Source organism: Pinus tabuliformis, chromosome 2_2 (genome assembly GCF_031772625.1).
Source record: "Pinus tabuliformis cultivar Carrire ecotype Pingquan chromosome 2_2, CPIR1, whole genome shotgun sequence".
NCBI classification, from domain to species: Eukaryota; Viridiplantae; Streptophyta; class Pinopsida; order Pinales; family Pinaceae; genus Pinus; species Pinus tabuliformis.
This window is the reverse complement of record NC_142300.1, coordinates 621,887,565-622,031,743: the sequence shown is the minus strand read 5'-3', so window position 1 is coordinate 622,031,743 and position 144,179 is coordinate 621,887,565. Positions and strand designations below refer to the sequence as shown.

The following is a 144,179-nucleotide window of genomic DNA, read 5'->3' as shown; positions in this document are numbered from 1 at the left end:
CATGGGTCAATGCGTGTTTGAGTGCATCAAAAGATTTCTGAGCTATCTCATCCCAAGAGAATTGAGTGTTTTGTTTCAACAACCATGTAAAACCCTTTGTAACCTCGGCGTAGTTAGGAATGAATTGTCGTAAAAATTTTGCTTTCCCCTGCAAACTTTGGAGTTGGCGAAGACTCGAAAGAGGAGGCAAAGTGATGATAGCTTCGACCTTCGAGGGATCAATGTGAATGTTGGCTTTTGAAACTACAAATCCCAGAAGTCGACCCGTTTCTATACAGAAGACACATTTGTGTGGGTTCAACCGAATACGATAATGCCTACACCTCATAAAGATTGCTCGTAAATGAACGAGGTGATCAGCTCGATGTAATGAATGAGCAGGCAAGTCATCGAGATAGGGTTGCACAATGTGCTTGATGTCATGAAACGCATAAGACATCGCCCTCTGAAAAGTTGCTCCGGCATTCTTAAGCCCAAAAGGTAATTTGCAATAAGCAAACGTCCCCCATGGACAAATGAAAGCCGTTTTTGGTTGATCGGCAGGTAGAATGTTGATTTGATTGTATCCGGAAAAACCGTCCATAAAGGAAAATATTTCGCTGCCGGCACAATCATCAATGATTTGATCAATATAGGGAGTTGGGTAATTGTCCTTTGGACAGGCTCGATTAATATCCCTATAGTCGATGCATATTCTTATTGTTCCCTGTTTTTTGTTAACTGGAACAATATTCGATACCCAATCCGTTAGCGGGATTGGATAAATGAAACCTGCTTTCAACAGTTTTTCAACTTCTGCTTTAATTGCAGCAGCTTTTCGTGGGTGAATCTGACGCAAACGTTGCCGGACAGGTTTAGCGTCCGGGTAAGTCTTGATCTCATGAACAACAATCGCGGGATCAATTCCTGGCATTTCCTCATAGGACCAGGCAAACACGTCGCAAAATTCTTGAAATAGGGCCTTATATAATTGAATTTCGTCATCTGTACACGAGGCACCTATATGAATGTTCTCAACAATTCTGGGCTTAACCGAAATGTCAATGGGAATAGTTCGAGAGATGCTTCCCAAATTTAACTCTGAATTGGGATGTTTCATTGGATTCTGAGGTTCCTTGACATATTCAGTCATAAAGATTGATGAGAAATCATTTTCAAAACGATCATCCTCAGGTAAAAACGAAGATCTGTGATGGAGATCTTCCCATGGTAAATCATCTACACATAGGATTTCACGAATTTTCTCATCAGAGTGAACAAGTTCAGAAAACGTAGTTAAATCTGAGGTTGATGTGAAAAGTGATTCCTCACGGACCACATTCATTAAGTCATTTTCGGTTGAACACGGGTCGGCAAAAGACTGCACGGCTTCATAGGCAATTTCATATGGACTCAAAGGCATGGAATTACCAAATGAGTCTATTTCAGATTCAGAAGAAACGATCCAAGGATCGTCATAAAAAATAGTATCTGATGTATTCATATGAATGGTTGCAAATGAAGATGATGCATTGATTGGAGGAAAAGGAAAAGTTCCCAGTAAACCGGCATCTTTAACTAATCCTACTCCAACATCCTTATATGGGATAGTCATTTTACCGACATGTTGAATACTCTCCGAAGAGGCTGGGTCGGATGAAAAATAAGCTAGCTAATCTATTGTTATGATCTTTCCATTATGTGGAAATTTTATTACTCGGAAGACCGATGAAACGACCGCTGTCATAGCATAAGACCAACTTCGACCCAATAGAAGGTTGTAATCTAGAGGGGCATCAACCACCTCCACATCTAGATTAACGATTTTTCCTTCAACCCCTATAGGCAAATCCTGGAGAATGCCAAAAGGATGAAACCCACGGCCATCAAAGGCGTTAAGAATTGTCAGGGATTGATTTAGTGAAGGAGAACCAAGCGATCTCCAACACTGTATCGACATAATACACGTTGAGGATCCCTCATCAATTATAGTCCGATGAATAGGCCTGTTTTTTACTATCACTGGGATCTGGAAAGCCATTTGATGAGGCAACCGTGGTGTACTATTTTCTAGATCGAAAATTATTAGGTTCAGGTCTTGAATATCAACAACTCCTATAGCCGACAAAAGTAATTTACGCTGTGCTGGGCATGATTGCAGCACTTCCAAAGCCAACATTGCCGAGGGTGAAACAACTAAATCCTCAACAATGTTATAATTATGGGCTGCTCTCGCATGTGGATTGAAAGCAGACTTTCGAAGTATACCCTTGGCGGGCGGTTTGATTACTAAGTCCGGGTTAGGTTTCTCGATCTGTAGTGGATCGGAATCGGGAGCTGAGGTTGATGGGTTAGAATGAGAAGATTCTGCTTCTTTACCATCAACAAGACTCTTACTACCATAATCTTGTGACCGAGTCACAATCCTTACATGGGACATCATCAATATGGGTTCTTCATTGGCACTCGAGGAAGAACCTATCATCTTACTATCTTGATTTGGAAATGGATCCTTCAAAACAGCAGGACTTTGGGAACCTTTGACGATCTTCGCAACCTCTGCTCGATGAGGGCAGTCTCTTGTAAAATGTTCTTCGTCACAAATGAGACAAGGATAATGAGGTTTGTGCTTTTCATCATTGGATTCCACATTTTCAGGTTTCTCCTTTGAACTTTTGTCCGTTTTATTCTTCTTCTTTCCTTTCTTCTTCCCACCGGATTTTGATTTAGCCGTAGACGACTCTACAACATGAATATCGGCGGAAACCTCTGCAGAAGAATCTCCTGTCGAGGAATCAGGCAAGGTTATGATAGGAGAAGAATTCTTGGAAGAATTCTTCTTACTTTTAGTGTTAACCATACCAATCATACCGTCAGCGGCATGAGATCCCGCAGGAGCTGCAGTGATTTGATTTGACTTGGGAAGATCAGGGATCTTTTCGTGTAACGTACCTGACTGAGTATAGACTAAGTCAAGGTACTGTGCTTGAGCAATCACTTGCTCCTCAGTAACAACTCCAGCTTTAGCAACATCTTCAGTGATCCTTGGCAACAAAGATTTTACAAACCACTCAGCCAAGATTTGATCTAGAACAAATACCTTCACTAAACGTCGACGACGTCTCCACTCGTGAATATGATCTGAAATATACATGGATGTCGATTGTTTTAGCGAAGTTAACAATTCCGTGCCATTGTCATATCGGACTGGCAACTGGAAATGAGTTAAAAACGAGGTAGCTAACTGACTAAAAGTATAAAAAGTGCCTCGCGGTAACTCAATGTACCACTTGGCCGCGAGACCAATTAGAGTGCGCTGGAAAAGTCTAAGACAGATCAAATCATCTGTGATGGAGTTAGACGCACACCAGAGGTGGTAAGTCATCACATGGTTCGACGGGTCCTCTCCAGATTTACCTTCGAACTTGGGAATGTCACTGGGCAACTTATTCGGCATTGGCAGCCAAAACGGAAGATAATTAATCGGATCGTTCGTTAGACGTGACAAATCAGGTAAGTCCAAAGTTGCGATAATCAGTAACTGCCGATTAGGATCCCTAAAACTCTGGGTCATGAGACCAGCCCTAGGAGGAGGATATCCGGGATAACTAGGAATAGTAATCGCGTTCGGGATATTGTATCCTCTCGGAAAACCAGGATTAACCGGACCATACTGGGGTTGTTGAGGTTGTTGATAAGTGTACCCAGGATACGGTTGATACTGATAAACTGGCTACTGGAAAGCAGGACCGAATTGGTACTATCCCTGGTACGGTTGATAGGTGAATTGTGGTTGACTTGTGACAACCGTACTTAAACCAGGTTGTCCTACAGGTATCTGAACCGTAGTTTGAATCGTGGATCCAGATGGTGGTAAAGATGTTTGAGGAGTAGATACAGGAACAGTAGAAACCAGAGCTGTCGATACTCCAGAAGTAGGTGGGGTAGATTGAACAGATGTTGCAGCAATTGCAGCAGTCGTTTGAGATGGAGTACGAGGCGCAGTAGGCCCAGACTGAGAAACTACCGAAGGTACAGAAGTTTGAATGTTAGACTGGACTGGTTGATGGGGTGAACCAGAAACTAAGGGTTGTCCAGTTTAAGATGACAACTGTACACTTGGCTGCAACACCTGTTGAGTTTGCGATGGATCCCACACTATGTTCATTCCGGGGTACTGACCCATAACAGGTTGAGAATATTGAGGACCATAACCGGGTTGAGGGTAGGATTGATAATTGAAAGGTACATTTCCCATTCCTTGAACATAAGATTGACCTTGGAGTGGTTGGAAACCTTGGTTCGAGTACTGACCTTGGGGTAGATACCCCTGAGGCACGTACTGATACTGGGGTTGACCTTGAGGTATAAATTGATACTGGGGTTGACCTTGGGGTACATATTGAGTCTCGGGTTGACCTTGAGGAACGTATTGTACCGTAGGTACGTACTGTCCTTGAGGTTTCCCCCCAGATGCAAATTGTGTACCTTGAGGTTGCCCCCCAAGCGTTAATTGAGGCTACCCCCCAGGCGGTAACTGGCCACCTTGAGGTTGAGAATTGGGAATAGAACATGACATCATAAGAATGTCTTCTACGCTCAACGGCTTTGCACCATTGTTTATAGTGAATAACCCTTGTTCAATGGGTTGAGGAGATGCTCCCGAAAAAGTACCAGAAAGTGACTGATACCCAGAGGGAACAGAAGGACCACCGTACAAAAAAGATTCAGGCGATTGAGTAAACATGGACGACTGACCTGACATATTTACAGGAGTATAAAAACCTCTAGGATGATAAGGAGCACGAGGTGGTGAAAAACTTAACGCTGGGTTTTCCAAATAATTAGTCAAAGAAAGATACCAAGTAGTACTTCTAGGTGGACTGTAAAAAATTGATTCACGCTCCCTTAGATCAATAACAGGTTGATTTTCAGGGATAGGGATGCCTACTTCTTCTTCCGGAGCAAGTTCTTCAATAGCTATCAAACCAGAAGGAAGATTTTCAGTGATTACTCTTTCTACCCTAGGTGAATTAGGAGCACTAGAAGTTGGAGAGACAAACCCCGATGTTGGAGTAACAGGTTCAGATATCTCAGGTTCTTCACCTATATCACTAGTAGATGAAAAGCTACTAGCAAGTTCGGAAACCGAAATAGATTCAGGATAATAGCCTGTTACTAGAGTTTGGTAATCAGGATGTACAACCAATGAAGACTCTCCTTCTTCAGGTGACCCAACTTTACTACCACTAGGAGTTACGAGGAATTTCAAGCCTTCAAGCTGGCTCGGGACTTCTTCAGGAGGTTGGCCCCGAAGTCTATGGGATTTCCTCAGTAAATCAGCCACGGTTACAAACTCAGGAGACTGGCCCTGAAGTCTACGGGACTATCTTGGTAATTCAGCCACAGTTAAAAACTTTTAACTACTTCACACGCAAACAAAGTAAAATCTCAATGAAAACCACCTAAAGCCTCTAAAGAACCAAACAAATTTGAATCACACGCCTAAAGAATCTATAGATCAAACATACACAAACAGTAACTTTCCGGACCGAAAACACTAGTTGGTGATGAAATCCAACATCGTAGAATTCTGTACAGAAATGGCGGTTGGAACAGTTACCCCGGCAACCTGCTTAATGAATAGACTAGACCAAGTTCCTCCACTTAACCGTCTCGAATGAAGTGAACCCCCGAGAAAATCCAAGTGAGTCTAGCCGACGTCTGCTCCAAGTACAGTGGGATCTTCCCACCACTGTCACCTTAGGAAGAATCCTAAAGAATATGGTCACTAAGGCTACCAACTGAGACAAATACACCTGGGGGAACAGTCTACGATCCGATACGCATGCAAGGGCAGAGTAGCAAGCTCAACCCCCTTGAAGGCTCCTTGACATAATCCAAGGTTTACGAACAAGTGACCCCAGGCTCCTCGACAATGGTTAATCCGAGGTTTACCGTTTTTAATACGTGAATATTTGGCGTCATTCCCAATGAGGAAGGATTGATTCCCACACTGGTTCGGACACGATCTCGTGCTTCTCCTTTAAGAGGAGCTTTCCTAGAGCATAAATGCAAAAATTGGATTTCTTCCTACCACAAGATACAGCTACTTGTTTGTTTTTACTGTCTTGGAGAGTTAATTACTCTCCTACTCCAAGACACTAGCCTAAGCTAAGTTGGTGTATCAGAGCCCTAGAAATAAAATGTTACTAGGTGAATTTTACTTTAAGCGTTAATTTTAGTGGTTTTTGTTTAAGTCAAGAGGTGGTGGAGGTGAAACTCGTGGTGTAAAGACTTGACTTGAAATCACTAAAAAGATGCACCTAAGATGATTTAAACAATCTTTTCTCTTCGATGAACTTCTAAACTAAGAAAGAGTTTGAGAATGCAAATACTTTGTAAACACAAATCTTTCTCAGTTAAACAAATTAAAAGAAGAGCTTTTCCTTTCCAAAGCACTCAAAAACGAGACAACTAGCTATTTCACACAAATTTCCCTTTTATTTTCAAAGCATTCAATCACTACAAGAACAAACTTTTCCAAAAGAGATTTTTTTTTATATTTTGTGAATAAAACACTCAAAACTAATGAAAATGACTAACTTTGAGAGCTACAAACTATAAAAAACTACTTGAAGTCAAAGCCTACTAAAAGTCTTTTTGAGGATGTTTTACTTAGCTAAATGTGAGCTAAGGACTAATTTATGCAGAATCACAATTAGTCAAAAAACAACCAATCTTTCGTTTTCTTTTTTAAAAAATGAAAATTCCAAACTTTTAACTACAAGCTTTTCGAAATTTTGAAATGAGAAAACTCAAAGCGGATTCCTCAACAAGGGGAGATTTCATAAATGGTCAGACTCATAAGAAGACTGGTAGACACCAAGGTAATCTGAGGTCCCTACGGCTTCTAAGCTCAGAGTCACTACACAACCAAAAATGAAAAACAAACCCAACAAGCAAAATTCCTAGGAATTCCACCTAAAACCCTAATGCTAATGAAATCAAACCAAGAAAAGCTTTTGACAGGGAACAAGTAGGTCTGGGCAATGGCTAAAACCTATAAACAAATTCTAAATTGATAAAAAAGAGAAAAATTTAAAATTTTTCAAATTTTTGACAGGGTACACAGGCAACCTGTTTACACAGGTGCGTCTAGTCTCTGTGCACAAAGCAAAAGTGCGTACTAGTACGCACTGTGCTTAACTCAGAGGGTGCGTACCTCTCCCAAAATTATGAAAAATGAAAACTAACTCAAAATTAACTAAATTCACCCAATCCCACAATCATCAAGTCAAAAACAGAAACAGAAAATACAGTTTCTCAGGTCAAAGTATAGACAAAGAAAACAATCAAGTCCCAAGTGGAGTCGCCATTTTGTCGCACGGAATGTGTCGATCTTGCAGACAAGATAGACCTTCCTAGAATCTAAAGAAGACCTAATGAGAAGCAAACCAACCAGACACTATCTTTCTCTAAATATGTTTCAATAAACAATTAACAAACAAGTCTTTTTAGGGCCTACCTTTGGTCCAACGCAAGCTTGTGGATGCCCTCGCTCCTTTGATCCAAATGAGTTCCTTTTCACGAATCTGCAAACACAAACAAGGCAAACAAATTAAATAGCACCTGAAAAAACAATTGCATAAAACATATTTAACATGAAAGTCAAGGAGTCCATGAAACAAATAACACAAGATACTTGTTGAGAAAAATGAGTTTGATTGTATTAATTCAAAAGAAGAAGAACCTTACAACCTTTGCCTTGACGCTGTACAAGCTCCTCCCAGGGTCCAACAAGATGTCTCCTCTACTTTGACAAGTTTCACTCACTCTCCAATGGAACCAAGAGGTATGTGATCTCTCCTCTCAAGCTCAACCAAAGAGTCTTAATTTCACCAGAATTTACCCTCAAAATGTTCAGCTTCTAACCTCCCTAGACCTCACCCCAATGCCTGTATTTATAGTGCAATGGAGGGAAGTTACTAGGTCCTCCTTCAAAGGGATAAAGCCCTCCTTTAAAGGGATAGCTCCTTTAGTCAAGGGATTAGCTCCTTCTCTTTTGGGATGCATGAACCACCTCAGAGCAAACAATCCACGTCAAAATTCCTTCTAGAAAACTCTAGAATTAACCCAAAGTGAGTTTTTTAAGATAAAACTTGCGCCTTTTGACTTTTACAGGGGTCTGCACCTACACCGTTAGGAACAGAGCGGGTAGGTACGCAGCTTTTGTACACAGAAGGTGTGGGACCGCAGGTGACCATGAGAGAAAATGCGGAACCAGAGTTACATTGATATTTAATGTCTTTCTCCCACTTCTAAAGCTTGATTTGAAGAGCTGAGGTCTTGGACTTGCTTAGGAGGACAGTACAAGTGATGATAGACCTATACTGACTGCCAATAATCATGGTGACGATATTTTAGTGTAACAAATTCATTCCACCCTTTCTTGAGAGACTAACTGGAACCACACAACCAACCCCAGAAGAAACTGAACTTCTAGGAGAACTGAAACAGTTATGTGTAAAAATACCACTTCTCTGAGCCCTAAAGGATGTGCTTATATACATTAAGATGATTAAGGAGAAGTGCTTCAAGCACCCAGGCAGGCGCAAGAGAGATGCCACAACTATCAATGTCAGAGGACAACTGTCCAACCTGATGTTGGGGCAGGTATTCTGTCCGAAATATCTAGACCCTGGGAGTCCTGTAGTCGATGTCCACATCAATGGCACCATAATCCCCCATACCTTGATTGATCTAGGAGCTGCCATTAATGTGATGACCAGGGAAACTATGCTCAAACTCAACCTTCAGGGTTCCCTGAGAAAGGCCTCAATAGTACTGCAGTTAGCAGACACCTCCACCGTGACCCTTGAGGGGATTGTGGAAGATGTACTAGTCTATATTAGTTCCTAGGAGTACCCTGCTGATTTCCTAGTTCTCCAACCAAAGGCAAAGCTCATTGGGTATCCTCTCATCCTGGGAAGACCTTAGTTGGCTACTGCAGATGCCCACATTAGTTGTCGAGTTGGGAACATGACAATCAAGAATGGGCATATGTCCAAACAACTAGTCGTCTATCTTCCTTCCAAACCTCTGCTAGAACATGATTTACCTCTCTGGTTGGAGGAGGAAGATGAGGATGAAGTTTATTCTACACCATTGTGTATAGTAGAAGCTACCATGGGGGTCCACAAATCGAGGATGATCTTATTGAGAACTTGATTCAGAATCCACCCCCCAGTGTGTTTCCCTTAGAAGAGCTGGTGGAAGAAACCCAAGCCAATCCTTTAGTTGATCTCTATGTGGCTGATCCGACCTATATCCAAGTTAAGAATGTGGAATTTAGCCCAGAAAAAACTTTGAAGATCAACTCATCCCTATCCACCTCTCAGGAGAAAGAACTGTGTAACTTATTGAAAAATCACTTGGATGCTTTTGCTTGGAGCTATAAGGAGATGAAGGGAGTCCACCCTTCAGTCTGTACCCATCACATTTACATTAAAGAACATTGTAAACCAGTCAGGCAACCTCAAAGGAGGATGAATCCAGCCCTTAAGGACATTGTCAAAGAAGAATTGCAAAATTTTTTGGATGTAGGATTCATATATCCCATCTCTAACAGTGAATGGGTTTCTCCTTTGGTGCTAGCACCAAATAAAAACGAGAAGTGGAGAATCTGTGTAGATTATCTCGAACTAAACAAGGCCACCAAGAAGTACCATTTCCTTTTTCCTTTCATAGATCAAGTGTTAAATGGCCTGGCAAGGAAGAAGTTCTTCTCCTTCCTAGATGGGTTTAGTAGATACAACAAGATCCAAATCAGCCTGGAAGACCATGATAAGACCACTTTCACTTGTCCTTGGGGTACTTTTGCCTACCGGGTCTTTCCTTTTGGGTTTTGCAATGCTCCTGTCACTTTCCAAAGAGCAGTACTGAGCATATTTGCTAAACTAGTTCATGATTCAGTGGAAATCTATATGGATGACTTTACCCCTTACAGTTCTAACTTCCAGGAAGCTTTGACTAACCTGGGAAATGTTTTAGCCAAGTGTATTGAAATGAACCTATCCATCAGTACTGAAAAATGCGAATTCCTGATGACTGAAGGGACCGTGCTAGGTCATACAATTTCTCTGCAAGGATTACAGGTGGATCCCAATGATGAGCCCCAAATTTTGGTAACATTTTGGGCTCATTTGGCCTACTCACCTTGCTCAACCCTTCATTTTTTATCACTTATGCATCATTTCTTAGTATATTTGTGTTATTCGTAGGAAGGAGGGCAGTCATTATGCCTATGTGGCTAATACATGTTTATTTCAGGACTTTTTGGCATTAAATGGAGCAAAACCACGTAGATGGAGGCAAGTAGACAGCCAAGGTGGCATCGCAGGTTTATAGGAAGGTTGTCCACAGCCTTGAATGACCTTCCTCGTGATCTCCACCCCAACTCCGAGCCCCCAACAGCTATCACCACCGAGCTAGAAGGCAGCCAACGGATTCTACAGGAACAGCAGTTTACTTTTAGTTGGACAGCCAAGCCCCACTAATTTAGGAGGCCAACTTGGCCCTCATAATGTATAAATATTGAGGCTGTAGCCTTCGATGGAAACTTTTGAACCTTTGTTGCAGATTTTGGATTTCGAGCTATAGCTCTGTTTTGCTCCTTGTAATCCATTTTTGGCATGTTGTTAGATTTGTGACTATGATCTTTCAATAAAAGGCAGGCAGATTTGAGTCCAATCCTGAGTTCTTAGAGGAGCTATAGCTCTCAGGTTTGGGCCCAACCTGAGAGCAATAGGCCTCCTTTCCTTGTACTGTTACTTGTCTTTCCTCTCAGCATTTCATTTCTTTTTCTTTACATGCACTGAAAAAAATACAGTTTGCTGATTCGAATTTCTTGTTGTGATTAAGTAGGTTAGTTTTATGGATAAAGTGCTTTCAGTAGTTTAGATTAGAGTAGGAGGATTAGCATTCATCAAAATTCCAAGAAAAGGTTGATTGTACACTCACTTCCACCTCTGTTTAGAGATTGGGAGTGTAGACCGTGCCAACCACCAAAAAACGCAATTTTATATGTCCATGCAAGTTTTAACATAATATTTCCATTGGTAGAAGTGTCCATGCAATTAGATCTTGAGCAATAACTCCTTGTTTCAGCACCATGCACGTTTTCTCTCTAGAACTACATTGTTGTTCTTTGGTTTTCAATAAAATAGTTAGATGAATTCTCGGTTTTGTGCAAGACAGAGGTAATTTGTTCCATTTACACTGCACAGCATCACTCTATCACTCCCTTATCTTTCTTAGCCATGCCTAAGCCATCTCCTTACCTCTCAGTTCGATCATTTGCCCACCAACTCTTCTGTTATCCACGTTGTTTTACCGTTCTCTGCCTTTCATTTCCTCTACCCTTCTATCGACCAACCAGATTACACACCTCCTCTCCATCTCATCTCTCTGTCCATATGCCATCACAAGCTCCCCTCTCCTCTTACATATCCACCCATCCAACTCATTCACTCCTCCATCACCCAAAATTCCCATTGCAGCACATCCTGTAGAGGTTAGCAGACTTCTTGTAGAAATCCCGAGCTTCCTGTAGGATCCCCTGCAGACATCCTGTAGAAGCGTGCAAACACAGTTTCTAAGCATCTGAACGTTGGGAACTTCTGTGGAATGATGTTAGGGATCCCCTGGAACCTCTCAGAGTCCTCTTGACCTTTTCCAAGCCTTCCTCCCCTTTCACTACCCCTGCACAGTCAAGACCCTGTAAGCAGCGCAGTCATAATAACTCCAACCACTTGAGAAAAAATACAAAAACATGTTCTTTTCAGATGAAAGTAGCTTAGACTCATGCATCTCAACTCACTAGAAGTAATGGCATCATTTTTAGAAGTTGCATTCCCACCATTGCATCGTAAGGGTTAAGCTAGTCAAATTAGGGTTTACTAGGGTTTCCATGTTTTGATTACATTCTTGCAAAGTAGGTTAATTTCCTTTGAGATAGCTTTCGTTCATCACTTATAAAGCTTCTTCTGAGAGCATATAGAAGTTGGCTTGAGCCCTAGCGGACTTGTGCCAGCTGACCAAGTGACAGCTGCGACAAGAGCTAGTACTTGTGCATACAGCACCGTCGCTTCCAAGTTTGTTACGAACTACCGGGTTGATAAAATTAGAGAAGGAAGCTCCAGGAGTTGTAGCATTATTGCTACAATACTAGAGCCCACCATCTTTTTGGCGCCGTTGTCGGGGAAGCGTCAGAGTATTAGTAATTGTTGCTTTTCTTCTATTTTCCTACTCTTGTCTTCTGCTAAGTAGTTTATTTCATTTCCATTCTGCAAAAGTAGCATAGACATTTCCTGCTTTCATAGCTTAACATTTCAATTCCGCAATTTCATTTTTGCAAGCATAGATTAGCATTCCAATTTTGCAAGCGTAAACTAGAATTTCCATTCCTGCAATTCCATTTGAGCAAAGTAGACTAGTTCTTTCCTACTTTCATTTCAAATCTGCATTTTCATTTCAGCAAAGATAATTAGTTGTAGATCAATCTGTTTCAGTTTTTGCAGGTACCAAAGAAAAAACAAAAGCAATCAAAAAGAAGTCTGTCCATTTCATGCCTCGTAGGAACCGTGATAAAACAGGCAAATTCTTACCCAACACCCCCACCACATCACGAAGTCACCCTTCTCTCTTCTTTGGTGACAGTGATCCAGAAGAACCTATAGGTGAACCTCCTGAGATATACGAAGATCCTATAGCAGAAGAAGAGTTAGAGACCACTCCATCTGAAGCTATGGCTGAAAATAGGGAAGAATATGAGAGAATAGAAGGTGCTTTCCCCATCTGAGAAACCAATGGAGACATGAAAATGAAGAATATTAGCCCCTCCGCTTTACCTCATTTCCATGGACTGACTACCGAAGATCCTGACACCTTCCTATTTGAGTTTGTTGTCCTTTGTCGAACCTATGACTATACTGAAGATGAGCAGAAGCTGAAACTCTTCCCTTCAACCCTTAAGGATGCAGCATTACGTTGGTTCATGGGCTTACCTGGGAACAGTATCACTACTTGGGCTCAGATGCCGCAAGCTTTCAATACCAAGTACCGGGACTACTGTAGGTCCAAGGAAACCAAGGGAGAAATCTTTCAGATGACCATGGGAGCTAATGAGTCCTTAGAGGATTATGAGGAAAGGTTCCAACTTAGCTATAAATGGGCCAGGTGCACACTTGACCCTGAATCCCTCAAGTTGGTCCTGCTCCGAGGAGTCCCTGAAGACCTCTTAGATACCCTTCACATGTTAGCTGGAGAAGATATTTACCAACTGCCTTATGAGGACATAAAGACTGTGTTTAGAAACCATTCTAGGGCAGCCCGGAAACGGGGTAGAGGAAACCTCCTCTCAGCTGGTGTTCCTTTTTCCAAACATGAGTTTGCAAATCAACTATAAGATCTCAAGAGCGAGGTGAGACAGACCATTGCCATGCAACTTGACACATTCAGGATCCAGCAGAAGAAGGAAGAAGCTGAGAGGGCCTTGGCTATCTTCTGCCCTAGGTGCACAAGGAGACACCCTAAGAACGAATGCCCATTGCATTCGGTTGAAGTGTGTTTCGTTTGTGAGGAGGACCATCCCACAAATCAATGTCCAACCTTACCTGGGCTTAAAGCCATGTACCAAGGGACAGAAGCCCCCATTGAACCTCTCTATTTCCTCAACCAAAGGAGGCCACAAGGACCTAGACCTTATCAGCAGGGGATGCAAGGGGCACCCCAAGCTTATTACAGCCCCAACCAATCTACTCCTATGCCTTCCTGGGGTTCCCCTGCTCATCCTTCCTGGTCCATGCCCCCTCCATGGTCTTATCCACCTTAGTACCCTACTCAGCCCACTACTCATTCATATCACTCACATGCCCAGCCAAAGCCTCAGTGGAATGCACCTCAGTCGGGGTGGAGGCCCCAGTACAACACTCCTCCCGCCATTTTGCCTCCACCACCAGTTCAACCACAACCATTACCTCCTGCTCCTACAAGGCAACCTCAAATGCCTGCTCAACCGAACCCGAACCCCAACAATAGACAGGCCCAACAGGTATATAATGGGGAAACATCATGCCCTACCTATGCTGTAGAGATCCAGGAGATCAATCTTCGATCTGCAAAGACTCTTCCAGATCGCCAACCTCCTCCCCCAGAGGACGAGGAAGACAAATAGGAAAATGAACCAAGGGCTATTCCACCCTTTCCTGAGAGACTAGCAGCCACCACACAACCCAACCCAGAGGAGGATGAGCTTCTGGGAGAGCTCAAGCAGTTGTGTGTGAAAATCACTTCTTCAAGCCATCAAGGATGTGCCAATATACAACAAACTGGTTAAGGAAAAGTGTTTCAAACACCCAGGCAGGCGAAAGAGAGATGCTTCAACCATCAATGTCATAGGACAACTGTTTGACCTTATGTTAGGACAAATCATCTGCCCAAAGTACCTAGATCCTGGAAGCCCTGTAGTAGATGTCCACATCAATGGCACCATTATACCTCACACCTTGATTGATCTGGGGGATGCCATTAATGTGATGACCAGGGATACCATGCTCAAACTCAATCTTCAGGGTTCCCTGAGGAAGACCTCGATAGTCCTGCAACTAGCAGATCGCTCCACCGTGACTCCCGAAGGGATTTTGGAGGATGTCTTGGTCTCTGTCGACTCTTGGGAATACCCTGCAGATTTCTTGGTTCTACAACCAAAGGCAAAGCTTACTGGATATCCTCTTATTTTGGGAAGGCCTTGGTTAGCCACTGCAGATGCATACATAAGTTGCCGTGCAGGAAACATGACCATCAAAAATGGTCCTATGTCCAAGCAGCTAGTCCTATACCCTCCTGCCCAACCCTCCTTAGAGCATGACTTACCACTTTGGTTGGAGGAAGGAGAAGAAGACGAGGTGTACTTAGCACCTTTGTGCACCCTAGACACCACTAGAAGAGACCCCCCAACCGAGGATGACTTGATTGAGACCTTGATCCAGAATCCACCTCCCAGTGCACTATCCTTAGAGAAATTGGTGGAGGATGCCCAAGCCAGCACCTTAGTGGACCTTTGTGCAGCTGACCCTGTCACTCCCAGAGTCAAGAATGTAGAGTTCAGTCCTGAGAGGACATTAAAGATCAGCTCCTCCCTATCCCCTTCCCAGGAAAAGGAGCTGTGTAGCCTGTTGGCCAGTCATCTAGATGCTTTTGCTTGGAGCTATAAGGAGATGAAAGGAGTCCATCCTTCGGTCTGTACCCATCACATATACATCAAAGAGGATTGTAAACCGATTAGGCAGCCCCAGAGGAGAATGAATCCAGCCCTTAAGGACATTGTTAAGGAAGAATTGCAAAAACTGTTGGATGCCGGATTCATTTACCCCATCTCAGATAGTGAATGGGTGTCCCCTCTGGTGTTGGTTCCCAAGAAAAATGGGAAGTGGAGAATCTGTGTGGACTACCGAGAACTGAACAAAGCTACCAAGAAAGACCATTTCCCTCTACCTTTCATAGATCAAGTGTTGTATGGACTGGCAGGAAAGAAGTTCTTCTCTTTCCTAGATGGGTTTAGCGGGTACAACCAAATCCAAATTAGCCCGGAAGACCAAGATAAGACCACCTTCACTTGTCCTTGGGGTACTTTTGCCTACCGAGTTCTTCCCTTTGGGCTATGCAATGCTCCTGCTACTTTCCAGAGAGCTGTCTTGAGCATCTTTTCTGAGCTGGTCCATGATGCGGTGGAAATCTATATGGATGACTTCACTCCTTATGGGTCCAACTTCCAGGAAGCATTGTCCAATCTGGGAAAAGTCCTAACCAAATGCATTGAGATGAACCTGTCCCTTAGTCCTGAAAAATGTGAATTCTTGATGATTGAAGGGACCGTGCTAGGCCATACCATTTCTTGCCAAGGGTTACAAGTGGATCCTAACAAAATTGCTCTCATCAAGAAGGTTCCACCTCCCTAAAAGGTAAGGGATGTTCAGAGTTTCTTAGGATTAGCAGGGTATTACAGGAGATTCATTAAAGACTTCAGCAAGCTAGCCTCACCATTGTTTGGCTTGTTGACAAAAGATGTGGAGTTTAAATGGACTGACGATTGTCAGAGGGCTCTGAACGAATTAAAAGACAAGTTAGTGTCTGCCCCAATCTTGAGAGGTCCAAACTGGGCCCTACCTTTTCACATCCACACTGATGCCTCAAACAAAGCCATAGGGGCAGCTTTAGGACAAGTTGAACAAAAACTTCCATATGCCATTTACTTTGTTAGCAAAAACTTATCCAAAGCTGAACTGAACTACATTGTAACCGAGAAAGAATTCTTGGCGGTGGTCCATGCACTGAACAAGTTCCGTCATTATATCACTGGCTATCAAACCTTTGTACATACGGATCATGCTGCAATTAGATATTTAATGAATAAACCAGATGTGAATGCTCGTATTATTAGATGGTTACTTTTGTTGCAGCAGTTTGATTTGACCATTGTGGACAAACCAGGTAAAGAAAATGTTGTTGCTGACTTTTTATCTAGATTGGATTTGTCTGCAGGTGAGGATGGAATGGTGGATGACCAGATGCCCGATGAACATCTGTTTGCTATCTCAGTACTCTCTCCATGGTTTGTTGATATAGCAAACTACCTTGTTTCAGCACAGTTCCCTCCGCACCTATCTTCAAGAGAGAAGAGCAGAATCATCAGAAAAAGTGCCTCATTTACTTGGATCGGGGACAACCTGTTCAAGCTTGGCCCTGATCAGATCTTAAGGCGTTGTGTAAGGGAGGAGGAAATCTTTGATATCCTCCTCACCTGTCATGATGGGCCTTGTGGAGGACATTTTGCAGCAAAAAGGACTGCCTTCAAAATCCTGCAGGCAGGCTACTATTGGCCCACACTTCATCAAGATGTCAGAAGGTATATCAGCCAATGTGACCGATGCCAAAGAATAGGGAAACCGACTCAAAGGGATGAGATGCCTCTCCAACCTCAAGTGACTCTTGAGCCATTTGAGAAGTGGGGTATGGACTTTGTGGGTCCAATCAACCCTCCTTCGAGGCAAAGGTCTTACATCATTGTGTGCATCGACTACCTGACAAAGTGGGCAGAGACTAAAGCAATCAAAGCAGCAACAGAAGAAAAGGTGGCTGAGTTCTTAAGAGAGAACATCTTCTACAAATTTGGCTACCCAAGAGAGCTGGTCACTGATCAAGGAAGCCAGTTCACATCCAACTTAATTGAAGACCTACTGGCTCATCACAAAATCAAACATAGGACTTCCACCCCTTATCATCCACAGGCAAATGGGCAAGTGGAAGTCACCAACAGAGCATTGGAAGGGATTTTGACTAAGGTGGTGAGCAGCAGTAGGAAAGATTGGGCAGATTGCCTAGTTGAGGCCACCTGGGCTTACAACACCACTTGGAAGACCACCACCGGCTTCACACCTTATGAGCTGGTCTATGGGAAGAAAGCTTTGCTGTCCATTGAATTTGAATATAACACTTTGAGGATGGCAGCTCAGCTGGACCTAGATCTCAACCATGCACAGCAAGAAAGGTTATTGCAGCTGAATGGACTGGACGAGCACCGAATGCATGCCCTCCTTCACTCAGAAGTGGTTCAACTTCAGAGGAAGGTGTGGCATGACCAACACCTCAATGACAAGCAATTCCAGCCAAGAGATTGGGCATTGTTGTATGACTCCAGGCACAAAGATTTCAAAGGGAAGCTGAGAACCAGATGGCTAGGACCGTATGCAGTGGAAAAATGTCATGACAATGGATCAGTTCTTATTCGGACCATTGATGAGGAGGCCAATCTTCATGCTTGTCAATGGGCATCGACTGAAGATCTACAGGAAACCTCTCTCAAGACAAGAGTTCATCAAAACCATGGAGAAGTCAGTGTTGGTCATAGAGAAGGGTTCTGCCTCTGCTTTGGGCATACCCTGAAATATCTAAAAATAATAATAATAATAATAATAATAATAATAAAGATCCTTGGGTGAAAACCTTTCTGAGGCTCCCAAGGCAGGTGGTAGGGGTGAAAACCTCATTGAGACGCCCCTATTGTCTTTCAAAAAAAAAGATTTGAAAAAAGATCCTTGAGTGAAAACCTCTCTGAGGCGCTTAAGGCAGATGGCAAGGGTGAAAACCTTATTAAGGTGCCCCTGCTATCTTTCAAAAAAAAAAAAAAAAACAATATGCAAAAGAAGATAGGGACAACAAGTTTATAATATGGAAATGCATGCAGGTTGTAGGTGTTCTATGAAGGAGAGGAGGTCTCTCAACTCAGAGTCAAGGATCCTTATCATGCTGCCAGGAGACCTCACCAGCACTTCCTCAAAGAATACTCATCTTCTCCAAGGTATGGGCACGATTTCATCACAGCCTAGTCTTCTACAGGAAGTTACAGACCTTCTACAGGAAGTTACAGACTTTCTACAGGAAGTACAGACTTTCTACAGGAAAGTTCTGTATTTCTACAGGAAACTTCCTGTAGAGGTTTTTGACGGCCCAGAACTGATTATATGAGGAGATCTAACGACCAAGGATCGGTTTGGACGCATGCAAACTACTATTTTCACCCGTCCACACTGCTGTCACCTCGTTCTACCACCCCTGTCGACATGCAATGAAGATACCTGCACCATCAAAGCAGATCATTGAGTATCAAGAGAAAGCAATTTTTTGAAATGAAAAAACGCTGAGATGTCATACCATATCCATCCCAGCCATCCATGAGCTCTGTGAGCGTGATCGTGAGGCCCCTGCCTTCGGCGTGCAGCATGCACCCGAGGAGGAAAAACTGCTACAGGACATCCTGCAGAAGTCCCGTAGCAGTTAGGCCAACTAGAGTGCACACCATTCCACCGCCTGCAACATGCAAAGATCGCGCGGGCGCATGCAGCCGAAGCCTCAAATTTATCGTCAGCGGCCTGCGAATATGAACCTCCGAGCCTGTGCAAATCCACCAGCAGCAAATAAATCCACTCATCGTCGTCCAAGAGCCTGAAAATCGTGTTGCGGCCGCACAGGTAAGTGCCTTGACCCTTTCTTCCGTCGAATTGCATGAATTTTACTTTGAAATGTTTGCAAGTGAAAAGTGAATGGGTTGAGCGGTTGTATGGCCATTCGACTGGCCACGTCGACCAGTCAGTGGTCTAGTCGGATGTTTGAACGGTGGTCGTGGCAAAAAGGAACGGGCAGTGCACACGTGAGAGCCATCCAGTCGCAGAGAAACGGGTTTAACAGAAATGACGGCGGCGGATCTGCGGGGAATGATGCGGCAGTAAGGGAACTTGCAGAAAAATGATGAAGTGACGTCGTCCAACGGTCCGGCAGGGACAGCTCACCCCCGCGCCACGGATTCCGCCGAATTCAAATCTAATCGGCTAGATTGCCACCCCATGCATTTATCATTCACCGTTTGAAACTCGAGTGATCATTCGAATCCCTCTGCAGCTCGACACTCCGAGTCTTTGGCCATTCGAACGCCTGTTAAGCAGCACAGAGAGCGCAGACCCACTGCAGTATCTTCCGGAATTCGCGCGCTGCTTCTACAGGAAAGCTGTTTCTACAGGAAATCGGGTTCCTCACGTCAAAAGGTGGCAGATTCAAAAGGTAAGCCTGAACCTTCCATGCAATTGGTTTTGAGGGTGGCAGAATCGACGTCTACAGTCTGGTCGTAGGAAATTTTTGCAAATATTGTCTGCTGGTGCATGAATTGTCGTCCTACAGGATGTCAGTATAATTAAGCGGTGTTAAGGTCCTCGGGGGATAAGTGTCGTGAGTTGTATGCATGACAGAGGCGTAATTCTACGCTCTGTCCCAGTTAGCCAATTTTCTTCCACACCCGCCACCTCCAGTTAACGTTGCAGATTTTTCATCATGACGGGTGGGTTCATCAGAAGGGAACCAACCGACTCCACCAAGCTAAGAGAAAATCCTGAGGTGTTGGAGCTCTTCACGCGAGCGCAATGGATATCATTCTGTGATAAATTGCAGGGCTATGACGATGAGGTGGCAGAGGAGTTTTTGCAAGCTCTGAGGCCGAAATCCAAAACATTAGCCACCGTTAACTTCAGGGGTTTGAGTCTCAAACTCACTCCACAATTTATCAGTCGAGTTACTGGGCTCCCAATGGGATTACCATGGGATAAAGAAGAAAGGAAATTGAGCCAACAGGCTAAGAAAGAATTCTTTCCACCAGAGGAGGAATTCTCAGAAGATAAAAATGGGGTTCGTAGAACCAGTTTACTACCACCATGGAATGAAGTTAGCCTGCAGATTATGAAGTACATCACCTGCAAAGGCCGTTTTAGCATTGTCTATGGGTACCATTTTCGATTACTCATGGAATTAAGGCATCAGATGGACCTGCCTGTAGAAAACAAACTCAGTCTCCCCTACTTTCTACTACAGTCTCTGATGGAGTGTGCCACCAAGCTGAAAGAAGGCACACCAGACCAGGTAGCCCACCATGGACTCATCAAACTCCTTGTGGAGGATGCACTCCACACATACAAGGTTCCTCTCTCATGGGAAGCCTTTAGAAATTTGACCAAGGATGGGGATATAAAAATGCTGACCGAAGAGCTCGGTTCATCTAGCAGTGAGGAGAAGGAGTCCGTGCCTGCAGGGAAGAAAGACAAAGGCCAGAAGACCACGACCACGGAGCAGAAGAAAAAGCAAGAGAAGAAACAAGAAAAAGAGGGTGCCACACCCATGTTGACAGCTAGGGAGAAAAGATTGCAAAGCAGAGTGGACAAGGCTGAGAAGGTCCACATCAGCAAAAGTGCCTCGACAGCAACCTCAACCAAGCCACAAGGTGAAACACATGCAGCAAAACAAACTAAGGTGGTGCCCCCTGTTCCTACAGGAAAACCAAAGCCGGCTTCTACAGGAAGCCCGAAATCAGCTGAGAAAGGGTCTTCTACAGGAAGCCCGAAATTGACTAAAACAGGGTCTTCTACAGGAAGCCCGAAATTAACTAAAACAGGGTCTTCTACAGGAAGCCCTGAAAAAGCAAAACCCAAGGAGAAGAAGGCTGACATTCTTGAAAGGGAGGCAGCAGCTGTGCTGGCCGCCCTCAGTACACCTCCTAAGCCAAAGGAGAAAAGAAAGAGGGAGACCCCTCTATATTTTGAAGCTAGGAGAAGTATGAGAATAAAAACGGGCAAGCCGCAGCCTCCATCCAGCAGCCAAATCACTATAGGGGATGCCCCTACTTCACCCAGTGAGAGGTCCCCCTCGAAGATATCGGTCACCTACGAGAGGGGAAGCCCAAAAACAACTACTTGGAAACGAAGGATAGGCCAATCGGCTTCAAAAGCCCGGCTCAAGGAAACAGAGAAGAGGGAAGGAGCGCCACCCTCGTCACCACCAGGGGTAGAAGAGGCAGAGCCACCAAGAGTAGGAAAGAAAGAGCATATTCCGGGGCCTAGTTCTCGGCCAAGGACAAGGAGCTGGAGCAAAATTGCTCAAGGATGAGCAAATATTTTAGCTGGGGGGTGATGATGAGCCCCAAATTTTGGTAACATTTTGGGCTCATTTGGCCTACTCACCTTGCTCAACCCTTCATTTTTTATCACTTATGCATCATTTCTTAGTATATTTGTGTTATTCGTAGGAAGGAGGGCAGTCATTATGCCTATGTGGCTAATACATGTTTATTTCAGGACTTTTTGGCATTAAATGGAGCAAAACCACGTAGATGGAGGCAAGGAGACAGCCAAGGTGGCATTGCAGGTTTATAGGAAGGTTGTCCACAGCCTTGAATGACCTTCCTCGTGATCTCCACCCCAACTCCGAGCCCCCAACAGCTATCACCACCGAGCTAGAAGGCAGCCAACGGATTCTACAGGAACAGCAGTTTACTTTTAGTTGGACAGCCAAGCCCCACTAATTTAGGAGGCCAGCTTGGCCCTCATAATGTATAAGTATTGAGGCTGTAGCCTTCGATGGGAACTTTTGAACCTTTGTTGCAGATTTTGGATTTCGAGCTATAGCTCTGTTTTGCTCCTTGTAAGCCATTTTTGGCATGTTGTTAGATTTTTGACTATGATCTTTTAATAAAAGGCAGACAGATTTGAGTCCAATCCTGAGTTCTTAGAGGAGCTATAGCTCTCAGGTTTGGGCCCAACCTGAGAGCAATAGGCCTCCTTTCCTTGTACTGTTACTTGTCTTTCCTCTCAGCATTTCATTTCTTTTTCTTTACATGCACTGAAAAATACAGTTTGCTGATTCGAATTTCTTGTTGTGATTAAGTAGGTTAGTTTTATGGATCAAGTGCTTTCAGTAGTTTAGATTAGAGTAGGAGGATTAGCATTCATCAGAATTCCAAGAAAAGGTTGATTGTACACTCACTTCCACCTCTGTTTAGAGATTGGGAGTGTAGACCGTGCCAACCACCAAAAACACAGTTTTATATGTTCATGCAAGTTTTAACATAATATTTCCATTGGTAGAAGTGTCCATGCAATTAGATCTTGAGCAATAATTCCTTGTTTCAGCACCATGCATGTTTTCTCTCTAGAACTACATTGCTGTTCTCTCGTTTTCAACAAAATAGTTAGATGAATTCTCGGTTTTGTGCAAGACAGAGGTAATTTGTTCCATTTACACTGCGCAACATCACTCTATCACTCCCTTATCTTTCTCAGCCGTGCCTAAGCCATCTCCTTACCTCTCAGCTCGATCATTTGCCCACCAACTCTTCTGTTATCCACGTTGTTTTACCATTTTCGGCCTTTCATTGCCTCTACCCTTCTATCGACCAACCAGCTTTACACACCTCCTCTCCATCTCATCTCTCTGTCCATAAACCATCACAAGCTCCCCTCTCATCCTACCTATCCACCCATCCAGCTCATTCACTCCTCCATCACCCAAAATTCCACTTACAGCACATCCTGTAGAAGTTAGCAGACTTCCTGTAGAAATCCCGAGCTTCCTGTAGGATCCCCTGCAGACATCCTGTAGAAGCGTGCCAACACGGTTGCTAGGCATCTGAACGTTGGGAACTTCTGTGGAATGATGTTAGGGATCCCCTGGAACCTCTCAGAGTCCTCCTGACCTTTTCCAAGCCTTCCTCCCCTTTCACTACCCCTGCACAGTCAAGACCTAGTAAGCAGCACAGTCATAATAACTCCAACCACTTGAGCAAAAATACAAAAACATGTTCTTTTCAGATGAAAGTAGCTTAGACTCATGCATCTCAACTCACTAGAAGTAATGGCATCATTTTTAGAAGTTGCATTCCCACCATTGCATCGTAAGGGTTAAGCTAGTCAAATTAGGGTTTACTAGGGTTTCCATGTTTTGATTACATTCTTGCAAAGTAGGTTAATTTCCTTTGAGATAGCTTTCGTTCATCACTTATAAAGCTTCTTCTGAGAGCATATAGAAGTTGGCTTGAGCCCTAGTGGACTTGTGCGAGCTGACCAAGTGACAGTTGCGACAAGAGCTAGTACTTGTGCATACAGCACTGTCGCTTCCAAGTTTGTTATGAACTACCGGGTTGATAAAATTAGAGAAGGAAGCTCCAGGAGTTGTAGCATTATTGCTACAATACTGGAGCCCACCACCCAACAAGATTGCTATCATTCAAAGGGTTCCACCTCCTCAAAAGTTAAGAGATGTTCGAAGTTTCTAGGCTTGGCAAGGTATTATAGAAGATTCATTAAGGATTTTAGTAAGCTAGCCTCTCTATTATTTGGTCTTTTGGGAAAATATGCTAAGTTCATATGGACCGACAACTGTCAAGAGTCTTTGGATGCCTTGAAAGGTAAGCTGGTAACCGCCCCAATCTTAAGAGGTCCAAACTGGGCCCTACCCTTCCACATTCACACAGATGCCTCGAAAAAAGCGATAGGAGCAGCCTTGGGGAAAGTTGATGAGAAGTTGTCTTATGCCATATACTTTGTCAGTAAAAACTTGTCCAAGGCAAAATTAAACTACACTGTAACTGAAAAGGAGATCCTAGTTGTAGTCCATTCCCTAAACAAGTTCAGACACTACATCACTGGCTATCAAACATTTGTACACGCTAATCATGCTGCAATTAGGTATTTGATGAATAAACCAGATGTAAATGCTCATATCATTAGATGGTTACTTTTATTGCAGCAATTTGATTTGACCATTGTCGATAAGCCAGGTAAGGAAAATGTTGTTGCTGATTTTCTGTCTAGACTAGATTTGCCTGCAGGTGAAGAAGGAATGGTGGATGACCAAATGCCAAATGAAAAACTATTTGCTATTTCAGTACTCTCTCCATGGTTTGCTGATATAGAAACTTATTTGGTTTCAGCACAGTTTCCGCCACACCTATCCTCAAAAGAGAAGAGCAAGATCGTAAAGAAAAGTGCCCCATTCACCTGGATTAGGGGCAATCTTTTTAAGCTTGGCCCATATCAGACTTTGAGGTGATGTGTCAGGGAGGAGGAAGTTTTTGACATCCTCCTAACCTATCATGATGGGCCCTATGGGGGAAACTTTGCAGCAAAAAGGATTGCCTTCAAAATTCCGCAAGCAGGTTACTATTGGCCCACTCTTCATCAAGATGTTAGGAGATATCTCAGCCAATGTGACCAATGTCAAAGGATGGGGAAACCTGCTCCAAGGGATGAGATGCCCCTGCAACCTCAAGTGACTTTCAAGCCATTCGAGAAGTGGGGCATGGACTTTGTGGGTCCGATCAACCCTCCTTCAAAATAGAAATCTTACATCATTGTGTGTACTGATTATCTGACAAAATGGGTAGAAACCAAGGTGATCAAGGTAGCAACAGAAGAAAAAGTATCTGAGTTTTTTAGGGAAAATATCTTATACAAGTTTGGCTATCTGAGAGAGTTAGTCATAGATCAAGGAAGTCAGTTTACCTCCAATTTGGTTGAAGACTTGCCCACACACCACAAGATTAAGCACAGGATTTCCACCCCTTATCATCCGCAAGCAAATGGGCAGGTGGAAGTCACTAACAGAGCTTTGGAAGGGATTTTGATTAAGGTTGTGAGAAGTAGCAGAAACATTGGGCAGGCCAATTGGTTGAGGCCACCTGGGCCTATAACACCAGTTGGAAAACCACCACAGGGTTTACACCCTATGAGATAGTCTATGGGAAGAAGGCTCTACTGTCAATAGAATTTGAATATAACACATTAATGATTGTAGCTCAGCTGGACCTAGACCTCATCCATACACAAAAGGAAAGATTGCTTCAGCTAAATGGATTGGATGAATAGAAATTGAAAGCCCTTCTTCACTCAGAGGTAGTCCAACTTCAAAGAAAAATATGGCATGACAGACACCTCAAAGAAAAACAATTCCAGCAAGGAGATTGGGTCTTGCTATATGATTCGAGATATAAATATTTCAAGGGAAAACTAAGGACAAGATGCTTGGGACCATACACAGTAGAAAAATGCAATGACAATGGTTCAATCCTTATTCGGACCATTAATGAAGAAGCCATCCCCATGCTCGTTAATGGGCATATATTGAAGATCTATAGGAAGCCTCTTTCCAAGCAAGAGTTCATTGAGAATCTAGGTAAAACAGTGTTGGTAGTGGAGTAGGTTCCTGTCTCCACTCCACCCACACCCTGAGCTTAAAAAAAAAAAAAAACAGAGAAAAGGGAAAAAAATAGAAAAAGGAATAAAATATCCCTGGATGAAAACCTCTTGGAGGCACCCAGGGCAGGCAGTGAGGGTGAAAACCTCCTGAAGGCCCCCCAGCTGTCTAAAAAAAAACCAAAAAAAAAAAAAAAAACCTAACTTCTTTTGAATGAATTGCAGGTTGCAAGAGGGTCACACAAGAGAAAAAGACATGGCCAGGTTGCATACACCCTTCATAGTCCATCCCTCCATCACTGTTATCCTTTCCCAAGCCTTGGTCTCATTTGTTCTGAAAATTTCGCATCCAATAGGAAACTCTATGTATTCTACAGGAGGCTCTTGTAGAAACTACAGAAATCGCAAAATCAAGATCAGAGAAGAACCCGAGGGCTATAAATTTGTCTAAGAGACCTTTGAACCTCCCTGCCACCATCCATCCACCTAACTCTCCATTCCATCCCTACACACCCACATTTCCACTCGCTTTTTCTTTCCCTGCACAGACAAATATAGAATTATGTTTCTTTCATTTTGTAAACACAAAAAATGGTGATCAATAAAGCAATAGCGTTCTTTACTTATTCTTACTTGATGCCTTCCAGTTGTTATTCCTTTCATTCAGAACCTTCTTCAGCAGTCTTTTTAGCCCCTGCTCAAGCATCAGCTTGAAATTTCAGAAGGAGAAATAACAATAGGAAATCCTACAGGATTCCTATAGTAGCTAATCCCTTTGAAAAACAAACTCCAGAGACAGGGTCAGCGCAGCGAGGATGTATGCAACATGCAAGGAGTAGAGCTTAATCAAAATATCATTAGCATAAGCCAAAGGCTGAGCATACAGAGTACCAGCAACAACAACAACGAGGAAATGAAGTGCCAAAGTTCGAAGCATGCAGAGGTAAGTGGCTAAACCTATTCCTCGATTGCATGAATATTTCGAAACTGCATGAACTATGGGAATGGTCACGATTAAATGGAATCAGTGGCCAGCTAACTAGCCACCCTCGTTCAATTCAACCCACCATCATGGAGTTCAAATGAGCCTCATCCAATTCAAACCGCAGATTAGATACGCAGTCAGCACATGTGGCCCGTCAACTCAGGAAGAAAAACTCAGAACCGGTAGTGGTGGTGGCGTATAACGGGAATGAGGGAGGTGATGGTGGTCAGGTGACATGAAGAACCATAATGACACTGGTGTAGGACCAATGGTCTAGATGGGGATAATGTACCCATCCGGCCACCTCACCTCCTCACCACAGATTACGCCATCAGTTTAAGTATAGTGTAGTCTAAGCCTCCACCACCTTTTGTTTGCATTTGCATCGACGAGTTCTCGACTGCAGTACTCATCTACCACCTTCAGAACAGTGAACCAATCATTTTCTGCCAGTTTTTCAAAACCCTCCCACCTATCAGGCTCTACAGGAGCACTACTGCATTCTACAGGAGCAGGAACACCGTCTACAAGAGGCTTTCTACAAGAAGGCCAGAGAGCATCTCTGCAGTAGAAAAAGTCATATTTTTTGTCAAATTCGAGCTTGGAATGAGGTAGGCTCAGAAACCTGTTCTGCATACAATATCTATATAAGGTGGTGGATCAACAATAAAGTATTGGGTTGAAAAAGAAAGGAAAAGAGAAGCTCAAAAGCCTGCCTATGTTTTTCTGCATTCTACATAGTCTATCCATTTTCTTCTCTGCATTCAAAAATCTGTTTTTTCTTTCATTTCCCTATTCTCCTAAAAAAGAATTGCAACCATAGAAATCAATCCTGGGAAGGAAATGAAATTGCAAGTCTGTTTACTCTGTGAGAAGAAAAAATAATGTTTTATATATTCTTTGTTTTGTCAAAGTATTGATTTTTTCCAAAAACCGAGAAGCAAATTTAGGTTGAAAACAATTTGAAGAAAGGGAAAGATTGCAAATTGATGTTGTGAAGGAAATTCCTTCTCCATTTTCAAAAAAAAAAAACTCAACTATCCCTCTGTTTCTAGTTTTGGAAGTTATTGCCTTCTTCCTCACCTTAGAATTTTCAGAAACCACTAGACACCATGCCAGAAGGTTTTATGAGAAAGGAGTCTTTGAACTCCAACAAATTGCATGAGCACCCTGAGCTAGTGGTCCTCTTCACCAGGGAGAACTGGATGTCTTTCTTTGAGAAATTCCTGGATATGATGAGGAGGTGACTGAAGATTTTTTATGTCCTTAAGACCCCATTCGAAAACACATGCTACAGTCAGTTTCAAGGGCCTGACCCTAGAGCTTACACCAGATTTTATTAGCAGAATCACAGGTCCTCCACTGGGACTCCCTTGGAGAAAAGAGGAAAAACCATTGGGACAGGTTGCTAAAAAGACATTTTTTCAGCCTGATGAGCATCCTGTAGAGGATAAGAATGGTGTCTGAAGGACAAACTTACCTCCTCCATGGAGTGAAGTCAGCTACCAGATCATGAAGTATATCTCTTGTGAAGGGAGATTTAGTATAGTTTATGGGTATCACTTCAGGTTATTGCATGAATTGAGATATGGGATGGATCTACCAGCAGCTAGGAAACTCAGTCTCCCATATTTCCTCCTTCAATCTTTGATAGAATGTGGCACCAAGTTGAATGTAGGGGTTCCAGACCAACTGGCCCACCATGGGCTCATCAAATTATTGGTAGAAGATGCCCTACACACATACACCATCCCCATAGCTTGGGAAATTTTTCGGAACATGTCTAGAGGAGACAACATCAAAACTCTTACTGATGAACTCAGTCCATCCGACAGTGAACAAGAGGAGCAGACAGAGGAACTTGAAAAAGAAATTCATGAGGAGCAACAAAATATTCAAATAGAAGAGGAAAAATAGGAAAAACAAGAAGAAGAGGAGAAGTCGGACAAAACCACAATTGCACCTAAGGCAGGAAGGAAAACAACATCAAAAGTAGGGGAAAGGAAGAGAACAGAAGCTGAAAAAAAAAAGCCCAAGAAGGTTCAGAAAAAGACCGCCACAGGAGAGGTAGAGACTCAGCAAGGAAAAGAAAATACACCACTAGAGACAGCAAAGACAAAAGCAGAAACAGTAGACTTAGAAAAAATTGCAGAGGGTAAAGAAGAAAAATAGCAGGACGAAATATCCCTTGAAACACTGGCAAGGGAAGCAGCAGATGTGCTTGCTGCATTAAGCACTCCAGCAAAACAAAAGGGAAAGAGGAAAAGAAAAACACCTATGTATTTCAAAGCCAGGAGGAGCACCAGGATTAAGGTGGGCAAGCCCTAGCCACCATCAAAAGAACCCATAATCATTGAGGATGCACCTACTGAGAAAAATGAGGAATCTCCCTCCAAAATTTCTATCACCTACGAGAGAGGGACTCCCAAAACCTCCACCTGGAAGGAAAGAATCAAATTGATGGACTCCAAATCAGTCCTATAGGAGGCACAAACCTCTCTACAGGAGACACTGGCCAAGCTGAAAGAAACTGAAAAATTGGAAAAGCATGTAGAAGAACAGTCACAAAAGGAAGGAAAGGAAAAGGAAATACCTAAGCCAAGCCCTCAGCCTAATTTAGGCTCCTATTACAATCTTCTAGAAGGTGGGAAGATCATCCCATAAAAATTCGTTGTACCTCTTTTCTTTGAACTAGAACAAGAAAAGGTTAAAACCCATACCTGGATGCAAATTGCTAAATATAAAGGAGTTGAAGATATAGGGCACATGGAAGACAAGTTGAGAGAGTTGAGAAGGGAGTTGGGCATGGTAAGACACACAGAGAGCATTAGAAGAGCCCAACTATAGGAAGGAAATGAACTGTTAAAAAACCAGTTACAGGAACAGGAAGGGGGAGACAAGTTGCCAATCATGGAAGGACAGCAACAACAAGAAGGACCCCTAGTAGATACTAAAGTAGCAGAGAAACAACAACAAGAAGAAGAACCACAAACCGATGTTGAAACGCTGATGAAACAACAGTCAGAAAAATAATCTCAGGCAGCAACTGAAGTGCTGATTTTGAAACAGTGGTTGCAGGAAAAGGATGCATAGATGGCTTGCATGGCCAGCTGGGCAATGGAGGCCTTGCAGTGTAGACAACCAGCTAGATCCTATGCACTGTATCTCAAAGACCAATGGCTCCAATTCCGGATTAAAACATTGGCCCAAATGGGCACAATCCAATTCCAAAAGTATGGTCAGTTTATGCACTTATGTGATAGTAGTTCAGCCGAGGATAAAGCCACATTAGCAAAATTTTACCTACACAATATGGCACTCCCTGACATAAATTTATGGGATCCAAATGCTGCAGTGGGAGACCTACAGCTCATGGCTATGGCTTCTTGGATGAGCCATGAGGAAAAGAGAGCAGTCAAAATTCAAAAGGTAATGGCAAAAGAGCTAAGTGAGCCCCTGATGATAAGGGTAGAACCAGCAGAGCCATTGGCTCTCATCTATTCCCATGAAGACCTTGCATCCAACCCCCAAGTTCTCCCTGATTATGTTGGCAAGCAAGCACAAGTCATTGCTCATTTTGAAGATATGGAGAGATTGTTTGGCGATGACTGTCTTCATGCATGCATGAGGAGGTGGAATACGTTGTCACATAGCCTAAGGATCAGGGAGTATCACTCCCCAACCAGAATGAGGGAAGCTATGATGAGAGTGCCTCTATATAAACAATCAATACAAAACTTGAAATCCAACTGGATTGGTCTTAAGTTCAGTCCTCCACTACTGTTAGGACTGTTGGAAGGGGTTAAGGATGAGGAAGAACAGAAACAATGGGAGGAAGTGGACAGGAAAGATAGTTTTCATGACAGAGAAGAAGAGATCACATCAAAGGCTTGGGATGTTAGGGAAGCTGTTAAAGCTATTAAAGATGAAGAACTGGATTAGTTTCCCAGAGGATGAGCAACCCATTCAGCAGGGGGGTGATGATGAGCCTCAGAAATGGGTAACTATATGGGCTCATTTTGCCTATTATTTTCATTTAATCCACCATTCTCAATAGTTTTGTGCATGTTTTTGAATATATTTATGTCAATGGAGTGAATGGGGATAGTCACTTTGCCACATAGTCTAATGAGTGTTTATTGCAGATATTTTGGACCATTTTGGACAAGGACCAGGCATTTATGAGCAGAATGGCAGCCAAACTCGAGGAAACAGGGTTGAGGACTTATAGGAAGGGTGTATCCTTGATTAATGACCCTTCCTCGAGTTCTCCATTAGAAGCTCGGAGTACAAAGGCCCACAATGATGATTCCAAGGGGTAGCCGAGCAAGTCTAGTAGGGCTGCTGTTATCTTCAGTTTTAGCCTGTCGAGTTCCTTAAGTTTAGGAGGACTGTTTGGAGTCCACATTTGTATAAATAAGAAGGCTTAAAGCCTCAGTAGGTTAGCCATTTCATAGTATATTTTCACACTTTTGTGCAACGTTGTACTCAGCGCATTTTCAAGCTCCTTTTGGAGACAGTTTTTTGATGTAACTGCTATTTTTTTATCAATGAAGATGAATCCAGTTTTGAACCAACACTAATCTTTTCTAGAGGGTTGAATCTCTTGCGTTAGGGCCCAACCCAAGTTTCCCAGCACCTCCTTTATGTATTTATATGTTTTTGCTTGCATTCATAGGATAATTTCTAATGTTTAGGTTAAATCTTACTTTGTTAAATTAGGTTGCTTTTGATAATTAGAATAGTTATTCTTGCTTCATGTTGCTTAAGTAGTTTGCTGCAGTAACAGGAAAAGATCCAAAAAGGCTACCAATAGGTCTTGATCTCCTTTCTCCCTCCTTGGGACCATGATTTAAGGTCAAGGCATTACTGCTGCCACCAAAAACACAGTTTTTGCCCTTCATGCAATTGCTAGTGTGATATTTCGAGTTGGAGAAGTTGATATTACATTAGATTCACATGCTTAGATCCTTTAATGTTCATTTATCATCGCTTTCTTGCATCATTTTCTGTTCATAAAGTTATGTTAAGCATTTCTCTGGTTTTAGGTCAGATTGCAGGTTAAAATAGACAAAACTCTGTTTTTCGGTTTTTTCTTGGGTTAGTTTTGAGAAGTGTGCAGCTCACTAGTAGAACATTCCAGCTCATCATTCCTCCATAGCACAGTCTGTACCTATTCATCTTTCAAATATTTTCCTACTCTTTCGCCATATTTCACCAATCTTCCCTAATTCCTCCATTCTTCCATAAAGTTTCTTTCTTTCCCTTTGAACAAATCCAACCATCTCCTTCATTCCTGATCTTCATTAACAAAGTCCTAGATCCCTCAACACCTTCATTCAGCCTTCATTGCCCTTTTCCCATCATTTTTCCACCTTCAAACCTCGAAAAACCACTTTCGGCCTCCTTTTGTAGATCCTCCTGTAGAACATCCTGTAGATCCCCTGCAGCCTCCTATAGAAGTTCATGCGAGTGATTTTTCGAAGTCTGATCACAATGGAAGTCTCTAGAAGGGTACTAGGGACTTCTTAGGACCTCTCCACACCTTCCTCACCATTTGCAAAAGCCAACTCCATCTTCCTTTGCCACCAAAACTTTGCACAGTCACAACCAATCAAACCATAAGCATAATAATTCCACATAAAAATACTAAAAAATACAAAAAGATGATTTCTTCTCATTTCTTTTCAGAAGTAGCTTGAATAAATGCAATTTGCCTTTTCAGTAATCAATGGCACCCACTTCAGTAGTTTCCATCTCTTTTCTTGCACAACTAAGGTTTGTTAGGGTTTGTGTTTCATTTTAGTTTTCCTTCTCTTTCCACAAGTAGAATAGCCTCTATAGAGCTAGCTTTCTTCCATCACAGTAAAGCTTCTTCTGAGAACTCATAGAAGTTGGCTTAAGCTCCTAGCAAACTTGTGCCAGTTGATCAAGTGATAGCCTGTAGTAAGAGCTAATACTTGTGCATACAACACCGTCGCTTCCAAGTTTTTTCCGAACTACCGGGTTGATAAAAGTAAAGAAGGAAGCCCCATGAGTTCCAGCATTATTGCTGCAATACTGGAGCTCACCACGAAGCTCAGTAGTTACCCCATCCTACAGCTAGTATAGGGTTTCTCTAGGAAGGGCAGCCAAATTCAACCCCCAGCCCCTCATGTCATCGTTGGCTTCTACTAAGACGGTGCTTTCTGGTAACACCAGAGTGTTCATTTTATGGGCACACAACATCTTCTCAGCTTTGGCTGCACCTTCTGTGAGGTGCGATGTCATCATTCCTAGGGGTTGCACCTATAGTTCCTACAACTACACTATGAGTGCCCCCAACACAGTGGTCTGCTCCGTCACCAACTCTTCCATAGCATCCTTAGTGACATTTCCCACTCATTCACCACTATCAAGAAGGGCTCCCTCAGAGGTCTTCTTTGTCTTTTTCTTCTTTCGTGCGGTTGGTGTTTCCTGGACACGCGCCCTCTTGAGTTGGGTCAATATTGTTGTATGTTCGTCTGCCTCATCCTCCCCATGTATGTCCTACTCTGTGGACATATATTGACCTTCCTCGGTCTCTGCAGTGGGTGCAGTTATGGGTTCTGATGTCTGTGCTATCACTGCTACCTCATCTGCCTTCCGCTGCGTGGCTGCTTCCTGTTCCTAGCGCTTTATCTCTACCAGCTTCGCGATGTGCAGCTTGGTCTCCCTCTTCTACTGTTTTTCTGTGATCTTTTCCAGTTCCGCCAAGTCTGGAGCACACCACTCCGGAGACCATGCCGCCATTACCTCAAAAATTGCATCATCTGTTGCAATGAATGGAAGATTCACCCATGTTCAAGTTGGATCCTTTCTCACCTGGATATACATATTATGCATACCCGCCTTGAATTCTGTTGTGCTTTGAAAATTGTTGTATACCGTCAGGGACAACCGTAGCCTGCAGTTGATCGAAGTTCGCATGCTCGCCTCCATGAATGCCTAAAACACCTTGGTCTCACGAACTCTCGTTGCGTCTTTCATTGCCCAGAGCGAGGTGTACCTCACAGCTTTAGGTAGGTTCCTCTCAATGGTGGGAAATTGGTTGTCCTTCAATAGCTCTCTTGCAACCAACACGATGGATAAGAGAAACCACGTGTAGTGGAAGGTCTTACCCTGCTCCTGGGCCTCCCAAAAATTTGTCAAAAATTCATCGCAAAGAAACTGTGCCCAGTTGAACTAGATCCCTCTGCACACTACTCCGCTAACGCAATCATAGATGTTGGCACCTCATCTTCACGACATTTCCTCATAAGCTTTCCGACCAGCAGCTGGGTGGTGACGCGCACCTCTTTTTCCTTGATGCTTTTTATTACATACCCTTGCTTCCTCTTCTCCAGGTTATATTTGGCCTTCATCGCTTCTGCGAGGGCCAAGTCACTGTTCTCTCTTGTTATGGCTATGGGATTGTTTCCTTTGATGGGTAATCGAGAAATCTGGTGAATTAAGTCAGTTGTGATGGGAATTGACTCCTCTAGCCAGAGATACCCATCATGTACTAGACACAGTAGCTGTCGAATGACAAATATTGTGATGGATGTGTAGTGGTAGTGGGGTATCCACCGCAGATGTAGTAACCCGGCCTTCTCCACACCGTGTAACCATTTCTGCTGCAATAATTACTCTGTGGCTAGCTGAGGGAACTTCTCACTGTCTGCAAGGTCCCAGTCTTTGAACTTTATATTAGGCACCCGTCTCAGTGGCGGACCTTCAAACCTTAGTTCCTCTGGGAGAAGCAGGGTCTGGAGCGCACTCTTCGTGGCCTCCAAGTCCTTCAATATCTTGGCTATTGATTTCCAAGGGGGGATGTAGGGGGGTAACATTATTGCTGAAGGTACTTGGGAAACATTCTTTGCCTCGTCATCCTACACTTCAAGTTGGGCAATCAGGGCTTGCAAATCTTCCTCCTCCTCTTCTATTTCAATGGTGACAACTTTGCCCTTCTCTATCACTGAAAATTTACTAATGCATGGGTTCTGTGGTGATACCCGAATGGGACCCATTGGTTGATTTATTTTTTTCTGTGGTCACAGTGTGCATGGGGACTTTGGAACCTCTGGTGCATCTGCTACCTCTCTAAGCTCCTCCTGGGTCACCCGGGGCTCTGGGGTAACTTCTGTGAATTGCACTCTGGTTCTCACAACCGTCATTATTTCTACACTGGATTGGTTCAGTCACGTATTCACTGATGGTAGGGTAGCTTCGTGTTCAATGCTCTCTACTGGCTTAAATCTCAAACAACCAAGTGTTGCCTTGAGGCTACCCCAAGGGATTTTATAGTAACATTTGAATTCGAATTCGACCATTCCCTCCCCTTCTAAGTCATTAATACCTTTTTGGCAGCAGATCGTCTAGAATCTAGCTCTTAATTCTTGTCTTAATGGCCTGCCGCCCGCTCCTTTCTGACTTAAATTGGACCTCTTTTCATGAACAATGACATCAATGGTCACTTCCCAGCCTACCCGCATAGCAGCACAGCCCCGTATGCGCGACCGCGATCCCTGTGACATACTAGCCCTGCGCAGAACCACTATCCCATGCAGCTCTCCAGTAGACTCGTTTATAGTCTCGTTCCTTCTTTCAACTGCTTGGAGCACTGAGATTGTGCTTCCTACAGATAGTCAAGTGTTCGCACCCCCGGTGCGAAGCTTCAATTTGCCTGCTAGCTCGAGTCGTGGGCGCCCTTCAAATACCCTTGCTTCCATTAGTGCATCACATTCATCTTTGTATGGTACGTTCCCCTGTTTAGTAAGGTGCAGTTGTGGCCATGTTAGTAGGGTCACAACTCCTTCTAATGCAGTAGTAGGACTGGCTAGACTGGGCCCCATCATGCTTAGTTTCTCATGGCCCACTTTCATGACTTCGGTGTCTAGTTCGTTGATTTCTTCATCCAATGTCACATTTTTCTTCCTCAACCGTGCCCAATCTTCATCGAGTTTGCAAAGTTTCAATCTTCCTTACCGAATGGCTTCCTGTAACTGCCTAATTCCTTTACCCAGGTCCTCGCGTCTTGCCCCAACTACGGGAGCTATGGTCCATGGATGCTTTGTTGCTCTCCTGGTTTCCTCTCTTCTTGTCAGTATTGGGGTCATTACCACGCTCCAATTTTTTCTTATGGTCCTATAGGCCCATCGAACCGTTGGAACGCACAAGTCCCAGTCAGTTTGTCTCGCCCGGTGAACTCTGTTCATGACTCCGCATAGCTTTGGGATGGCTCTAACGTGGAATGTTGGTCACTCTTCCTGCTGCCACGTCGGGTTCTAGTTTTTGATCCTCAGTCTAGGACATGCTTACATAGCACACCACTGCACCCATTGACCAACGTGGACACACAGACTGTTTAGTCTTGGATGCCTGGCTCACGTTCGATGCTGGGGACTTCCAAACTGTAAGCACATCTATCTTTGCTAGTTCCCCATAGTCTTCTGATGCGTATTCCACCATCATGCGGGTGTCACACACAACACCCATTCCATCGCCCCGTAACGCTATTATTCCGATATCACCCTTTCAAATTTGTTTAAGAATTCATCCACTCCTGTTACCTCATCGTATGTTAGCAATTCCCTTTCTTCGGTTGTCATGCATCGTAGTGATTTAATCATGATGCAACTCAGAGTTGTTACTTTGTGCAACTAATTCTACAAGCATTCTATCTCCTCATCTAAATCTGAAGTACAGGAAATTTCGCACTCCCATGAGATTCTCCCATCCGTTGTCAAGTTCACCCGATCCTGGTCTTGCATCGTTATCTGGTAGATGCAATCTAGCTCATCGTTGTTGTCATCATCACGTATAGGTTCGGTTTGGCACGCACCTTCGGCCGGATCTAACGGAACTACTACGCGAAGGGATTTTTCCTTGAATATCACCTTCCTCTTCTTCATATTGATGACCCCATTCATATCCGTCACCTAGTCGATTACTAACAACGCAGGATAAGGGTTGCTGTCATCGACAATTTATATCACTTCAAAATCCATTTGTGTGCTCGCACCTTCGATATCAACTGTCACTCCTTGCAATCTTCCCATGGGCATGATCTTTTGTTGGTTTTCCATTTGTAATTGAATCGGGGACCACTGCAACACGAGCCTGCCCATGCGTTCCCAGGTTTTCTTAAGTAACACTTTTGCATCCGACCCCAGGCCCAGGATAACCTGATCCATTTCATATTCACCAATCTGCGCTGTCAATCTCATCTCTATCCCCATGCGCAATTTATGCTTTCCCAACTTCCGAACTATGCATGGTTCACCCGATCTCATGCATCGCGTGATCAACTCTTGTAATCCTTTAATTTCCTTATTATCGCGCAAAAACTTCATGTAGGTCTGCAGAAAGGTACTAAGCATGGAAGGATCCATCCTAGGCTCTGCTTGGTCCTTAATACTTGGAGTGGAGGCTTCCGTGAAGCTCTTCTTAGATTCCATAAATGTCTCCTTTACGCATTCCAAGTCAAACTTAGGTTCCTTTGTAGTGGCCTTGCAAACCCATGTATCTTCCTCAAGCTACTTCCCCTTCTCTTCCCTCGTGGTCGCACCACTTCTGAGCACCATGCTCACATTGGGGTCTTCTTCGTGCAATTCAGACCTCATCATTTGAATATTTTGCATTGGATTAGGCTAAAGCACCCCTTTCTCATGCATATGCGCAATTAACGTGGGACAGTCTACTACTTCATGATCGAATTGAGCACAGTATGAACAAGATAGTATTGTCGGGTTGGTGCAATCACGAGCATAGTGCCCTCGTCCACTGCAATTGTAACGTATTAATTTTCCTCGACCCCTTCTTGGCCCCATTCATCCTCGTCCTCAGCCTCACCCTTGAAATCCACCATGCACCATCCCCATGGTTGGCTCAAGGCCTCATGTTTATGCCTGCATTCTATATGCTGGGGTCCACTCCATCATTAACTCGTAGGTGCGACAAGTATGCTCGTCGTGGCCCACTTATCTACAAAAATTATAAAACAGTTGTTGGGTACTTTGCATATACTTTTGCAACAAATGACAGTTGTCCATCATGTGCTTTCCTCCTACCTTACAGATAGTGCACCAGAGCACAGGTACCACACTTGGCCCTGCCTGGGCTTCTAGTCTCAATGGCATTGGTCCCTCTCCTACCAAATAGTTCACAAATCTCCAAGCATTGGTTCTATAGTTGCACCTAGATTTGTTGAACTCCCAACCCAGGATCTTGTATCGAAGTCTCGAAGTCTCATGCAACCTCATTGCCATCTCCAATGCTTTAGCCTGGGTTGAAAGCTTCTATTGTGATAGTGTCATCCTCAAGTGTGGTGTCAGGGATGCCACAAACCATGCACGGTGTTGTGCATCTGAGAGCATCATATTAGCCTCACGGATCAAACTACTCAGTCGCTGATCCAGATCCGAGGGGTTCTCACCTAGAAGCATCACGATATCCTTAAATCCGATGATTGACTGTGTTTCTGATTCCAACCGGCTAAATTCTTTGTTAAACGCATCCTGGATCTCTGTTATTCCTACATTTGGGTGATCGCTAGAGTGCTTGATATACCACGTCAATGCGTGATCCTATAGTGCACTCACTAATGTAGCCTTCTTGGTGTTATCATTCGTAACCCCTTGTGCTTACCATACTACCCTTACCACGAACTAGAACTGATCTGGGTCCTCATTTCCTACTCCTCTAAATATAGGTAGCTTGATTGCGCTCGCCATGCTAAATTGCAGGGTTAGTGGAGGTGGAGTGGGTGAAGATGGAGGTGAGAGAGGTGAAGTGGGTGATGGCATGGATGGGGGTGGTAACTACGGAATCCACTGCTTTATCAACCAGACCGCAATTCTCAGGGAGAACCGAGCGAGCTCCTCCTCACTTTCTCATGAAGGTGAAATCAGGGGACTGTTCCCTAACCCCTAGCTACCTTCGTAGATCTTTCTGCTCTGCATTGTCCCAAACATCAATGTATTCACATAACCCTCTTTTCACATAATAGCATCTTCATCCAGGTATTCAAGGATTTAATGTACTTATCTCGCAGTCCTTTGAGAAACTGTCTCTTTACTTCGCTGTAGCTCACGGTTGTGTCTATCACAAACTCAGTGATGAATCCCCCTATTATCTAATCAAGCCAATGGTCCACAGCTCGCGCGATCTTATCTTCTGATGCCTCTAGTTTGCGCACTAACTCTGGAGTCTACACTATCGGTTGATCGAGCTTGTACCTTCCCTAGCTGTCGACTAGCCTTACAATCCGCTCGTATAGTTCATAAGAGGAGGACACGAAGAAGATCTCGTGGACTTCCATATATACGTATTGATCCAACCACCTCTTCTCAGATATCTACGAAGTTTTGTTTTCTTGTACCACGAATTCATGAAGCTTTTGATCTAACCACTCTTCAATTTCCTTCTTCATAAGGTTCCCATGTTCCGACATCAGACATCCCATAGGCATATCCCGGTCCCGGCAATGGAGCCATTTGTTGGCTTGTTGGGGCCTGACCCAGGTTCAGAATTGTTTTAACCAAACAAATCCTGAAACTACTGGCCCTTTCGGCAATAGTCCATAGAGCGCAAACTGAGGTCTCACCCGAGGTAGTATGGGAGGGTGTTGGAACTAGGTTTCCACACCCTAGGGATGTCTTGATGAGTTCTGGATAGGTCACGAACCAATCCTGTGTGCTTGCGCTACTCCACGCAGTTGTCTAACCTTCGTGTAGCTCTGTACCGAGCACGAAGAGGTGCTGCTTGGATCCTCTGACCCTATTGTGCTCTTATAATAGATCTGACTTAATTTTGTCAGCCTAGTAATCTTTATTGGTCATTCACTATTTAGAACTAGTGCACGCAACCATAGACTATAAAATATGCATAAACATACAGATCTGCGAATAGATGCACAATATTTCAAAATCAACTTAGCTTTTATCAACTTTTGTCCCGTCACAAACCCAACTCTTCCCTACGCACTCAGCTTCAGGGGTCCGCGCACCTAGCTGTGGACTCTACCAAGCCTTTGCGCACACAATTGTAGAGCCTCTTTCTACTCCTACAACCCAAGACTTGAACTTACAGACTCAGAGCGAATACTGTATTCGAAAACTCATAATCATCCAGATCAAACTCAAAAACTGAACTCCCTTCTACCCTTAGAGCCTCGCTCTATTTATACATTCCCATGGTCCGCGGACCATGGGTAGGCCGACACATTCTAGATTAAATTACAATATTTTAGGGCGGACAACCCTAGAATCTCATTCTCCGTGCCCGCATTTTGTGGGATCTTTACATTACATTGACCAAACTCGGACTCTAAGCCCCAAAACTCCGCTTATGGGGGGGATCCGCTGCCCAACATCTTCTTAAGGAAATATATCCATGTATTCCTTGAGAAGTCATCTATAAATGATACATAGTACACAAACTTACCCAGTGATGGAACCTTCATATGTCTAAACACATCACTGTGCACAAGCTCTAATATTTCTTTCGCCCTCTTACCACCAGAGGGGAAACTCCTCTGATTCTGCTTCCCATATACACAATTTCCACATAAATCAAAATCCAGAGAGCTATTACTCATAATTTCTACCATACCTTTACGATGAAGTATTCAAAGGCCCTTCTCTCCAATATGTCCAAGCCTTTGATGCCACAACATTGTCTTCTCTCCAAAGACCACTAGATTTTCTGCTCCACTTTCAGGAACCACCGAGTTGTTGCACCCATCAACAACAATACTACCTTGCAGCTTGTACAAATTTCCAATCCAAACTCCCCGCATCAATACTAGTGCTCCCCAAACCATCTTGCAGGTATCCTTCTCGAACACTGTTTTTACACCTGCATCATCTAGCTTACTTACAGAAATCAGATTTCTAGCCAATGCATGAATATGCAGAACACCCGGAAGTGTTCTAACCCTTCCACCTTGCAAATTAAACTTTACTTTTCTGTGACCAACGATTTTGGCCTTCCTATCATCCCCTAATAAGACATCACCACCATCATATTTCTCATATTCGCAGAACCACTCTCTATGGGAGTGAAGTTAAAGGATGCACCTGAGTCAATCAGCCATGCCTCATGATCTACATGTGTACTTGAACAAGCCAAGTGCACATCCCCACCTTCATCAGAGGTGATTTTCACCTCTGTAGAAGGAGCATCATCAGATCCCTTTCCTTTGTCAGGAGATTTATATTTACAGTCCCTTTTGTAGTGCCCTTCCTTTCCACATTTCTAGCAAACCACCTTTTAAGGTTTTCCTGGAGATTTAGATCTCCCACTCGATGACTTATTTTTGTTTCTTTTTTGGGGCCGTCCTCGTACAGACAAGGCATCACCATTCTGACTCTCCATATTTTTCCATCTCATCTCCTCCGTCAACAAGGATGAGACTATTTCATCGAACTGCAAGGTAGTTGCATTGCTACCTATTGCAATAACCAGTCTATCCCATGAATCTAGTAGAGAACACAACAAACTGATGCACCTATATTCATATAAAATTTTAATATCAATAGAAAATAACTGACTTACCACTGTATTAAATGCATTCAGATGCTCTGTCACCAAGTCTCCATCTTTCATCCTAAAGTTATACAACTTTTTTCGTAGGAACAATTTATTCACCAAAGACTTAGATTGGTAAAAATTCCCTAACTTGTCCCACGAAGCCTTCGTCGTAGCTTCCCCTGATACATTCAACAATATTGAATCTGAGACACATAATCATATTGTGCTCTTTGCCTTCCGATCCAACTTCTTCCATTCTTCATTAGACACTCCTATTGGTTTAGTACCTGGATCTACTGTGATCCATTGACCTTTATCCATCAACAAATCCTCCATATTGAGTTTCTACAACTCAAAACTCTGACCATTAAATTTCTCGATCTCTATCTTTCCACTGCTCGCCATCTTCTTTTACCACTAGAACCAATCTCGCAGATCTCCCACTGAATAGGGTCTACCACAGGCCCAAGCGAAACCCCTCAGCAACAAAGGCATCCACTTGAAGCCAAAACAGCTCTGATACCAAATGTAGGTTTTAACCTCGTACAAAAATTACCTGCACACAAATTCTAAAACACAGTAAATAAACAATGGGATAGCATAACACATAAAACACATATACACAGATATTTTCCCCTGGATCCCAAAACTGAGACTACCAGCTTGATTTTTCATTATATTCTTTTCAATGCTACAATACATATTTATACATGCCAAAGCATCCAATACCATGGACCAAAAACCATCGTGTCCAAAACCATGGACCGAAAACCATCGCATCCAAAACCATGTGCGAAAGTCATGCACAAAATCATAGGTAGGTCCGCCCAACCTAATATAAGGTAAAGCGGGGTTACCTGCACCCCTCAAAACCCCTGTGACCCCCCCCCCCCAGCTATGCAATCGGCGCAATGAAGGGGGGGCTCTTCCCTCTTTCTAATCTCCCGGTTAAATACGTGGGCTAGTAGTGGAAAGAATATGACACAACCCAACATTCTTGTTCTTTTTAGGGATGAAAACTAATGGTGAAACCCATTGGCAATTTGATATAGGATATATAGAATTAGCATCATGTTGGTTGACTAAATCGATCTTGCAGACAAGGCCAATCTCCCTAGTATCAGAAGATAGTCTAGCAACGAACGGACAAACAAACCTATATTTCTCTAGACATATGCGATTTATAAGTAAATACTATAAAGGTGTTAAGATCCTACCTTAGATCCAATGCTTGTTCGTAGTAGTCATCCTTCAATCATTTGAAAGAGTTAACCTCCAATCGTTCGAAAGAGTTACCTTTAAATACCTACAATCACAAACAAGCAAACATTAAATAACACTTTCATAGTAAATATTACAAATCATGCCTATTATGGTGATCAAGGAATCCATAAAATAAACCATGAATGAACAGCTTATTGAGAAAAACAAACTTATTTGTATTAACTTTGAAGTAGATGAACCTTACAACCTTTTCAGCCTTGATGTTGAACAAGCTCTTCTTGGGGTTCGAAATGAGAATTTCCTTTACTTTGACAAGCCTTGCACTCCTCCAAATGAGATCTTAGAGGTATGTAATCTCTCCTCATAAACACTCAACTAAAGAAGACTAAGTTCCAGCAGCATTTCACCTCAAAAATATTCAACTTCTAACCTCCCAAGTAACCAGCCCAATGTTTCATTTTATAGTGCAGAGGAGGAGGTTACAGGTCCACTTATGAAGGGATAGAATCCTCCTTCAAAGGGATAAGCTCCTCAAATCAAGGGGGTAGCTCCTTAAGGTATGGGATGCATGAACCTTAAGAGAGCAAATTTGCCACATCAATATTGCTTCCAGAAACTTCTAGAAATGACTGAAAGTGAGTTTTTCAGAATGTACTCACGCCTTTTTAACTTTTACAGGGGTCCACACCTTTAACACAGAGATAGTGCAGTCAGGTACATAGGAAACATGACCATTAGGTGCGGGATCACAGGTAATACAAAGAGAAAGTGCGGAACCAGAGTTTTAAAGAATTTTGAGGGCTTTCTCTTATTTTCAAGGCTTGATGTGAGGAACTGAAGCTTAAGACTTACAAAGGAGGAAAGTATGAGTGGTAATGGACTCACACAAATTGCAGAATGTCAAGGTGACAATTTTCAGTGCAACAGATTGCCCCCTAAAGTGCGAGTCTATAATAGATGAAGATAGAGTCTATCATTTATGAAGAGTGAAGTACTTTATCATTTCAAGGATTATCTTGTGGACACCCTAGTTGGAACCTGTAAAAACATTCAATGCAAAATATATATATGTAGACATATCATTGCTGAGGTAGGCATTCCCATACTTAGATCAAAATTGACTAGAAAACTAACTAAACTGTTCTGATACAGGAATGATTTTGTAATACATCAAGAGTATAGACATGTGTAGACACAATATGGACACAACCATCTATTTATGAATAGTCCATTTTATAATGAATAACAAAATTCCTTGTAGCCTGGATGGTAGAAACTAGATCTAGGGTCTTGCTTTCTGCTTCCCGAACTAGTACGATTCTATCCATGTGAATGAATGTGTCGAACTGGAACATGGTAGAAACCACTTGATTACTAGTCAATGATATGGACTATTAACAAGTGTGAGAGAAACCACCAGTAATCTCAATGGCTCTCAAAGTACTCAATACAATCCATGAAATTTGAATAAATGAGCTGAAGTTGAACATATCATAGAATCATTCGATCGAAGGTCAATGATGCAACCTATCATCGAAGGTGAGAAACCTGCCATTAGGGCATGTAGATTTCAAGGTACTGACGATTTCTAGATCAACTTCTTAGATAATGATTTTAAGTTGATAGAAAGTGATCCGTTGTAGGCAAGCCCACAACACGAAATCATAGATCAAGTTTTGAAGAAATATGTTGGCAAGGATTGATTCAGGGATGGTCAAAATGGATGATAGATATCTTGCAGATGAATGGTTTGTTTGAACTGTTATCTTGAACACATAACGACATTGAAAATGGATTTGTGACAATTGACCCAAAGATAATACCCAGAAACCAGCTAAAGACTTTCAATGTGGTTTGATTAACTATTAGGCAAAGGATTTTCCCAACCCAGGTGAACAAAAAGTGTCATGTTCAAGTGTGGTTAACGGCTTTTCTAAAAAACAAAGTGTAACAAACAGGTTCATTTTTCTCTCTTTTCCCCCGCCATTTCTGGAAAGTACCTCTTTATTTTTGACAAGCTTGAGGAGGATAACATTTGCTTGTTTATAATCTCATCCTTCAGATGAGTCCAACTTAGTTTAAAATTCGAACCCTAAGAAGGAGTGTTTCGTTCCTGTTTAAAATTGAATAGGTCCTTTACTGTTAAATTTTAACAAGTCTAGTATAGGAAAAACTCAATGTTTTTCAATTTTAGGGAGTCAGAAGAAAAACTTAAGTAAACTCCATGGGGGTACTTTTTCATAAAATAATCTCTCAAGTCTGAAAAAGGATAAAATAATATAGGAGGGATGAGATTTCCAATACTTTAACGAGCTGGAAAAGACAAGCGCTTGATAATCTTTTCATATTTAATGATTCTGAAAAGGGTTTAAAGAGGACTCTATTGACCGTAATTATCAACATGTACCTTTTCGTAAATAGTCCATTTCAGTCCGTAAAAGGGGTAAACTTATACTGAAGGGACGATTATTCATTTATTTTAATGAGTTCGAACAATCAAGTGCTCAGCAATCTTTTCAATTTTCGAGACTCTGAAAATGACTTAAAGAGGACTCCAATATTTCGCTTTTTCATAAATTTGTGTCCCTCAAGCCCGAAAAAATATAAAATAATACTTGAGAGAACTGCTTGACCATTACGATCAAGGAGTACTTTTCATAATTAGTGGCCTCGATCCGAAAAAGTAGAAAAGTGATTGAAGACACGTCATTTCGTAACCAGTATCGAACCTGAAACGACAAAAGTTCGACGATCTTTTCATGTTTATACAGTAAGAAAAGAGCTGAAAGTGGACCGCCTTTTGAATTACGTTTAACGAGTTAAAAGGGGAAAAACTCGACACTCTTTTCATATTTTAAGAGTTATAAAAGAGCTTAAAGAAGACTCATTCTAGAGGAACGAGTGGTATAGAGGGGAGCAACTAGTTCCAGCAATGGTGGAACTACTCAAAACATGTAATGATTAAGAGGTTGGCTAATAAAACCACTCATGGTTGTGGTCCCTCAGGAAAGGAAAAACAACCAAGTGAAAGCATATGATCAGCTTATCACGAGATGTAAATTGGGTATGAGTTCATTTTTACACAAGCTTGAACCATGGATAACTCTGCTTGGATTTGGTTTCATGTTTACACAAGCTTGAAACGAAAAAATATGCTTGTTATAAGTCCGCATGCCCCCAGCATAATGACTCAAGTTGAGGTACATGCCCCCCAAGCTTCATTGCATTCAATGAGGTGGATGGAATAAAAGTTCACTTTCGAGATCTTGGAAAGACTCGACTTTGATTTTACGAGATCTTAATCAAAGACTCGATTTGGAAAGGGAGTTTTTTCATTTTTTAATGAGGTTGACACAGGAACAAACTATCCTCATAACCCTTGTTTCATTTTTTAACGAGCTTGACACAAGACAAGGACCTATGCTCCATGATCCTTGTTTCATTTTTTAACGAGTTTGACACAAAACAAGGAACTATGCTCATAAACATCCGGTTTCATTTTTTAATGAGGTTGACACAGGAAAAAGCTATCCTTGAGACACCCGGTTTCATTTTTTAACGAGGTTGACACATGAACAAACTATCCTTGAGACACCTAGTTTCATTTTTTAACGAGGTTGATATAGGAAGAAACTATCCTCGATCTTGATCAAGAATCAGAAAATGACTGTATAGCCTAATATGCAATTCCAAAGGGACTCAAAGGAATTGCACCATTAAATGAATCCACCTCAGAATCGAAAGGTATGATTCGAGGATGATCAAAAGTAACAATATTCGATGAAATCATATGAATATTTGCAATAGAAGGTGATATGTTAGGAGGAGGGAAGGAAAAAGTTCCCAGTAAACCAAAATCTTTTATCAATCCTACGCCAACATCCTTGTAAGGGATAGTCATTTTACCGATGTGCTAAACACTATCTGTAGAGGCTGGGTCGGATGAGAAATAGGTTAGTTGGTCTATCGTAATGATCTTTCCATTATGCGGAAACTTGATAAGATGAAAGACCGATGAAACAATAGCAGTCATAGCATAAGACCAACTGCAACCCAGGAGAAGGTTGTAATCTAGAGGGGCATCAACCACTTCCACATCTAGATTTACAGTTTTTCCTTCGACCCCTATAGGTAAATCCTGCAAAATACCAAAAGGATGGAACCCTCAGAAATCAAAAGCCTTTAGAATTGTCAGAGACTGGTTGAGTGTAGGAGAACCAAGCGATCTCCAACACTGGATTGACATAATACACGTAGAAGCCCCTTCATCAATCACAGTCTGAAAGCAAGGTCTGTTTTTGACTAAAAATGGAATCTGGAAATCCATTTGATGAGGTAGGCGGGGTGTACTATCCTGTAAATCGAAGATTATAAGGTTCGGATCCTGAATATCGACAGCTCCTATAGCAGACAATAGTAATTTACGCTGTGATGGGCACGATTGTAGCACTTCCAAAGCCGACATTGCTGAAGGGGAAATAGCTAAGTCCTCAACAATGTTATAATTTTGAGCAACTCTCGCATGTGGATTGAAAGCTGATTTCCAAAGTATACCTTTAGCAGGCGGTTTGATTACTAAGTCAGGGTTGGGTTTCTCGATCTATAGTGGATCAGAACTAGGAGGAGGTGTAGTTGATGTGTTTGAATTAGAAGATTATGCTTCTTTAGCATCAATAGGATTTTTACTACCATAATCTTGCGATCGTTTTGCAATCTTGACATGAGACATCATCATAACAGGTTCTTCTGAGGCATTCAAGGAAGAAGCAACGATCTTACTATCTTGAGTAGGAAAAGGATCCTTCAAGACAGTAGGAGTTTGAGAACCTTTAACGAATTTTGAAAACTCTGCTCAATGTGGACATTCTTTGATAAAATGATCCTCATCACAAATGAAACAAGGATAGCGAGGTTTCTGTTTTTCGTCAGTAGATTCAATTTTATCCATTTTATCTTTTGAATTTTGTTTGCTTTCCTTCTTCCCCTTCTCTTTACTACTGGATTTTGATTTGGTCATAGATGATTCTACGACATGGACATTGGCAGAAACTTCAGCGGAAGAATATCCTTTCGGGGAATCAGGTAAAGTTATTGTAGGAGAAGAATTCTTTGAAGATTTCTTCTTACTTTTAATACTAACTGAACCAATAATACCATCAGTAGCATGAGACCCTCAAGGAGCTGCAGTTATTTGACCGTGTTTTGGAAGATCAGGGATTTTTTCATGTAAAGTACCTGACTGTGTATAGACGAGGTCAAGGTATTGAGCCTGAGCAATGACTTTCTCTTCAGTAACAACTCCTCCCTTAGCAACATCTTCAGTGATTTTAGGTAACAATGATTTAATGAACCATTCCACTAAAATTTGATCCGAAATGAAAACTTTCACTAAAAGCCTTCTACATCGCCATTCATGAATATGATCAGAAATATATGTGTACATGGATTGTTTCAGTGAAGTTAACAGCACCGGGATATTGTCGTATCTGACAGACAATTAAAAATGAGTTAAGAAAGTAGTGGCTAACTGATTGAAATTATTAAAACAGGCTCGTGGTAACTCAATGTACCATTTGGCGGCAAGACAAATGAGAGTTCATTGAAAAAGACGCAAACGAACTAGATGCACACCAGAAGTGATAAGTCATAATGTGATTTGACAGATCTTCTCCTTACTTACCCTTGAATTTCGGGATATCACTGGGCAACTTATTAGGCATTGGCAGCCAATATGGAAGATAGTAAATCGGATTGTTCATAAGGTGCGACAAATCAGGTAAATCTAAAGTTGCAATAAATGGTAATTGATGGTTAGGGTCCCGAAAACCTTGAGTAATGAGACCAGCTCCAGGAGGAGGATATCCAGGATAACCTGGAATCAGATTTGCATTAGGAATGTTATAACCTCCTAGAAAACCAGGATTAACTGGACCAAACTGAGGTTTTTGAGGTCATTGATAAGTTTAGCCAAGATATGGTTGATACTAATAAACTGGGTTTTGTACAGTAGGATCGAATTGATATTGTCCCTGGTATGGTTGATAAGTAAATTGCAGTTGACTTGTGGCAATTGTACTTGGACGAGCTTGTCCTGCAGGCATCTGGACCAAAGTCTGAACTATAGGTCCTGACTGTGGCATAGAGACTTGAGGAGTTTGTACTGATGCAGGGATAGTAGAAACCGGAGCTACAGATACTCCAAAAATAGGTGTGGTAGGTTGAACAGAAGTTGCAGTAGTTGCAACAGTTTGAGGTGGAGTTTGAGGTGAGCTAGGCCCAGGCTGTTGAACTAAACCAGGTGCAGGGGTTTGAACAGTAGGTTGGAAAAGTTGTTGGGTTGGACCAAAAACCAAAGGTTTTCCAGCTTGATAAGGTAACTGCACATTAGGTTGCAAAGTCTATTGAGTTTGAGGTGGATTCCACACCATGTTCATTTCAGGGTATGGACTTATAGAAGGTTGTACATATGGAGGACCATAACCTGGTTGAACATAGGGCTGATAATTAGGTGGTACATTTCTAGCTCCTTGTAAAAATGATTGACCAGAAGGCGGTTGGAAACCTTGAGTTGGGTACTGACCTTGAGGTTGATAACCCTGAGGCATGTACTGAATCTGGGGTTGATAAGCATCCTGAGGAATATACTGAGTCTGGGGTTGATCTTGAGGTATGTACTATCCTGAAGGTTGATAACCCTAAGGTAGCCCTCCAGGTGGAAACTGACTACCTTGGGGTTGCCCCCCAGGCGGTAACTGACTACCTTGAGGTTGCCCCCCAGGCGGTAACTGACTACCTTGAGGTTGCCCCCCAGGCGGTAACTAACTACCTTGAGGTTGAGGATTTGGAATACTACCAGACATCATAAGGATTTGCTCTGCATTCAACGTTTGAGTTCCATTACTACCAGGTGATAACTGATGTTCAGTTGGTCAAGGAGTTTCTCCTGAAAAGATACCAGAGAGTGACCAGTACCTCGAAGGAACAGAAGGACCGTCGTATAAAAATGTTTCCGGTGATTGGGAAAACATAGATGACTATTTTGACATGATCAATGAAGCATAATAACCTCTTGGTGTAGGGTGAAAAGGAATTCGAGGTGGTGAAAAACTAAGACCCGTGTCTCGGTAATTTGGCCACAATTAAATATTAATTAATCACACGCAAACAAAGAAAATTTCAATAAAACCACCTAAAGTCTCTAAAGAAACAAACAGTTGAATCACACGCCTAAAAATCTAAGAGTTCAAACCACAAACAAACAGTAACTTCCCGTACTAAAAACACTAGTTGGTGATGAAATCCAACTTAGTAGAAGTTTAATACAGAAAGGGCGGTTGGAACAGTTACCTCGACAACCTGCTTAATGAAACAGACTGGCACAAGTTTATTCACAAAACCATATCAAGTGAAGAGAACCCCTCAAAGAGTCCAAGTGAGTCTAGTCGACGTCTGCACCAGGTACAGTGAGATCCTTCCTTCACCGTCACCTTAGGAAATAATATTAAGTTTATGGACACTAAGGTTACCAACAGCAAAAAATACAACTGGGGGAACAGTCTACGATCCGATCTACGCACAAGGGCAGAGTAACAAGGCTCAATCCCCTTGAAGGCTCCTCGATATGGTCAATCCGAGGTTTACCAACAAGTGACCCTAGACTCCTCGACAATGGTTAATCCGAGGTTTACCGTTTATAATACGCGCAAATCTTCTATATTTCCCAATGAAACAAAATTGATTGTCTCAAAGGTTTGGACATGATCTCGTGATTGACTCCTTTAAGAGAAGCTTCCCAGAATGTATGAATTACAATTTGATTTATTCCCTACCACAAAATGTATCTACTTGTTTGTTTTAACTATCTTGGAGAGTTAATTACTCCCTACTCCAAGATACTATCCTAAGCTATATTGGTGATAAGAGCCCTAGAAATAGAAAATATTACTAGATCAATTTTAATTAAGCGTTTCTTTTATGGGTTGTTATTTAAGTCAATAGGTATGGAAATGAAACTCTGATGGTGTGAAGACTCAACTCCAAACACACTAAAAAAATGTACCTAAAATGATCAACAACTCGTTTTTCTTTTAATGAAATTCTAGCTAAAAGAAAGAGTTCGAGAATGCAATTCTTTAAGAAACAATTCTTTCTTTCAACATGGAAATGGAAAGAAAATCCTTTTGTCTTTTTCAATAAGAACTCAAAACGAGACTAATAATTAATTCTCACAATAAATCCCTTTCCATTTTCAAAACTCTAAACTACAAAAACAATTTGCTTCAAAAGAGATCTACAAGTTCTAGAAAAACACTCTAAACTACAAAAAATTAATTTTGAGGGTTAAAAACTTTTAAAAATCTAATTGAATAAAAGCTTCAATTCTTTTTGAGGATGTTTTACTTAGTTTTTCAGTAAACTAAGCATTCATTTGTTCAGAATAACAAATTAATCAAAAAACATCCAGATATGTTTTCTTTTGTAAAAATGAAATTCAAAACTTATAACAAAGTTTGTTCAAAGATTGCAAGGAGAAAACTAAATCTATTTCTCACAAAGGATAAATTTCACAACCAAGTCAGACTCATCAAGAAGATGAAAAGACACCACGGTGATCTAAGGTTTCTCAAGATTCTGATCTTTGATTCACTACAGAGACAAAGTGAAAACCACTCCAAGCATGCAAAACTTCTAGAAAATCATCCAAAACAAAAACACTATCAAAACTCACTTACAAGAGATTTTTGACAGGAAAAATACAGATCTGGGTAAATACTAAAAATCCTAAATGAAACTTAAACTTAACTGGAAGAAGATATTTTAGGTTTTTCAAAAAAATTTACAGGGTCCGCAGGCTCCAGAAGAAACAGGTGTCGTTCCACTCTGTTTACTAAAGGAAAAGTTCAGAGATGCCCACACTGTCTGTAAAGAGAAAGTGCAGTCCCATGAAAACTTAAAAAAAAAAACAAAAAATACTCTAGATTCTAAAAACTACCCAAGCCAGTTAACATCAATCAAAAACCAGAAACGAAAACAACTTTCTCAAGTCAAAATAAAGGAAAACCAAAAACCAAATTCTTCCCCAGTGGAGTCGCCAATTTGTTGGCCGGATAAATCGATCTTGCAAACAAGGCCAATCTCCCTAGTATCATAATATAATCTAGCAACAAACGGACAAACAAACCTATCTTTCTCTAGACATATGCGATTTATAAGTAAATGCTATAAAGGTGTTAAGATCCTACCTTAGATCCAATGCTTGTTCATAGTAGTCATCCTTCAATTGTTTGAAAGAGTTAACCTCCAATCATTCGAAAGAGTTACCTTTAAAGACCAGCAATCACAAACAAGCAAACATTAAATAGCACCTGCATAGTAAATATTACAAATCATGCCTATTATGGTGATCAAGGAATGCATAAAATAAACCATGAATGAACAGCTTATTGAGAAAAACAAACTTATTTGTATTAACTTTGAAGTAGAAAAACCTTACAACCTTTTTAGCCTTGATGTTGAACAAGCTCTTCCTGGGGTCTGAAACAAGAATTTCCTTTACTTTGACAAGCCTTGCACTCCTCCAAATGAGATCTTAGAGATATGTAATATCTCCTCATAAAATCTCAACTAAAGAAGACTAAGTTCCAACAGCATTTCACCTCAAAAATATTCAGCTTCTAACCTCCCAAGTAACCAGCCCAATGCTTCATTTTATAGTGTAGAGGAGGAGGTTACAGGTCCACCTATGAAGGGATAGAATCCTCCTTCAAAGAGATAAGCTCCTCACATCAAGGGGGTAGCTCCTTAAGGTATAGGATGCATGAACCTTAAGAGAGCGAACTTGCCACCTCAAGATTCCTTCCAGAAACTTCTAGAAATGACTGAAAGTGAGTTTTTCAAAATGTACTCGTGCCTTTTTAACTTTTACAGGGGTTCGCGCCTTTAACACAGAGATAGTGTGGTCAGGTACGCAGGAGACAAGAGCATTAGGTGCGGGACCGCGGGTAATACAAAGAGAAAGTGCGGAACCAGAGTTTTAAAGACTTTTGAGGGATTTTTCTTATTTTCAAGGCTTGATATGAGGAACTGAGGCTTAAGACTTGCAAAGGAGGAAAGTATGAGTGGTAATGGACTCACACAAATTGCAGAATGTCAAGGTGACAATTTTCAGTGCAACACATCAAGTATTCCTAAAGTTCTTATTTCACTATATCCTTGAGGTGTACGTTTATTATTTGTTGAGGTTACCAGAAAGGATAAACATCTTTCTCTATATAAATATGGTGTGTACATAATCTAGGTTCAATACCTTTCGTTTCTATATAATCCTAGGAAAAATCTTGTTTATGCTTTTGGAGTACTTGCAACAATCGTTCTTGTTGGGAACTTGTAAGGTTAGCATTAATATTTAATGATTTTCCTAGTTCAATTTCGACTGACAATGTTTTATTCACTGTTATTGCAGGGATATAATCACTAACGAAATCTTCCATGTGATTACCCTAGGATTCATTATCCAAAACAATTTCCAACATTTGACAGGTTAGATATTTTATTGTAGATGGTTGGATAATAAAGCTACTAATGGTATCATATTCTACTTGTTTTTTGAATGTAAGTGTTTCTTCAATAGGAGGAAACTTCCATTCCTCATAATTTTGAGAAAACCATATTGGGTTTCCTAATTCCATGATGGGTTTACCAAGTGGACAAATCATAAGACTCTTAATGGTCGTTCCATGAGAAGTTGTCATATTCCTAGTTTGAGACCCAATATATGTGTCAACAAAGGCAAGCCAAGGCTTTCCCAATTTAAGAGAATGTCCTTCTAATTTATATTTGAGATGAAGGTCCAAGAATCAACAAGATACTCCCAATAATCCACCAAGGAAATTATATCTTCAATGATCCCTTCGGGTTTGACCATAAATTTATCAGTTAATTCCAGCATAGTGGGAGTCGGTCTTAACTCATGAATTTTGATAAAAGCACAAACCTTTATTGTCATAATGTTAACAATAGCTCCTATATCTACCAAGATATTTGGAAAATTGATACCATTGATTTGGATAGTAACTACGAGATTTCTAGGATCTTCATATTTCATAGGAATTTGTCTTCCTATGATCAAATCAGACAATTTCCAATCACAAAAATAGTGGGAGGATCGTGAGGCTTCCTTCAAGGCTTATTAACACACAATTCCTATATATTCTTCGCATATATAGTCATTTCTCTAATATCATGCATTACGGGGAATTTAACAAATATATTTTGTAATGGGGAATTTAACACATATTTTGTAATTCTCCAATTAAATCAAATTATGGGTATATTAGTTGTTTAAGTATAGTCAATCTTTCTAAAAATTCAAGACCGGTAGCTATAACCTTAGTTATTGTCTATCTTCTACTAGGTTCAAGAAATGGTACTAATGTCGATGGTAAAGGTGATTCTGATCCAACATAGGTCACTGTTGTTGAAATTTTTTCGATTTGAACTTGATCATGCTCCTTATTATGTTTTTCATTTTCTAAATTGTCATAATCTTTTGAGGAAATTTATGTGACAATTGTTCACCGAAATTGTAATTTTATTCTATTACATTCTATAGGGTAAAACAAGAATCAAGTTTTTCTAATATTTCTAAAATTTGAACTAGTCAATTACTCAGATTGGGGTTTGGTTGTGTGGACAGTTGAGGGCATAGTGATGGAAAAGTGTTCGAAGGTAATTGAAGTTGTGGTTGGGATGATTGTAACTATGATGGTGGTTGTGACTGAGGTAACACCTATATAGATTGATTAGTTTTCCCAAAAGGGCGTTGCTAGTTTTGAGGTCGTATTGGTCCCTCAACACCCTGATCCGTCCATTGGGAAGGGTATTGCATGTTTTTACAAGGGTGTCTGCAACATTATTGGTTCTTCCATGCAGACCTAGGATATGGTTGATTTGGCTAGGATGGTGTTGGGTATTGTTGATTTTTCCATGATTCTCCATGATATTGTTGACTCTGCCAAGCTAGTCCACGATATCTTTGTTGATTATGTTGACTAGAAAATAACATAGGAGATCCATTATTCCTACGTGGGGGACAAAATTGTCATTTTCGTCACTTATCCACTAAGTATGTTAGTTCAAGATCTTCCTCAGCTTCCTTATATACTACTTTTAATCCTGACATGGATGGGTAAAAATTACTTTGCACAGATAGGATAGACCTCAATTGCATCTAGAGGACATTCCTTATGGGCATGTTTTTGATGACAGGGGGAATAGAGGATTACTAATGCTTGTTTTGTATCTGACTGTTCTTGTTTTACCTGTAGAAGATCCAACTACGTGGTCAAAGTACTTAGGATATCAGTCTTCAAATTTTTTAACAAATTACCAATTTCTGCCTCAGTAACGCCTCCACCAATAGTCATCACACAGGGAAGCTCAATTGGTGATCGAAGTAATGTGAAATCTATGAAAATTAAGAGATCCAAGGTCCAAATCCCCAAGTTGTGACCCAGTTTACGGAGAGGAGGACATGTCATAGACCCCCAAAGGTTTACTACTAGGTATGTGTCCTCCAAACTATTGGGTTCCTCTAGGATACATAAAAAAAAAACTCCACCAATATTCCTATTGGTTTTGATAAAGGGATCTTGTAGTCCATGCGTATTCCTTTCACTTCCTTGGGAGCACTTGATACACAATTTAATAATGTCATCATATTATTCTTTATAAATATCTCACTGCCATATTAAATTGAGTGTTTCCAACCATTCATCTTTCAGTCCTCTGATAAGGGTAGTTATTAATACTTCTTTAGGAAGGGTAGTGTATAGTGACCTTTGGAGATTATACTAAAATCATTCTATATACTCTTCTTGAGTTTTTCCCTCTTTATAAGTCATTTTAAATATTTCTTCTTTTAAATCCCTAGATCAACATTAGTCTTAATATTTTGTAAGAAATAATTCCTTCATCTCATCCTAGGAATTAATGGTACCACCTCCTAATCCCATGAACCATCATAATTTTTCTCCCTTTAAACTTGAGTAGAAAAAATTCAATTTTTGGGGATCAGTGGTACAATTGTATCATAAAATTCAAACAAGAATGCTTCAAGGTCTTCCCAAGCCATTCCATGAAAGTGTGGGAGACCCTAAAGTGGTATAACATTCATGGGTTCATTTTATTGTGGATCAGAAATAAGAAATTCTATTGTCAACATAGGTGTGGTTGATATATTTACTTGTCCCACCATCTGGTCAAAAATTTTGCAATATATGCCTAGGATTTCAAATTCAGGAGGCATTAATTGAACTAGACCAGTACGGTGTTGAGGCAATGTGATCTAAAATTAAACAGGGATGCAAAAACTTACATATATAATCATAAACACAGATATGTAGCAGAAAAAAACTTCATTTCATTAATATAAAAATACTAAACTATGCTTACAAACATAATGGAAATAAGAGAACTCAGTTGATGGTAGCTTATCTCTGAGAAGAGATGTGGTGGCTACATGCCTCTGAACTGTGTTACAATGGGGCTCAAGGGTCTATTGATTATTGGAAAACATGATAAAACCATAAATGACCAAAACCCTAACCCTAGGATATGTAACACCAAGAGTTTGTTGGCCCCATTGGGGTTAGTTGGGCAGCCAACTTCCCAGGGTCGTAACTTGGATATATTATCTCTGTTTGGCATGTATGATACCTTGTTGGAAAGGTATATTTGAGTATTATAAATTTCACTGCATGAGAATTCCTAGGGCTATGGGCCTATCGTGGACCCCAAAAAAATGTCGTTTAGGGGGTCAAAGCCGCTCTGGAAGTTCAAGACAAGAAAAACTGCTAAAAATATTAAATGTTGAAATGAACAAGGAAACAGATGAAACTAACTTGGGGTTCTAGGTGGAATAGGAGGGTGGCCACCAATATCCACCTAGATCACAATGGGCTTTGTTTATACCTTACAATACTACCTTTGTTAGGAACCACAATCATTCCCTCAATATTGGTGTTACAGGAAGCTCTTGTTAAGGAGGTTGGACATTTGAGTTACCTATTACTCCTCCTCTTTATCTTAAGTTGCAGGAGTACCCCTCACTCTTACTTTGAATGTCGAGATGTAAGATCAATGGAGATTGAAAACTCCTTTCTTTTTTTCTGCTAATCCCGATATTAGTTCAAGAATCTTAACTAATGTTGCAGTAGAATATTTTTCCACAAGAGTAATGATAGAAACAGATCCTTTAATGGATCTTCATGATTTGGGTCCTACTAAACCTCAAGACTTTTCTTTTCATATGATATCATCTACAAAGGCCGACCTCCCAAGGCTAACTAAACCTTGGGTTTTATTACCCACAAAAATGGTTTTGGATTTATCTCTTTTTTTATTTTTTTCTTTATTTTATTTCCTAGTCATGCACTCTAAATGACCTGAAATTTTTTTCTGAGGGCAGACACCACCACAATTTTATTCAAGGGTATGTGTGTCGGCTCTTACCTTCCATCTTCAATATCCAACCCCCAAGGAATCATGTATGCATCTACAACTAGTCATTAGTATTATAACATTCTTTTAACATCCTACCTGACAACGATGCCAAAATGTCAAGACTATTTATTGCTTTAAAAACAACCAAGTATTGAACATTAATTTATCTACCCAGGGATTTGTCTTTCTATCTCAAAGAAATTGGAAAAGTCTATGCAAGAGGATTTTAATAACCAATGTTGGTGCTATATGAGTTGATATAAAGTCTAAGTCCTTTTTACACAAGTAGTCTAATTCTAATTAGCAACAAAGAATTTCTAGCGAAATCAAATCTAACTAGGGAAAGGAAATTTGAATGCACAACTAATTACTAAATAAAACATTCTAACTATGAAACACCATAAAGAACTTCGATTCTAGACTTATCAACTATTTAATCATTCATAAGATTATCAGAAATGATCTATTTTAATAGCGCATCATCAGGAAACAATAATGAAGAAACAACAATGGGAAATCAAAGAGATAGTAATCATTTATCTGAGAAACAAAAAAGTGAAATGATACTTGTGAACTTGATTACTATTGAAAACATAAAAAAGCTATTTAATAACCAATTATTAGAAAGAACTATTCAGAAAAAGGAAACAATAAATGTTAATCTAACTTTACACAAACAATACATCGCTTCACTTAGGAAACGAACTTGAACTACTTGGAATCAGACTACCTCTACAAATATTCAAATTAAAGAATGATTGATAATGTTAAAATCAAATAAGAAATACTTTCATTATAATCCTTTGAAGATAAATTATTACGATCGAAAGCTTTATCTTTAGTTTTGTCTTCTTACAAAAGTACAACCACCATCAGAGGTAAATTCCTCTGATTTTATATTAAAAAATGGAGATCTATAACAAAAATATGCAAAATAAGCAATATTCCTAAGAATTTAACATTCTCAAAATTTTCCTCTTAAATTAGGTTGACTCTCCTATCTTCACTGAATAGACCAAGAATTTTGACTCATAATTGATTCTCTAATTGAGAATAGCTTCCATGAACTCATTCAACGTGGTCGTTCACAATAGATCTTCACAATGCATGTTTTCAAAGTGATCTCGTCCAATGAATTATTAGCCAGATTATAAAGAAAAGATCCAGGGCTTATCTTGTTAAAACACAATTATATGATCAAATAGATTTTTACCAAAGTTTGCAACATATTAGGCAAAGAACGTGAATATAAGTCATCAAGAACAATGAATTGTTATAAATACTTAGAGATTAAATGGAAGAAAATATAAATATTACAGGGCCCAACACTTAAAATACATCAAGCTAAGAAGACAACAAGCCTATGATATCATTTTTAAAATTCTCCAACAATTTCCAATTCCTACTTGTGATTCCCCACCATTGGATGATTTTAGAATCCTGGTAGAAGCACATGTGTCATAGGCATACCTCTCGTTGATACTCTATAACTCCTTCAACAAAGTTAAACAATGTCATCATATGTTTCCTTAGAGATATCTCTTTTCCCTAAATTATTTATCATATCAAGGTAGTCATCTCGCATTCACTTGATCAAAATTGTTTAAACTATTTCCTTGTCCATATCACTAAGTTGAGATATCTACAAATTATACTAAAGGTGCTCAACATGCCCTTCCAATTTTTCAGCTGGCGTCTAAGTGATTTTAAATATCTCATCCTTCTAATCCCTAGAACAACAATAATCCTGATACTTTTCTAAAAATATATTCTTCATTCCATCCCAGGTAGTAATGGATTCTCCATTGAGTCCAATAAACCATCTTAGTGCAGCCCCTTTTAATGTGGCTAGAAATAATTTAAATTTTTTTCTTCAATGGTGTAGTCATAAATTCTACAAAGGACATCAAGTTCAAAAATAAATGTATTTGGAATTTTTGTAGTTTTACATTGGAAATTAGGAAGTGTAGACAAAGAGATGTTCTTAATTGGGGCATGTCCTTGGATATTTCCAATAGGGAACTCGAAAGTAGTAATTGAGCTACCTACCACTTGGTTCTGCCTAAAATTTTAAGGGTTTTATACAATTTTTATAGGTGGCCCTCCTAATGGAGGAGATTTCTCCATTCTTAGTGATGGGGATTGCTCAGGTTGTTCAAGTTATTCTAGTTGCTCAAATTGTTCAAATGTCCATGTGGTACTAATGACTTCACAACACCCTCTACACTAGAATTCTTAGTAATTTGTTGCACCACAGTGCCTAAATCCAAAATTTAATGATTAAATGGTCATTCTTCAGGACTTGATTCTAGGTCTTTCTCATTTGTACCCCCTCCTCCTTCTATAAAATTTTGATATGTGTCCCCTATTGATACACATGGAATAAAAACTCTAGGGCTTATCTCTGAGATTGAAGGTTCATAAAATTATGCTTCCCTAACATGTGTAATGATCACAAAAGACTACGGTGAGCCTTTGTTGAACAAATTTACCTTATCCTTTATTCTTAGATGTTACTCCCTAAGTAAATGATTCTACTTTAGCTTTTGATATTATCTCTTCTATAAACCTTACTCTTCCTAGATCTTGATTTTTTTTCTTTCTTCCTCTTCCTCTCCTTCCTGCATAGTTAGTTTCTACAATTGAATCACATTTTTTTTCTTCATTATTCATGCAATGGAATCCTATTTGTCCTAACTACTCACAAGGTCGAACCCACTTCAGTATGTTGAAGAAAATACCAGGTTATTGCCTCTCGTCTTACTTCCTAAAAACCTCAAAGTTACAAACACTTCTACCAAAATTTAAATCAATGCATGTAAACCAATCACACATATGCACCTTTATAGCCCCCCCAACAATGATGCCAAAATGTTGGGCAAGTCAATTTCCCTTTTAATTCAAAATATTGGATCCAACTCTTGCACTAACTGTCAATTTGGGTAGGCTTTTTGTTTCAAGGTGATTACACAAAGTATATGCATGAACATATAGAAACTAGAACTCATTAAACCTTAAACCAATCGTTGTATTGTCAATCTCAACAATTAAAACACACTTGATGTTACACTCCAACTCTCGTTCACACTTTGAGAAAAGAAAGACGCACGTTGCAGAATAAAACTCACTTTGTCACACAATCTCTCTTAAAACAACAGTCTTGGAAACCACCAACACTCAAGAAATTATTGAAACACTCATTCAATAAATAAACAAAAAATTAGTTGTAAAAAAAATAAAATAAACACCACGCCAATGAAGGGACTATTCCAGGACCTACGTTTTTATAGACTAATAGAGATTAGAATTTTGTAATTATCTAATACATGAACAAGGTTGTAATAGTAACAGTAAATCACACATGAATCATAATCGAAAGGAAATTATCTCACTACTACCATACCTCTCTAACCAATGATCCCTAAGGTTTTCGTTGTGAGAAACATCCTCCAAAATTTGGTCTACAATTGAAATTTGGATCCTACTATGGATCTTGCGATCATTCATTCCATAGTCACTTTATGGTCGATAGATGCTTTGTAATTTTCAAAGTAACTTGCTCACACATGCTCATTTCACAACAATTTCATGAGTGCACTCTTTTATGCAAGCTTCAACAGGCACACCACAAGTCCATCAAAACATTTCATGTGCAATGTTCATTCTTTGTCAATAGTCAATGTGCACTTTCATCGAAAATTTCTCACTTTTGGTTACTATTGTTCTTCTATTTTCAGTGATTTTTTCCAACTACCGCTTTTGTACACCTTTTCTCTCACAAGTGTTGCTTTTAGCTTTACAACTATTGCTTTTGCTTGTTTTAACTTTAATGATTGCCATCTTCATGCTATCTTCATTCTCGCATGTGTCACTTTCAATGTCATTCACATTTTGCAAGTGTCATTTGCACTTTTCTCTTACTGCCGTAAGTGTTTTATTTTAGCTTGGAAAGTGTCGCACATTGCACTCATTCCCAAATTTTCAAGCATTGTCACATAAGTGTCATCACTGTTGTTGCAAAGTGTACCTTTAGTGTTGCACTAAGGGAAAAATGTCGCAATGTCGTCATATTGGGGGTATTATGTTGTTCATGTGTTATGAGTGATCAATGTTGTGTTTTAAATTGTTCTAAGTGTGTGATCATGCTCAAGTTTTGTCATTATTCACTTTTACCTCATTGATCCCACACTTAACCAAATCGAGAAAAGTTATTTCCCAAGCAACTTGACCTCACTCAGCATTCCTAAACAATGCACTACGCAGTCTCAGTCCTCAAGTTTCAACCTTACCTCTTGGAACTATGCAATGCACAGTTCATAATTTCGATTCACCCTCTTCTGTGCACTCTATATTCTCAATACTCAACCTCAATCCTTGAGCTCCAAATCTGTGCAACCCCTGCCTTTCAGTCACCTTCTTCTACACATTTGTCAATCTCAAGAAACAAGCCTCTAGATTGACTTATTTAAATATGTAATTGTGCAATCCTTAGGCTTCTTTCCCTCCATAAATGCACATTGGGCAACCTCAAGGATAAAGCCTTAAGTTTGCCTCCTTGAGCCCCTCATTTGCACAGTTGACTTGCCCTGTCTTGTCTGAAATGCACACTACTTAGTCTCAAGGCTCAAGCCTTGGCCTTAACCTCCTGAACTGCATAGCTTCACAATCCCTTGACCTGTTTCCTTCTAGAACTACATAGTAGGGAACCTAAATCCTCAAGTCCTCAACTTAACCTCTGGAGCCCCTTAACTATACAGATGTCTATCCCTAACCTATCTAAAATGCACATTGTGTAGTATCAAGGCTTAGTCCTTGTCCCTAGCCTCCTGAGATACATAACTGCGCAATCCTTTAGCCTAAATCCCAACCTATCACCCGGTTCTAACTTAGTTAGCAGTTGTCATGAAGCATGTTAGACTAGGGCTTTATGAGAATTATGTCATCTTGTCATGAGTGGATTTCAATTACAAGTATTATAGTATGTTATGATAGGATGATGATGAAAGAGGTGAAAAAGGATACCCTTTTATAAGACACCTTTATAACTACAAATAAAAGTTGATCAATCAAGAAAATACAAAGGGACTCCAGATTGCGGCAACAAATGAATATCAAGATCACATTGAAGACTCCCTACATACAAGCCTTATGGAGGAGGAGGAATAATAACATGTTCCATCTTTCAAGAAGACATAAAGATAGTAGCAATAAGAGTGGATTGACACTTCCATATCATCATGCAGTCCATATCATCAATGTCATGTCATCTCATGTCATGAGTCACCATTTTCCACACATTTGTGGATTATGTAAATTTAATATTGGAGAAATGTAATGTAAAGTGGAAGTCCAAGAGTCATCGATAGAATGTGAAAATTCATGAAGGTGTCAAAGAGTCATAGAGAAGTCAAACAATCATGAGGGTAGTCCAAGATTCACAAGGGAGGTGAATGGTCACCTCATTTGTTATATATACACCCTCATAGGTCATATAAAGGACTTTTCACCTTGGCTCCTCCTGCCAGGAATTAGAGAAGAAAACAATTCTTTTTTTGGAGGATCAAGTGGTTGCTCTAACGCTCCACTATTGGAACCAGTGGTGTTCATTGTCTTGATGTATCTTGGAAATTTTACTTAATTCATAAGCTCGTTGAGCCAACACACTGTCATGTGTATCTCGCAAATATTGTAAGATTATTCTTTGAATGTTTGTGATATATGTTGTTTTCATTTGTACTAAGGAAATTGAAATATTTCAGTGAATTTTGTACTTATCTTATTGAAGGTGTGTTGTATGTGTTTTAACAATCATTACTTCTATGTGAATTATTTCCCTAGTTGTCCAACGATTCATTCATATGTATATGTTCACACGTCTTTACTAGATTAGTATTATTACTCTTCTTTTAAAGGCTCATTTTTTCTCTCCCTTTCAATAGAAGAACCTTGATACATTATTCATTTGAACATTCCACATGGAATACTCATTTTTTAATCTGAAAGTACCTATACATTACTCTCTTGTGTTGAACATTGTAGCCAAGGAAAATATTTGAGAACATATGGTAGTCGAGCCTTATTTCCATAAGGGATCCCACAAATGGTGTGAAGTATAATTGTGATTTTTCATTGGGGAGACCCCTTGGTTAATATATTTCTAACATTGTTAACACATGCTAAGAAGGAGGTCCATTTGTTCCTAGCAGGGGCTAGTAAATTACACAACAACAAAAACTACTCAAAATAAATGTACGGAGTCGTAAATGGTAAAGATTTACAATTAATGAAAAGTTGAAGTACAAAATTACAGTGTTGGTACTTCCTCCTCTATTGTGTTCTATGTGTGCCTTGTAGGTAGAAAGTACATTGGTTTAGAATTATAAAACACATTCCTATTTTCGAAAGACTAAGATCATCACGAGAATATCTTGATTCTCATGTCATCTAAATCAAGAATATATAATAATTACCTTTTAACAAATAACCCTAGTTGAAACCACTTTGCAAATCTTGTCTAATATTACAATGATTTGTCAATTAAGAATCTTAGTTTTTTTCAACTAGGCCAGTTGTGTTGTCCACAAAAGTCTCCTTCGATGGTTGAACTGGATCTGGTCAAGTACCTATCCAAATTGATCTTCATTGCTAAACATAGGAGAACAACATGTCAAAAATGAGTTCGACGTGTATCAAAAATGTCAACAAGGTATTTTTTCCATTCTTTGTGAGGAAAAACATGGATATATGGTCCTGTAACATCACTTGAGCAAGCCACACACCCTATAACAACCCTTTGTCAATTTATTCATAAAATTATCTGAAGTAGTTAGCTTATATGTCGAATTACAAGAAAAACTAGATAATAAGGATGACAAATAGAAAGGAAACATACTTTAGTAAATTATTACTATCAGGGTTATAAGGTATGTTTGTAAGTGTCAAAATGATAAGAAAAGGTAGGGAAGGTAGGTATAAAAAGATGTCGATTTTGCATCCCAATAGATACCATGTTAGATTTTTTAATGTTTCATATCATAAAAGCTCTAATACCATGTAATATGTCAAGCACAAGTATAATAATCTATTTGTGACAAAATAATACACTAGCAATAGCAAGAAGAAAAGAGAATAGAAAATGAGACATCACTCAATAGAGTAAGAAACTAAAAATACAAATTCAAATTCACTTATATTACATTGCTTGAATTGATTACAATTAAAGATCACTCGCTTTATAGAGGAAGAATGCACACTAGGTGTGATTCTTTAATGCATTAACAAAAGAAGAAGAAAAAAACAATTCCCCCTTAGTTTTAGCTAACTAGAATAAAAATGAAGTTTTCTAGTAAAAAAAATGAGTTACTGCCAATATTATACTTGAATAAGGATAATATGAACCAAAAATAAGTGATAATTGAAGAAAGAACTCATTCATACAATTCCTAATACTAGAAATATAGATAAACCCCAAAATAGGACTAAGACTCAAGAGATAAGGTTGCCAAGAATAAGATAGGTGGAAAAGGTTATGGATGATGTTTTCTCTTAAAATAGGAAAGGAAATGCAAACTTGCAATAAGAGAGGATAAGGATAAGGTAGTTCATTGAAATGGACAAGATATATCCATGTCACTACCTAGTCAATGCCGAATCACTAACACATGTCATCTTACATGGCCACTCTAGCTAAAAATAGACATGCTAAAAATAGAATTGCTAAAAATCACATGACCTCCTAAAGGGTAGGAAATTTAGGGTGGGTAAGGGTAGGTTATTGGCATGTAATCCAACATAGTTATCACCCCAATTGAACTTTTTTATTAATTAATTTATTATATTATTAATTAAATATAATGAATTGGTACTATACTCACCAACTTACAACATGCTAACTCATTATGCTTTATGCTCTTAGGAGATATTACAAACAATATTGAAGTAAAGTTCTGAAGCAATAACATGGAAAAGGCAATAACAAAGAAAGAGGAATCTGTGTATAGACTGGGAGGAATTGACCGAAGTCATCATGGACAAAGAGGGCATGAAAGATGTATTTAGTGAGTTCAAATGGCTAGCCAAACCATATTTTTATTGCACCTAGAGGCACTCTACAGCCCAGTATAGGGTAGATATGTAGTTGTAATGTAAGTATGTGAACAATTTTAAATGTTGAATCAACTACAAAATAATAAAAAGTTGCCCACGGGGCTTTGGATTGACGGTGAATGGGTGCACTGTTAAGGCACTCCTTGCGATAGGTCACCGGTTCAAATCTCCGTGGGTACTTAGGTTAGTCTTAAACTAGAAAAAAATAATAATAAAAAGTTAAAAGTGATATGGGGGATGAGTGTAGACATTTAAATGTTCACTCGATTAATAATAAAAAGTTAAAAGTAATAAACAAAAAAATAAAAACTAATAATAAAACAAGTTAAAATAATATAAACCCCAGTGTCCAATGAGTGTAAACATTTAAATGCTGGCTCAATTAATAACCAACCTAGATCTATCTTAACCTCGGATCTATCAAGTGCCGAGAGGTATCCAATCTCTCGAGGTGAAAACCTACTTTTTGAGTATGGAACTTGTGGAAAGGATTGCACCTTGAGAGATTTTATCCTCTTTATGCTTGATAGATCCGGGGTTGAGATGGATCTAGGTTAGTTATATAATACTATATAATATCTATATTTGTATCTATGTGTCTCTTTCTTATTCCCTCTCTCTATCTCATCCCCCAAACATACACGTTCTCTCCCTCTCTCTCTCCACCTTTCTCCGTCTATGTATTTCTTCTTCCCTCCCTCTCTCCCCCTCTAACTCCAACTCCCTCTCCTTATCTCTCTTGAGTACTCTCTCCCTTTCTCTCTCGCCTCGCTCTGTCTCCCCCCTATCTCTCTCTCTCTCTTCCTTCAACTCTTTCATTATCTCCCTCCCTCTCTCCTTCGCTCTCTCCCCTCCATATTTCTCTCTCTCTCTCTCTCTCTCTCTCTCTCTCTCTCTCTCTCTCTCCAACTTTGTCACTATCTCTATCCCTGTCTCCATCTCTCTCTCCCCTCCATCTTTGTGCCTCCTCTTATTTTTCTTCCCCCCTCTCCCCTCTCCCTCACTCTCTCTCTCCAGCTCTATGTATCTATGTATTTGTTCTTTCTGTAGAAATTTTGAATAATATGACACATATTCACAAAGATTATCCTGATTACACATTACTTGTGGAATACATGCATAATACATAACCTCCTCTACGTTGATCATCAATTTTGCGGAAGCAAAACACAAGCATGCGCACATAGAAGCATCAATCACACAGTATTTTCCCGAGAAAGCATCTCGCTAAAAACCCCAACTATCTGTATATTATATTGATTAAGAACATGTAACAATACATAGTACAATACTTCTCACAAGTACTCAGTACTATCTCCACCTGTTACACACAATACAGCTCAGATCTGATCTCCAAATCTCCCTCGCTGCTTGCATGCCTCCACTGCACAATACCTGCAAGAGAATGAATGAATCCAAACTCGTTCCAAGTTCTATTTACCTTGGAAAATCACTCACACTAGAAATCATGTGAGCACAGGCTATCTACTGGGAAATTCTCATAGGAATTACTCAATCCATGATTTTATTGTGCAAATATCATGCACAACTGATAGTCACAACTCACCCTTTCACTTATCTCTAACACTGTCTCCATTGAACTGTCCATGCACTGAGTTAAATGATGTATTCTTCAGTTGCATTATGAGTTAATAATTAGTGAATTAATTAGTAACTAATTCACACAACTCATCACTTAGTCTATTGGCCAGTTAGACTAAATACAACTAGTTCAACTAAGTCAAACTGAACACAACTCCATCAACTACTCATCTAACTCCACAGAACTCACTCACTTGAGTTCTAACTAAATTCCTTCATGCAATAGCTCCAGTAACACATAAGGAAACTCGTATTTCCTTCTGTCAGCTGCATGTGCCACATCTGTAGCTCATCTTGAAGTGCTCCAATAGAATAAGATAATGTTTATAGTCCAAATATTATTAAGGGCTAATAATATTCGACTGTTCTATATTTAGACTGAGCAGTCACTCCTGTTGTTGTCTAAAAATAGAAGTCCATCTATTTTTCCCAACATGACCAATCATCCATAAACAATATCCTGCAACTCATAGACATGATCCATATATCTAAAAATAGACATAGTCTAAAAATAGACTTGCGCCAAAAATAGCTACTTAGTGAAGGCGACTCCTTAGTGAAGGCGACTCCTTTTCACTAAGCTCCATCATCTTGTTGCATTCTCAACAAGCATTTCTTGTTGCACACTTTTCAACACTTTCCTCCTCTCTCTCTCACCCCCTCCCCTCTTAAATTTGATCCCATTGTATTATGTTTAGGAATGAAAAAAAAAAAAATTGGTTTTAAAATATTGAACCTATGATTTGGATCAATCATGTCAACTAAAATACAATAATGAAACTCTTTTAAAAACCATACACTCTCTTTTCTCTATTATAGTTAGTCACTTTGCTTGGTCTCATCACTTAGATCCTTAGTTAGGATGGATCTATACTTGTTTTTAATAATATTATTTATATTATATAAATTTCATGTCTTTATATATAAAAGTATTCTCATTTTTTACTTCATTAAAACCTTAATTTGATTTCTATGGGAATATTTTTAGTCGTCGTGAGGATATATCTCAAAAGAAATTATAAATTTTTCCATTTAGATTCAATTAAAAAATATAAAAAAATAAAATTTAAATAAAATATTTGTATTGTGAAATAAGTTATGTTTGTTGAGCATGTGGTATTGATAAGCCACGGTATTGGTCTATGGTATTGTAACAAAACCTATTTACAAGTTAATAATATCCATGGTTAAGAATCTTGTCATGTTGTTATAAAATATTTTGATTGTGAAATAAGTTATGTTTTTAGGGCATGTGGTATTGATAATCCATGATATTGGCCCATGGTATTGTAACAAAGCGTATTTGCAAGTTAATAATAATCCATGATATTGGCCCATGGTATTGTAACAAAGCATATTTGCAAGTTAATAATAAACCATGGTATTGTAAAAAAAACTATTCACAAGTATCAATGGAAAAAGTGGGGGTCAATATCTACAGATAAGAATCTTGTCATATTATTATAACATATTTTGATTGTGAAATAGGTTATGTTTTTTTGGGTATGTGGTATTAATAAGTCATAGTATTGTAACAAATCATATTTAAAAGTTATTAATATCCATGGTAAGGTGGGGGTGAATATCCATGGTTAAGAATATTTTCATATTGTTATAAAATATTTGATTGTGAAATAAGTTATGTTTTTAGGGCATGTGGTATTGATAATCCATGATATTGGCCCATGGTATTGTAACAAATCGTATTTTCAAGTTAATAATATCCATGGTAAAGTAGAAGTGAATACCCATGATTAAGAATGTTTTCATACTAATATAAAATATTTTGATTGTGAAATAAGTTATGTATTTTGAGCATGTGGTATTGATAAGCCATGGTATTGGCCCATGTTATTGTAACAAACCATATGTTAATAATATATGTGGTAAAGTGGGGATGAATATGGTTAAGAATATGGTATTGTTATAAAATATTTTGGTTGTGAAATAGGTTATGATTTTTGGGCATGTGGTATTGATAAGTCATAGTATTGGCCCATGGTATTGTAACAAAGCTTATTGAAAAGTTAATAACAAAATCAAAATATAAAAAATTGAATTTTATTATTTTTATTACTTTAACTTTTTATTATTAATTGAGCCAACATTTAAATGTTTACATTCATCCTCGATACTAGATTTATATTACTTTTAAATTTTTTTTATTACTTTTAACTTTTGTTTATTACTTTTAGCTTTTTATTATTATTTGAGTCAACATTTAAATGTTTACACTCATCCCCGATATCACTTTTTAATTTATTTTTTTTAATTGAGTCGACATTTAAAATTGTTTACATACTTACATTACATCTACACATCTAACCTGTATAAAATGTTAAAGTAATAAAATAATAAAATTCAATTTTCTATATTTTGATTTTGTTATTAACTTGTGAATAAAATAATAAAATTCAATTTGCTATATTTTGATTTTTTTATTAACTTGTGAATAAAATAATAAAATCCAATTTGCTATATTTTGATTTTGTTATTAAATTCTGAATAGGATTTGTTACAATACCATGGGCCAATACCATGGCTTACCAATAACACATGCCAAAAAATCATAACTTATTTCACGTGTAAATAGGATTTGTTACAATACCATGGGCCAATACCATGGTTTATCAATACCACATGCCCAAAAAACATAACTTATTTTACAATCAAAATATTTTATAATAATATGAAAAGATTCTTAACCATGGATATTCACCCCCACTTTTTCATTGATATTATGAACTTGTGAACAAGAATTGTTACAATACCATGGACCAATACCATGTCTTATCAATGCCACATGCCCAAAAAATCATAACCTATTTCACAATCAAAATATTTTTTAACAATATGACAATATTCTTAACCATGGATATTCACCCACATTTTACCATGGATGTTACTAACTTGCAAATAGACAATGCTACAATACCACATGCCCAAAATACATAACTTATTATTTCACAATCAAAACATTTTATAAATATTTTATTTTAATTAAATTTTATAATATTTTTTAATTAAATATAAAAGGGAAAGGTTATAATTACTTTTGAAATATGTCTAAACCATCTATTCTAACTAGTACTAAAAATATTCCTATAGAAATTAAATCAATGTTTTAATAAAATTAAAAATGAGAATACTTTTATATATAATAAAGTGAAATTCATATAATATAAATAATATTATTAAGAACAAGCATAGATCCATCTTAAGTAAGGATCCAAGTGATTAGACCAAGCAAAGTGACTAACAATAATATGGGAAATATAGTGCATGATTCTTTTAAGTTTTTCATGATTGTATTTTTTTTTGACATGATTTACAACCAATTGATTTTTTTTAATTTAGATACTTTCTTGAACACAATACAATGGGATCAAATTTAAAAGGGAGAATGGTAAAGGGAGAGAGAGGGAGGGAGATAGTGATAGAGCTAGAAAGAGAGAGAGAGAGAGAGAGAGAGAGAGAGATGGGGGGAGAGAGAGGGATAGAGAGGAAGAAAGATAGAGAGGGAGGAGTGGAGATAGAGAAGGAGAGAGGGAGAGAGAGACGGATTGATAAGGGAGAGATGGAGAGAGAGTGAGGGAGAGAGTAGAGGAGGGAAGAGAGAGAAGAGGAGAGAGATAGGGAGGGAATGGGAAGAGCGAGAGATGGACATGTAGAGATAGAAGGGAGAGAGAGAATGTGAGAGGGAGGGATATAGTGACAGACTTGGAGGGAAGAGAGAGAGTGAGAGTGATGGGGGGAGAGATAGAGTTGGGTGGGAGAGAAATGGAAAGAGAGGATCAGAGAGAGTAAGAGAGATGGGGAGGAGAGATAGAGTGGGGTGGGAGAGAAAGGGAAAGAGAGGAATGAAGAGAGAGAGAGAAGGGGAAGAGAGTGAGAGAGAAGGGGGAGAGAGACGGAGAGGAAGAGGGAGGGAGAGGAAGAGAGAGGGAGAGACATATGGATAGATATGGAGAGAGTGTGTGTATGTTTGGGGGGTTAGATAAAGAGAGGGAATAAGAAAGAGACACATAGATACAAATATAGATATTATATAGTATTATACAACCAGTCTAAATCCATCTTAACCCCGGATCTATCAAGGGTTGAGAAGGATAAAATCTCTCGAGGTGCAAACCTTTCGTCAAGTTTTGCACTCAAAAAAGATGTTTTCACCTCAAGATATTTGGTCCCTCTCCGCGCTTGATAGATCCAGTGTTAAGATGGATCTAGATTGGTTTAAAAATAATTGTCTTTACCATAACTATTATTTTTTTTTGGATCAATAACTGAGAAATTAGTTGAGTGGTGTCAATTCAATTTTATAGAACAAATCAATTTTAACAATGATGGTTGGGAAATATAACTATTCAAAAAGAAATATCCAAAATTGTGTGTGTATACCTCATATATTTAATTAATTAATTGTATTTAAAAACTAGTTTCAAATGAACAATTCTCTAAATCAACATGTGAGTATAAATTTTTTCTAGAGAAATTCTCAATCCATCAAACTTTAGGTGTGACATGGAACATTACATTCTTTGATGTATAGTTATGCATCATCAATAAACCTCCAAAGTGAAAATAGTAGTTGCATGTATGCTTGTTCATTCCTAGCATGTCTTGGGAACTAATCTCCATGTTCTTCACAATAGGAGTTCTTGCCACTAAATTATATCATGAAACCTTTTGTGTAAAAGAGGAATGGATTTTGAATATGACTCTCTTAGCACCATATTGTAATTCACGCAATAGTTCAAAATGTTAGTTTTTTATCCTTTGTACATGTTTGGGTTTGTAATAGACTCCCTACATACATTAACTATGATAAACAATATTTTAATATCCACAACACATCAGACTTAACCATCTATAATATCTTAACCATCTATAATATTTTTAACCCTTAAATAATGGATAGACAAAAATAGTCAATAACATTAGTGTACATGTATAATTACCTAATATACATAGGATGTCTCACTCTCATACTACATTTAACCTTAGTAGAACCAACACATACATGTAAGTCATTGAAGTGTTACTAGGATTCCAACCAAAAATGCTAATTGATTGACCTTACTTATTTACCGTGACCAATGAGCCTTCGAAATCAGTAAATACTAGATTAATAACCTAGAAAGAAATTCAAAAGGAAATTAGTTTTCAAAGACAAATATTCACTCTATTTAGAGATAATTTCATGATACTAACATTGAAAATACGTTTGGGCATGATGAGAATTACATTCCTCTCAACTTTCAGATTAGTCACAGAGTTTGGATTCACATTTTAGAGGAGAGTTTTGAAGGCCCTCGTCACACAATTGTGCCACATTAATATGGACCTTATAATATCTTCAAACAAGTTGTCAATAATATATGTGAACTAAGAAAACTACCTTACATGGTTAAAATATAGTTTTTACATCTAGTGATTAATGTTTATTATGGATTTGTTATATGTGTATAGTGCATAGTTGTTTGAATAATATGCATTGAAATCTTAACAATAAATTAAATTAATCGCATGAGGAGTTTATAGTAGTAGTAAATTTATTACATAGCACTTATATTTACAAGATATTAATGAATACTCTAATTTCATTTCTACTTGCTAAAATTTTATTATTAATAGCTTCATCTAATACAGTTTTTCAAATAGAGTAACTCTTTATTTTCATCAGTACTATTTTTTCATAACATTTTTCACTTATTATTTGTACCCATGTTATGGTCATCCTAGTATTTGGCATATATAACTAACATATACTTTAGAAAATGGTATTCATCATATATTACTTGAGGTTTGAGTTGAGATCAATAAGGATATTTTTTAGGAATCAAAATATTATTGTATTTTTATATCTCTTTATCAAATCTATGGCATTTTAATTTCTTATTCAGAGACTCTCATGGTTCACTAAGGACCTTACAAGGTATTTGGAATTGATTTATATCAACCTATTCCATCATGAAATATTCACTTCTAACAAAAGGCTCACGAAGACCTACCTATTTGCATTGTAGACCTAAGTATCATCTCCTCTTGATGCTTTCAATCAAAAATTGTGTCAATACTCTAATAATATCCATTTCAAGTTGTTTAGGCTTCCAACCACACCTCTTACATCCAACCACTTGATGATTTAAACAAGAAAAGGAGTTATAGCTCATTCAAGATCTGTATAGGTTCTATATAAATATGTATTAGGATTTTATATAATATGTTTGTTTGGTATTAGTTGTTTCCATTATAATCTTTCTTGCCTTGTGTTATTAATTATTGTTTGCAAAATTATTAAAAATATTTTTATATCATTACTTATTATTGCATGAAGAATCATTCTACAATGTAGTATCATAATAATGTTGCAAAATGTTATGTGATGTAATATAATGTTATATTGACTTAATCAAATTAAAAATAAAAATAATTAATAGTTAATAATCATATTAAAAATAACAGACAAGAAAAAACAAAAAAGCTATTTGAAAATGAAAATATAGTGAGAGTTGGGGCTCTGTAGAAGTTAGGGATTCAACAAGAAAGAATGCAGATTTAGTATAGATGGTGGAGTGATTCCCCCTTGGGATTCAAATCTTAGCCCTATGATGGAAAAGTCATGGGATATTAATCTAGATACGAGAATATGAATTATGTAAGTTCAGTAGAAATCATACAATCGATTGTTCAAAACCTCTAGGTCTAACATCAAAGAAAAAGGAGTGATATATGGGATTACACCTGGAAAATGTAGGGTGTCAACCCATATGATGTTACAGGTTTGAAATACTGGGGTTTAACTACCAAAACAATCTTTTTATTCTTCAAGCACCTTGAGCGTATAGTAGATACCTGTGTTGATGTCATACAGATTTTCAAGCCAACCAAGTTTTCGGTTTTCCAAAACCCAAATGCTACAAACCACATGGGTATTAAATACCCTTCTGCCTTAGGTTGTGACCTGGTGCAAGAAGAAATGGGGTTTCCACTTTAGGATTCTCCTTACATCCATGATGAGGTTTTTGCCTCAGATCAAATGAATTTTATGGTCTTTGTGAGACCATTCTCAAGGAGATCTTTATGCTTGTAGGTCAAAGGCACAAATCTAGTATCTCCATTCATTGCTAGAATAAGATATTGGCTAGGAATCCCTACTAGTTATTTTTTGCTCTTTCATGGAGTTAGGCAGCTTCAAGATAAAAAACTAACTCCATGAATATGGCATAGCCAAGGATGAATCAGTTTATCTAGTCTCAAGATTACAAGGGGGAGCCAAAGGTAAGGATGCCTCCACCTCTTCCCAACCCAAATCCTTTTAGGACACCTTAAAGCTAGGGTTCTCGCCTTAGAACTCCAAATATCTCTCAGGGCTGGAATTTATTGTAGATCAGGTGGAAGACAATACTTCTCTTGAAGTGGATATATCTTGTAGTAAACTTGGCTTCTAGAGATTATACACGATGGGTGATTATTTTATGATTTTATGGATTTTGTAGTCTTGCTTACGAAATTTTATTTTTTATGGAAGGTCAAATTTACCATAGTCAATTTGTAGGAATGTTTATGTTTTGGGTCCATAAGTGGATCCATCATCAAGACAAAAAATTCCTAAATAAATAGTAAACAACATATTGATAAAGTAAATGAGAAGTTAAAAAAGAGAAATGAAGAACTCTCGGCTCAATAAATAATAAAAACCCTAATTTCAACCTAATTAATTTGTAATAATTTGTAGAGAGAGTTATTTGTATATTAATATATTGAAAATTATAACTTATATGATTATTAAATATAATATTAATAGGATAATGAGTAAATATATGATATATTAAAAAGTATATATTATAAGGTTATTATAAATTAATTATATTATTATTAATCTAAAGAATAAAATATTAAATAATATTATAAATATAATATTATAATATTATAAAAGTATTATAATTATATTATTATTCAAAGGTAATAATAATATATATTAATTATTAATATCCCTTAATAATAAAAGCAAATTAAAATAGTTGTAATGCATATAAATCAAAGTTAATAATTTATATTATTTATATTTAAGTAATCCTAATATTATAATTTATTAATAATTTTATTAATTTAATTAATCTAATTAATTATAATTTCAATTAGTAATTTAAATAAAGTGTTATTTTAGAATTATGAAGGGGAGGGATGGAAAGAAGAGAGAGGATGCAGTAAGGATATTATAAGGAAAAGGTAAAGAAGGTTTCAAGGTCATTGTCTCTATTTAGATTAATAGGGCTTTTAATGATATCTGGGGCTTCTCTAAAGTGTCTTTTTAAATAATATATTTTCCTGGAAATGATTTCATTTTTCTAAAGGTTTATGTGGTGTTTGGTATTGCTGGAGTTCTCTGTGAGGGAGGAAGAACGAATACATTCATGTTTAATATCAACATCATGTTCTTTCATCCTAATTCTAAGCAATCTTCCAATCCCTCCAATGTAGCATTTGTGACATGAATATGTTATTCTATATATCTGTTGGTGTTGATGTGGGTCTATATGATCCTTGACAGACCTCATTTGTTGATGGATAGTTTTCATAGGTTTGAAAGAAATAGAGAAGTCTTTCTTTCTTAGAATTTTGGCAATTCTATTAGTCACACCTATTATGTATGGAACATAAATTATTTTGCATAAAAGTTAGGGTTCACATATTTTATTGTATTTTTTCTTGAAGGATTCTTTATGGTATTTTTCATAAATGTAGTGGATTTTATAAAGTGTTTGATCAAGATCCCTCATTTTAGGGACAAGTTGGAATTTTAATTCAACCATGATTTCCAAATTTCAATCTTCTCTATATGGAAGATATGGCCACTCCAGTCTAGGTAAGGCTACCGAACCCACGCATTCATTTTCTTCAATGACATCTTAGCTGACATTAAGGATTTACTAGGTGAATTCATTAAAATAGACATTGAGAGTCTTGAGAAGGAAATTGTCACATTTTCACGCATATTTGTGGAAATAGATATCAGTAAAGAGTTTCCAGATAAAATTCTCCAAACTAAAAGGAAAAAGGTTTATTCTTAGCTGGTAGACTACAAGAACATTTCCTTTCAAAGCATGAGATGTCAATAGCCTAGTCACCTTTAGAGTTCCTGCCCTTTTCCTCAAGGGCCTTCTCCCACTTGGATCCTAAGAAAAAGAACTGTGGTTGGCAAGAACCAAAAGAAACAAAAGGACCCAAGAATCCTTCGGCTTCTAACCAAGACAACATGGAGCATCATAAGACTCCTACTAGCAAGTCAACTCCCATTGTCTCAGCTCAGCGACATATAGAGCTAATCCATCTCTCAGTTGAGGGAGTCCTCACCTTTATTGAAAACAAAAGAGACTCAAACGTAATCATGGATTTCTTGAAGGCTGGCACAAGTGTTCCCATGAATCCAATCACTTGGATAGTGATAAGTAACAAATATTAAGGAACTTATAGTCGTGGAAGTGTCGATAAGAAATGAAATCATTATACACCATTCATTTGTTTTTGGTAACTCCTCGAAATGGATTGATATCTGTAAGACAAGGGGAAAAGAGGAAAAACTTATGATAAATCATGGACTCTAAACCAGGATTGTAGTAAATGTATTGACTTGTATTGAGTGATCCGTGAAAGATGGTACCATGCAATTTGTTATTTTGAGGTAATACAAATCAGCTTACTATATATATATATATATATATATATATATGTTTACAATCTCATGATATTTGTTATGATGAAGCCTATTTAAAGATTTAAGGAATTTCATTATGGAATGCAAGAGCACTAGCTTAGATCCAACTTAACTACATAAATACAAACTTGATTCTTCTTAGTGCTTGGTAGATCCAAATTTAAAATAGATTTAGGCTGGATTATAGAGTGTTAGAGGATAGATGTTTAGTTCACAAATAATGAGTCTTTGATTATCATGACTTTGTAATTTAATTGTCAAACAAGATGTAAAGTTATAATTTGAAATACCTTTGCATTTAGAACTAGTAATCCCTTATCCTAGATTTAAAAAAAAATTAATATGTTATTATTAAAAATTAAATTAATATCTATTTATTTTAACTAATATATTAGACATCAAGATAAATAAAAAAGAAATTAAAACTGGCTCATTACATGTGAATAATTAGTATTCAGTATTCTTTATTAATTTTATTGTTTACATGTTTTGATATTAATGAAATATGGAAAATCATTTATATTGAATTTTAGTTTTTTAATTATTTTTAACAATTTATATATATATATATATATATATAATTACATTTCACTTTATTAAGTCAAAAACTTTGGATACAATAAAAAGTTATTTTATTTTATTTAAAATTTTTTATATAAATACTAAATATACAATTTATATAAAATTTATATAATATTAAAAATATAATCTTTCATATATATAATAATTCATTAAATTATAAATATAAACAAATAAATTTTAAAATTAAACAAATAAATATTTATGATAAAAAAAATTAAAAAATTAAAAATTATTAAAATTAAAATTTAATTCAAATAAGAAATATTTTTAAAATTGCATTTTCAATGACAACTAGGGAGAAGAATCAAATTTTTTTACGAAAAACTTTACATATATAAAGTTTGAATGCACCAAAGTATATGTCGAGCAATCGACTAAATTTAAAGATGGTACACGTGAAGTAGTTCAATGTCTACTAAGAAATTGTCAAATCTCATTTTTCCCCTTTCCTTTTCTTTTGTGTGTCAATTTGATTAGTGTAGTAAGCAACGAAGTGGAGTTGATGGCAAAAGTAAACGAAGTAGAGCGCTGATAGTAAAAGTAGAGAGTTTATGGTATTTATAAAGTAAAGATAAAATAATTAAATATGAAAAAATTGAACAATAAAATAATGATAAAATAATATATTTTTTATTTATAAAAATAATCCTATATATAGATATAATTTTGAAAATTAATAAAATGTTATTATAATAATAATGGTTATATGAATGTTTTTTTTAAATAATTATTTTATTATCATGTTTATTAAATATTATTATGATAGTGGATTTATTATGAAATTTGAAAATTATTGTGGAAATTAAAAAAAAATTGTGTTGTTATTTGTAGTTATTAACTCTTTAAACAATTCAGAGTAACAAAATATATTCTTTCTTATTATTTTAGATATCTTATAAATTATTTTATTGACTATTTTGAAAGATTCAAATAGTAAATAAAGTGTCTTTATTTTGAAAGAGTCTGATACAAACTATAGCATATTTATTTCAAAACATTGAAATACAAACCAAAACATCTTTACATTCTTTCTATGTAGGGAGTCGATATTCTCCATAGAAAGCTTGTGATTTACTGGGAGGTAAACCCAACACCCAATGTCTAGCTCTTTCCCACAATATAAACATAGCAACCACTCCTCCAAATCCAATCCCAACTCCCATAGCTAATGCAAATAATGACATTTTTTCATCCAAATGACTTAGCCATCCCACTTTGATATGCTTACTCTTACCATTATTGCCTTCTGCCATTGGCACTCTCTTTACATTGCATGGATTTAAAGGACACCCTCGTAAGCACTTATTCTTATGAAATGATTCTACATTGAATGTAGAAAATTGTGTCCCTGTTGGGATTGGGCCACATAAGTTATTAAATGAAACATCAAAAACTGCCAACATTGACAAATTAGAGAGCTCTTGAGGAATCTTTCCTGTCAACCTGTTTTTGGACAAGTCCAATTGCTCCAAAGTAGATATCTTACTAATTGATGCAGGAATTTGTCCTTCCAATTGATTTCCAGATAAATTCAACAGTCTCAAGCTACTTAGGCTCCCTATGCTTATAGGGATTCCTCCTGTAAAATTATTGCTTGACAAGTCAATAATTGTATTTGTAGCAAGCACATATGTGAGAGTATATTCACTTCTTTTAATGATAATGGAAAATGGTACTTCAATCTTATCTTCAATGCTTGAAGATGTGACATTGATTGTAAATCCCTTGAGTCTCTCAAGATGAAAGGGTATTTCTCCATTGAATTTGTTGTTGGATAAATCCAACACTTGTAAGTTGGTGAAATCTATGATTGATTTAGGAATATCACCATGGAAATTATTATCACTGATACTTAGCACTTGTAAGTTTCCAAAATTTCCAATGTGTTGAGGCAGCTCACCCTCTAATTGATTTTTCCTTAAATCCAACAATTTACACATGGCCAAAGACATTGGAAAAGTTCCTGAAAATTTGTTAGAGTGAGCTGAAAAATACTGTAAAGAATTTGGAAAATTTATAGTAGCCAAAACTCCATTAAACGAATTTTTTGATATATCTATAAGGAAAAGAGATTGGAGCTTTTCTATAGTTTTAGGAATGCTCCCACGGATATTATTATTGGATATATCTATGTTCATCAGAGCTTTGAGATTTCCTATGGCTCTAGGAATGTTTCCATTAAAGTTGTTTTGTGATAAACTCAAATATTGTAGTGAAGCCAATCCACTAATATGAGAAGGGATAGTGCCTAACATATTATTCTTACTCAAGTCTAGGTGATTAAGAAATTTTAAGTGACCTATGCTATCTGGAATATGTCCAGTTAAGTTGTTTGAAAATAAATACAAGAATTCAAGGGATTGGAGCTTTCCTATTTCCTGAGGAATTGTACCCGTGATCTGGTTGGTACTGAGGGCAAGAGTTTTAAGTCTCTTCAATCTTGTAATGCTTTCAGGTATGGGCCCTGTGAGCCTATTATACTGAAGATCTAGAAGAGATAGATTACTGCAATTTCCTATTTCGGAAGGGATAGAGCCTGAAATATTGCCACGAGCACAATTATAATCAGATTCATCATCGGTCACATGAGCATCACATAGTCCATAAATTGAAAGCTGAGTGAGCTGCCTCAATTTACCCAACTCAGGTGGTAGGCTGCCGGACAATCGATTGTTCCCCAAAGATAAATACCTGAGAGACGAGCAGTTTCCCAGCACCGGAGGAATAATGTTGTCCAATTTGTTAGAACTTAAATGCAGCATCTCGAGCTTTTGCAGCAACCCCAATTCCACAGGAATTCTTCCACTGATGCTGTTGTAACTTAGATCCACGGTCTGTAGCTGCTGTAGAAACCCCAATTCCACTGGAATTCTTCCACTGATGTTGTTTTCTGAAAGGTCCATGTACAATAGCCGGGTACAATTGCGGAGCGCTGGAATTCTTCCGCTCAAGTTGTTGTCACTTAAGTCGATGTGCAATAGCTGGGTGTAATTGGCCAGAGATGGAATTCCCCCACTTAATCCGTTGTAACTGATGACGATGGACGACAGGCGATTAGGATGCCCAGAGTCGGAGGGATGTGACCACTTAACTGGTTGTCGGATAAGTGAAGAACAGATAGACTTCTCATCAAACGCCAAACGGAAGGGATTGAACCATTGAAAATGTTTCCTCCAAGCCACAACTCTTGAAGCGATGTGCAATTGCTCAGAGAAGTTGGAATACTTCCACTCAGACCATTCCCAGAGAAGTCGAGATGTTCCAAGTTGACTAGACGACCAAACTCAGATGGCATCGTCCCATTCAAGCCATAGTTAAATGAAAGGTCGATCCATCGAAGGGCTGTGCAATTAGACAATGAAGCTGGAATACTTCCACTCAGACCACTGCCGAACAAGCGGAGATGTTCCAAGTTGACTAGACGACCAAACTCAGATGGCATCGTCCCATTCAACATGTTATTGGAGAGGTCGATCCATCGAAGGGCTGTGCAATTAGACAATGAAGCTGGAATACTTCCACTCAGTTGATTGGCCGAGAAGTCGAGATGTTCCAAGTTGACAAGACGACCAAACTCAGATGGCATCGTCCCAGTCAAGAAGTTAGAAGAAAGGTCGATCCATCGAAGGGCTGTGCAATTAGACAATGAAGGTGGAATAGATCCTTCAAGCATATTGTAAGTGAGGTTAAGTAATCTCAGGGCTTTAAGCTGCCCGAGTTCAGGTGGAATCACTCCTGTGAAATTATTGCCACAAAGATTCAACGTCTGTAATGAAGAAAGGCTGCCAAGAGAGGGCGAGACGGTACCTCCCAGTTGGTATTTAGGATCCCCCACATAATAAGGCTCATACTCCACATTGATCATGGGAGCAGGAAGTATTATGGCAATAACTCTTAGAGAGTGTTGAGTGCAGCGAATACCATACCAGTTGGAGCATAGCTGCTTTGTATTCTGAACTGTCCAGTTGCGCAGCTTCCCCGCTGGGTCGCTTTTGATATGCTTTTTAAAGGAGAGAAGAGCGTCCAAGTCCCTTTCATGGTGACCTTCCTCCAGCGCACTACCCTCGTCCTCCAATGGGTTCCAGCTTGAATGATTAGCAGCAGCAATAAGAGAGGCTGCGAATATAAGAGAGAGCATGATGATGTTGCAGAGAGAAAGTGTTTTATGATCCATTTCTGCGCTCTTAATTGAAACGCAAACGTCCCTCACAGTTGTTATGATGTTTGGTAACACAAAGATAGATATATATAGAGAATACATGGAGAGAGAACTTAGGGGAATGTGCGTATTGAGCGGGAGGTATTGACAATATTATTTTTAAATATAATATTGAAAAACATGAATAATAATTCCCTAAATAAATTTATTGAGCGGGAGGTATTGACAATCCCAGGTCGTCATAAAAGGCAAGTAATTTATTTATGGAAATCCGTTGGTGGTGTCACTTCAATTGCGAGAAACTCGTATAAAGTCGTTTGTCGTTTGTGGTGGGCGAGGGAGGGCCGCGGCAATAACATGGTAAAAGGCATTAACAGCTAAAAAGAAATTCACATGGAAACAGGCCGTATCGAGCGGGATATACGGGCGTCACTTCAATTGCGAGAAACTCGTATAAAGTCGTTTGTCGTTTGTGGTGGAAAAGGACATTAACAGGTAAAAGGAAATTGCGAGAAACTCGTATAAAGTCGTTTGTCGTTTGTGGTGGAAAATGGCATTTACAGGTAAAAGGAAATTCCCGTATCGAGCGGGATATTAACAGCTAAAATGAAAGAAGTCACCAAAGACCCGAAAATTGTGCTATTGCATTAAGGCGAGGGATATACGGGATATATACGGGCAACTTGAAAATGAAAGAAGTCAGGTCAATTCAGTCCTATGCTTTGTTGCGGTCTTTGCGGAGCAATAATTCATAAAAGACCCGAAAATTGTGCACTCAGGAAAGTAAATTAAACAATTTTTTTTTATTGTTTTTGGTTTAATAGTTTATTCACTTCATATAAAGGCGTGTGCATTTCTATTGCATAGTAAAGTGTTTTATTATTTATTAAAAAATAATAATATTCTTCTTCTAATAAATATATTTATTATATAGGGTTGAATGTGTGTTACTAATTTTAATATTTATTAAAAAACTTATATCGTATCATATATAATAATATTTTCAGTTTCATATTAATAGTTTTAATTTTATATTTTTTAAATTTTTTAAAATTTACTAATGGTTGTTGTTTATGTCAAATAATTATAATGTGTATGTAAGTCATTTATTTTTTTATTTTCTAATCTATTTAATGTTATAGTTTATTAACACAATACCAAAGACTATGATAATGATTATATCTATTGAAATTATAATTAATTTATGGCATTAAAAAATGGTATGAGATTATTTAGTTTTGATTTTAGACTTTTGCCATTCATTGATTTTGATAATTTTTTTAGGATTAACTTTATTTTGTATTAAATTAAATATTAAAAGAAGAGTTACAAAATTACTATTTTTGATGATTTGAGAGGTTAAGAAAGTTGTAACAAATATTTTGAAATTGAATTTTAATTTGGATATATGTGAGGCACTTTAGGGAAAGTTCATTACACTTTCAACCCTCTTAGTGTCACAAAGATGAGATATTCTTGCATCCCACAATGTTTAGAGAGTTGTCCAATGTCAAATTTCACTATGACACTGGTAGAAGTTGGTTCTTGTTTTAGCAATGTTGATTTTCTTCTTTGTGCTATTTAGAATTAAAAGATATTTTTGATTTTCTAAATTAAGGATGACCACTTCTTTGTAGTATGTTAGCTTCCTTTCATTTTCTAAATCTATATTACACCACAAAATCTATTTCAAATTAGATGTAATAATACTTTTAATATTATCTATATCCAACAAGATGACATTTTCCTCTATTCCTCAATTCTTTAACTAAGACTTGACATCTTGTTGTCATCCTTACTTGAGCCACTGGTGATTATGGCTAAAGTTACACATAAGGTGTACTCTACTCTCTTTCACACCTCCATTTTCTCATTGTCTAAGGGATTTACCTCTAGCAAGATGTTAATGAACACACTTTTTATTAAAATTCATATATCCTTGTGCAAAAGGTTATAATGAATATTAAACAATAAATTACAAGAAGTATGGAAAAATCATTAATTCAAATGATTTTTTTAAATAAAAATAAATGCCACCCATGAAAAATTCATAATTTGATTTTTATTTTTTATTTTTATTTTTTTAATGGAATTGTTGATAGTTATATAATATATTACATAATAACATCATACTAATAATAATTGCACCGAGAGGTGCAAAGGAATGCAAATCGGAGGAGTGGGGGGGGGGGGGAGGAGGGGGGGGGGGGGGGGTGGTGTGGAAGGAAATAATCAAGCAAAATTTAAGGACAATGAAATACAATTGAAATGGACATTGAAATACAATCCAAATTTGAATACTAAGGTACTACCAAAATACCTCATTCAGTGGAATATTTTACCATTGGGGTATGTTACATGGGTGGGCCCTAAAACAAAACAACATCAAGTGCTACTATTGTTATGGAGCAAGGAAGTTTGAGAAGGTGTAACTGTTGGGATTTCCAAATATAACCTTCTTCAGTGTTTATTATTGGCATTTTGAAGTTTGTGTGGGTTATTAGAATTTTTAATAGTTATTTATAATTTCTTTTAGTTACTAATTTTATGCTAAGGTAAAATTTATTACAGTTAATTATACTTTTCTATTAGTCAAACAGAGTTATATGTCAAGTATATTTATGCAACACACAAAAGCAAAAGAAACAAAGGTGGGAACATAAGCATACAAAAAGTTGTTACATATCATAGTGGGGATCCTTCTTAAGGAATGTATTATTGTAGATAGTCTCTGAGATATTGTTCTTGATGAAGGGAAACATTCATAGAGAAATTTGATTTGAGTTGAATAGGTGTCCATACATCCTTAATATAGTATTTGGTCAAATATGTCATTTTCGATTATTTAGGTGTTGTTCTAGTGTTGCACATTTTATTCTATTGGTACTCAATTTGCTATCAGATGTAATCATGTACTATTTAAGATTGGTAGAATTGATTTTGTTGTTACCGAGCTTAGCATGGTAAATGTTAGATTTATTATCATTGTAGATGAAATTTTCCTCCTATTGCCTATTTATATTGCCCTATTAGTTTCACAAATCATTAGTTTCCAAGTTCCAGGTTTCTGTTGAGAGTCTCAGGAAAGCTATTTTTTAAATATATAATGTATGAATCATCATATCAATAAAGGTTCTATTTTGATGTTTTTCCATGGATGGTTTAATGTTGTTCATTTTTTTTAGGATCAAAGAGCATCGAGAAAGATGGCAGTGTCTAAAGACATCATTGTTGTGTTTCCAGTGGCCACTAAGACCATTTAACATGGGTTTGATCAACCTTTAAATAGACTACATATGGAGATGAATACCATGGGAAAAAGCATGGGTGCTCATAAATATGAAGCCAAAAGCCATGTGTAACTTGATCGAGTCAAGTTTTCTAGATCCACTATAACAATCCCCCCCTGAAACTCGACTATGGGAGATTGACCTAATCCCATTCATAAACCATATCATCTAAGTTTTCACATCCCCCCTCAAGCCAGGATACAAGTACACCTACCACCTTGGTACCTCTCCAAGTGGTTCATTCCATAGATTGATGACTCCATGCACCGCTTGCACTGCATGTATGCCTATGCAAGCTCTTAAGGCATTACAACTATGCGATCTCCTGTGCAACATGTCTGCCATGATATAGGTCTTACAACTTCCTAGGTGAATACACCTTCCTATAGGTCTTCGAGCATGTCTTCATTTAGTAATTCCTCATCTCCCATATTTTCATAATCTCCTTGAGATGGTGTTGTTTCATCCTCCTTTATAACATAAACTTCCTTAATCATAACAACTTCCCTATCAAATTCACCATTTTCATAGTGAACAAACACACACACACATAATTGCTCTATCTCAACCATATCTTCTGAAAGTTATATTTCTTCAGCAATCTGCATAAACACTTCAATTAAATGTTGATCATCACTTACCAATCCTGCATACATACATAAAATGTTTTATTCAAATACATAAGGATTTTATTTCAATGCCTTGTTTCTTCTTCTTCATGTTGATCTGAACTAATTTCATAGTCCATCAGACTATACATGAATTACCCCTCAACATTCCTTGCTTCTTTCTCATCAACGAATAAATTTTGTTAAAAAACAATCAACTCATACTCAGCTACTTTGAGTTCTACCTTCAACCTGTCATACATATTCTGTCTTTGCTTCCTCTATATGGATGTCATTACACCTTCCTTTTCATTGTCCAACCATACCCCTGGTCCTCTTGACTTTCCTATAGAATTTGCTTCAAATGATTGAATTCAACTTTCAACTCAATCATTTCTCTCTTAAATTCATCTTTACTCATTTTCCTTATCCAAGCTACTCTAGAATTTTTCTTTATTCGATTATGACTTCCCCTCTCAAAATCCTTCAAATTACCATTAGTAGCCATTCCTTCTTTCTTTAGTGAACACTCTTTGTCCGCTCGTGAGATGCAACAAGCCTTATCAAAATGTAACAAATCTACCTGTTGGGATGGGGTCCCTAGGGTGAAATTTTGAATATTTTTTGTATAAATGTAAAGTATTTGCGAATTATGGAGGGAGAGTGCGAAGATAGTATGAGCCAAAGGGGCTTTAGTCCCTTAGGTAGGTAGGTGTTGGGAAGGTTTTGAGATCCACCCATGATCCGCCCATGGTCCGTCGACCATGGTATTGTTAAGAAAAAAGGCTTTATATAGATGAGTCATAGCGAGTCTAAGAGGTCATGCTAAGATAGAATATCATTGTTTTGGGCAAGTAAGATAAGGCATGAAGGTTTGTTCCTATACTTAGGTGAATGGGGAAGGCTCTTGTAGCTGAGTGCGCAAAGACTTTGGTAAGTCCGCAAGCTGAGTGTGCGGGCCCCTGTAGCTAAGTGCGCAGGGAGAAGAAGTATGTACTTTGAAGGTTATCTAATAAAGAGATAGTTTTGAGACATACCTTGTGTACTTGCATCTCTATATTTATTTTTTCACTTTATATATTTCTACTCTGTACCTGAACATATATGAATAATTGCTTAATTAATGCGCGAAAGTAATAGATCTGTAATATTTATGCATATTATAACTGTTTAATGATCTTCGTGAAGATATAAAGGTTGTTTATGAGATTTATTGTTATTAACTGTTCTGGGAAGATTAAGGTTCGCGAAAACAGAAATAGTCCCTAAGGACCACAGGAACCCTTCACACAGACCTCTGGATGCCGAAACCTAGTTTTGTTGGTTGGCACAGCTAACGTTGGACCTAGGTCAAGCCCCAAGAAGCCAACAAATGGTTCCATTGCCGAGACCAAGATCTTGCTGAGGAATGTGTGCTAAGTGGTTCTCCACTAAGAAAGAGAATGAAAGTGTATCGATCAAAAGATACACATGTTTGCAGCTCAAGAGAATAGAAATCCACGCTTGTCTAAGGAAAAGTGGCTGAATAGATATATATTCACAGACGAGGACGAAATATTCTTCTGCTCTTTTCCTTGTGAAGTGCATGAGTGGTTGTTCAAATTAGCAGATAGTCAAGGTATGTGGACGCTTGACTTCCCTATTATGTGGACCACAGAGCTGGTGAAGTGCTTGGAGGCTTCAGAAAATAACATCACGTGGTTCGTTGATCACTAGATCGATCGTATTCTAGGAGGATTCATCACTGAGTTCGTAATCGATACGTCCACTAGCTATAATGAAGCAGAGTGCGGGTTCTTCAAGGGACTAAGAGGTAAGTACTTGAAATCTCTGAAGACCTGGATTAAGATGTTATTGTGCGAAAAGAGGGTTATGCATTTACATTGATGTTTGGGACTATGTGACGCGGAAAAGAATTAAGAAGGAATGAAGAATCGGGCTCTAGATATAGTCCGTTTTTAGGATCTCCTAATAGCAACAACGAAGTTACTATTCTGAGAACGTCGTGAAGCGTGCTACATATAGTAAGCTAGGGTATCACAGGGATACCTCATCCATCCACTCCACCTCCACCACACACACCTCCACCTCCACCTCCACCTTCACCTCTGACTCAACTATTTAACATGGCGAACACGATGAAGATGCCAATATTTAAAGGGATGGGAAGTGAGGACCTCGAACAGTTCTGGTTCGTCACAGATGCTATGTGGAAGGAACAATAGATCACTAATGATAATATGAAGAAAGCTCAGCTAGTCACAACACTGCAGGATAGGCTGTTGACTTGGTATATCAAGTTTTGTATAGATAAGCCCAATGCGACTATGGCATAAAATCAATAGGCACTGAATAATGAGTTTCAAAAGCCTAAATATCAGGCACAGTCAGTAACAGAACTTAAGGAGATACAATAGAAGACAAACGAGTCCACGTGGGGTTTCGATCAAAGATTAAAGTGCCTAATTCAATATGTTAATATGACTATCACGGACAGTCAACATCAGATTACCATTGTCACATCAGAAAATAGTAACGAAAGCATAAGCTATGGAGTTCACAATGAGATTAGAAGCTTCACCAGTACAGGATACAAACATTGGAGTACAACAGATCCAGTCGCAGTTGGTGAGATTTCATATGGAGTTGTAGAGCTTGAAGAAAGGAAAGGAAGTTTAGCCTATGTTGCGTGGAGAAGTTTGGTGCCTGAAGTGTAAAGACGAGGGTCATGATAAGGACCACTGTCTAGTTTATCAAAATTACCTTATTAAAGGAGGTCTTGTTCCTTGGAAGCCTGAGAACATCAAGGGACCAAGCGCAGGGGTAGCCTTATGGTGTGTTATTTGCCAGATACTTCGGAAGAACACAACTAACAATTGTCACCTCTTACAGAAGTTTGTGCAGACTCCGCAACAATTATTTTGTACCTTCTGTAAATTGGTTGGGCATGATGAAAAAAATTGTCGAAGCTACGAATTAATGATGGATCAGACCCCTACATACAGAATTCAAGTGGAAACTTAACCTCAGGATCAAGGTGCGGGTGCAGCGTGCGGAGAATTCCAGCGTCACAGAAGAGGAAGAGGAGAAGGGGCTAGAAGAGGTCGTAGACAAGTTATTTGTTACAACTGCAGAGAAGCAAGACATTTTGCTCGCGACTATCAGAGCCCAACACATCCCTCCTGTCAATATTGGTGACAGTTTTATCATGTGATAGAAGATTTTCTAGTACTGATAGACAAGGTGTAGGAGAAGAAGACTCAACTACCCATGAAAAATATCCAGATGACGAGGGAGGAGCCCGCGAAGAGGACCATAACATTAATATAGTGACACGAAATGGTATTTCCAATGGAGAAGATAAGGGGAAGTAGCCAGAAATTAAAGGTTGGGTGTGTAAGACTGCCAAGAAGGAGGCTGGATTCGATCTAAACTAGGTCAAGGAAAATTTTATGGAATCCAAGAAGAGCTTCGCAGAGGCCTCTACCTCAGAAAGTTAGGAGAAATTTGGTGGAAAAAATGAAGCGCAAGAGTTAGATCCATTACTGGATAGGAAGGCAATGGAGGGGCTTCAAGAGTTAACTAATAGCTGTATAGGAAAGGTCAAGATTCCTCTTGTACTAAAACAACTGAAATAGTTCAACTGTCTTAAAACAGGTTAAAGAAACATGCATTACAAGCATCCAAATAATAGTCTTACAAACAAATACAATACACGTGTGAAAATGTGTTGGCCTGTTAATAAGCTTCTAAATTAAGTGAAAGTTCCAAGACACATCCATACTCCATTACATCACTAACCCTGATATAGGGGAGTTGGAGCCATTTCTCACTCCTGAAAATAAAGATTACATACTCTCAAGACTATCAGGGAGGAGCCAAGGTGAAAATTATTTTGCATGTAAAAATGAGGGGTATATACAGCCAAGGGTGAAACTGAACCTTATGATTGTTCGACTTCCCTCATGACTGTTTGACTTACATGACTCTTCAACTTTACATGTGGGTCTCTTGTACTTCCATGTTACATTAAATTGATTACAATAGTATGGCCCACAGTAGCGATGTGGCCAAGATGACTCATGACATGACTCAACATGATAAATCTGGTATGTTCATGTTGGTGGTGGTGTCCATATTGAGTTGTAGTGCTACTGAGTGATGAATGTGCTCTTGGTGTATCATAGCTTCACCTCTGCATGGCAAGGTGTGCAGAGTCTTCGATGGTCTTGGTGTTCGCTTGATGTTTCATGTGCATGTCTCTCCTTCATTTGTACTTGGCATGTTCCATGTGTTTGTCCATTCACGAACAAGTCTCCTAGCATGTGCTCCTTGTTCATCCCATTCGTCGTCGTGCCATGTCTCATTCGTGTACCTATATCTGCAATCACTCATGATGAGACGACATCAAATCCATAAATCTCCTAGTCTACCATGATGCATTATCTTTCATTTTCGGATGCAGGTGACCAGGAGAGAGGACAAGGCTCTGAAACTGCGCAGAGAACATTTCAGGTCGAGATGCGGACTCCGGGCATTGTCAATGAAAATTACAGAGACGTCACTAGGAGGCCAGGATGGGCAGTCCGGATCAAAAGTGATTGTCTGCGAGATATGGCTCGGCTAGAGGGCAAATATGCACAATTTTTCCAAAGAGACAGTGTAGCCAGCGCGGGGACACTGGCAGTGAAAACTGTGCAGATTCTTCAGGGAGGCTGGAAGCAGCTCGCAGGAGCTTACTGGTAAAAAATGTGCAGAGATGGGAGGTTGGGCTATAGGACATCCCTGCGTAGTTTTTGGGTTGAGCGGGATGTTGGGAAGCTAGGATACATCCCATGAAAACTGCATAGTTTTTAGGAGGAGGAGCAGGTTGACTGACAGGGTGACTAGTTGACAGAACTGCACAAATTTCGAGGACAGTGCAGTGACAAGAAGTGGGTGTTTGTCCGGCATGTCTTTGCAATTTATTTAGTCAGCAGAGGCAGGCATGTTTGGCAGCTTCTGCACAATTTTTTGGAGGAGTGAGGCTCGGGGTCACTGCCGAGTCAAACTCTCCTGTTGACCAGCTGGAAACTTGATAGATTTTCTTGCGAGAAGCATAGATTGAGATGGCTTACTGAGAAACTTCTAAGTTGTTTTGGGTGAAAATCAGTCAGGTTGACTCCAGGATTGCACAATGCAAATTTCATGGGAGGCAGCTTCAAGCTTTGCGCAATTCTGGGTAGCAGTACAGCATCTTTGAGGGTTGAGACTGCGCAGTGTAGCACAATAAAGGTTTGGTTGTTGGGGGGTGTTCTGGTCGGCAGAGTTTCACCAAAATGAGTAAGTATCTGAGTGAGTGAACTTGTCCATGCATGACCTTGTGAACACACACTCAACATGACTTGATAACAAGACACCTCAAACTATCAAGACAACATACATGTGCGAGAGAAAAGCTTGACACTTGAGCTAGACATTCGAACGACCGTGACGAAACTTGTACGATAATGCCTACAACATTGTGTGTGAGTGTAATAGATGTTTACATAGTGAGCACAACTCAAACACAACCTTCAACATCACCAGAATGAGTTCGCAAGAATGACATAACAATCAACATGCCGAAGATGAAAGTTGGTCAAACAAGTGAAAAGGAAGCAAGACATGTAGAAGAAACACATAAAATGACTTTTTGTGATTTTGCACATGCATGTTACTGAGGATAGGATGATATGACAATGACAAGAAGCCTTGCAAACTCAATTAAGAGGTGTACTTCGAAAGGCGTTCTTTACTTACCATACTTACCCTCAAGATGATCATGCATCTGACAAAGTTTACATGCAGTCTTGATATTTTCCATTACTTGGTTCCATGGTCCTTCTTCTCAACTCCTTAGAAGCGATTTCAACAAGTCACCTTTTCCTGTAGTCACTGAGAGGTAGATTTTCATAATTTCAGCAGATAGTGACTACTTTCAGAATGGGGTCTTGGGAGGCTCATCTGCGCAGTTTCTGCATACAAGATAGACAGGGCAACTTGGACAACACTGCACAGTTTTGAGGCATAGGACGCTGTTATGGGATGGGGGTCTTGGGAGGAGACCTCTGTGCAATTTCTAAGTGCATTGCAACCAGATTGCTTTGCACATTTCTAGAGAGCAGTGTTGGCTCCCTGATTGCTTTGTACATTTTTGGAGAGTAGTGTTGGCTAGGGTCTCTACAGGGTTTCAGATGGCAAGGGAGGAAGCTTAAAGGTTGCAGAAGAAAAGCGCACAATTTCAGGAAGCTGGATGAGGCTAGGTTGCTCGGGAAAATTGATAAGTGTGAGATCAGTGAAATATATGTAAATGGACACTTAGTGACACGACGTAGATCATCCAGAATGCATAAGACATACTTTTCTTGATGCAACAACCTTCATGACAAGAGTGCGTGAAATGAGAATGACACATGTTTATGTGATGACAATCACTCATATGCACACAATTCCCTTGAAGAAAAACAACATTCCCTTTGCATGAAAAAGAACAACTACTATGCCCGAAAATGACACATGTTGCATAAAGATGAGAACACGGACAACTCTTAAGATCAAGGAGGGGAGCTTGAAATCATTAACTTGCTAATAAGTGACCAAGGATGATTGATCGTAGGATCCAAGGTAGGCTCTGAAATTTGCATGCAAGCCAAAATTTTGGAGGGTGGTTGTAGCCGCTACAACATGTAACAAAGAACTTACTTTTAAATATTTAATTTTCATCCTTAAGCTTCTTCACTTGCCTTGTATAACCATTACAATATGGTAAAGTATCATTGACAAATAACAAATGAGTTAGAAAAATTGTTCCTTCAATCACGATAACAACAATTCACTCATTTCTTCTAGCTTCTTATAGGCCCTCTACTCAAATATTTAGCCACTAATAATAACAATAGAGGAGATAAAGAGAACTCTTATCTTAACCCTTTATTAGGCTTAATGAATGTTGAGGTTTATCCATTAATAAGGATTACAAACGACACTATACTAATAGACCCTATTATCCATTTAACCATTAGTAAATTGAAAGCAGTTTACAATAGCATTAATCATATGTATAACCAACTTGGTATACCATATATCTTTGATAAATCCAATTACAAAACCATGGTTCTTTTACATTTTATTTTTATAGTATGAATACATTTCTAAAATAACCATATTTCTTTATGAATATTCCTTCCTACTTGAAAATTAAATTGCTTATGTGAGGTAATAGTTGAAAAAACTTTTAACCCACGAGGCATATAATAGATAGTGACAAGGTGTTCTTTATGGTGAAAAGGGCACTAGTTCGAAATCCCATGGGAAAAAATCAAGACATGTTAAGGGTTGGTGTGGCATGGTCAAGTGTAATCCTTGGGCGATTGTGACGGCTTAGATGCCCCTTGATTGCGACTACTAGAGCCACAGGTTAGGCGTGCTAGTCCTCTTATGACTCACATTACCTAATAAACAAAAGAACAAAATAGTTGATTTTTTTTTTAAGTTTAATTACCAAGGTCTTAGCAATAATCTTATATACACAATTTCATTAAGAAATGGTCTTGAAGTCATCAATTCAATTTAGCTTCTCTTTCTTAGGAATTAAATGTAAGCAAGTAGAATTTAAGGCTTCTAAAACATTCCTATTTCTTTGAATGTCTTTTGCCACCCTTAAGAGATCCTCCTTTACAAGCTCGTAGAACATAATGAAATTTTAACTACTCACATGTTCAACAACAAAATTTTATCATTCTTAAAAGAAGTCAATACAATTGAGAGTTTCCCCTTAGAGAAATTCTAGATCATTATTGGATTGTCTTATTAATGATAAAACTAGGGAAATACATGGATAACTTTAAAATTTCCACTATATTATCCCTATCTATCACTTTATAAAAATATTAGGAATCAAACTCTTTTACTATCACTAAAAAAAATTCCTAATACAATTACCTTTATCTTTTTTTGGTCAAGTAAGAGTGGAGCCTTCTATTAACTGCAAGAAAAATTACATATATTACATGTCTTTACAAGTGTAAAGACCAACAAGGGCTAACCCGATGAAGATTAACCCGAAACAAACCCGAAACAAACTCGAAACCTTATACCTAAATCTTACATCTAAACCTCTGCCCATTATCCAACCCGATGGCCATTCGATAAGACCCCCAATGATCCAATAGTCATTAAATAAATCGATTCGGAGATATGCGCAACATTCCTGGCATAGGCAACATAGGTGTTTTTTAATGAGGCGTATGACCCAAAACAGGTGCATCATAAGTAATGCATCATCAATAAATTCGAGAGCATATCGATGGCGGCCTTAATAGTCGAGCGATGGCGGCCTTAACAGTCGAGCATTCGTTACCTCTCCCAGAGGTCGAGAGTTCGACAGGCTCACGATGGCGGCCTTAGCAGTCGAGCCCCTCTTCTTAACCAGCTTTACGAAGCTGACAGGGTAAATAAACTGTCAATGTATAAAACTTCGGGTCTGTTCTTGGACTTAACCTCCTCCCATGTTGAAACTTGATATCCTTTCGATCCAGATCCTGTAAGATCCGACGGTCACGAACACTATCGCCTCGGCAACATGCACCCCTTTTACCCGGTTCATGGATCTGATAAGGATTATGAGCCATTGGTTTATAAATGTTCGGGTCTAGTCTAAGACTTAACCTTCGATTACTTTTAGAACTTGATATCCATACGATTAGGTCCCTATTGATCTGATGGTCCTCCGAGATATCGGATCGGAAACTTGCATGGTCTTTACCCTCTTTACGGACCCGATGAAGATTATGAACTGCTGATCTAAAAATCTTCGGGTCCGCTTGAATAGTTAACCTTTGATCACTTTCCCACCCGATAGCCATTCGATGGCAAAGGCTATCAAGATCTGTGGTCGGTGACCTGCTAAGAAGCCTGTTGTTTACCAAGTGCCCCTCCCCTGTAGAAAGCTCTGTTTTACGCATTTTTGAGGGATCAATGGTTAAGAAAGCCTTTCACTTCCACTTACTCCTGCTTCCACTAGTCTTCTTTCTTGTTCATTCCTAATAGTCTGGAAGTTCTCCATGTCTTTGGCCACCTGTCTTTGACAATCCTCACGCAATTTTCCCAAGGGTGTCGAATCCCAAGAATACCTACTGTAACTTTCTTTGCATAACACTCCTTCATTTGCTAGATGATCAGCTAGCATATTGGCTTTTCTTCGCACATGAATGAAGCTAACCATTCTCAGGGTTTGTGGGTGGGTCACAGGTGGGTATGAATGCATTGAAAGACCTGTAAAAGCCGCAAATGTTTTCAAACTTTTCTCGGTGCTTTTCCATTACATATCTTCTTGGCATCATTAATAATCAATTCAAAGTCTACTTCAATGATGGCATTATGTAAATTTGACTCGATCAATATTTCCAGGCACTGCTCTAAGGCCATGAGCTTCGCCATGTTATTAGTGGCAGTCCCCAAATGACTATGAAAGATATCCTTAATGCACCCCTGCTCATCTCTGATGACCCCTCCAAAACCAGCCATCCCTGGGTTACCTTTAGAGGCTCCATCTATATTGAATTTCAAGAAACCATGAGGAGGAGGTTGCCAAAAGTCTTTACCAGCATTTATCTGGCTCACACCCTTGTTTATGCTCTGGGGAACTAGCGAATGGAGACCCAACTGCAGCAGTATACGAGCGTCTTGGGGCAGAGTAGGGTCCTCAGGAGGTCTCCCTAAAAGGGCTCCAACAGTGTCTTTGAGCTGTCTTAATATTTGTGCAATAATGTTCTGGGTTGAGCTAGTTTTATTCTTGAAAATCCTACCATTGCGTTCTTTCCAGACATCCTAGATTAAGAAGCCTAGAACTAGAGTCCAAGCTTTGTTGATGATTTCATTTCCTGAGAAGTCTTTTCTCCAATTCTTCAAAGTGTTGGTAATACTGAGTATGTCCCTGTCAGTCTGCCTGAAGATTGAGGCCACCCAATCCCACAAGGTAGAGCTGAAAGGGTAGAGGTTAAGTAAGTGTTCCATCGTCTCCTCTTGTGAACCACATAGATGGAATTTGGATGGGCCAACAAAACCCCTTTTCAGAAGATTTTCCCAAGTTAAAATTTTCTTTTGTTGAACCAACCACATAAATAGCTTTATTTTCATCCAATGCTGGTGCTGCCAAAGGTCCTTCCATACCTTATCAGGGTTTTGATAATCAAACCCTAGGGCTATTCGTTTAGCTTCTTTGAGGTTAAAGTTACCTTCTGTGTTTCTTCCCCATATCAGTTGGTCAGACGAGGATGATACCAAAATCTTCCTCTATTCCAAGTCCCGAGCAAGAGAGCCAGCCTGAGCTTTCAAAGGGCTCTCTTCATTGTAGCCCAGATCCTTCCATATTCTCCATTTACCATTTTTCCTTGCCTAATCCCAGAAGTCACTTACCATGCGTAAGCCTTTGTTGTCAGTGTCATTCTTGAGAGTAGTTAGTTCTTCCCTAAACAAGTTTGGTTCCTGCTGCTAGTTGTCCTCCCAGAATCTTGTCAGGTTCCCAGCTCAGATCTCCTAGAAGCTGTGCTGCTGGATAATGGCTCTGTTTTCCCAAGAAAGATTCCAAATGTGGGAGCCCTTGATAAGCCCAGACATTCAAATATGATCCCTCCCGTGCCAATTATTTGCATATTTATGTTTCCAAAGCTTGGCCCAAGGGGTTGCCGATTCCTTAAGCCACCTCCACCAAAGTTTTTCACCTAAAACTCTGCTGAGGGTTTCAGGGTCATGAAGCCCCAAACCACCATGGGCCTTAGGTTTGTAGATCTTGTCCCAAGCTACCAAAGCCCATTTATTTTTCTCTTCCCCTTTGCCCCAGAGAAAATCTCTTTGAATGTTCCTGATTTGTTGCATAACTCCTATAGGAGCAAGAAGAGCTGACATCATAAAAATGGGTATGGCCTGCAGGACAGCCTTTGTAAGCATAAGGCACCCTACCAAATTCAAAGATCTGCATGTCCATTTCCTGATCCTATCCTGAATTTTGTTAATTACCGGCTCCCACACTCCCCTACTTAGAGGTTTGTCCGTAAGAGGGATTCCAAGGTACTTAGAAGGTAACTGATCCCTTTGAAACCCTAGAATTCTGGTGAGGTTTCTCTGAATAGCAATGTCAGTGTTAAAAAAGAAAACTTTTGATTTGTCAAGGCTTACCTCTGTACCAGCGGCCATAGCAAAGTCATTCAATATTTGTTTAAAAGCTTTGGCTTCCTTGACCGTGGGAATGCCCTGCAGCATAGTATCATCCACAAATTGTTGGTGAGTTGAAGCAACTCCATCTATGGTAAGTTTTAGTCCCTGGATTCTTCCTTCAGCACTTGCACTTTTTATCACTCTACCTAGCCCTTCCATCATGAGCACAAAGAGGAAGGGGGAGAGCGGATCTCCTTGTCTGAGACCCCTAGAAGGCATAAAGGTTCTTGAGGGTGAGCCATTAAGCAGGATTGAAAAACTAGCCGTGGATACCAGGGTCATGACCCATTTAATCCAGTTGTGGTCGAAACCATAAGCTCTCAGCACTACCCTGATGTAAGACCAGCTTATCTTGTCATAAGCTTTTTCTAGGTCAAGCTGTATGATCATACTAGCTTGCTTATTGCTCTTAAGAGAGTGTACCACCTCATGAACTTGTATGATGTTATTGAGAATTTGTCTTCCTTCCACATAACCAGTTTGCTCCTTTGAGACAAGAGCTGGAAGAAGGGGCTTGAGTATGTTAGCGATCACTTTGGAAATAATCTTGTACACCACATTACATAAAGCTATGGGTCTGAATCTATCCGGTGTCATAGCTTTTTCCTGCTTTGGAATCAAAGCTATGAAATATGCATTGAGAGCCTTCAAAACCATTCTAGATATTCTGGAGTCTTCCACTACATCAAGGATGCCTTGTTTGACTATTTTTCAACATGCTTTGAAGAAGTCCACATTGAATCCATCTGGGCCAGGAGATTTCCCATTTTTCATCTCATTGATAACTTCACTGACCTCATCTTCAGACACTGGCCTGTTAAGATTGTGATTGTCTTCCCTTGTTACAAGCTTGGGAATGTACTTTGTGAAATTGTTAATGAACTGTGACCTATCTAAGAGAGGCTCCTTTGCAATGCTATGGAAGTGTTGTACTAGGATAGATTCCATTTCTTTGTGGGAGACAAACTCTTTCCCTTGAAAATCTCCAAGTTTTTAAATTCTGTTATGTGACCTGTGATCCAAAGTGGATTTATGAAAAAACTTTGTGTTTCTTTCCCCTTCTCTAATCCACTGCACTCTTGATTTCTACCTCCAGAATATCTCCTCTTGGATGCACCTATCTTCCCATTCCTTCTGAAGAGAATCAGCTTGAGTTTTCCTTTCCTCAGTAAAACCATCTGTGATTATGATTTGATTAATCCCCTAGAGTTTCTGTTCAACTTCTCTTTTGGCTTTAAAAATATTACCAAACTCTTTCTTGTTCCAATCTTTGAGTCTAGATTTGATGTGTTTAAGTCTTTGTTGCAGCATGAACATTTTAGTGCCTTGAATGGGCAAATCTTCCATCCACCATTTGTCAATATTGCTGGTGAAGTCAGGGTGAGAGAGCCAAACATTTTCAAACCTAAAAGGTATGTTCCTCGGTGTACCCATAAAAGTAGCTTCAAGCTAGACAGGCCAGTGGTCTGAGCCTCCAAAGGGAAGGATTAGAGATGACATGTCAAGGCTTGTGAGAAGGAGGTCCTCTGAGATTATGAATCTATCTAGTTTAGAGGCAACTTGAGAAGCCCCTCCTCTCTCGTTGTTCCAAGTGAAAGTGCCATTTATTGTTTCAACATCCACTAGTCTCATTTTATTTATGAAGTTCTGGAAGGCAATGGAGTCTCTACCTAGTGTTCTGGTGCCACCTTTTTTCTCTGTAAGAGATTTGATCATATTGAAATCACCTGCCAGAATCCAGGGCATATCAGGATATCTCTCTCTCAGCTCCTCAAGGGAGGTGAGAAGCTTGAGTTTGTCTTCTAGTTTTTGAGGACCATAGACATTTGTAATCAGGTAAGTCTCCCTATCACCCAAAGGTTGAATCACCAATGATAGATAGTTCCTGGACGCTTCCGCATCTAGGATTCCAAGTTTCTGGGGATCCCAAAGCGTAAGAATCCCTCCTGCTGAGTTATCTGCCTTAACCTATAGATACTCATACTTGATTAACCATTTGCTATGTATTTCTCTGATCTTGTCCATTGAACACTTAGTTTCCTGAATAAAAACCATATCTGGTTTTTCTTCTTTTATTCTACTGCTAAGATTTCTTTGTTTCCTTTTACTTCCTAGGCCCCTAATGTTCTAGGTTGTAAGCTTCATTAAGAAAGGTTTGTAAAGGAGTAGCTGGTGAGATCTCTCATCTTACCTGAGTTAATCATGAGTTTTCCACATTCGGTCAGTAGCTCATTTTGTCTTTTTCTTCCTCTTTTCCTACCCAGATTCTTGGAAGAGTGCCCCGGTGTTTCCTCCATTGTTTTCATCCCTCTATTCTCCTGGCTGTCATGGTTTCTTTTGACTCCAGAGCCCTTCGATTGGGATCTCCAAAGGAAGAGCTGTTGAACCCTGTCAAACTCCTCCTTTGGCAGGGAGTCAACCCCTTTGGAAATACCCTGCTCTAGAAACTTTTCTAGATCTAAGTTCTCCCTCTCAAGAATCTCCTGCAGTTCATGGTCCTCTGTTCCCACCTCACTTGGGGTCATCTCATGGTCCCTACTGAGCTCCACAATGCTCGGTAGATCATCCTTTTGCTGGTTATTCTCTGGTATATCCTCCATGCTAGCATCCCTATCCTTCTCATTGGTATTAGTCTCTGATTCCTGGTTTGCACTGTTGTTTCCAACTTCTTCTTCTAATATTTTGAAACTATTGTGGCTCGGTTGCCCGTCCTCATTGATTTTCTTTTGGTACCAAGTTCCTCCTTTCCCTTTCCCCCCACCTTATTGAAACCCTCGGGATCTTTGCTTGTGGTGGTTTTTGTGTTGCTCTCTAGTTTGTTTGATGGGCAACTTCTATATAGGTGCCCATGTTCATGGAACTTACGACACTTGAATGGGACATGTTCATAGTCCACCGCCTGCACCCATTCTTCATCATACACTTCTAAAATGATCTCGTCCAGAAGTGCCCCAGATAAGTCCATTTCCACACAAATCTAGGCGAATGAAGTGTATTTACCTCTTAGAGTCGCATCTGATATTTTTATAAAATGCCCTAGTTTATTATCGAGAGCCTTTAGAGACTTCGGCAACCAAAAATCTAAAGGAAGGGAGTATAGTCTTATCCATATCGGTACTGAAGTGATTCCTCTTTGGATCCCTATGATAGCCTTCGTATATGAAGAGGTATTGCAAGTCGTAACTCACAAAAGTTGTTTGGAAACAATTTTATTGAAAATTAGTTGGTGGTACGGCAAAGACCATGGTTGAACACATCATTTACGACTTTTGACGCTACCCGAGTCAATACGAAGATATAATTTTTTCCTCCTAAATTCCTAATGCCTTATTTACTCTCATTACCTTCGCTTACACACCACGCCCATTGGTTTTTATTTTTCTCAATGATTTCACCACGGCTCCCACCCGGCCATTTGAACACACTCCACGACCACCTAGGTCAATATGCAGATTTGTCTTTCCTATTAATGTTTTTTCCAGGTTATTGCCCCTCTGCTTTATAGGAATGTTGTTGACAGTATGTATATTAAAGTGTATAAATAAATAAAAAACGGGAGAATTTGTTTGTAGAATTTTATTTTTAGTGTGTTTTGTACATGGAAAAGTTTAAGATAATTCTTTTCTAAATTATCATAATTTTAATCCAGGAAAGTTAATATTGTTATAAATATTTTAAAGTTGAGATTTATTGTAAATGCACAAAAAAATATTTAAAAAAAAAATAATTTTCGCTTTCAACTTTTTATAGTTTCATAAAGATAACAATTTGTTTTGACTCTGAACATTTTAGGAATTGTCTAATATCTTGTTTCACTATAGATTTTATTTTGTATAAATCAATGCTTTTATGAGAATTATATGGATGTCATTTTTATTGTGTCATTTAACCGAGAGGGTCAAACCATTTTCCAAGGGAGTTGGTTTCCTAAGATTGATTTCATTCTTTATTTTGTATAAACCAATGCTTTTATGAGAATTATATGGATGTGAGGAATATTGTAATGAAATCTTCTCCTTAAGATAGATTTCGAGAATATTGAGTGGGTTAGAGAGAATGAAGGACCGTTCAATTAGTGATAGATTGAGGAGCTAAAAAGTTCTAAGTTAGAGGGTCTAGTTGAAGTTGTTGTGGATCTAAGAGAGATTCTTGGATATGAATTTGGTTTCAATCATGTATACAATTATTTTATGTAAATTATGAGGGAAAGAAGAGAGTGAGTATACTTGAGAATAGACAAGCGAGAGGTTGTGGAAGTGTAGATCGGCTTCAATGCCAAGAAGGTAAAAAAAAATGAAAATGACCACAGGAGAAGACATAGAATTTTCTTTTTCTTAGCAGAAATATATGTACAAAATTATTAAGGAATGGAATTCATTATGTTATTAATTGTTTTTGTATTATGATGACTTCAATTTAAATAAATAAATAATGAAATATTATCATAAATTTTGAGTTATTAATTTTCATATTATATATAAATTTATTTAAAAATTAATAAAATAGTTATTATGATATTAAAATTTATTACCATATATATATATATATATATATATATATATATATATATATATATATATATATATATATATATATATATATATATATATATATATATATATCTATATATATATATATATACACATATATATATATACATATATATATATATATATATATATATAATCATGGTTTTTTTTTTATGTTTATGCTTGTTAAGTTTATATTAAGTGGATAATTTGTGATGTTGGCCTTTGCATGAAAATTGGGGATTGTAGTGGTATTTAAAAGAATTTGGTGCATTTATGTGTAGCTATTGATTCTCTAAACAATTCATAGTAAAAAAATATAGTCTCTCTTATAATATTTTAGAAATGTTATAGAATATTTTATTTATCATATATTTATTATTTTGAAATACTCAAATAGAAGGAAAAAAACTACTTTATTTTGAAACATTCAAATACAAACTAAAACATTTTTACATTTTTTTTTATGTAGGAAATCTATATTCTCCATGGAAAAAAAATCATCTTTATTCTGAAACATTCAAATACTGACCAAAACATCTTTACATTCTTTTCATGGAGGGAATTGATACTCTCCACAGAAGCTTGTGATCTATTGGGCAGTAAAACAAACACCCAATGCCTAGCTCTTTACCATAATATGAGCATAGCAACCAGTCCCCCAAATCCAATCCCAAATCCCATACCTAATGTTAATAATGACATTTTTTCATCCAAATGGCTTCTCCATCCCACTTTGATTGTATTACTCTTACCACCATTGCCTTCTCTTATTGGTGGCTATTTTACATTGCATGGATTTACAGGACACCCTCTTAAGCATTTATTCTTTTGAAATGATGTTACATTGAATGTATAAATTTGTGTCCCTATTGGGATTAGGCCACATAAGCTATTAAATGAAACATAAAAAACTACCAACATTGACAATTTAGAGAGCTCTTGAGGAATCTCTCCAGTCAACTTATATTTTGACAAGTCCAGCTGTTCTAAAGTAGATATCTCCCAAATTGATGCAAATATTTGTCCCTTCAATTGATTTCTAGATAAATTCAACAATCTCAAGCTACTTAGGCTCCCTATGCTTGCAGACAGTCCTCTTGTAAAATTATTGCTTGAAAAGTCAACTATTGTATTTGTAGCAAGCACATATATGAGAGTATATTCAGTTCTTTAATTGATAAAGTAAAATGGTACTTTAATCTCATCTTTAATGTTTGAAAATATAACATTGATTATAAATCCCTGGAATCTCTCAAGGTGAAAAGGTATTCCTCCATTGAATTTATTGTTGGATAAATGCAACACTTGTAACTTGGTAAGACTAGTAATAGATTGGGGAAGGCCACCATGGAAATTATTATAACTAATACTTAGCACTCTTAAGTTTTGAAAATTTCCAATATATTGAGGCATCTCACCCTTTAATTTATTTTTCCTTAAATCGAACAATTCACACATGGCCAAAGACATTGGCAAAGTTCTAGAAAAAATATTAGAATAAGCTGAAAAATGTTGTAAAGAATTTGGAAAGTTTATATTACACAAAACTCTACTAAATGAATTTTTTGATATATCTATAATGGAAAGAAACTTGAGTTTTTTTATAATTTCAAGAAGACTGCCACTCATATTATTATTAGACATATCTATGGTCTTGAAATATTTTATATTTCTCATGGCTTCAGGAATGTTCACAGTGAAGTTATTTTATGATAAATTCAAATATTCTAGTGAAGCCAATCCACTAATATGAGAAGGGATATTGCCAGACATATTATTCCTACCCAAATCTAGGGAATTAAGAAATTTTAAGATGCTATCTGGAATATGTCCAGTTAAGTTGTTTGAAAATAAATACAAGAATTCAACAGATTGGAGCTTTCCTATTTCCTGAGGAATGGTACCCGTGATATGGTTGGTATCATGGGCAAGGACTATAAGCTTCTGCAATCCTGTAATGGTTTCAGGTATGGGCCCTTTGAGCGTATTTGAATGAAGATCTAGATAAGAGAGATTACTACAATTTCCTATTTCGGAAGGGATAAAACCTAAAATATTGCCACGGGCACAATTATACTGAGGATAAGGATAATCATCGTGAGGAATATCACAAAGGCCATGGATCGAAAGGTGAGTAAGCTCCTTCAAATTACCCAACTCAGGTGGTACACTGTCGGAAAATTGTTTTCATAAATTATCAAGAAAATAAACAATTTTTAGCCTTAGGATTCAGAATAAATCAAACCTTGGTTGATAACTTTGTATCATCATTTTTGTTCTTTTTGTATCTAGGAGGTGGAAATGGTAAACAATGTTATATTGTATAGAACAGGTGAATCCTTTCAGCAAAAATCATTGGTAACCTAAATTTTGGGAATGTTAACACAACGCTAGTACAAAACTACAACTCTGCTCCCAATCATGCACCATATCATTGCAATCATATTTGGCTCACCCTATGGAAAAAGAATTGAAAAAAATAAAAAAGTGGTAGATAAAACTATTATTTCTTCTGAAACTACTACAACACTTTGTCCCAACAAAATTCAAGTAGCACAAAGAGTTCACTGATGGAAGTGCTTGAACTTGTTTGATCCCCAAAATAGGTTTAATAACAAGAGAACTGCATATGAGCCGAAAATAGCTTACAACCAAAAATCCCAATAAATAATCTTCAGAGTTGAAAGATGAATTTTTAGCTACTTGTGCCTTTGACAAGTCAGGAAATTATAAAAATAAGAATGACAATTCTATAGAATGATGTTCTTCTAGAGACAATATTGGGAATTGGAATGATCCATATGATATAAGAAAATAAACCTCCCAAAAATGCTAAGCCATAACACTGCTTCTCAACAGAATGCCCAAGGGAACTTCTAAGTAGAAACCACAATAGTTCACCTAATAGTTTCTTTGTCAGATTCACCTTTCCATGTGAGAGGCCCTGAAGCCGATGCAATGCAATGCACAATTGAATAACTAAAATCACCTACTTTGGAGTAACTCCATTCCAAAAAATGAAACTTGAAGAACAATTGCATACTAACCATTATGCCTTCATTTCTCTGAACGTTGTAGACCTTTCATGGATTATCTATTCATTACCTACCAAGATTTTTCACTAGAATCACTTCTTTAGTTGGGAAAACCGTCTTTGCATACTTACTCATCTAGAAAATGAAAAATCCCTAGTTTCTTTCTTTGAATCCCCAAAAGTGATGATCTAAAGGTATTAACAATAAAATCCAGCAAAGAGTGTCAATCCTTCAAAGAGACATAAATCCAAACTCTTTTTCACTTAAAGAAGCATCACAACTCCCATCCCGTAAACCCATATAATGAGGATAGACTATTGAACTCTACACCAAGTTTGGATTTGTGAAAACTCAACCAAAAGCAACACAAAGTATGCAAGAGAAAAACAATCTTCAGTCATAACTAGTTAATATTGTTACACACATTTTAAAGTTGAGATTTATTGTAAGTGCACATAAAATATTTAAAAGAAAGTAATTTTCATTTTCAACTCTTTATAGTGTCATAAAGATAAAATTTGTTTAGACTCCTAACATTTTAGGAATTGTCCAATATCCTGTTTCACTATAGATCTTATTAAAGTTTGATTTTAGTTTAACAATGTTGATTTTCTTCTTTAAACTTGTTAAAACAAAGATATATTTTTTATTTTCTAAATTGTGGTTGATCATCTCTTTATGGTATCTTAATTTTCTCTTATCCTCTAATTCTATATCAAATTACATTTTTCTCCTTAAATTTATATGTAATAATATTTTTTAATATTATTAGTGTGTTGTAAATTTATCTCTTCCTCCATACGCCAATGATTTCAGACAAGACTTGGCATCTTTATGCCAACATTACTTAAGCCACAAGGAGTTTTGGCTGGAGTTTGAAGCAACCTTAGGAAGGCTCTTCTTTTTCATGTTGTCTATCGGGTGAATGCATGAAGATGAGTTACACTTTTGGGCCAAATGCGACAATGAAATTTCAAACTTTTACTCTTTTATCGAATTGAAGCTCTCAAAATTCATATAAGGGTTGTGAATTTTGATTCGGAGTAAAAAGATTGTTTGTGGAGAATTATGTTGTTTTCCTAATGCATTTTTTGCAAAAAAATTAGTGTCTTATAATTTGTCAATTTTCCATTAAATGAAATTGATGTAGGAGCATAAGCTCTTCATTTTTACTGCTTCATTTGACCGAGAGGGTCAAACCATTTACCAAGGGAGTTAGTTTCCTAAGATTGATTTTCTTTATTTTGTATAAGACAATGCTTTTATGAGAATTATATGAATGTGAGGAATATTGTAATGAAATATTCTCCTTAAGAGATATTTCGAGAATATTGATTGGGTTAGAGAGAATCAATGACGGTTCGATTAGTGATAGATTGAGGAGCTAAAAAATCCTAAGTTAGAGGGTCTAGTTGAGGCTTTTGTGGATATAAGAGAGATTCTTGGATCTGAAACTAATTTGGTTTCAATCATGTATAAAATTATTTTATGTAAATTATGAGGGAAAGAAGAGAGTGAGTGTGCTTGACAATAGACAAGCGAGAGGTTTTGTAAGCCTAGATCGGATTCAATGCCAAAAAGGTCAAAGAAATGAAAATTGGGCCACAGGAGAAGACATAGAATTTACTTTTTCTTAGCAGAAGTGTATGTACAAAATTATTAAGGAATGGAATTCATTATGTTATTAATTGTCTTTGTATTATGATGACTTCAATATGTATGTATGGAAATGTTAATTGGTAATTCACTAAGAATGATTTCGACAATAGAAATCCTTAGTGTCAAAATTATTAGCCAAAGCGTGATCATGCTTTAAAATCACAGAAGTACAGGAATAAAGTACATTAGAACTCTGCGTGTTGAAGGTGAAGCTCGACCAGATATTCTGGAAGGAAAGATCGTTATCTATAATGAAAATCAAATTTCTAGGTGAAGACTATTGATTTGGAAAATTGTTGAGATCGTCATCCTGCATAGGGTTTAAAATTGCCATTGGAACAAGCAGACAAGTTGTTGAATGCGCTGACCATGAAATAATCAAGTGATGAAGACAAGTCATCATTCCTGGTGCCTTGAGAATAGTATGAGTTTGGTTGGAAAGTGGGGTCAAATTCTAAGTTGAACTTGGTGCCATTGTAAGATGAAATCGCTCAACACTGTGAGAAGAGGAAGCACCCCTATTCAAAAAAGGATGAATGTGGTCAATTTTTTTTCAACAAAGAAAAATTGCTTTCTATTAAGGACATGACAATCCATATATCAGAGAGAGTAAATCTCAATCACCACAGAGAATATACATATGGTCAGACCAACCGTCATGAGTATATAGACATAAAAGAAAATTTGCATGCTATCAAAATATTTAGATCAACATTGACCATAGCTGAAAAGTAGACTGTCAAAATGCCAAACAACCATAAAAAACAAAAGTCGCTCTAGAGAGGAGAGCATCATGAGAAGAAAAGGGGTCCCCTGCAGACAATGAACCATGTCATAAAGGGATGGAACCTTCCCCTGTTAGAGACTTAGAGTAGAAATGTTGGAAGATGATCTGATCCAGGATAGAACAACAACCCAATTTAGAAAGTTGATCTGCTTCATTATTTTCAATATGATAGATATGCAAGATAAGGAGATGATGAAAATCAGTTGACATATCCTTGATAAGGAGTTTGCAATTCTCAAGAGATAGGGAGTTTAAGGAGCCCATGTAGTTAGCCCAGTCAATAACAGATTTAGAATTGAAAAGTTTGGCAGTAAGTAGGAATTTATTTTCCTCTAAAAATTGAAGCAAATTGTATTATCTTTATGGAGGATTGCATGTAGTTTCAAAAAAAAATTCCAAAAATAGTGGACAAAAAGAAAGATTAATATTATGTTTTTACTAGCCATAAGTGAGGTGATAGCTGTGATGGAAAGGAGGAAGAAACCATCAAAGGGAACAAAAGTCAGAAATTTGTGATTGGAAGATGAAGAAAATGTTATAAGGAATAGGTGTTATTAGTCGAATAAGATTAAGATATTGGAAGGAATTGTGAAAAAAGAACCCAACAATAGAATTCAGTGCTTCAAAAAGAGAAGGAAGTGAAGATAGTGGAAGGATAAGTGAGCAAAATATTACAACAGTTAGACAACTTTTGAAATTCAAGAAGTAGGTACACTCCAGAAAGAGAGTGGAAGGGTTTTGTTGTAAAGAACCAAGGAGGTGTACAACGTCCAACATCAGCAGTTGGGTAGAAGTTGCCAAGAGAGGGGCAGTTCCACAGCGAGTGTGGGGAGAAATATCAAAAAGAGTTCAAGAGAAGGAACAAGGAACACCAGGAGCATAAGTTCACAGGAAGCTTGGGGAGGTGTTTCTAGAAGCCACAAACTTGTTGTAAGATAGAGAATAAGCTTAGTTGTAGCTCACAGGTGAACGAGAAAGAGTTCACAAAAATAAGAAGACAAAAAGGTGAGGATGGATACAAACAGTCATGAGAAGGGTTCAATAAAAGATCACAAGAAAAGAGGAAGAGATGCCAAATAAGTTGGCATGAAGATGAGTCATGAAGAGAGAGAGGCATAAATGACACAATTGAAAGATGAACTTAGCAAGGTGAGAGAGCAGTTGCAAAGTCAAACAAGGTAGCTACATGAAGCATTAATTCAAGAGTTGAAGAGTGGAGTGTATGTAGGGAAAAAGATTCACTGGTCAGTGAAGAGACCGCATGAAAGAAACCAGAAGAGGTGGATGATAGGTATGATCCATAAATGGTTGACGATACTCAGAAAGACTGAGTCTGAACCAGAGACAAAAGAAAATATGGAGTGCATTTGTGCACCAAAATAGGGACCTATCCTTGGGGAGGATGGCAGTAATGAAGTATAAGAGGAAGAAAAGTCATTGAGGACTCTTATCCAAGATGAAAAGAGGCTAGAACAATCTAACGATGATGAATGTATGGATGTAGACACTAAGAATGAAATTAAAGAAGAGTTGATGGACAATTTGGAGGAGTCAATGTTTCATGAGGAAAGAATTTGGAAACCACAAAAGAGACCTCAAGGTCTCATGTTTTTTAAACTAACAAGTGTTTTATTTTTGTAGGTGATGAATATTTGCAGGAACCAAAGAGTTGGTTGGAAAACAAAGAAGCACAGGAACTATTGGAGAAACCCATGCAAGTTGGAAAAGGCATGGAAATGAAATTTGTTATAGTAGAATTAAATTTTTTAGAGGATTGGTTGGACAATCCAAAGGCAATTTGCGAAGAAAATGAAATGATGGTGGGTTGCAACAATTTTGTAGAGGATAAGGATGAGGTTTCCATGGAGAAAATGCAACAAAAAAGAGGTAGTAGTTATGATGCATTCCAACTGGAAATGCAGACCAAGAGGGAAGCCATTCTAAACAATTGGCATCTTGATGATTTAGCAGAGGGCAGCAGTATGTTCTAGAAAGGAATGAATGGTTCTTGATAGCTAGAATATAAGTTAGACGAAGATATTGAGAATGCTAGAATTTTGATGATGAAAGTGTCTCAAAAGAGACATCTTGTAGGAAGGAAGGAACATGGAAAAGGCTTGTTGATAGGGACAAAGCGAGTATACATTAGCAAGGCGAAGGGAGAGTTGCAACATAAGGTCTAGAAGCTAGGAAGAATGAAGAAGAAGATAATGGATCAACAACGACATAATGAGGAACACGATCAATTACAAAATAAGATTTGGGACCGAGGCATACTTTCTTCATCAACTCATGGTTAGTATACTATGAAACCTTTCAACTCGGGGAGTTTGATGCAGGAGAATAAGCTCTTCATTTTTACTGTGTCATTTGACTAACATGGTCAAACCATTTACCAATGGGGTTGGTTCCCTAAGACTGATTTCATTCTTTATTTTTTATAAACCTATGTTTTCATGAGAATTTTATGAATGTGAGGAATATTGTAATGAAATCTTCTCCTTAAAAGAAATTTCAAGAATATTGAGTGGGTTAGAGAGAATGAAGGATCGTTAGATTAGTGATAGATTGAGGAGCTAAAAATTCCTAAGCTAGAGGGTTTAGTTAAGGTTTTTTTGGATCTAAGAGAGATTCTTGGATTTGAAACTAATTTGGTTTCAATCCCCCATGTATAAAATTATTTTATGCAAATTATGAGGGAGAGAATAGAGTGAGTGTGCTAGAGATAAACAAGAGAGAGTATGTGGAAACCCAGATAGACTTTAATACCAAGAAGGTCAAAGAAATGAAAATAGGGCCACAAGAGAAGACAAAGAATTTTCTTAGAAGAAGCGTATGTAAAGGAATGAAATGCATAATTAATAATGTTGACTTCAATATGTACATATGGAAATTTTATTTGGTAATTATCTAAGAATTATTTTTGCAATAGAAATCCTTAATGTTGAAATTATTAGCCAAAGCATGATCATGGTTAGAAATCGCAGAAGTACAAGAACACAATTCATTGGAGCTCTGTGTGTTGGAGGTGAACCTCAGCTATAGGTTATGGAAGGAAAGGTTGTTATATATAATGAACATCAAATTTGAATATTATTGATTTGGAAAATTGTTTAGATCGTCAACCTGCATAGGGTTTAAAATCACCATTGGAACACGCAAAAAACTTGTTTAATACACTGACCATGAAATGATCCAGTGATGAAGGCAAGTCACCATTGATGGTGCATTGACAAGAGTATGAGTCTGGATGGAAAGTGGGGTAAAATTCTAAGTTGAACTTGGTGCCATTATAAGATGAAATAGCCTAGCACTGGGAGAAGTGGAAGCACTTATCTTCAGAAATCGAGGAACATGGTTAATTTATGGATGATCAACAAAGGAAAATAGCGCCAATTTGGTAAAACATCATTTACTTGTAGGAATGAGAACGTATTAGTTGATGGCATTGAGTGCACAACAAACTAATTAATATAGATTGTTGGCAAGCTGTACAAGAGGGAGTTGATACCTCCAAGAATCAAATTCAAGCCTAAGTTGGATGGATTAGAATTTTTATGAGTGCAAAAAAATGACTTCATGCCCAGGTAAATAATTTATGAGCTCGAATAATAATTCCAATTTCATAAAGGTTGTCAAATTTCTTTAAGGAATTGTTGGGGTATGCCTTTCCAGACATTGTATGTGTAAATATAGAGAATTGATGGGGCTTTATTTGTTAGTTTAATGTTGATTGATTTATGGTGCAACATGATCTGAGATTGTTGCCACATATGCAAAGAAAAGTAGACAAAGGAGAATATTGATCATTAGTGATAGTTGTGTTGAAATTGTTTGAAATAAATATTTGTAACTATGTGAACGTGATCAAAGTTTGGTTGAACTATGCATGAGGACGAAGTATAATTTAATAATCTGCATAAAAGATGAGAAATTGTGTAACAACCTGGGTTTTCCATGATTGGAACCTGAGTGAATTTTGTCAGTTGACATATACAAAAACACCAAGATTTATATTTCTTGAAAGAAACAAAATGTATAATTTATTTAGGTGTGTGATCCTTTGAACCTTAGTCTGTTATAAATACATTAATTGAATTAGTGATAGGAGTTTAAATGATTTGTTTCTTAGTCATATCAGGGATATAACTACTGTTATCGACCTATACTTGAACCCACATTTTAGTGGAACTACTTGACCTCTAAGGTTGATATCATAGATAATTTTTCAACCTCTTATCACAACTTTGAATGTGTTGAGGGCTATTGATATTTGGTAATTATCCACATACCTTTGTAATATCCCTCAACTGAATGCGTTGAGGGATATTTCATATCTAATAGCCATAGCCACTTGAAGGGTCTAACCTTGGTTACTATGATAGGTATTCTTCTCAATTTTTTCTCCTCATGTAATAACTCCACTACCATACCTTCTTCTCATTGTTTTCTCCTCATACATTAGCTCATTCTCTAAATTTTTAATTATTGGGTATTCTCACAAACCCCATGTTCATGCTTTGCTAAATTATACAAGCCCAAGAGATGAACTAAATTAACTGTGCCAGTTGGCGAGCCTTGGTATTGCACCAAGAGTGTTGCAACTTCCAGAGGCTCTTCAACTTTACTTATCAACCTGGGGTTCATATAAACTTCGAGGTGACAGTGCTATATATAGAGTAGATGAATTCTAATCATGCCACCCTCAACCAGGCCACTTGATTATTAGGGCTCCAAGACCATTCCTCTACTGAACTTAAAGGAGATTAACTACTGAAAGCATAATTTAAAAGCTAGCCCTAGTGCAGAGAAAGTAAATATTTTTCAACTCTAACTTGTAAATGTTGTCAACATGTAAATGCTATTGATTCCATTCATGAAAAACACAAGAATTATGCTAACTGCAGAAAGGAAACTACTCTAATTTGCAATCAATCATCTAGCTATCAGGTTTTCTTGAAAACATAAAATCATCCTACCAATTCATAACTCAATAATGCATGCATTGTTTATCTAATTCAAACTTGCAGATTATGTAAGGTCCTAATTGCCAAATTCGGAATGAAAGAACTAATGTAATTCACTTTTGCGGGGAAGAAAAAGGAATGAAGGGAATGGCCTAGGTGGTACTTATGGTCATGGAATCCAAGATGATGGGTCAACCTACTCCTAAACTAAGTTATTCTATCATTGAAGGTCAAAAGAGGATCAAAACAGGATGCTACAGGTGTGTTGCAGGATGTTACTACAGGATTCTTGTAGTGCTACAAGGAGTCCTGAAGTGCTACAGGAAGTTGGCCGACAGGGTTTTGCGGTTAAGGATGATGGGATGAAGTGATGGCAAGCTGAATGAAGGTTGTGAGGAATGTAGGGAAGGTGATTAATGGCCCTAACCAAGCCCAACACTTCAAGAAGGCTGGATTTGGGCTAAGAGAGTTTCTCATGGTGACCAAAAAACGAGATCAAGAACATGGGTTGGCATGCATAAAAAGAGGGCGGAGAAGTCCTAGATGGAGTTAGTGGAAGGATTCCTTTCCTGTAGATCCAACAACCCTACAACATCACATGCACCTGTTCCTCTTTTCATTTGTAAAATATTACAATTAAGGGTGGAAAAGATGAATTGAATTTAGAAACTATCTAACAAATGCTAAGAAATTGATATATGCAATGAAATACCTTCTAAGCTACAACAATAATATGTGAAGCAAGAAACCAAATGTAAACCTTTCCAAGAATTCATAAATAATAAATCACACACTTGTTTGGGCTATGATGGTGGGGTCCTCTAATCACGCTCCCATGAGAGAGATGAGATAGGGATCACAGTCACATACTCTTTGAAGGATTATCCTCTATTGAACTACAACAACTAATCAACATTCTAAGCTAAAATAAATATGAATAAACTCTACTGAACTGAAACAACTAATCAACATTCCGAGCTAAAAGAAATATGAATAAACTCTACTGAACTGCAACAACTAATCAACATTCTAGGTTAAGAGAAATATAAGTATACAAGAGGGGCCTAGGTTGCCAAGGTTGGGCCCAAACCCAAGAGCTTCGGCCCTCTGAACTAACTCAGTGATTGATCAAGATAAAACTTCTTATTATCATTCCATAAATGTCAAATACATCATCAAAATAACAGTCACAAGTGCTTTAGCTCAATGGCCTCTTAGCTATAATAAAACTTTGAATCCTAATGAGTTCCTCAATATGTTTATTTATACAAAAGGGTAGCTACCAACAAATCCCTAGAAAATAGGATGTTTGTCTCCATAACTCAAGAATAGGTGGATCTAGATCTCCCTTGAACTGCACTAGCTCGGATGGCAATGATCTCGGCCTATTTGGATGCCAATGAACTTGAGTTGACGAGAAATAGAGTGGTGGTATTTTGCTGATTTGAGGAGTTAAGGAGGTGTACAACCTCCTAGAATATCTCTTTGTTTTTTACTCTGAGCTCCTGCACTCAAATTATCTCAAAATTCCTCCAATTCCTACATTTAACATACATTAGGCCACATGACATAACAACACATCTTTTACCCCTCACACTGAGCATAATATAACAAAATATGTAGATAAATGTGAGAAAAAGATAATTTAATAAGTTGTAGGATGGCATTATGACCCTTATGATATACCTATTGATGAGCCTCATCATCACCCCCTATTGAAATTGTTTCTCATCCTTTGAGAAACTCAGTCATCTATGTCCATGTGTTTCATGTCCCTAGTGGCATCTTTGACATCTCAAGGTTCTGTAGATGGTGTGCCCTCTTGAGGATAGAAGCCTACATCCTTCTCTATGTCTGCCCACTTCTTCCTTTCCTCTTCTTCATTCGTTCCTTCTTGCAAACCCAACAGAAAAGGTGGAATGAGCTTGGGTCCAATCCAGTTGATCTATAATATTTGCATGACCCTTTTGTATAGGGTTGTTCTTTCTAATACATTCCTCAACCTTTCAAGAGAGTGATAATCCCTAATTTGGAAGCTATGTTGCAAGGCATTCCATCTTCTCTGACATGCTTGTTGGCTCTTTTTTACTAACCTGAGAGTGTCCTCAAAATGGGAGATGGTCTTCTCTTGAGTGTCAAGGTATCTAGGTGCTATCTTAGCATCATTGGAGATGATTGTTATGCAACCAGATCACAAAATAGAAGAACATATATATCAATGACATCAAAATAAGCCTCTTCGAGGGGGCAACCTCCATTACATTACACAAATGAACAATTCTTGGATGATTCAAATGGAAAAACCTCCTTTCTATATATAGGAGTCTAAGGGGTCACAATATAATCAAAGCCGACATAACAATAATAACATAAGGGCACAAAAATAACAATAGTGGGCTTCTATGGGGCCCAATAATAACAATGTGGGGACAACAAGGGAAAAACAATAATAATAAGGGGTTACAATGACAATAGTAATGGGGGAATCACTAGTATTATAGGGACCTAACATGCCCCTCTCCTTCAAAAAAGTGTTGTCCTCAACACTTGAGTAGTTCTGGATGCTTCTGTATAAAATTCTCATCCTCCCATGTGGAATCTTCAGTGGGTAATTTCTTGCACTTGATGAGATACTCTAAAACTGATCGATTTTGTAGCTGTCAAGTTCTTAATTCTGTGACTGCTTCAGGTTCCAATATGATTTTTCCTTCCACATCAAGTTCTAGAAATATTGTTTGAACTGGGAGCTTGTCACCTATAACCTTCTTTAAGCACGAAACATGGAAAACTGGGTGCACTTGGGAAGATGAAAGAAGCTCCAATTTGTATGACATAGTACCAATCTTTTGCAACACCTTGTATGGACCATAATACTTTGGTGATAATTTATTATCCTTCTTAGCTTGCTTGAGGGACATTTGTTTGTATGGTTGTATCCGTAGAAATACCTAGTCGCCTACATCAAAACTTCTTTCGATGTAATGTTGATCTTCCTATTTTTTTATTCTATTCTATGCCAAAGTGAGTTATCCTTTAAGAGTTGGAGAACCTGTTGTTGATTCTCAATGTGATATTCCACTACTTGAACCTTAGAATTTTCTCTTCAAGATGTTGTGATGGAAGGTGGATGATATCCATAAAGTGCCATAAATGGGTCATTTTTGCTGCAGTATGGAAGGAACTGTTATACCACCATTCAGCCAGAGGAAACCACATGACCCTTTGTGTTTGTTTATCAGATGCAAATAAATGAAGATATCCTTCCAAACATTTGTTCACTATCTCAGTTTGCTCATCAGATTGAGGACGATAAGATGAGCTATGAGCTAACTGAGTACCCAAACAAGAAAATAATTTAGTTCAAAAATTTCCAGTGAAAATGAAATCTCTGTCACTTACAATAATCTTTGGGTTTCCATGTAGCTTTTGAATTTTTTCCATAAATGCAGTAGCAACTATACGGGATTTAAATGGATGAGATAATGCACAAAATTTTGCATCCTTGGTAAGTTTGTAAACTACCACCATGATGACACTCTTTCCTTCGAACTTGGGTAAACCTGTGATAAAATCCATTGAAACCTCCTCCCAATGTTGACTTGGAATGGATAGAGGTTGTAACAAACACGTGGTCTTAATTGTCTCAACTTTATTTTTTTTGCAAACCAAACATTCTGCCACAAACCTTTGAATATCAGATTTAAGGCCATCCCAAAAAAAATCCTTCTTAACCCTATGGTAATTTTAAAAAAATCTTGATTGCCCTCCTAAGGGAGAGGTGTGAAATTCCAAAAGAATATTTTGTTTGAGTTGGGAATTCTTACAGAGGTATAAGCGATCTTTGTACCATAACAAATCATATTTTCAACTAAATGTATGAGATGTACTGGGATCTTGCTGCACCTTTTGAATGAGTGCCCACACTTCTTCATCATTATTCCCTTCATCCCTTGCTTTGTTTATCCAAACTGGTTGGATGATAGAGATGGCACAAAGCAATGCTCTCACATCCTCATCCTTTCTTGAGAGTGCATCTGCAACAACATTTTGCTTCCCTTTTTTGTAGATGATTTCAAAGTCATAACCCAAAATCTTTGTGACCCATTTTTTCTTCTCTTCTGAAGATAATCTTTGTTCTAAAAAGTATTTAAGACTATCGTGATCCATTTTTACCTTGAAGTGTCTTCCCATTAGGTAAGGTCACCATTTCTTAAGTGCATGTAGTATTGCCAGTATTTCCTTCTCATAAATAGCTTTGAGTAAATAATTTCCTTTGATTGGACGACTTTCAAAAGCAATGGGTCTTCCTTCTTGCATTAAAACAATGCCAATTCCATTTCCTGAGCCATCACATTCCACAATAAAGATTTTTGTGAAGTCTAGCATAGCTAAGACCAGTGCTTGGCACATTGCATCTTTAAGATATTTAAAGGCCTTTGTTGCTTCTGAAGTCCAAGAAAATGTATCTTTCTTTAGTAATGTTGTTAGAGGTGCTGCTATTTTCCCATAATTATTAACAAACTTGTGATAATACCTTGTCAACCCGAGAAATCCTCGTGGATGCTTTATGGATGTGGGGATTTTCCATTCCTTAATGGCTTTAATTTTTCTAGGGTCTACCTTAACACCTTCATGAGATACAATATGACCCAGATATTCCACCTCCTGTACTCCAAAGAAACATTTGGAGGTTTTTGCATATAATTGTTCCTCCTGCAATATTTTGAGCACCCTATCAACATGTTGAACATAATCCTTCCAAGTTGTTGTAGATTACTATATCCTCAAAAAATACTAACACAAATTTTCTAAGGAAGGGTTTGAAAATGGAATTCATCAAACCTTCAAATGTTGAAGGTCCATTGGTGAGGCCAAAAGGCATGACCAAAAATTCATAATGACCCTCATGAGTTCTAAATATTGTTTTCAGAATGTATTTAGTCTTCATTCTGATTTCATGATATCCTGAACGAAGATCCAACTTGGTGAAGTAAATTTCTCCATGTAATTCATCCAATAATTCATCAATGACAGGAATGGGAAATTTATCTTTAATAGTGAGCTTGTTGAGCTCCCTATAATCCGGACACATGCATCATGATCCATCCTTCTTATGGACCAATACTACTGGAGCAAAGAAAGAACTTTGACAAGGTTGAATTATTCCAACGTCTACCATTTCTGCAACCATACGTTCAATTTCACTCTTTTGGGCATAGGGATATCTGTAAGGCTTGATGTTTGGAGGAAAACTTCCTGGAATCAAATGAATAGCATGATCATGATCACGAATAGGTAGGAGGCTTTTGAGAGTCTCAAACACCTTGGAATGATCGTCCAAGACTTTTTGGAGATTTGGCGAAATAGATGATTTCAATGTGGGAACTTCTAGGGAATATAATTGTGCAATTACGCCTTGTTTTTATTTCTTCAGAAGCTTTGTCATGCCGTTAGATCTGATATCTTTCCTGGTTTCCCTGCAATACCCCTTAATTCAACTTCCTTTCCTTCCCAACAAAATTTCATGAAAAGTTCTTGAAAATTAAAAGTTATCGTACCCAAAGATTGTAGCCATTGGACTCCCATTACAACATCAGAACCACCCATTGGAATAGAAAGCATAGGACTATTCAATGCATATTATCCCATGCATAGCTTGATATTATGGCACTTTCTAGAGAAATTTATGGTTCTTCCATTTGCAACCATTGCTTGACACTCGGGTGTTGGATATAGGAAGCAATTCAATTCCTTGACTATCTTAAAATGAATAAAATTATGGGTACTACTCGAATCAATCAACTAATTTGGTTGTGTCTTCTATGCTACTTTGGTCATACAACTTAATGAACTTCTTGTAATCCTGAAATGACATGGATCCATGTTGTGCTAATATCTTGAATTGGAACTGCATCCATTTTTGTTTAAGGAATAGTGCATAAGACTTGGATGGAAATCTGCACTGTAGTGCCTCCATGGAGAGGCTTGCCATTGTGGCCAATTGGGTTTCCTTTTCTTGCAATTTCTTTCTCAACCATCTATTTTTTGCCTGCATCTGTTCTCTCATTGTGGATTTATTTTCCCTTAACTCACTTAACTCTTTTCCAATTTCAAGAACCTTCTCTTCCATGAGGCCCACATCTTCCACCTTCTTGGATTTAACAATCTACATCCATTTGTGGGTCCTTCCTCTTTCTTCTCCAAGTTCAAAGAAAAGTGGGACTGCAAATTTTTGTGGGATCACTCTGCCTCATTCAATGAACTTATAATAGGAGCTCAAACTAGGTTGTGGACTAGGCTCCTATAGCTATGGGAAATCCTTTTCATATGTTCTTGGGGAAGTTGCCCCCTCTTGTAGCAATTATGTTTCCTTTTTCCCTTCCTGTTGCTCCTCCTGCTCTTCCTGTAGCATGCTCTCTCTTTCCTGTAGCATGCTCTATTTTCCTGTAGCTTCCCTTTTCCTTTTTATTGGAGTATGGTAGGTACCTTGGGTTTTTTAGAGGAGGTTGATCTAGTGGTAGGCCTCCTTACATATGCTATGGGAGTCTTTGATATGACTGCAAGAGAGGTGACCTCCTCAAATTTCGTTTCAGTGGGTCCTAGCTCCTCTTTTTTACTTGGGGATTCTTCACTTGTAATACGGGACTTAGTGGGAGTTTGAGGCCTCCCCTATTTAATCCTGGTGCTTTTCATGGTTTTGAAGTAGAGGGGAGTTTTCCTTTGCCTTTTGTTTTTATGTTTGATTGGTGTGCTCAAGGTAGATAAGGTGGCATCCATTTCTTTTTCAGTGGGCCCTGGAGACAAATTTTTTTCTCTGAGGATACCTCCTCTCCTCTAGATGCAATGGTTTTCTCAGGGCTTGGCTTTTCCTGCTGCTCCTCCTCTTTTTCTTCATCTTTCTCTTTCTCTACTTCTTCTTCTGCTCTGGTTCTTCCTTTGTTTTCTCTACCTCTACCTCTTCTTCCTCTTCTTTCCCTTCTCTTCCTCCAACACTAGAGGTTGGGGTCTCACCTAGTGTGAGGGTTTGAGTGTCATTAAAGGCTTCTCTCTCCATATCCCTAAATTTGGACTAAAGGAAAGGGATCCTTATTTTATTCAAAGCATATTCCACTATCAGTTTGATAAGGTCATGGTGGCCTAGGTGTTGGTGCTTTCCCTCTCTCACCTTTTGTTTCATGACCTTGATGGATTGTTGGAGGAAATAAGGTACATTGAGTTGTTAGGATAGGGGTAATTATGCTTGAAACCTCCATTCTTGGAGCAATCTGAAATGGTATCCATAGAATACACTCAGTCTTCCTTCACAGGAGATGAAATTAAGGATATGGTAGGCTACCTCATCCTAGGGATAGGGTAGGCTTTCCCTCCTGACTCCATTTTTATCTTCAATAGGTTTCTCATCAACAATGAAGAACTTCTTTTTGGCAAACTTCTCTTGTCTTCTCTCCTCCATTAGATCCATAGGGGAAGGGTTGTCACCCTACTAATTAGCTCAGGACTGATGGAAATGGCTAATCCCTTACCACAACAATGGCACTGACTCTTGTATGAGATTTTAGGGCCATGGAAAATTCATAGGTAATTTCATCATCATATCCTTTCAGTAGCTCACAGAACCCTAACCACTAATGCCTTCTGAAAATTTCTAATACACAAGGGTGAAGGTGAATTCTATTAGTGTCAGTATGCTCCCTTCTATTGAACCCCAATCCCATCCTTTCCTTTGTTTTCAATTAAATGGAGGGTTGCTTCCTGTAATAGATCAGTTGTGTAATTCAATCGGAATAGAGGATTGGAATCTCTAGTTGATGACCATTATGTATATTCCCTCTAATCTATAGCCAACAAAATTCTTTTAATTCAGAATATGTCTGATATTACTTGTAGAATTTAGGGTGCACCAACATGTAAATTATGGAGAGATGAATGAGAGGGGTCACTTACGTTTCACCTCATGGCCTGGAATGAGGATAATTGTAGACCAAATCGATCCTTGGGAGTGTTCTTCCACCCTTGGAGGCTTCTTGTAGCAATTTTCTGGGCTTCATGTAGCTTCATGTACCTTCCTATAGCCTGTAAAAATGACAGAGTAAGGTTCAACTCTCCTCGATGGCTCCCCAAGCTCGTCCTTACCTTAAATGTTTTTGAAATGAGCATAGATGCAAGAGAATTTGAGCCTCAGTACATTATATGCTATTTTGGGCCAGGGCTCAGAGTGTTATGATGACTTGGCAGAGGTATGAGTTTTCCTCATTTGGAACTTTGTCCCACTTCGAGTGATCATTCTCTCATCCCTCGTAATCAACTCCCACTCGTTGTTATATAATATTGACTAATGTGACACTTCCATGTTGCATGATGACTCATAAATCACTTTTTGTTCACTGGCCAAGGGTGGCCAAGTTAACTGGCCACCTCCAACTTATAAAAAATACCTTACCTCAACATTCATACATTTTTCATTATTTTACACATAGGGAGGAGCTGAGAGGTTTCCATACCTGTGCCTATCTCATCTTCGATTGATGCATGATGGAGTGTTAGACCTTTGTACTGTTACCTAGGGAGTTATCTTGCTATCTTTCTCTGCTCTTGCATATATTTTCTTTGCTCTTATGTATTTGCCTGTTGTTGTTGCTATGTATGCAGGTCCTTTGTTAATATCCCAAATGTTGTTGTTGTTGCTATAGATTCCTACCTGGAGTGGCAGTGTGCCTCATGAGATGGTATCATCCCCTCAACTTGATGGGAAGGAAAAAACTAGGCTTCTGGCTTCTCTGTAATCTGTAATGTGATTTTAGTGAAGAAGTGCATGTAGAATCTTGGTTGGTACAGTTGACTACAGGGACCAAGAGAAGAGTTCATCATTGGGTGAGAGTTTGTGCCTTTGAGGTCAATGGTATTCCTACATCACCACATCTAAATATGCTTCCTTTGGGATCATATAATATGATTTTGGGTATGGATTGGCTGTTTACTTACAAGACCAAGGCAGTTTGTTATGATAAGGCTATTGAGTGATAGGATGATGATGGATAGAGGAGAATTTTGCAAGGAAAGAAGAAGCCTACATCAGTGAGGATGCTTATAGCTATGTAGGAAAAGCACAGTTGCATGAAAGGGTGTGTATTGTTTGTAGTGGATATTTCGAGTGATAAAGAGAAGGATGTTGAGGATGATGAAGTATTCAAGAGGTATCTATTTTGCAGCAATTTCAAGATGTGTTTCCTGTATATATTTCATAGTTACCACCTTATAGGGAAGTGAATTTCTCTATTGAGTTTGTACCTGAAGTAACACTAGCATGAAAGGCACCTTATAGGATGATCACTCTAGAGTTTGTAGAATTGAACTTGTAGCTCAAGGAAATGCTTGATAAAGGATACATAAGGCCATGTGTGTTGCCTTGGGATGCACCAGTATTGTTTGTAAAGAAAAAGGATGGGACTCTCATATTTTGCATTGATTACAGGCAGTTGAAAAAAGTTACGATCAAGAATAGGTATGCATTGCCATGAAAAAATGATGACTTGTTTGATCAACTGAAGGGTGTAGCATAGTTTTTATTTATTGATCTGAGATTGATATATCATCAAGTGTGCATCAAAGAAGAATATATCTACAAGACTGCATTCTTCATGAGGTATGGGCATTATGAGTTTGTCGTGGTTCCTTTTGGTCTTACTAATGCTCTAGCTACCTTCACGTGTTTGTTGAACAATGTGTTGTGTCCTTATTTGGATAGTTTGTGATAGTGTTCATTGATGATATATTCATATACTCCAATAATTAAGAAGAGCATGCAAAGCACCTGGAAGCAATGTTGAGATTGTTAAGAGAGAATTAGTTGTATACCAAACTCTGCAAATGCAATTTCTTTCAGTCTTAGATTCATTAATTAGGACATGTTGTTTCCAAGAAGGGGATATCACGAGACCCATAAAATATTAAATCTATCATGGAGTGGCCTACTCTTAAGAATGTGGATGAGGTGAGATCATTTATGGGACTAGCAAGTTATTATAGGAGGTTCATCAAGAACTTCTCAAGGATTTTCTATTCTATCAAATATTTGTGGAGAAAAGGAAAGAAGTTTGAATGGATAGAGGAGGGTATTGCTAGTTTTGAGCAGTTGAAGAATTTGCTTACAAATTCTCCAGTTTTAAATATTGCTTAACCTGACAAGGAGTTTTTAGTTTATACAAATGCTTGCAAGAAAGGACTTGGTGGATTCCTAATGCAGGAGGGATAGGTGGTGTGCTATGAGTTAACGGATTTGAATTAGCATGACAAGAACTATGTGACTCATGATCTTGAGTTGGCAACTATAATTCATGCCTTGAAGATGTGGAGGCATTGTCCTCTTAGCAGGAGGTTTATTCTGATGAGTGATCATAGTGGGTTGAGGTACTTGTTTGACCAACCAAATTTGAACGCAAGGAAAGCTAGATGGTTGGCTACCCTCAACGAGTTTGAATTTGAGATTAGGTACATTAAAGGCAAGGAGAATAGGGTTGCAGATTATCTCAATAGGAGAGTGTAGGTGGATCATATTTCAGCTATGAGCTCTTATGGGATAGTCTTGCAAGAGTCGATATTGTAGGCAAGGCAGCAGGATGATAGTTATTAGTAGCTAAAGAAAATGTTGTAGCAGCAACATGAAGGTGATAGAGATGAGGAGTATCACCTCACAACATATGGCTTCGTCAGATTCATGAACACGATTTATGTACTAGACAACAGTGAGCTGAAGAAGCTCATCTTAAGGGAGTTTCATGTCAAGCCATATTCATGTCACCTAGGATATCAGAACACTGACAATTGTTAAGAAGTTCTATTACTGGCTGAACTTGAAGAACCAAGTGGTTGAGTTTGTTGCTAGATTTTTTTACTGTCAAGAGGTGAAATTCGAGTGTAAGCACCCAACCAGTCTATTATAACCTATTCCAATTCCATAATGGAAATGTGAGTTCATTTCCATGGACATCATTACAATTTTTCCAAGGACATCGAGATAGTGTGATTCCATCATGGTTGTGGTTGACATGTTGAGAAAGGTAGCTCACTTCGTTGTAGTGAAGTCTACGAATTCAGCTAGTGACGTAGCTTATATCTTCAACATAGATACAGTGAGGTTGCATAGTGTTCCCAAGAAGGCCATATCATACAGAGATGCTAAGTTCACTTCTAATATCTAGAAGGAGTTGTTTCTAGGCTTGGGGACTGAGTTGGATTTTAGTAGAACTTATCACCTACAAACTGATGGACAAACAGAGAGGGTCAACAAGATTTTGGAGGATAATATGAGGATCTAATTCATGCACTAGCAAAGGAAGTGGGAGGGGTGTCTTCCACTAGTATATTTTGCATACAATAATGGGTATTAGGAGTCACTCAATATGAGTTCATTTGAGGCTCTTTATGGTTGGAGTAGTAATACTCTCATAATCTCAAGTGATTCAGTGAATAAGGTGTTGATTGGACTAGATATGTTGGCTAAGATGGAGTAGGAGATGTAGGTTATCAAAATGAATTTGAAGGCAACACAAGACAATCAAAAGAGTTGTGTAAATCATCACAAAGCATTCAAGGAGTTTGAGGTTGGGGAACATGTGTAATTGGCTCAATCCCAAGAGGAGTTGCTTTAGGATTGGATCATGTGCTAAGCTCACACCTCAGTATTGTGGCCTTTTGAGATACTTAATAGGATTGGGCCAGTGGCCTACAAACTTGCGCTATCCCCAATAGTAAAAGTCTATGATTTTTTCCATGTTTCATTACTTAAGAGATATGTGCAGAATGTTAATCATGTGATTGATTGGTCTATATTGTAGGTGAAACAAAAAGTGAGAGTTCCAACCAGAGCCATAGTGCATTCTGTAGTGGAAACAACTCATGCTCCAAAACTGAGTAATAGAGCAGGTTAAAGTGAAATGGAATCACTTTCGACTTGATGAAGCTACATGGGAGATGGTTGATCATATGTGAGCGAGTATCCTTTATTATTGTATAGTTCAAGCAAATATGTTTTTGGTATATATATGCATATGGTTGTCATTGTAGATATCACAATGAGCTATGTTATAGAGCTCCAATAAGCAGTATGGTTTTTTTGTTTTCATTGTAAATTTTGCATCAAGCTATGTTATAAAGTTGCATAGGCAGTATGTTTTGTTTTCAGTGGTTTGTTGGTCATAGGTGTCATAGAACACTGATCAAGGTGTTCCCCCAAGGGGGAGGGCTTTGTAACAACCTCGGGTTAACGTTTCATGTAATAAAGGAAAAAATAATAAGACCAAATTCATGGGACACATATTCCAAGCTGAATGTTGGGTAAACACTACAGTGGGCATCATTTGTAGTTTATTATGGCTAAGGAAATTGACAAAGACATTGGAAAAGACAAAGAGGCATTAACTGACATTTAATTATGAAAATAAAGGAACATTTGCATGTGAGGGAAATTAGAGGAAAAATGAAGAAACAAAGAGGCCTCAGTGATAAAAAGGGCATCAAATAAAAAATTCACAACTTTTGTTAGTTCAGTTTTGGCTCTCTACTTTCATTCTCTCTCTCTCTCATACACTAAGAGTATTCTTGGAGCACTCTAGTATTCACTTGGATTGGGAGAAAGGATGAGAAAAGGAAAGAAAAGGACAAGGTTGGATCAACAGTTTTAGCAAGAGAATTTTCCAGGTAACATGTGGCATGCGTGATTTCCTAGCAGAGGTTGGGGCTGGAGATGGTTTTTTCTAGGAAGCCCTTGACAGGTGGGTGGAGACAGGAAAATTCATCAAGGTATGGTGCAGGAATTATGAGGCATCCAAGCTTGGTTTGGTTTTGTGATCTCGAGATCAATTTAGGTGAGATCACGGTAGCTTAAGGGTGAAGGTGGTCTAACCTTTGGAGTCCTTGGTTGATTATGTCTTGATTTATCCCATGATATCCCAAATTCATGCTTGGAATATAGTACAAGGGTGATTGGCTGAAAGAAAGATTTGTTTCAACCCAATCTATGGTCGGGTGGTACATGGATGTCCCTGACTTGGTTGGCTTTCGCATATGTAATTATGAATTATTTTCTCTATGTGATTAATGAGAACATGTACTTTTTATTATGTTGATTTTATGGCAGATTTGTCATGGTTCCTATTTTGGTTATATGTTGGTTATTTGCATAGTTCTATGATGTGCTCTAGTTGTGGCTCTTATTATTCTTTGATAAATGAATGAATGGTTGATGAATGCATGGGCTAACAAGTGTTGATGCAGATGGCTTGAGAGGGAATTGAGTCATCTTGGTCATTCTCAGATGAAATCCGGACCCTTATGATCATATTTGCATTCATGACTTGTAGCTTTCATGTTTATGCATTGGGCATGTCTAGGTCAAGAACTTGCTAAATTTTGGATTTTTTATCATTGTTATGAGTTTGGAAAGTTACAGGTAGTTCTGGGTAATGGTTTGGAGGCTAGCCTGAAAAAGTGGCATAGATCTCGCAACTGCTAGCACAAAACTAAGGATCTCAGGTAATACATGGAGGCATGTTTAAGCATGTGGTTGGAGCCTCATAACTGCATGCATGTAATTTTATGGGTGCGGTTATGGACTTAAGGTAGTAAAAAAGAGTTCCAACTTAGGGATTGGTCACCTGGGATGGTTGCTTAGCTCATGAGTGGTTTGTAGTCCCTGAGTGTTACAGATCCATTTGGGCACATCAATCCCATCATCCAGATTAGTGTTTTAGGGCTCATCAAACCCTAATTTCAGTTGCTACATGCCCTAAACAAGTCACCCCTTTGAATGCCTCCTTCTCAGACAGTTTCATGACTTGAAGACATCCAGAAATAGCCTCTAGAGGGACCAGCGCAGGTAGGCCCATGTAAGGGTGTGTTGTAGAGCAGTTAAGTCCATGCCAGGGTGTTCTGCAGAGCATTTAGGCTTCCTTTTACCCGAGGAAATTGGCAAAGACAAAGAGGCATTAATTGACATTTAATTATGAAAATAAAGGAAATTTGCATGTGAGGGGAATTAGAGGAAAAATGAAGAAACAAAGAGGCCAGTATGGTTGTTTTCAACCTCCTTGGTTCAAAATGTCGTGATTTCTCCGCAATCGAGTACTCCTCCAACTGGAAAAAATCAACCTCCAGTTGATCCTAAAGTTGACCCTTTGCCTTCTTCCTCGATTGTTTCTTCCTCCCCTTCTTCCTCTTCGCCTAGTGAAAGTATTGGTACTAGTAACCAGGTGGCTAAGAAGAAGAAGAAAGGGAAGAAGAAGAAGAAGAAGAAGCAAACTCAGTAGAGGGGAAACCAAGAAACTATTGCTTTGAATGCAACATTTGATGAGAAACCATCCATCAAGCCTCACAAAGTTTGATATCCATGCAAACTTTGTGTGGGAGACCATATTCTTCGAAATTGTTCTAATATTCCTCATACCTTAGAAGAATGGTCTTCTCGTTCACATCATCCTGTGTCATCAACTTCTAGAGATCCTGCCGGTGACACATCATCAACTAGTGGTAGTAAATTTCATGGAACCAAGGGTAAAGTTAAGTTTCCCTGTAGGTTATGTGAAGAGAATCACCCCATTCACCTTTGTCCCTATTTGGATGAAGCCAAAAAAGTGTTGGATAACCATCCTGCTTCACCACAACAACTTCCATCTGGTTACATGAGACTATCCCTTAATCCTTCACTAGTTGATGAATTGATTGACCAAAATCAAACGTCGGTCAAACCCAATCTCTCTGAAAGTGAATCCTATGAGTCTATACTTGACCAAATCAACATGTCAAGGAAACAGTTAACCCAATTTCACCTTCAGTTAATCGTACCTTTCCCATAGAGAGTGAATATGATACCACTCAGGTTCTTCTTATTTCTTCAGATTTAAATGATCTTGGGGGCAATCATCATGGTCCATAAAGATAGGAGGAAAATCCTCTTGTTTTCGTAACTCAAGGGGTTAATTATCCCACTTCTATGGTCGCCCTCCAAGTAGTCTGGTCACTTCCTTTGATTGGAATTGACTGGCATGTTGGCAATATGATTCTGGTCTGGCTCTATGATACAGGTGTTGTACTTGATGGCAACTCACTCAAGTGGCAATGGTCTGTTCAGGCTCTCAAAATGATGGAAATTAAGAGGTTCGCAGGTGAATGGTTCAAAAGGTGCGGACCCGCAAGTTCGCCATCCAGGAGGTGCGGTCATACCCGCAGGTTATCCGTTCAGAAGGTGCGGTCCCCCAGTTCACTCACTTCAAGGCAGAAAAGCGTGCTCATGTGGGGTTTCTTATGTTTGGCCCGTGATATTTAGCTCGTCGATTCATGATCCTATGGTTTTGGCCCGTGATATAGGATCTATTTTAGCCCCGGTTTGGATCCCTTGTTTTGGTTATTTGATGGTTTTGTCCCATGGTGTGAATAAGGGCTTGACTATAAATAGGGAAGGAGATCACTTGGCCAAGGTATCTTTGCAATTGAATATCTTAAGATCTGAAATATTGGGTTGTCAATGTTAAATGCTAATAAAAGTAAATTTGAAGGTGAATCTATTAAGTCGTGATCTCTCAGGCGCATGATCAGATTGGGGCATCTGACTGTCAGTGGCACATTAGAGGGTTGTTAATTCGGTTCAAATCAAAGGTCCGTAGGTATTTCACGGTTCAGGTGCGGAGGATCGCAGCTCAGTGAAAGGTGCAGTGCGGTGGTACGCAGTCCGCAGATAGGCACAGTGTGGGGGCACACCGCACGATCGAAGGCGCAGTGCGTAGATGCAGTAGAGGTACGCGGCTTAACAGAGGGCACAGTGCGGACGAACGCAGCAAGACAGAAGAAGAAGTGCGGAGAAAGATAAGAGGTACGTGACGCGATACAAGGAAAACCTGCGGAGGTACATAGAAGTACGCAACGCGATAGAAGCAACAGGTGCGTTGGCACAGTAAATGTACGCAGAAAGGCAGAAGGTGAGTTGCGGAGATACGCAATGAAACAGAAGGCGCTCTGCGTGGATGCGCAGGAAAACAGAAGGCGGGGTGCGGAGTCACGCAGTCCAGATAAGGAAAAACTGCGGATCTGTCTTAAAACATTTGTTGGCTATCTTTTATCTATTGCTGCAGAGTTCTGGGTTCATATTTCTGGTACTATCTTTCTGTTTACAGCATTCTGAGATGTTGGGTGACTCTTGATTGATTGTATAAGGAGTTTGGGTGATTTTCATGTACTTGATGATTATTTGATCTTCTTGGATCCAGTTTGAAAATTTATGAAAAGTGGTCCTTGAAAGAAGTAGGGGGTTGTAGCTCCCTTCCAGGAGAGACTGGAAAACAAGAGAGAGTTGTAGCTCTCTGCAGGTTGTAGCCTGTGTACTGGTAAAGGACTGCACCAGTATAAAATCATTGTAAAAGGAGTTTCTAATTGAAAGAAGATAGAGACATATTGCAGCAGGTGGTTTTCACCCACATTGGGTTTCCACCTTATATCTGGTGTTCTTTGGTGTGACTATCTGTTTTTCTTGTTCATGCTCATTATTTTATGGTACTGACATACAAAGTAACGATCAATATCTGAAGAATAATTCAAAGTATAAATAAGGAAGATATATTGAAAACAATTTGATAATACTGATTCACCCCCCCTCTCAGTATTATTTCCAACAATTGGTATCGGAGCAGGTCCTTCTGAAGAAGCTTGATTGCTTGAAGGAAGATCTATCATCATGAGCAACTACAAGAGGGAAGCATCAATCAGGCCACCGATTTTTTATGGAACTAACTCTGTATATTGGAAGGTAAGAGTTACTGCCTATCTTCAATCTCTTGGTATAGATGTCTGGGATATCATAGATACAGGGTACACCTTTCCTTCAGCTACTCCTACAGATCCGGCTGAAAAGAAGAAATATGAAACAAATGCTAAAGCAGTCAATACCCTGTTGGGATGTCTATCTCAATCAGAATTCGTGACGGTTATGCAATATAAATCCGCAAAAGAAATATGGGACAAGATTGTTTTGAGCTACGAAGGAGATGAACAGGTAAAATGTGCAAAACTTCAAACCCTCAGGATTCAGTATGAGAATCTCAGAATGTATAATGATGAAAGTGTGGCTAACTATTTCCTTCGGGTAGATGAGATTGTTAATTGCATGAAAAACTTGGGTGAAGAAATAAAAGAGGTTGTTGTGGTTGAAAAGGTACTAAGATCATTGTCCCCCAAGTTTGAATCTAAAGTGTCTGCAATAGAAGAAAAGGAAAATCTACGAACTCTTACTATGTCTCAGCTACACGGAATTCTAACTGCTTATGAAATGAGAAAATGAGGTCCATCAGACAGGAGAGAAGCTACTTTTAAGGCTTCAGGCAAAGGAGACTACTATGAATCAAGTCACGTGCCAGAAGAAGAAGAAGAATCAAATTTTGTCAGAAATCTTCAACGGGGTACAGGAAGATTCCGAGGTAAGTTGCCTTTCAAGTGCTTTGCTTGTGGAAGAGTAGGTCACTATGCTGCCAAATGTCCTCATAAGGATAAGATCGACAAGGGAAAGGAACCTATTAGATGGAACAAGAAACAGAATGCAAATAAGAAGAGCTACTACACTCATGAAGACAGTGATGGTCTATCAAATAGTGATGAAGATGAACGAGGTAATGACTATAAACTTTTAATGGCCTTTGAAGATGATGATTACATGGATGCTATAGATGTGGATAGCTTTTATGAAGAGATTTCTAGACTCAAGACATGTATAGAAGAAAAGAATGTGATCATTGATACTCTACAATTTCAAATTGATGAAAAAGAAAAATTTCTTGAAAAGTTAGAATGTGAAATTGTTGGCCTTAGAAAAGAAATTGAGAAAACAAAGGCTGTTAATCTTAAGTTTGTCAAAGGATCTAAAACTCTAGATGAGATCATCAATGTACAGTGCTCTCCGCTAAACAAGACAGGTCTGGGGTATAATGGAGAAACATCTCAAGCATCCACCTCAAAGAGTTAGCTTGATGCAGCAAGAAGGAATGAGCAAAAGCACAATGGAGATCACCAGGTAAAGCAGGGACGAATTACATCAAGAACGAACAAAGACTATCAGGTAAACCAGGGGCAATCCGTCTTAAGGGTGAACAAAAGCTACAACCAGCCACAGGTAAAATCTTCTCAATTTGCTTCAAGAATGGATGACAATAGAAATTACAATCATTTGGCTGGTAGATTTGATAATCGCAGAAGTTTCTTCAATGGACAATGTTTCTCTTGCCATAACTTTGGTCACAAAGCAGCTCAATGTGTTGCATATAAAACAATCAGGACTAGAGAAGCTCAAAAACAAAGAAGTATGATTGGGATTACAAAAAGGACCTATAACAACTTTTCGGCTCTTGAAAATGAAGTTGAATGTTCTATTTGCAATAAATTTGGTCATGAAGATTCTGAATGCAGGAGCAGGTTTCAGCAGACAAAGGAACAAGCCTCAAGCACCAGAACATGGAGAATAAAGGAACCACAAACAGAAAGATGTGGGATAGCATTTTATGCAGAAGGACAGGAAAATCTATGGTACATTGACAGTGGATGTTCAAAGCATATGACAGGTGATAAAGAAAAACTTGAATCATATTCTGCTTTAGAAAAGGGAAAGAAAGTTTCCTTTGGAAATGATACTCCTGCAGCTATAAAAGGAAAAGGCACTGCTCAGTTAAAAGAAAAGGTCAAAGCTGGAAATGTTTTGTATGTTGATGGATTGAAGCATAATCTTCTGAGTGTCAGCCAGATGTGTGATCAAGGAACCGAGGTGATATTTAGATCAAATGGATGTCGTGTTCATGATCTTGATACAGGTGAAACAATGATCAAAGGTAGAAGAACTCCAAATAATCTATACATATTTGAAGAAGGACAACAACAATGCTAGATATCATTTTTGGATTCAACTGCGTTAAGTAAGTCATTCATTTTCTAGATATCATTTGCTAAGGTTTTGCAAATGGGGTAGCAAGCTAAGTGGGCTTGATTGCGGGGAAAACTCCACAGTTAAGCGCGCTTGAGCCAGAGGAGTTCTGGGATGGGTGACCTCCTGGGAAGTCCTGGTTACCGTGTGCAAGCCCCGGAAGTGATGATTGATGCTATGTGATTCATTTCACTAGTTTCAATCCCACTTCTTCACCCCTGTGAGCATCACCCGACGCAATGAGTGCTAAGTGAACTATTCAAAAATCATGAGAAATTAGTCAGTTACAACTACCTCTCATGGAAATGGTCATACATGAATGACTTACTTAACGCAGTTGAATCCCAAAATGATATCTAATATAATGCACTGCGTAAACCCCCATACTTAAAACAACAATGCTATTTGAGCAAGGATGATGAACACTAGTTATGGCACCGGAGGTTGGGGCATCTAAGATTTTCACAAATAAGGAAAGCATGCAAATATCAGGCAGTTCGTGGTCTTCCAGATATCAAAATTCCAGACAACACCATATGCAAATCATGTCAGTTTGGAAAGCAAACCAGAACTAACTTTCCGGAGAAGGAAGGATCAGCTAGCATGCCTCTTGAGCTAGTCCATACAGATGCATGCGGTCCATTTAGGAAAAGGACACCTCGAGGAGAAGAATACCTGATATTATTCATTGACGATTTCTCCAGGTTTGTTTGGTTAGGACTTATGAAGCACAAAGACGAAGCATTCGAAAAATTCAAATCCTTCAAAGCCTTGGTTGAAAATGAATCAGGTCACAAAATTAAATGCCTGAGGTCCGACAGAGGTGGGGAGTTTACCTCAAATGAATTTTTCGATTTTTGTGAAGAACATGGGATAAAAAGGGAATTCTCTACAGCTAGAACTCCTCAGCAGAATGGAGTGGTGGAAAGGATGAACAGAACAGTCCAGCAAATGGCTCGTGCTATGCTTGATGAGTCTGAAACTCCCGCAACTTTCTGGGGTGAAGCTGCATATGCTGCGGTTGTTATTCTCAACAAAACAAATGTCCGAGTGAACAGCACTCAAACTCCTCATGAGCTCTGGTATGGTGAGACTCCTTCGGTAAAGCATTTCAAAATCTTTGGGAGCAAATGTTATATTAAGAATACTGATGAGAAACTTGGCAAACTTGAACCTAGAGCAGATGAAGGCATTCTTCTTGGTTATTCTCCACACAACAAAGCATATAAGTGCTACAATAAAAGACTTGGAAGAATTGTTGACAGCATTGACGTAGTGGTTGATGAAAAAAGATACATTCCTAGGCAAGTAAATCATGAAAATATCGAAGAAGATGAAGACTACCCTCAAAGACAGAATGATGAAGAAGAAGAACCTCAAGAAGCACCAGAGGAACAGATAAGGATAGAAGAAAAGACCCCATCCAGGTATGTTCAGAAGAATCATCTAGAATCTCAGATTTTGGGGCAGAAAGAAGCAGGTGTACAAAGAAGAAGAACAATTGCAGAAGCTTCAAGCTATTTGGCATTACTCTCATCCACTGAACCACAAAATGTAAAAGAGGCATGCAAAGATGAATGTTGGGTCAAAGCAATGGATGAAGAACTTGAGCAGATAGAAAAGAACAACACTTGGGAGTTGGTTCCTAGACCAAAGGATAAGAATGTTATAGGGACAAAATGGGTCTTCAAAAATAAGTTGAATGAAAATGGGGAAGTAATTAGAAACAAGGCCAAACTTGTTTGTAAAGGGTATGCGCAGCAAGAAGGAATAGATTTTGAAGAAACTTTTGCTCCTGTTGCAAGACTTGAGGCCATCCGAATGTTCCTTGCTCTCTCAAGCTTTCAAAAGTTCAAAGTATTTCAAATGGACGTGAAATCAACCTTTCTGAATGGAGACTTAGAAGAATAAGTATACATTGAGCAGCCAGATGGTTTCATTCTTGGAAATGATCCAAATCTTGTATGCAGACTGAAAAAGGCTCTCTATGGTCTTAAACAAGCTCCAAGGGCTTGGTACTATCGTTTGGAAAAATATCTTCATCAACAAGGTTTTTCAAAAGGATCAGCAGATAGCAATCTTTATATAAAAATTGAAAATGACAAATTGCTAATACTTGTTGTGTATGTAGATGACATTATCTTTGGCAGCAATGAAGAATCTATGAGTCAAAGCTTTGCCTTGGTGATGCAGAAAGAATTCGAAATGTCCTTGCTTGGAGAATTGACATATTTTCTTGGTTTGCAAATCCAACAAAAGGAAGGAGGAATCTTCTTGTCTCAAACCAAGTATCTCAAGCAGATTTTGAAGAAACATGGCATGGAAGATGCAAAACCAGTATGTACACCCATGGTCACAGGATGTAGCCTCAGTGAAAATGATGAATCAGCAGCAGTGCATCAACCAACCTACCGATCTATGATTGGAAGTCTACTTTATTTGACAGGTACCCGACCAGACATCATGCATGCAGTGGGAATAGTTGGAAGATTTCAGGCAAATCCAAAGGAAACTCATCTTCAGGCAGTGAAGAGAACCTTCAAATATCTTCAAGGAACTCAAAATTATGGCTTATGGTATCCTAGAGATACAGATCTCACACTTCATGCTTATACTGATGCAGATTGGGCCAGAAGCATAGATGACAGGAAGAGCACAAGTGGTGGTGCATTCTTTATGGGTTCCAGATTAGTATCTTGGTTCAGCAAGAAACAGAGTTCGATTGCCTTGTCTACAGCTGAAGCGGAATATGTTGCTGCTGCATCTTGCTGCACTCAACTCCTTTGGATGATGCAGACCTTGCAGGATTTTCAAATCACTTGTACACCACCTATCTCCATCTTATGTGATAATACAAGTGCAATCAGCATTTCAAAGAACCTAGTCATGCATTCAAAAACCAAGCACATACCAATCAAGTATCACTTTCTCCAGGAACAAGTGCTTGAAAAAAAGGTCAAGTTGGAGTATGTTCCTTCTATGGAACAAGTTGCTGATATACTCACAAAACCATTGCCAAGGGAGACCTTTGAATACCTCAGGCAAAAGCTGGGGGTTGTTGATGCACCATCTTGTTGTTGAATCTCTTCTGATTGTTGGTTGTACGCAAGGATCATCTGGGGTATATGCGTACATATGCTGGGTTGTGGATTGGTCGAAGATCGAATGGCACAGGTTTAGGGGGAGCATATAATGGATTGTTGGCATTATGGAGGAAGTACAGAAGGAGATCATGGATGCTGGTCTGAATATTGCTGCAATATGTCTCTATCTCTTTCATGGTCATTTATGGTGTTTGCTGGATTATGGTTCTTCTTTGCAGATCTGGTTTATAGTCAGGGGGAGCATGTTCTTAGGGGGAGAATAACCCTTTGCCCTTGATGTCAAAGGGGGAGAATGATGTTGAGGATCTTGAGGTTGCCATCAAGTCCAAAGAGGGAGATTGTTGGCATTATGATTCTGGTATGGCTCTATGATACAGGTGTTGTACTTGATGGCAACTCACTCAAGTGGCAATGGTCTGTTCAGGCTCTCAAAATGATGGAAATTAAGAGTTTCGCAGATGAATGGTTCAAAAGGTGCGGACCCGCAGGTTCGCCGTCCAGGAGGTGCGGTCATACCCGCAGGTTATCCGTTCAGAAGGTGCGGTCCCCTTGTTCACTCAGTTCAAGGCAGAAAAGCGCGCTCATGTGGGGTTTCTTATGTTTGGCCCGTGGTATTTAGCCCGCCGATTCATGATCCTATGGTTTTGGCCCGTGGTATAGGATCTATTTTAGCCCCGGTTTGGATCCCTTGTTTTGGTTATTTGATGGTTTTGTCCCATGGTGTGAATAAGGGCTTGACTATAAATAGGGAAGGAGATCACTTGGCCAAGGTATCTTTGCAATTGAATATCTTAAGATCTGAAATATTGGGTTGTCAATGTTAAATGCTAATAAAAGTAAATTTGAAGGTGAATCTATTAAGTCGTGATCTCTCGGGCGCATGATCAGATCGGGGCATCTGATTGTCAGTGGCACATTAGAGGGTTGTTAATTCGGTTCAAATCAAAGGCCCGCAGGTATTTCACGGTTCAGGTGCGGAGGATCGCAGCTCGGTGAAAGGTGCAGTGCGGTGGTACGCGGTCCGTAGATAGGCACAGTGTGGGGGCACACAGCACGATCGAAGGCGCAGTGCGTAGATGCAGTAGAGGTATGCGGCTTAACAGAGGGCACAGTGCGGACGAACGCAGCGAGACAGAAGAAGAAGTGCGGAGCAAGATAAGAGGTACGTGGCGCAATAGAAGGAAAACCTGCGCAGGTACATAGAAGTACGCGGCGCGATAGAAGGAAAACCTTGCGGAGGTACATAGAAGTACGCGACGCGATAGAAGCAACAGGTGCGTTGGCACAGTAAATGTACGTAGAAAGGCAGAAGGTGAGTTGCGGAGATACGCAGTGAAACAGAAGGCGCTCTACGTGGATGCGCAGGAAAACAGAAGGCGGGGTGCGGAGTCACGCAGTCCAGATAAGGAAAAACTGCGGATCTGTCTTAAAATATTTGTTGGTTATCTTTTATATATTGCTGCAGAGTTCTGGGTTCATATTTCTGGTACTATCTTTTTGTTTACAGCATTCTGAGATGTTGGGTGACTCTTGATTGATTGTATAAGGAGTTTGGGTGATTTGCATGTACTTGATGATTATTTGATCTTCTTGGATCCAGTTTGAAAATTTATGAAAAGTGGTCCTTGAAAGAAGTAGGGGGTTATAGCTCCCTTCCAGGAGAGACTAGAAAACGAGAGAGAGTTGTAGCTCTCTGCAGGTTGTAGCCTGCATTCTGGTAAAGGACTGCACCAGTACAAAATCATTGTAAAAGGAGTTTCTAATTGAAAGAAGATAGAGACATATTGCAGCAGGTGGTTTTCACCCACATTGGGTTTCCACCTTATATCTGGTGTTCTTTGGTGTGACTATCTGTTTTTCTTGTTCATGCTCATTATTTTATGGTACTGACATACAAAGTAACGATCAATATCTGAAGAATAATTCAAAGTATAAATAAGGAAGATATATTGAAAAGAATTTGATAATACTTATTCACCCCCCCTCTCAGTATTATTTCCAACATGGCAGGATTTTGTCTTCCTTCTTATGTGCCTTTCCAGATCATAGTACAGGTTTGTAATATGATTGTATCTGGAACTATTATAGATGAAGGTGCATCTGTGAGTATCCTTTCCTCAACTGCTTGGCAAGCGCTTGGTTCACCGCCGCTTGTGCCTGTTACCCAGAATCTGTTGGCTTTTAACAGAGGAACCAGTCAACCATTAGGGATCCTTCCTTAGTTGCCTATTACTTTGGGAGGAAAAATCATTTATCTGAATGTGATGGTAGTCCCAGGCCCTTTAGATTACAATTTACTTCTTGGGCGTGACTATGTTTATGACATGGGAGCTATTGTTTCAACACTCTTTCGAGTGATTTGTTTCCCGCATGAAGGCAAAATTGTCACCATTGACCAGCTTTCATTTCCCGGTCCAAATATGGCTTCCAGTCAACCATCTTCCCTAAATGGTCCTTTTGTACCAATGGTATCATCCCCACCACGGGTTAATTATGTGGCAACCCGTTCCATGCCTACATCAACTGACGATCAATTCAGTGATGTTGTACATTATGTACTGGGGGCATTGGAACCAGATCTCTCTAATGGATTCCTTGCTACGAATCCCTTCCAGAGCATTGTTCTCCCATCTGATGAGAACCTCTTGGAAGTCATGACCTCTTATGAGTCGTGATCCAACGATACGAGGATACTTCGTTGTCTTGTGTCAACCTCGTTAAAAAAATGAAACAAGGAATATGAGGATAGTTCGTTGTCTTGTGTCAACCTCGTTAAAAAAATGAAGCAAGGAATATGAGGACAGTTCCTTGTCTTGTGTCAACCTCATTAAAAAGGAAACAAAGGTCATGAGGATATTTCCTGGTCTTGTGTCAACCTCGTTAAAAAATGAAACAAGGAGTATGAGGATAGTTCCTGGTCTTGTGTCAACCTTGTTAAAATATGAAACAAGGAATATGAGGATAGTTCTTTTACTATGTCAACCTCATTAAAAAAATGAAACAGCTCCCATGAGGATAGTTCCTTGTCTTGTGTCAACCTCGTTAAAAAATGAAACAAAGGTCATGAGGATAGTTCTTGGTCTTATGTCAACCTCGTTAAAAAATGAAACAAGGAGTATGAGGATAGTTCCTGGTCTTGTGTCAACCTCGTTAAAAAATGAAACAAGGATATGAGGATAGTTCTTTTACTGTGTCAACCTCATTAAAAAATGAAACAGCTCCCATGAGGATAGTTCCTTGTCTTGTGTCAACCTCGTTAAAAAATGAAACAAGGAGTATGAGGATAGTTCTTGGTCTTCTGTCAACCTCATTAAAAAATGAAACAAGGATATGAGGATAGTTCTTTTATTGTGTCAACCTCATTAAAAAATGAAACAACTCCTACGAGGATAGTTTCTTGTCTTATGGAAGCTTCGTTAAAAAATGAAACAAAGGGTACGAGGATAGTTCGTTGTCTTGTGTCAACCTCATTAAAAAATGAAATAAGGAATATGAGGATAGTTCTGTTACTGTTTCGACCTCTTTAAAAAATGAAACAGGTCCATGAGCATAGTTCCTTGTCTTGTGTCAAGCTCGTTAAAAAATGAAACAAGGAATATCAGCATAGTTCCTTGTCTTGTGTCAATCTCATTAAAAAATAAAACAATGTCCCCTGGAGCAAAGTTCCAAGTCGAGTTTTTGATTAGATCTCGTAAAATCCCAATGGAGTCTTTCACTTGATCTCATAAATGAACCTTCTTTCCATCCACCTGATAGCCACGAGTAGTCTACTTAGGTGAATGTAATGAAGCTTGGGGGGCATGCACCTAGTGGTAAAGTTAAGTTTCCCTGTAGGTTATGTGAAGGGAATCACCCCATTCACCTTTGTCCCTATCTGGACGAAGCCAAAAAGGTGTTGGATAACCATCCTACTTCACCACAACGACTTCCATCTGGTTACAAGAGACTCTCCCTTTCATCATGCTGGGGGCATGTAAACTAATCTCAAGCATAGATATTTGTTTCAATCTTGTGTAAAAATGAAACTGAAAACAAGCATAGTTATTTGTTTCAAGCTTGTCTAAAAGTGAAATTGAATCCAAGCATAGTTTTATCATTTCAAGCTTGTGTAAACATGAAACTGAATCTAAGCATAGTTCCCTATGGTTCAAGCTTGTGAAAAAATGAACCCATCTCTATTTTAGCACTTTGATTTCCATTCTATCAACATTTTCTATCAGATGAGCCTTGGTTGTTTCATTCCATCACCACCATCTCTTTGGCCGATCATACACTTTCACTTGGTTGTTTTATCCTTTTTGAGGAACAATTGTAATGAGTGGTCTTATTAGCCAGCCTCTTCACATAAATCAACATGTTTTGAGAAGTTCCAACATCACCAGAACTAGTTGCTATCCTAGACACCACTCGTTCCTCAAAGTGGAGTCCTCTTTAAGCTCTTTTCAGACTCTTTAAACATGAAAAGATTGTCGAATGCTTGTCCTTTCCAGCTCATTAATGGATTGGAAATGACATCTCTCTTGTATTATTTTACCCTTTTTTGGGCTTGAGAGATTAATTTATGAAAAAGAACTTGTGGAGTTTTCCTGTTGTCCCTTTTCAAACTCTCTAAACATGAAAAGGATCGAGTTATCTTTGTCATTAAACCTGTTAAAACATCAAATAGCGACAAACTTGTCCATCTAGACAAGACCAAGTTTCACTTTTGCTAGACTCATTAAAACATCAAATAGTGATGGATTCACCCGAAGGGTGTAATTATACAATAAGCATATGTTATCCTCCTCAAGCTTGATAAAAATAAAGAGGTGCTAGTCAGCAATGACTGGGGAAAATGGGAAAAAGGGGAAAACCACTTTATGGGAGTAGGTCGCTCTTGAACATGACACTTTCACTCCATCACCGTGACTATTCGGGTTGGGTTATTAGCTTGATGGTTATCACACCATTGGTTTGTCATACCATCCATCACTTTGTTTTGGGTCAATGCTACCAATTCATTTTAGTGTTGCAAACATGTTCAAAAGAAGTCATTCAGTCGAAATTCATCCTTTGCAATACCATAAACCTTCATTTTCATGACCACTATTCTTAAACCTTGTGTCGTTAGTCAAATTCCATCTCCAAAATCAATACACTCATTTCGTGTCGCTGATGTGGGATACATCAAGACCCTCCTGCAACAAGCCACTTCTTGTCAACATCAACACATTATCCAAGAAGTTGACTTGGAAACACCCTTCCAGTACCTTGAGGTTTGCATGCATCAATGGCAGTTTTCTCACTTCCGGTGATAGGTTAACATCAATGGCCTTTGACCGAAAGACTTTGTATGGTTTTTGACATCAAATCATCCATTCACACCATGCAGAATGTACTGCGGTACCTTGAGGATCATTATCATTATCGGTGATTTCTCTCACGTCTGTTAACAACTTACATCATTGGCTGGTAATTAGATGGTGTCTTCCCATGTTTGACTTTAAATCACATATTCACATGGTTAGACTCATACTTGAGTGAACGATTGAACGAGATAGAAGACCTTGGATCTAGTTTCATCCATCTGGGCTACGATTTCAGGAGTACTAAATCATATGTACAATGGCTTTACATTGATGGTCATTCCGATCATGGGTCTATATCTGTAGACGACTGTTTATGTACATGTAATGAAAGTTTATAAGCTAAGCATGGGTATGCCTTCCCTCAACAATTCATGTAAAATCAAATATCATGATATATGTATTTTAATTGATGCAGGTCACCTTCCACTTTGATACCTCCTCATCACATCGTAAAGCATTTCATTCAACATTGGCATTTTTCCGACTTCATGCTTTAGGGGCAGCTGTTACAGATCCATTTGGGCACATCAATACCATCATCCAGGTTAGTGTTATAAGGCTCATCAAACCCTAATTTTAGTTTCTACATGCCCTAAACAAGTCACCCCTTTGAATGCCTCCTTCCTAGACAGTTTCATGACTTGAAGACATCCAAAAATAGCCTCTAGAGGGACCAACATAGGTAGGCCCATGTAAGGGTGTGCTGCATAGCAGTTAAGTCCATGTCAGGGTGCTTTGCAGAGCACTTAGGCTTCCTTTCACCTGCGTTGGGCGAGATTGAGCGAAATTCACATAGGGTTTGGGGAATATTCTTATCTTTTAGAGTCATCTAGAAGGTTCCCTCACTTATCAACTCCTATGAGCTCAAAAATGGATGAGGAATGAGTTAAGATGCATCCTATCCTCTCATCCCTTCCTCCATGGAACTAATTCTAAGTATGGAAGGCCATTCAATGCCACCATTTATGACAAAACCTCCTTCATCTTCCTATAAATTGACCACTCATCTAAGTGATCAGGGGTTGGATTATGTTGAATTGTAAGGAGATAATGTTACTATGAGATTTTGTTTTGAAGCAAGTATTGTAATGCTACAAGTTTGTCATGATTTTAATGTGATGTGGATGGGATCCAAGCTGGAGGAATGGCTTTGAATCAGACACGAATGGTTGTAATTCCTTCTTCTATTCAATAAAGTGTTTGAACCTTTCTCCCATGTGTTTTTATTGTTTTCTAATGCTTATATGTGTGAAATGTATCTTATTCCATTCACTTATATTCAATAGATCTTTTTCTTTGATCGATTCTTTGTTTTCTGTTGTGTTTATTGGTACCTCTCAAGCGTATTAAGTACGGGAAGGAGTGACAGGATCGATACAAGGGAGACGAGAGGAAAGCAGAACTTCAAGTAGGTATTCTCATCTTCTCATCTTATCTATTGCTTATAGGAAAAGACTAAAACACTTTAAACTGTTGTTCTAGATATGACTACTTATCTAGGGAATTAGTATTTATCTGTAGATACCAAATTCTCCAAAACACTAAGGATGTTAATAAGTCTTCAGTTTGTAGGTCCCACTTGCTTAAATGGAACTTAGGAGTCAAGTCATATCATAGTGACACTTAGATCATGTTTACCTTGGAGAGCCCATAAAAGGGTAATCGTGGGAGGGGTGGTTACACATCCCCTGTTAGTTGCTTAATATCATCTAATATATTGAATAACTATGTGACTATTTATATACCACCCCACCTCAACCCCCCTAACCTACCCACCCCTTAATTCCAAATCCACATGATATGATATTGGTTTATTCATGAATCCCCTTATCTAATCCAAATTGTAATTCACGAATAAAAAATAAAAAGTCATAGAAATTAAACCATTTATATGCCTAACAAGATGGTACCAATATTTAGATTTGTTAAGGTGGTACACTACCATACATAATCTAAGTTGCTTAACTTAGAGGAAATAGTGTCCAAGTTTCATAGTATGTAGGCTAAAGCACATATGTATAGGGGACACTCATTATTGACCAATAATGGCAACCAATTTGAATGCTAGCCATAGTGTGACACTTAAGGTTTCCATAAGCACTAGCACTTTGCATTTTTGCATAAAGTTTGTTCAACCCCATAAGCCAAAAACTATATTGTAATCAATAGTCACATTCCAATAATAGCAATAATCATCTAAACATTATTTGTACTAAGATATTGGGTGTTTAAATCATGTTTTAAGTATTATTATTATAAAGTTTATATTACTTATATTAAATTATCTTTTAATACTAATTTTTTTATATAACATGATAAGAGTTTATATTCAAAATCTATTTTAAAACATATTTTAGAGCCAAAATATTTTAGATATCTTATGAATGAAAATCTACCTACTTTAAACATATGTTCAAGATTATCCTAGTTATTTATCCTCAGTATTAGGTGGATGGAAGACTTATTAGCTGCATAGCAATGAACTATATAAATATGTATTAGGATTTTCTATAATATATAGTTTGGTACTAATTCATTCCATAATTCTCTTTATCACTTTTGTTATTAATTATTGTTTGCAATTATTTTAGAATATTTTTGTATTAATGATTATGATAATGATTACATCCATTGAAATTATAATTAATTTATGGTATTAAAAAATGGTATAAGATTATTTAGTCTTGATTTTAGACTTTTGTAATCTATACTGATTTTGAATAAATATTTTCGATTAATCTTATTTTGTATTAAAATAAATATTAAAAGTAGAGTTACAAGATTACTATTTTTTATGATTTGAGAGGTTAATAAAGTTGTAACAAATATTTTGAAATTGAATTTTAATTTGGATATATGTGAGGCACTTTAGGGAAAGTTCATTTCACTTTCAACCCTCTTAGTGTCACAAAGATGAGATATTCTTGCATCCCACAATGTTTAGAGAGTTTTCCAATGTCAAATTTCACTTTGAAACTGGTAGAAGTTGGTTCTTGTTTTAGCAATGTTGATTTTCTTCTTTGTGCTATTTAGAATTAAAAGATATTTTTGATTTTCTAAATTAAGGATGACCACTTCTTTGTAGTATGCTAGCTTCCTTTTATTTTCTAAATCTATAGTGCACCACAAAGTATATTTCAATTTAGATGTAATAATACTTTTAATATTATCTATATCCAACAAGATGACATTTTCCTCTATTCCCCAATTCCTTAACTAAGACTTGACATCTCGATGCCATCCTTACTTGAGCCACTAGTGATTACAGCTAAATTTAAACATAATGTGTATTCTACTCTCTTTCACACCTCCATTTTCTCATTGTCTAAGGGATTTACCTCTAGAAACATGTTAATGAACACACTTTTTATTAAAATTCATATATCCTTATGCAAAAGGTTATAATGAATATTAAACAATAAATTACGAGAAGTATGGAAAAATCATTAATTCAAATGATTTTTTTAATTAAAAATAAATGTCACCCATGAAAAATTCATAATTTGATTTTTTTTTAATGGAAAATTTGTTGATAGCTATATAATATATTACATAATAACATCATACTACTAGCAATTGCATCGAGAGGTGCAAAGGAATGCAAATAGGAGGAGTGGGGGGATGTGGAAGGAAATAATCAAGTGAAATTTAAGGACAATGAAATACAATCAAAATGAACATTGAAATACAATCCAAATTTGAATACTAAGGTACTACCAAAATACCTCATTCATTGGAATATTTTACCATTGGGGTATGTTACATGGGTGGGCCCTAAAACACAACAACATCAAGTGCTACTATTGTTATGAAGCAAGGAAGTTTGAGAAAGTGCAACTATTGGGATTTCCAAATATAACCTTCTTTAGTGTTCATTATTGGCATTTTGAAGTTTGTGTGTGTTATTATAATTTTTAATAGTTATTTATAATTTCTTTTAGTTACTAATTTTATGCTAAGATAAAATTTATTACAGTTAATTATACTTTTCTATTAGTCAAACAGAGTTATATGTCAAGTATAGTTATGCAACACACAAAAGGAAAAGAAACTAAGGTGGGAACATAAGCATACAAAAAGTTGTTACATCTCATAGTGGGGATCCTTCTTAAGGAATGTATTATTGTAGATAGTCTCTAAGATACTCTTCTTGATGAAGGGAAACATTCATAGAGAAATTCAATTTGAATTGAGTAGGTGTTCATACATCCTTAATAAAGTATTTGGTAAAATGTGTCATTTTTTATTATTTAGGTGTTGTTCTAGTGTTGCACATTTTCTTCTATTGGTACTTAATTTTCTATTAGATGTAATTGTGTATTATTTATTATTGGTAGAATTTCTTGTTGTTACTGAGCTTAGCATGGTTAGTGTTAGATTTATTATTCGTGTAGCTGAAATTTTCCTCCTATTGGATATTTATATTGCCCTATTAGTTTCACAAATCATTAGTTTCCAAGTTCCAAGTTTCGAGAGTCTCAGGAAAGCTATTTTTAAAATATATATAATGTATGAATCATCATATCAATAAAGGTTCTATTTCGATGTTTTTCCACAGATGGTTTAATGTTTTTCATTTTTGTTAGGATCAAAGAGAATCAAGAAAGATAGCAGTGTCTAAAGACATCATTTTTGTGTTTCCAGTGGCCATTGAGACCATTTAACATGGGTTTGATCAGCCTTTAAATAGACTACATATGGAGATGAATACCATGGGTGCTCATAAATATGAAGCCAAAAGTCATGGGTAACTTGATCGAGTCAAGTTTTCCAGATCCACTATAACAATCCCCCCTGAAACTTGACTCTGGGAGATTGACCTAATCCCATTCATCAACCATCTCATCTGATTTTTCACATCCCCCCCTCAAGCCAGGATACAAGTACATCTACCACCTTGTTACCTCTCCAAGTGGTTCATTCCACAGGTTGATGACTACATGCACCACTTGCACTGCATGTATGCCTAAGCAAGATCTTAAGGCCTTATAACTATGAATTCTCTCGTGCAACATGCCTGCTAGGACATAGGTCTTACAACTTCCTAGGTGAATACACCTTCCTATAACATGATTTCATAGCTTCAACCAAAACCCTTAAGGTGTTCACACTTCACACACTGGCTCCTTCACTAAACATTAGCACCATTTACCCCATATTTGTTCTTTACTCCATACAACTACTCTCTCAAATTCTTTATCTTGCTTGATCCATACCTTGACCGGAAATTTTCTTACTTCTCTGAAATTTTTTGTGCACTTGTCTCATTTCATTGCTTCATTCCACAACTGTGAACTTCCCACACAAGGACTCAAAACACCTCGTAGGTTACTTTTCTTTTCACCACATTTGTTTCTAACTAGTTATCACTACAGGAAAATCATCTTTGACTCTTCTTGACTTGAACTTCCACACACTCCACACATCCTCTGTTACACAAAATTTGACCATCCCTCAGCCCCACAATTGTTGCATATTGTGCCTCCACGTTGGGAAATCAATCCATTGTGTCTTCTTTCACTTCCATGCCTCTTTTAGCCCTTTTTTGCTCGCATGTAACTCCATAAACACATCATCTACTTAAATGAAAGAAAAAAATATATATGTGTAATGCAACATAACATCATGAAATGAGGTGAGATCGAAATTCG

At 38.3% G+C, this 144,179-nt stretch overlaps 2 protein-coding genes across 2 annotated transcripts; both read right to left on the bottom strand.

Moving 5' to 3' along the window:
• Window positions 1–77,871: 77,871 nt before the first annotated feature.
• LOC149194188 (uncharacterized) lies at window positions 77,872–79,758 on the bottom strand. The gene has a single exon (XM_089407575.1). It carries the CDS (start codon window positions 79,756–79,758, stop codon window positions 77,887–77,889), a length of 1,872 nt encoding a protein of 623 aa, XP_089263701.1. The 3' UTR covers window positions 77,872–77,886.
• LOC149194187 (uncharacterized) lies at window positions 79,499–81,100 on the bottom strand. The gene has a single exon (XM_089407321.1). It carries the CDS (start codon window positions 81,027–81,029, stop codon window positions 79,872–79,874), a length of 1,158 nt encoding a protein of 385 aa, XP_089263447.1. The 5' UTR covers window positions 81,030–81,100; the 3' UTR covers window positions 79,499–79,871.
• Window positions 81,101–144,179: the final 63,079 nt, after the last annotated feature.

What these genes read in the sequence shown, in the direction of transcription:
- LOC149194188 (XM_089407575.1), bottom strand. Translation starts at nt 79,758, where the DNA reads ATGGACCTTTCAGAAAACAACATCAGTGGAAGAATTCCAGTGGAATTG.
- LOC149194187 (XM_089407321.1), bottom strand. Translation starts at nt 81,029, where the DNA reads ATGGATCATAAAACACTTTCTCTCTGCAACATCATCATGCTCTCTCTT.